Genomic DNA, 144179 nt, shown 5'->3' with positions numbered 1-144179 from the left:
TCACTCCTATCAACAGAGATTATTGTATTGATGTTGAACTGATGGACCCCATTACTTATGAGGGAGAGTTCCCAAAGTTGGATGACTCATAGATGTAGGCGTGTCGTTGTGATGTCAGTAACAGTTGTTGGCAACAGTGATGTCATTATACGGTCATTAATAATTAACATGTGCCAGTGAATATGTCATCCCTTGGGTGCAATGTAGAGCTTGTTCAGTCACACTGTGATTGTGATGTAGGCCAACTGTGATGTAAACAGCCAGAGGCCAGTGTGTGTTAATGGACAACGATTGAAAGGAGAGGAGAGGACAAATAAAGTAATCAATCGCAACAAAAGAAGACATCAGACACACAGACACACAGACACACACACATATGCTCACACACTAACGCACACAGGGTTGGGTAGGTTACACTCTAAATGTAATCCGTTACGGTTACTAGTTACCTGTCCAAAATTGTAATCAGTAATGTAAACCTAAACTCAGTAACTTAAACTCAGAAACTTAATCGGATGCCTTTCAGCTGCTTTTGGATTACTTTCCCCTTAAGAGGCATTAGAAGAATAAAAAAACGGTCTCTGACTTGTGGTCAGACTTGCTCAGTTGGGAAAATTTTTAACTTGCGCTTTTTTTCAATGCTAAATACATAACGTTGTTATAATGCTCTTGTTCACCAAAATCCATGTTTTTTCAGTATTGTCTCATCGCTGCAACTCTCCAACGGGATCGGCAGAGGCGACAGTCGAGTCATGCGTCCGCCAAACAGCTCTTTTAACATCGCCAATGTAACAGTATAACTTTAGACCTTCCCCTCGCCCATACCAGGGCGCGAACCCTGGTAAGAATATGAAATCAAGTTGGTATAAGTGGGAGATCTTTTCGCTGTGATTAGGGCTCATTTTGGACTGATACTGTCTGTTATGGATGCAATGTGCCACAGATATCAGCTGTCCTGGCCAGCATTATGCAAAATATATTGGCAGTCAGCCCAAACACAGTTGTGTAACAAAGATTATTCCAACATTTCAGGATAAATTCTGGTATATTCACTGCTAAGTACAGTACCTTCCGAAAGTATTCACACCCCTTTACTTTTTCCACATTTTATTATGATACAGCATGGCAAGCCTAAATAAGTTCTGGAATAATAATGTGCATAACAAGTCACATAATAAGTTACATGGACACACTCTGTGTGCAATAATAGTGTTTAACATGATTTTTGAATGACTACCTTATCTCTGTACCCCAAACATACAATTACCTCAGTTGAGGAGTACATTTCAAACACAGATTCAACCACAAAGACCAAGGAGTTGTTCCAATGCCTTGTGTAGAAGGTCAATTATTAGTACTGTAGATGGCTAAAAATAACAAAGCAGACTTTGAATATCCCCTTGAGCATAGTGAAGTTATTAATTACGTTTTGGATGGTGTATCAATACACCCAGTCATTACAAAGATACAGCAAACCGCTCAGGGATTTCACCATGAAGCCAATGGTGACTTTAAAACTGTTAATATGTTTAATGGCTGTAAAAGGAGAAAACTAAGGATGGATCAAAAACATTATAGTTACTCCACAATACTAACTTAAATGACAGAGTGAAAAGAAGGAAGCTTGTACAGAATATAAATATTCCTAAACATGCATCCTGTTTGCAACAAGGCACTAAAGTAATACTGCAAAAATTGTTGCACAGTTTTGTCCTAAATACAAAGTATTATGTTTTGGACAAATCCAATACCACACATTACTGAGTACCACGGCTGCATCATGTTATGGGTATGCTTGTAATCGTTAAGGACTGGGATTTTTTTAAATGAATGGATCTAAGCACAGGCAAAATCCTAGAATTTAGAAAGGAATAATGGGAAAATGTTGCACAATACAAGTGTGGAATGCTCTTAGACTTACCCAGAAAGACTCACTGTAATCGCTGTCAAAGGTGCTTCTACAAAGTATTGACTCAGGTGTGTGAATACTTATGAAAATTAGATATTACTATATTTCATTTCTCAAAACATGTTTTTAGTTTGACATTATGGGGTATTGCGTGTAGATGGGCGAGACAAATATATTTAATCCATTTTGAATGAAGGCTATAACACAACAAAATGTGGAATACGTCAAGGGGTATCAATACTTTCTGAAGGCACTAAGAATACAATCATAAAATGTGCTAGTCCAGTATTTGTACAGTGCTCACACACACACGCACATGCACACACACACCATATGCACACACACACCATACACACGCACACACACATTAGGCCTATTTCTAATCAAGTTGGGGCTGTTTTGTTGTTGTTTTTATGGTCAATGTTAACGCTGACATATATTCACTGAGTACACAAAAGAGCTACATTTTTATGCAATGGTCTGCCGATCCACAGGAGAGACGCAGACTCGATCTCAACCTTTAACTCTTTACTGAAGACTCTTATCTTCATTAGGTCCTATGATTGAGTGTAGTCTGGCCCAGTCGTGCGAAGGTGAACGGCAAGGCGCTGGCATGACGAACCACACTTGCTCTTTCTGCCTGGCCGGCTCCTCTCTTTCCACTGAGATTCTCTGCCTCTGACCCTTTTACGGGGGCTGAGTCACTGGCTTGATAGCACTCTCTCATGCCATCCCTAGGAGGGGTGCATCACTTCTTGGCAGGCTTTTTTTTTAAGTACTCGATTTGAGTGGGTTTAGTCACTGACGTCCCCGTCCTCATTCCACCTGGTCGTGCTGCTAATCCAGTTTCTGCTGTTCTGCCTCGTGACTATGGAACCCCTACCTGTTCAACAGATCATCCTGTACATCTATGAACGTTTGAACATCTTGAAAATTGATCTAGCCTTAAGGACCATGTACTCGTATAATTTCCACTGGCACAGCCAGAAGAGGACTGGCCTACCCTCAGACCCTGGTTCCTCTAGGTTTCTTTCTCTCTAGGTTTCTATGATTGATTGATCATGAGCGCTACTTCCAGAACTACTGCTAAAAATATACAAAAGTACCATAGAATCTCTTTTAGAAACAGATTACAAAAATAAATGGGTGAGAAAATACAGAAACTAAAGAAACTAAGCCAATGAACAAACCCAGTCTGTCTGGTGACTTCTTAATTACCATGCTTTCAAAAATGCTCCCTACTTAAATGTTTATTTGACTGATAAAATATAAGAGTAACATTGAAAAATGTTCACGTTAGGAAACTCCTCCTCTTGCCTGTAGGTGATGCAATCAAACTCTACAAAAGGGGAACTTATTGGTGACTGAGTGTGTGCTTTGTATACATACAATATCTCTGTTTCCTAGAATTCCAGTGAAGAACCCTGGAGTTATAGAAATCACATACATGTCCCTATGGAGACCACTAGGATATCCCCACCATTCCTGCCCAGTCACGTCTCATCTTGATGGCTTATTCAGCCAGCCTGACCTTTGACCTTAAATGGGAAGTTATGCATCTAGCGGCATGAGTAGGGTCATAGACATCACACATTTCCTTACAGATAGTATGAACGTTTAGATGCATAAGGCACGATGGGGGTTTGTGGTATATGGCCAATATTCCACGGCTAAGGGCCATTCTTAGGCATTACCATCATATTAAAACAATGACTGACATATTTTCATTAAAACTGTTATTTTGATAAGTAAATTCAGACAATTTCATCCTTCCACCGGAGGAAATAGTCCAGACAAAAATCTGGTTGATAATTACACTGAGTATACTAAACATTAGGAATATCTTCCTGATATTGAGTTGCACACCCCCTTGCACTCATAGCAGCCTCAATTCATTGGGGTAGGGACTCTACAAGGTGTTGAAAATGGTCCACAGGGATGCTGGCCCATGTTGACTCCAATACTTCCCACAGTTGTGTCAAGTTGGCTAGATGTCCTTTGGGTGGTGGACCATTCGTGATACACACAGGAAACTGCTAGAAGCAATGTGTTTAATAAAAACCTTGTTGCTTTTCTTTGGTCATGTGCAGTGGTAGCATAGTGATTCTTCAAATAGAAAAGTAAGAAAGTCTTTTTGCATCATACTCATGCTATATTGTCTCATATACGGCTGGAATGCTGTTTCAGGCAATCAGCCAAAATCCGGTTTATAACATCACTTATGAACTTACTTGGATTTACAGTATTTGAAGCCATATAGTGCTTTACCTGGCTTGCCCTATCAGTGATATAACCATGACAACTCAGAAAAAGTATTCCTTTCCTGTACCCAAATCTGAAACATGGAACAGAGCAGAATGCAAACACTGTTACTAATGTTACAATGTTACTAATCTCTCTCAATTGAATGCATGACATCATACAGGAAGATGACCACATATGCTCCCCTCCCCTCTTACAATCATCTCCTCCCAGCCATCTATTATAATGGAGTGATGCATCAATGCTCTCTTGCCCATTTTAGGAAATGGAATTCAAGGCAAATCCAGTTGAGAAAATGTGGGAACACAGTGGTTTCAGGACAATGTAATGACGGTGAAGAGCTGGAAGTTGTATCATGATGGATAAGTCTTGTGTTTGGGTCCCATATATCACCGGGTGGGAGCGGATGGAAATTATTTTGTTATCGCTGATGCAGTTTTTTTCCTCCATCTTAAAAAGTAAAATACAGGTAACCAGACACAGAAAGATGAGTGATTGATTGAATTGGTTCTGATGTCCATTTAGAGGATTCATTCTTTAGTGGCTGTTTGTGTTGCAAAGACCTTGATGTGACATTGCCTTTATTCAGGATCATCTACTGATTAGTTACTGGAATAATTCATTGATTCAATTTAGGTAATTCATTTGGTAAAGTCATCTAAGGGAGCACACCATTAAGTGTTTTGGTATAGAGAGACCCATTGAATGAATTATATCAGTAGTTATCATTAACCGTTACACAATTAAAAACAGTCTTAATCAAAAGTCAATTTACTAAATTCTGTATGGTCGTCAACATGTTATTTATTTATTTAGTTTTTAAAAAATCACCTTTATTTAACTAGGCAAGTCAGTTGAGAACAAATTCTTATTTACAATGATGGCCAACCAAAAGGCAAAAGGCATCCTGCGGGGACGGGGGCTGGCATAAAATAAATAAATAAAATAAAATATATAAATATAGGACCAAACACACATCACTTCATGAGTCCAAAAGTTTAATAGATTGATAAGAAATGTTTAAATGTACTTTTGCACTCTTGGCACTATTTTCTCTTTGTTACAAAGTGGGGGAGGGAAAACTACATAATTCTCATTTTTGTTGACCTCCTCAGGTCATTTAGAGTCGTAAAGGGGGAGCAGTTGACTTGTCTTGTGATTGACTGGAAAGGGGTGCCGTCAAATACAGACCTGTAATTCTTGGCCTGGAATGAGGTTACTTAGAGATCTCTGTTTCTCCATGGCCCACTCCATCCCACTCGTGGGCTCTTTGTCGTAACAGATGTTAACCCTTGTGTGGTATTTGGGTCTGTGAAACCCATTTTCAATGTTTACTAAAATAAAAATGAACCTGAGACTCATTAGCCTTGGCTCATTTTCTGTGAAGAACATGTGAAATAGCAGTGCCCACTGTGCACCCCCCTACACATATATATTACATATGCGGTGTTCGGGTCCACGAGACCCGTGGTTAATAAACGTTTGGGAAAGTGTGTCTGTGTGTAGGTGAAAACAAGTTAACATTTAAAAAATGTAGTTTGCTGTATGTCTTCACTCTCTTCCTCCTCCCTGGGCCTGCTGCTTCAACCTAGCACCAAGAACCTGTCTGTCTCCCTGTCTCCCTGCCTGGGCCTGCTGCTTCAACCTAGCACCAATAACCTGTCTGTCTCCCTGCCTGGGCCTGCTGCTTCAACCTAGCACCAAGAACCTGTCTGTCTCCCTGCCTGTCTGCCTGTCTCCCTGCCTGGGCCTGCTGCTTCAACCTAGCACCAAGAACCTGTCTGTCTCCCTGCCTGTCTGTCTGTCTCCTTGCCCGGGCCTGCTGCTTCAACCTAGCACCAAGAACCTGTCTGTCTCCCTGCCTGTCTGTCTGTCTCCTTGCCCGGGCCTGCTGCTTCAACCTAGCACCAAGAACCTGTCTGTCTCCCTGCCTGTCTCCCTGCCTGGGCCTGCTGCTTCAACCTAGCACCAAGAACCTGTCTGTCTCCCTGCTAGTCTGTCTGTCTCCCTGCCTGTCTGTCTGTCTCCCTGCCTGTCTGCCTGTCTCCCTGCCTGTCTGCCTGTCTCCCTGCCTGTCTGTCTGTCTCCTTGCCTGGGCCTGCTGCTTCAACCTAGCACCAATAACCTGTCTGTCTCCCTGCCTGTCTGCCTGTCTCCCTGCCTGTCTGTCTGTCTCCCTGTCTATCTGCCTGTCTCCCTGCCTGTCTGCCTGTCTCCCTGCCTGTCTGCCTGTCTCCCTGCCTGTCTGTCTGTCTCCCTGCCTGGGCCTGCTGCTTCAACCTAGCACCAAGAACCTGTCTGTCTCACTGCCTGTCTGCCTGTCTCCCTGCCTGTCTGTCTGACTCCCTGCCTGTCTCCCTGCCTGTCTGCCTGTCTCCCTGCCTGTCTGTCTGTCTCCCTGCCTGGGCCTGCTGCTTCAACCTAGCACCAAGAACCTGTCTGTCTCACTGCCTGTCTGCCTGTCTCCCTGCCTGTCTGTCTGACTCCCTGCCTGTCTGCCTGTCTCCCTGCCTGTCTGTCTGTCTCCCTGCCTGGGCATGCTGCTTCAACCTAGCACCAAGAACCTGTCTTTCTCCCTGCCTGTCTGCCTGTCTCCCTGCCTGGGCCTGCTGCTTCAACCTAGCACCAATAACCTGTCTGTCTCCCTGCCTGTCTGCCTGTCTCCCTGCCTGCCTGTCTCCCTGCCTGCCTGTCTGTCTGTCTCCCTGCCTGTCTGTCTGTCTCCCTGCCTGGGCCTGCTGCTTCAACCTAGCACCAATAACCTGTCTGTCTCCCTGCCTGTCTGCCTGTCTCCCTGCCTGGGCCTGCTGCTTCAACCTAGCACCAAGAACCTGTCTGTCTCCCTGCCTGTCTGTCTGTCTCCCTGCCTGGGCCTGCTGCTTCAACCTAGCACCAAGAACCTGTCTGTCTCCCTGCCTGTCTGTCTGTCTCCCTGCCTGGGCCTGCTGCTTCAACCTAGCACCAAGAACCTGTCTGTCTCCCTGCCTGTCTACCTGTCTCCCTGCCTGTCTGCCTGTCTCCCTGCCTGTCTGTCTGTCTCCCTGCCTGTCTGCCTGTCTCCCTGCCTGTCTGCCTGTCTCCCTGCCTGTCTGCCTGTCTCCCTGCCTGTCTGTCTGTCTCCCTGCCTGTCTGCCTGTCTCCCTGCCTGTCTGCCTGTCTCTCTGCCTGTCTGTCTGTCTCCCTGCCTGTCTGCCTGTCTCCCTGCCTGTCTGCCTGTCTCCCTGCCTGTCTGCCTGTCTCCCTGCCTGTCTGCCTGTCTCCCTGCCTGTCTGCCTGTCTCCCTGCCTGTCTGCCTGTCTCCCTGCCTGTCTGCCTGTCTCCCTGCCTGTCTGTCTGTCTCCCTGCCTGTCTGCCTGTCTCTCTGCCTGTCTGTCTGTCTCCCTGCCTGTCTGCCTGTCTCCCTGCCTGTCTGCCTGTCTCCCTGCCTGTCTGCCTGTCTCCCTGCCTGTCTGCCTGTCTCCCTGCCTGTCTGTCTGTCTCCCTGCCTGTCTGCCTGTCTCCCTGCCTGTCTGCCTGTCTCCCTGCCTGTCTGCCTGTCTCCCTGCCTGTCTGCCTGTCTCCCTGCCTGTCTGTCTGTCTCCCTGCCTGTCTGCCTGTCTCCCTGCCTGTCTGCCTGTCTCCCTGCCTGTCTGCCTGTCTCCCTGCCTGTCTGTCTGTCTCCCTGCCTGTCTGTCTGTCTCCCTGCCTGTCTGCCTGTCTCCCGATTTTCTCACACTCTTTACCCTTTGAAGTGTATGAAATTACACAATGTCTTAAAGTAACCTGCACAATTTTATGACAATACATTATTTTGATACTTTGTAAAAAGATAAATAAAAAAATACTGTATTTTTCCACACTCTACCCCAGCCAGGTACAAGTTGGAGGAGGGACACAACAAATAAATAGCTTTGCATGTGTGGCTCCTTTCTAAAAAATTATCTATGCTCAGAGGGTCTAAGAAATCATTTTTGCAGAGAGAGAAGCTAGTGTGGAAGGAGCATAATCCACTTTGGAAGATTAAGATTTTTGCAGAATATGAGGATCATGTCTCTGTCCATTCGGAGTCTGACAGTGAGTTAGAAGAAGAGGGTGATATTGACCCTCAGCCAGCCCCAGGACCAGCCTGTCAGCAGCCTGCCCCAGGACCAGCCCGTCAGCAGCCTGCCCCTGGACCAGCCCGTCAGCAGCCTGCCCCAGGACCAGCCCGTCAGCAGCCTGCCCCAGGACCAGCCCGTCAGCAGCCTGCCCCAGGACCAGCCCGTCAGCAGCCTGCCCCAGGACCAGCCCGTCAGCAGGAGGAAAAATATGGATATCAAAGAATTATGGAATTGAATGGTCTTCTTGCTCAAGGAATGAGACACCCCGCAAGGCTGCTACTGTGATAAGGATGCAACCAGGGCCGATGCAGATGGCAGTTACTCGTGTGCAGGATATAAAGTATTCGTTTGAACTGTTCAACCCAGACACCATCCAGAAAATCATTCTGGACTGCACTAATTTGGAGGGAAGGCATGTTTCTGGAGAGAGATGGAAGGAGAAAATAATTTGCAGAAACTGGCAGAGAACTTTTCCGTGCAACAATGTCTCAGGAAAACTTATCTGCTTGTTTTACAACCCTGGGCCAAACGTTACTGTTGATGAGCAGCTTGTGCCATTTAGAGGCCGCTGCCCGTTCAGGCAGTACATATCGTCTAAACCTGCAAAATATGGAATCAAGATCTGTGCCACCTGTGATGCTGCTTCATGATATGCGTGGAACATACAAGTGTATACTGGGAAGCCAGATGGAGGAGCCCCTGAAAATAATCAAGGGATTCAGATTGGGAGAATCTGTGGCCAGGAACATAAACAAACAGAAATCATAATGGATTACAATGCCACAAAAGGAGAGATGGACAATTTAGACAAGCTGGTGAAAAAGAAGAACCCTATGCTGGCCACTTGTTATATTCTTCAACATCTTGGACATCTCGGCGTACAACGTGTTTGTCATCTGGATGGCGTTGAACCCAGATTAGAACAGAGGGAAGATCCAGAGGAGACGGCTCTTCTCGAGGAGCTGGGCAAGGCATTGGTAGAACCTCAAATCCAGAGGAGGCAACATATCCCAAGGACCACAGCTTCTGCAGCCATGGTGAGGAGGATTCAGGAGGAGGATGCTGGTGCCCCATCCACCCGACCCACAGAACCAACAACTCCAATACTGGAAGTAAGTGTGAGTGATGTTGTTGCATGAGTGTATGTCTAACTCTTACCTTGGCCTGCTGTAACTGTATGTGAGTGACAGTGAGATCTTAGTCAAATTCCTGAACTAAGTGTTTTCATCATTCTAGACTGCAGTCGTAGCAACAAGAAGAAACGCTGTGATGTGTGCGGACCCAAGAAGGACAGGAAGACACAGTACACATGCATCAAGTGCAAGAAATACAATTGCAGCACACACAAAGTAAAACTCTGTCCCTCATGTTGTGTGTAGACCTGCCTTAATTTGTGTTCAATGGGGCTCATTTATCATTTCCATGAAATGCTGTATGTAAAATGTGTCCTTCCAACTTGTTCAGTTCAAAGCAATAAACATGAATACTGATGACAACCTTGTTTAATTTATATTTGTTCAAGATAAACATGATTTATTCATGTCTTGATTATAATTGATATTTGTTAACAAAAACGAATAGTGCTTTTCTTGATAAAAGTGATCTAGCAGAGGTAAATGGCAAATATTAACCATGTATGCTGACTATATTGCTTGTAATTGATATAATTCAAGTATTAAGTATTTGTACATAAATTGTTATGGCTGTATTGTTTTAAAAAAGCAATAATGTTGTGGATCCATCAGACCTGTGAAGATTGTGTGCATAACAGAAACATCAACGCCACACAAGGGTTAAATAATGTGTATGTCTGAACTGCATTAACTGGAAATAACTTGCTCAGGACTGATTTGGTGTGTCTAGGGCCAGGGGATTTTCATGACCATGTGATCTAATATGGAAACATAATGTCATGAATAGATGGCCTATAGAGCCCCGGGGCTTCTCCTAGTCAGGTCACATGGTCTGCAAAAACTATTGGCCATAGGAATAATTTAGCCTTGCTGGATTAGGAGCCTAAGAAATGATTGATATGTTATGGGGACGTCAGAGCACGTTGGCGTGGGTAGATAGCGTGGGTAGCAAGGCAAACATCACTCTAGTATCTGATATCACATGGATAAAGGGATAAACTGATGTACTACAGACCTGACCTTGTAGGGGCTTAATGCATGGCTACAGTCTGTCAGAGAGATAGAGATTCAGAGAATCAGAATTAGTATAGAGTGGGAGTTGGGTAAAGACAAACATTAAAAAACATCAAAGCAAAGGGGAGTCAAGGGCATTTATCTAAATGGGGATTTATCTTTCTCAAAACACTGCAAACACACACCAAGACACACACCAAGACACACACACCAAGACACATATGGGATACAAATGCATGCACAAGCACGGGTGAAGAAAACACCTTTTTCACCTCTAGACCCACAGCTAAGTCTTAACTGCATGTAGAAGAGAACATAGCAGGTTGTTTAGAGGAATGAAACTATGAAATGCAGTGTGTGTGTATATTTACTGTATGTGTGTGTGTGTTTGTGTCTGGAGTCCAGACTCCAGCCCACAATGATCATGTAGAAGAGCACATAAAGACAAGGACCTGGTCTTTCACTCTCATTACAGGAGACTCTTCAGCACGTTGATATGACTGCAGGGCAGGCTGACCTTCAGGAGGGTGGGCAAATCCAGAAGGCAATGGAACACACACACACAAAACAGGAATTAACAAACAAATGCATTGACACGCACAAACAAACACACACACACACACAAACACACACACACACACACACACACACACACACACACACACACACACACACACACACACACACATACATACACACACACACACACACATGCCAGATTGTGAATGCACACACATAAACACTTGCCTGTGGCAATGCAGTTAGCTCATTCCAAAAACCTGTTTCAGTCTGGGAGAGGCCAGTAACTTTTAAAAAATACTGTAAATCTACTACAGTACTTACAGTTTTTCTCAATTGCTAAAACACAATTTCGGAAACCTTGCTCCATTTCCTGAAAACATTACAGTTTTTTCCAACTGCTTACACACAAAATCTTTTCATGTCACACGATTTTTGAAACCTCTCACTCAAAGTGCAAAACTACACACCAAATGTGAAAAACCATAAGCTATTTCTCAGCCTTTGACTCTGTTGTCAATTGCATAAAACACTTTTTTTCAAATTACTACACACAATTCTCAATCTAAAACACAAAAATCTAACAGGAAGTGACTTGCTTTCCTTTTCCAAACACAACCAATCAAAATGCTACACTTATTCACCAGGTCACACACACACTCCTCACATGTGCAAACACTAATAGCTTAACTGATCACTAACCAATCACTGCTTTACTGTAGTATAGGCCTATAAATAGGTCAACGGTCAGATGACCTGTTTTGAACAATGGATGCCAACAATGGACAGAGAGCAAGAGGAGTAGGAGGGAGATGAAGAGGACGAGGGCAAAGAAGAGAAGGAAGGAGAGGCATCTCTAATGAGATTAGGGCAAAATTTGTTGATCATGTGATCAACCACGGTTTGACCATGAGAGAGGCTGGACTGAGAGTCCAGCCCAATTTGAGTCGATTTACAGTGGCGTCCATAATTCGAACCTTCAGAAATGAGAACAGGTATGCAACTATCTAATGACTATTTTAGCATTACAGTAATGTACTGTAAAATACGTATGACTTCATAGTATTGCATAAACATTTGTAACTCTAAGCCATCCATTTACTGCACTGCATTGAATGAATGAGGTTGGTTGTCAGGCTGTACTACATTTTTTTGTACATTGTTTACAGTTCCTATGCTGAACACATACTGTGTTTGAATTCTGTACAGAGTGGAAAGGCAAAGACATCATGGAGGACGAGGACACTTGTTTACAGATGTACAAGAGACTGCAATTATAAATATGGTCTATGTGGGGACATAGAGGTTGCCTCTGTCCAAGGTTGGATACGCCATGCTAGGAGATTCTTTCCTCGATGTTTGGCAAGAGAAAACCTATCTTGTGATGTGGACGAAGTATCGTGGCCAGACTCAGGTCGGAGAAGAGATGAAGCGTAGCTTAGCACTGGTGACTGCCACCCCCCCCCCCCCCCCCCCCCCCCCTACCAATTCCTGGACTACCCCCCAGGGACCCCACACACACAATTGTGTTCTTTACTGTATTCTAAAGAATATACTTTTGGTTTACATATGTTTATGGTTTTGTTGTGTGCTACTGTATACAACAGTAATGTTTGGCCTAATAAATATTTTCTGTTTCTACATTGCATTGGTGTTTACAGTGTACTTGTTACCCCTCTCAGCAGATTACTTTCACTGTAGAACATTGTATTGGTGTTTACAGTGTACTTGTTACCCCTCTCATCTGATTACTTTCACTGTAGAACATTGTATTGGTGTTTACAGTGTACTTGTTACCCCTCTCAGCAGATGACTTTCACTGTAGAACATTGTATTGACATGTAGATATAAGCCTATGAAAGACCAAAGAGCTTTAGATTTAGAACAACAGTGTTTACATGGTATATCCACAAATGTACTATTATGAAAGCAGTGTTTGCCATTTGATGCAAATGCTTCATTCTGACATGTGTTTATGGCATTTTGAATGCAGTGTTACATTTTGAAGGAGATGTGAGGCATTTTGCATTTTGTGTGTGCAGTTTTGGGAATTGTGTGTAGAGTTTTGAAAAAAAGGAGAGTTTTGAAAACTTGTGTAAGCAGTTGGAAAAAACTGTAAACACAAAACCTCATCTTCAAGCACTATTTACATAACCTCTGACTCCTCTCGCAAAATGAAACATTCGCCTCAAAACAGTTTTACCTGTGTTCAAAATCAAACACTGCTCTCAAATCATAAACAAAGTGATAGAAATGATATATACTCTCAAGCAGTCAGTAAACAATACACCGAAAAATAGAAAACACATTGTTCAAAACATACAATTCTCAGGGAGAAGTAAATTTTTTATCTAAAAAAATATTCATATTTTTCCGTAATTGTCTTTGATGAACGAAAACATGTTCTGTCATAGTAGCTCAAAATTGATCAGAAATTACTGAATTATTGTTATTCCTCCTCCTTGTACCCCTATTTTTACAGTACTGTACCCTGCATCTCACAAACTTGTCCTTTGTCTCTGTGATACTGTAATTTTTGTTCTTTGTTGATATGAACCTGCAACCAGTCAAAATCTATTGAGCAGTCAGTACTGTTAATGGAAAGCACAATGTTTAGGCCATACAATTTGTCCATTGTACAGTATACAGCCTACAATGCACTGTACTAGAGTATCCATTCTCAGACTTTCTCCTTCCCACCTTCAACATCCTGTTTGCTCTCTGAACTGGCTTATATTGGTTGTTGCATCATTTGAAACAGGTTAAATCAATTTTGAGTGGTTGTGTTCAATCAATGACATATGTTCTCTATTTGTATTTGATTGTTGCCACTTGTGTTTACCTGTATGGATGACATGTGCATTAGAGTGCAGAATGTGTTTATAGTTTTGCTGAAAAGTCTAAGTGAGATCTGCAAATTGTGTTTTACCATGTGAAATGTTTTAAGGTATTGACAACAGACTGCATAATTAGCTAAATGAGTCCAGGCAAATTAGAAATTTGTTCAGCCAATGGGTTTTAGTGTTTTAGCAAAAACTGTAATTCAGGAAACAAAAAAATAATTGACAGGTACAGACCAAAAAATCATTATTATTCCTAAAGGCTTGCTGTAGTTCATGTCACGACTGTTGTTGTATTTTACTGTGATTCCTCGGTCATATACGAACTTTTCATCAACAACTATGCAACAGGAGCTGCCCGTATGATGGAAATAGAGTTTCAAATAGGCCAGGAGCTGAGTCCCTGTGTCAGGGTGGGTGCAGGTTGGCAATTATTGGGATGACTCATGTACTTGAGGCAGCTCTGCAGTGTAGTAAAAGTCAAGTATTAAAATCTGATATGTTGGACTGATGTGGGATTTTAAACCTAACCTTAACATAGTAAAGATATGAGTGTGGGGGGAGGGGGGGGGGGGGGGGCAACATTACCCCCTCCTTACAGTGCCTTGCAAAAGTATTCATCCCCCTTGGTGTTTTTCCTGTTTTGCTGCATTACAACCTGTAATTTAATCGATTTTGATTTGGATTTCACAAAATGGACATACACAAAATAGTCCAAATTGGTGAAGTGAAATTTAACAAATACCTTTAAAACTTTAAATGAAAAGTGGTATATGTATTCACCCCCTTTGCTATGAAGCCCCTAAATAAGATCTGGTGCAACCAATTACCGTCAAAGTCACATAATTAGCTAAATAAAGTCCACCTGCGTGCAATCTAAATGTCACATGATCTGTCACACTATCTCATTATATATACACCTGTTCTGGAAAGGCCCCAAAGTCTGCAATACCACTATGCAAGCGGCACCATGAAGACCAAGGAGCTCTCCAAACAGGTAAGGGACAAAGTTGTGGAGAAGTACAGTTCAAGGTTGGGTTATAAAAAATATCCAAAACTTTGAACATCCCACAGAGCACCATTAAATCCATTATTAAAAAATTGAAAGAATACAACACAACACAACAAACCTGCCAAGAGAGGGCCTCGAACCAAAACTCACAGCCCAGGCACAAGGAGGGCATCAATCAGAGGCAACTAAGAAACCAAAGATAACCCTGAAGCAGCTGCAAAGAGATTTGAGTATCTGTCCATAGGACCACTTTAAGCCGTACACTCCACAGAGCTGGGCTTTACAGAAGAGTGGCCAGAAAAAAGCCATTGCTTAAAGAAAGAATGAGCAAACACGTTTGGTGTTTGCCAAAAGGCATGTGGGAGACTCTCAAAACATAAGGGAAGAAGATACTCTGGTCAGATGAGACTAAAATTGAGCTTTTTGGCCATCAAGGAAAACGCTGTGTCTGGCGCAAACCCAACACCTCTCATCACCCCGAGAACACCATCACCACAGTGAAGCACGGTGGTGGCAGCATCGTGCTGTGGGGATGTTATTCATCGGCAGGGACTGGGAAACTGGTCAGAATTGAAGGAATGATGGATGGCGCTAAATACAGGGAAATTCTTGACGGAAACCTGATTCAGTCTTCGAGAAATTTGAGACTGGGACGGAGGTTCACCTTCCAGCAGGACAATGACCCTAAGCATACTGGTAAAGCAACACTCGAGTGGTTTAAGGGGAAACATTTAAATGTCTTGGAATGGCCTAGTCAAAGCCCAGATCTCAATCAATTTGAGAATCTGTGGTATGACTTAAAGATTGCTGTACACCAGCGGAACCCATCCAATTTGAAGGAGCTGGAGCAGTTTTGCCTTGAAGAATGGGCAAGAATCCCAGTGGCTAGATGTGCCAAGCATTCACAGACATACCCCAAGGAATTGCGGCAAAAGGTGGCTCAACAAAGTATTGACTTTGGGTGGGTGAATAGTTATGCACGCTCAAGTTCTGTTTTTTGTCTTATTTCGTGTTTGTTGCACAATAAAACATATTTTGTAACTTCAAAGTGGTAGGCATGTTGTGTAAATCAAATTATACAAATCCCCCCAAAATCTATTTTAATTCCAGGTTGTAAGGCAACAAAATAGGAAAAATGCCAAGGGGGTGAATACCTTCGCATCCCACTGTAAGACCCTCTGCCCTGAATATGTTCTATAAGTTAAAATATGAGACGGTGCCAGACACATGCAGGAACCAACTCTGTGAACCATGCAAATATAACTTGTTTGTGTAAGCAGCATATAAGAGAACTAACAGGACTGCCCCAGTGGAGCTCACTTCCGACCGGTATTTTATGCATCTAAGGTTGACTGTGACCTCTTCAGCTTGCTGTTAATAAACAACATTTCCTTTAAGATTGTAGAATTTCCATGACAAGTGTGTTCACTGTCATTTCTAATTGCCAGCATTTGAACTTCCAGAGCAGCCAGCTCTACAGAACATCTCACACCAGACCAGACTAGACACAGCATGCCCTCTGGCTCTTATTTTAGTCCTGGACCACATCTTCTGAACCTCTCTGAACTTTAGTTTGGCCTGAGTCTAGCCCAGGGGAAGTGGAGGGAGATGGTGAGATGGTGGGGCTGGAGTGCACAGCAGGGAGGGGATAGAACAGTATCCATCCACCGCCCCTAAATCCATGGACCATAAGAGAAGAGCTGACCCCTAGAATTTAGAAGGTTCAATAGTCCAGGAGTTTGTTATTGTTGCATCACAAGACAATCATGTCCCCTATTGTTGGCAAAGTAAAAGTGGACGCTCCTGCGGTGAAAATAAATAAATAAATCACAAAATCAAAACAAGTTGTCCCCAATCATTCAAGTGGCATCTTTCAACACCAATTGACAAGAATAGCTGGTTGAAACACAAAAACAAAAAACAGAAAACATATTTTCTGAAGAGCAGTATCTGGTGGGTTGATGTGGGATTGACAACAATAATACCCTTCCTCGAACAAAACCTTCTCATCAAAATCCTGAGTTTGCCCACTCAGGAACAAAAGCTCACCAAATATTGGCAGTTCTGGAAGGATATCTCAATCTCACTGAGCTCTTCAACACTGTTAATTAATGCATGATAATGATGGTTTCTGCACCGGGCATTCATTATGTTTAGCCAACAATAGCATGTGATATCTCATATGAGCAAAAATAAATATAGCATGTAGATATTGTTAAACCATAGCATAGAAGAGCATACAGAAAAATTGTCTCTGTAGCCTACTTATGTAGGATCTTAATTTGAGCCAGAGTTACTACAGTCAGAAAATAATCCTGCAGCATCAGGAAATGTGAAATATTATGAGAGAGTGTTCTAATCAGCACATCAGTCTCATATTGTCCTAGTTTGTCCTTGTCCTTTTCTGCTCATCCGTCTGTCCCCCCATTCGTCTGGTTTGGTATAAATCTTGGTCCGAGACAGAGAGAACTGTACAGATGTAGGATCTTAATTTGAGCCAGTTTTCTATGGCAGGAAATAGTCCTGCAGCAACAGGAAATGTGAATTATTATTATGTGGATTATAATGAATGGACATTTTTGTAGGTGTTGCATTTTTCATTAGGGCAAATCAAGTCTGAAATTGTAAATCATAGACTTTAGAAGCATTTTTAAAACTCAAATATCCGACAAGTTTGCATTTCTTGCTCTGCAGAAAAATTCTCAGCAGCAGAGAGAGTGATCAAATTGTGATCAAAGAGTGATCAAATCCTACTGTTCATCTGTGTGTACAAGACCTACACAAACAAGACCTACACAAAGCCAGAGTTCAATTTAACCCAGAGAAACACAGTTTAGATTATTGTTGATCTATGATTAACAATAACATATGATTAATGTTTGGGTTGGTTAGCGGAGAAAAAGCAGTGATGACAAAAATACTTTTCAAAGCCACTGGTCAGTAAAAGCAGAACGCAGTGTGTGTGTTTACTGTTGACCTCTCAACTCACTAGCCATAACCTTCTCAACATCAATCCTAGGACCGTATATTGGTTTGGTCATTACTTAACCTCATAAACAACAATGTGGTTCAAGAGTTAATTTCAGGATGGGTGTCCCTTCTACGGGACGGTTGAGCTAATGTAGGCTAATGCGATTGGCATGAGGTTGTAAATAACATAACATAATTTTGGCGAGTGGCAACAGTGTACAAAACAAGTGTGGGGGGGTCAATGTAGAAGGAATTCCGGGTGGCCATTTGATTAGCTGTTATGGCTTGGGGTAAAAGCTGTTAGGGAGCCTTTGTCCTAGACTTGACACTCCGGTACCACTTGCCATGTGGTAGAGGCGAGAACAGTGTATGACTTGGGTGACTGGAGTGTTTGACAATTTCTTGAGCCTTCCTCTGACACCGCCTAGTATATGGATCCTGGATGTCAGGAAGCTTGGCCACAGTGATGTACTGGACGCGCTGTAGTGCCTTAAGGTCAGATGCCGAGCAGTTGCCATACCAGTCAGTGATGTCACCGGTCCGGATGCTCTCGATGGTGTAGCTGTGGAACTTTTTGAGGATCTGGGGACCCATGCCAAATCTTTTCAGTCTCCTGAGGGGGAATATGTGTTGTCATGCCCTCTTCACAACTGTCTTGGTGTGTTTGGACCATGATAGTTTGTTGCTGATGTGGACACCAAGGATCTTGAAGCTCTCGACCCCCTCCACTTCAGTCCTGTCGATGTTAATGAGGGCCTGTTCGGCCCTCCTTTTCCTATAGTCCACGATCACCTCCTTTAATGTCCCATTGCTAGGATAGTCTTAATCGTTGATCGTCCAGTTTGTTTTCCAATGGTTGCACTTTGGCCAATAATAACAAGGGTAGTGGTGGTTTACTTGTCAGCGAATTCTTACAAGGCACTCCGCCCTCCTCTGCCTTTTTCTCTGTCTTTTCTCCATGCTGATGACGGGGATTGGGCCTTGTCTCAACAAAGCAGTATATGCTTCGCGTCGGACTCATTAAAGAGAAAATCTTTGTCCAGTTCGAGGTAAGTAATCGTTGCTCTGATGTCCAGAAGCTCTTTCCGGTCATAAGAGATGGTAGCAGCAACATTTTGTAAAAAACAGAAAAGCACATTTGGGTAGGAGTCTGTAAAACGGCAGCCATTCCCTCCGGCGCCATTATTCTTGACAATCAATCTATACATTCATGTTACTCAATATTATTATGTGAGACTGTAGAAAGATACATTCATCAAGATCTTTGATTGTGAGGCACAGCTCTGGATTGGCCTCAATCAGGACCAGCAGGACATCCTCCTCAACCTCAGTTTGGGAATCATCAAAGATTTGTATTTGTGCTGCAGAGGGCCATTCAAACCTATTTGAACACAAAAAATAGAGACTAATCAGAATACAGAGAGATAAGCCACCTAAGGGGCAACAGAATGGGTCTGACCCAAATCAAGTCTAAGGGTTCAATTAAGAAAATACATCAGATGGTTCATATATTCACCTTGATTGGTGAAATATTCATAAGAGAACCCAGGCTGTAACTTCTTGCATTGCTTTTTTTGGACCTTCACCAACATGTTACACTGCACTCCTCCAAATGCAATTATACACAATGTCATTTTTAAGTGACATTTGGCAAATATTTTATGGTGTAGCTGTACAAATATAAACAGTCACAAAATGCCCTCTCCCCTTTGTCTTCCCTACAGTGGATCAACCAGTTGTTCCAAATGCCAATTTAATGATGTAACAGGCCTGCCTGCCTGAGGATCTGGGATATTCCAGTGAAATCAACCAACCTATCTAACTAGCTACAAACAGTCACCACCACCCCTCAAATCTATTGGAAAGCAACTGGCCAATACATTTCAAGCCATATTGGCTTGAACACAATGTCTGATCTGTGATTAACAACAAGCACACACCATAGACATCTAAATGACCAAGGACAACCCTATCAAGTCTGGCCACGTGCTCTAGCTAGCTAACGTTAGCGCTAAGATAGTTGCAAGATGTTGGTCGGTGTTGTAACTTGCTATATAGTGAGCTAGCTATCTAATCATTTTTTGGGCCAGACAAACGCTTCATTATAATGTTATGCATTTTGAAAAACAAATGAGTAGATAATGGCCTTGTTGTTACCTTCACTTCCTGGCTAGCTACATGCTGCACCAAACAAGGCTCAACTTGATCACACTAACATTAGGTCACACAACCAATTAACACCATGCACCTACTGCACCACTGATGTTAGTTGGCCTCAACACGCACATGGTTGAAATCAAAAAACAGTACAGCCTAACTCTGATCCTTTTGGATTCGATGAATTTTCTCAAATCGCTAATTTAACAAACAAATGAAGTTCCCGCTAACACTTAGCTAGATAGCTAAATAATCTAGCGCTAACGTTCACTAACCATGTTCGCCAGCTAGCAACCTTCTAAATCTATACTTCTCAGATGCAGCTACATCTACAAACAAATATCTCGACCATTCACTTATCCGATATACTGTAACAAGTTTGGCCACCAGCTAACTACACTGCTGCGCAATTCCAGCTGTCCTAGCACAGTTGGCAATTAGATGAAAATCATTCAATCAATCAAATGTATTATAAAGCCCATTTTACATCAGCCGATGTCACAAAGTGCTATATAGAAACCCAGCTAAAACCCCAAACAGCAAGCAATACAGATGTAGAAGCAGGAAAAGGTAGTTTCAAGTTACCGGAAGCTTAATCTACACTGCTCAGTGCCACGACCCAACCTCTGTACAGTAACTCTCACCTGGGAGTTATATGAGCACAGAGGGTGTAAAAACAACTCTTAAATCAACACCTCTTAACACAAAAAAAATGTAACACCAAGAAAATTAACATCAAATATTTATTTTTCAGCAAATAAAGGGCATTATTGTCACCATAAAAAGGTGAATGGAGGTGTTTTCGAGGAGGAATTTTAATGCTCGTTCACGAGCAAACAATTTATGACACCTCTGATTTATAACGGGAAACATACTTATGGTGTGCGCCAAGTTTATGAATCTCAATATTCTTGTACATGCGCAGTCTTTTCAGAAATGGCGTAGGCAGAAATGTAGTGTAAAATGTACCTAACGTTTATAAGTGAAGATCAGGTGGGTAATGTACACTACACGGGACACCCCGTCAAATTAGATAATTTGGCAATTTCAGCCACACCGTTGCTGACAGGTGTATAAAATTGAGCACACAAACATGCAATCTCCATAGACACACATTGGCAGTAGAATGGCCCATACTGAAGAGCTCAGTGACTTCCAACATGGCACCTTTCCAACAAGTCAGTTTGTCAAATTTCTGTCCTGCTAGAGCTGCCCAGTCAACTGTAACTACTGTTATTGTGAATTGAAATGTCTAGGAGCAACAATGGCTCAGCTCACCGAACGGGACCACCCAGTGCTGAAGTGTGTAGCGTGTAAAAAATGTTCTGTCCTCGGTTGCAACACTCACTACCGAGTTCCAAACAGTTGGCATTGTGCAAACTGTAATGTTTGGTGGAGGAGGATTAATGGTCTGGAACTGTTTTTCAACGTTCGGGCTAGGCCCCTTAGTTTCAATGAAGGGAAATCTGAACGCTACAGCATACAATGACATTCTAGACAATTCTGTGCTTCCAACTTTGTGGCAACAGTTTGGAAAGGCCCTTTCCTGTTTCAGCATGACAATCCCCCTGTGCCCAACGCGAGGTACATATAGAAATTGTTTGTCGAGATTGGTGAGGAAGAACTTGACTGGCCTACACAGAGCCCTGACTTCAACCCCATCAAACACCTTTGGGATGAATTGGAACACAGACTGCTAGCCAGGTCTAATCGCCCAACATCAGTGCCCAACCTCACCAATGCTCTTGTGGCTGAATGGAAATCCCTGCAGCAATGTTGCAACATCTAGTGGAAAGCCTTCCCAGAAGAGTTGAGGTTGTTATAGCGGCAAAGGGAGGATCAACTCCATATTAATGACCAATGATTTTGGAATGAGATGTTTGACGAGCAGGTGTCCACATACCTTTGGCAGTGTAGTGTATATCTTGATTAACGAGAGGGGCGGGCTCTGACTGATCTGACAAGTCATCCTCAGATGTGATTGGGCCATCTGTCCTGTTAATGCTGGAGAAATGGTCTGTCTGTCTGTGAGCTCTTGTGTGCCTGTGTACGTTTTATTCATATTTTTGAGCTATTTTGCCCCGAGGCCCTATGACAATACATAGGGATAGTTTATGTGTACACATCTGACATGAGAGACTATTTAGACAGAAGATTCAACTTAAATTGTTTAGTGAAACAATAAGTGGTTATCATATTATTTTATATGAGATCCAGTTGGATGTCAATCACTGGTCCTTAGGTCAGCTTGATTGTCAATTTGATTTCATGAAAATACATGTGCATGTGTGTGCGTGTGTGCATGTGTGTGCGTGTGTGCATGTTTGTGTTTGGGTGTGCGTGTGTGCATGTGTGTGCGTGTTTGCATGTTTGTGCGTGTATATGTGTGTGCGTGTGTGCATGTTTGTGTGTGGGTGTGCGTGTGTGCATGTGTGTGCGTGTTTGCATGTTTGTGCGTGTATATGTGTGTGTGTGTGTGTGTGTGTGTGGGTGTGCGTGTGTGTGCGTGTGCGGGTGTGCGTGTGTGTGCGTGTGTGCGTGCGTGTGTGCGTGTGTGGGTGTGCGTGTGTGTGCGTGTGTGGGTGTGTGGGTGTGTGGGTGTGCGTGTGTGTGCGTGTGCGTGTGTGTGTGGGTGTGCGTGTGTGTGTGTGGGTGTGTGGGTGTGCGTGTGTGGGTGTGCGTGTGTGGGTGTGCGTGTGTGGGTGTGCGTGTGTGGGTGTGCGTGTGTGAGTGTGTGCGTGTGCGTGTGTGGGTGTGTGTGCGTGTGTGGGTGTGTGTGGGTGTGCGTGTGTGGGTGTGCGTGTGTGTGCGGATGTGTGGGTGTGCGTGTGTGTGTGTGTGGGTGTGTGTGCGTGTGTGTGCGTGTATATGTGTGTATGTGTGTGGGTGTGTATGTGTGTGGGTGTGTATATGTGTGTATGTGTGTGGGTGTGCATATGTGTGTGCGTGTATATGTGTGTGCGTGTATATGTGTGGGTGTGCGTGGGTGTGCGTGGGTGTGCGTGTGTGGGTGTGCGTGTGTGGGTGTGGGTGTGTGTGTGTGCGTGCCTGAATGTTCAAATGGGTGAGTGCAGCGCAAGTGATACAGTATTGAAAATGTGTTCACACCATGTGTTCTCAAACACTCCCCTACCAACCACAACTTGTGTGCCAGCTCTGATTACCAGTTTTGTATCTGACTGTGAAGTGACACACAAAGAAGTAATTTGCAGTTGCTAAGTAACTGAAAAATAGGCTTTGAGGATTTATGTTTCTAATACAAATCTGAGCCAGTGCTTCACTCCAATATGTCAATCTGGGCCATGTAGCATCACGCCTTCTTTCAGTAAACAGACAAAGTATGTCAGATTTTTTGACCAAATGTCGTTAAGATGTTTTATTTGCATGCCCGCCTTCTCTTCCTCCGTCTCCACCCATCATGACAAGCGTCAAGTGTTAAATACGGTACAACCACTAGTCCGTGTCAGTTCAATATTTCATGAGAGGACCTGAGTGTGTGGTATTTCCTTATGAAGTGTGTTCTAAACTGCTACCCACAGTATGTCTGTTTGTCAGTCTGACAATGTGTGTCTAGACTCTTACTCCTAGTGGGTTTGTTCTCCAGATATATTAGGTGTAGTAACTTTTCCTGTACCAGAGTCCTGTACCATCATCACACGTGACAACCTGAAACATGTAGAAGTCCACTAGACTGACTGGTAATAGTAAATCCAATATTGGATGATGTGTTGCTGGATTTAGAATATTCTGTGCAATTTTGTTTTGAACGTCCCCGAGAAATTAACACAGGAGTTCTGTTGAATGAAGCCAAGGTCTGTTTGTGGAAAGGTCAAACATTCACTCATCTGTATTCCTTATACACTCATCCTCTCCCTACTGTCGTCACAGAGTGGTATTCACTTCTGCTATTTCTGTTATTGAAAAGTATTTTTTTTATACGACACACTGATAAAAGTGCCAGTCAGGAAATGGTGCTTCTTCCTCAAACCCCATGCAGGAAATGTGTTGTGGTGAAGATAAAGGGTTCAGGAAGTCACCACAGAGTAATATCATTTTTCAGGACCCTGGATAGACCCTTCACATTGTGTGCTTGTGCTGAAGGGATATTCATCCCTATGTTGATTGTATCAAGTGTAATGTATTGATATTCATTTGGATGATTGGCAGCCTCAACAGAGTAGTACCCAGGTGTCTGTTCTGGATCACTGGTTTTTAGCTAAAGTTGCAAGCAGCAGGGCACGGGTCTACGTTTGCAATGGGAAAAGGTAATGCTCATTTGAATGAATCAGAGGAGGATGGTGGGAGGGGTTATAGGATGAAGGGCTCATTGTAATGGCTTGAAAGGAATCAATGGAAACATGTCAAACGCATGGTTTCCATGTGTTTGATGTGTTTGACTTCGTTCCATTCATTCCATTCCAGCCATTACAACGAGCCTGTCCTCCTATAACTCCTCCCACTAGCCTACTCTGGAATGCGTATATATTGCCATCCATGAGATGCTTTTTTCTAAAGCAATATGTCATGAAACTACTCAGGACTGACTCATTTCCATTAAGTCCATTCCAGCAATTACAACAAGCCAATTCTCATATAACTCCCCCCACCAGCCTCCTCTGTATCGCTTGTATTATGCTTGTTTCTGCAGAAATATGTCATCTCAGAACTGTTTGCAATCCCTTGTCTATTTCAGAATAAGCATACATTCTAATGTGTGTTCCCCTCTACTCATTTATCATTCATTCTCAGACAGAGTTCAGTGTGTCAAATCGAAGGGCCTGTTGTCCGGACCTCTGGCAGTCTCTATGAGCGTGCCACAGAGTACAATTCTCAGGCCGACTCTTTTCTCTGTATACATCAATGATGTCACTCCTGCTACTGGTGATTGATTCTCTGATCCACCTCAACACAGACGACACCATTATGTATACTTCTGTCCCTTCTTTGGACACTGTGTTAAAAACTTCTTAAGGCTAGGGGGCACTATTTTTCTGTCCGGATAAATAGCGTGCCCAAAGTAAACTGCCTGCTACTCAGGCCCAGAAGCTAGGATATCCATATAATGGTAGATAATGGTAATGGTAGATTTGGTTAGAAAACACTCTAAAGTTTCTAAAACTGTTACAATTATGTCTGTGAGTATAACATACCTTATTTGGCAGGCGAAACCCAGAGGACAAACCATCCAGGAATATTTTTGTTGTTGTTGAGGTGACAGTGTTTTCAATAGGGTTTCTATGTGGATCTAGATTTCTAAGGCACTTGGTTGTAGGTGCTACTGCTTCCACTAGATGTCTTTAGTCTTTAGAAATTGGTCGATGTTTTTCCTTTGAGAAATGAAGAAGTAGCCAAGTGTACTGTTGTGTTAGGGGAGCGCGACCTGAAAGCTCGCTCCACTTTGTTTTTATCCGCTATTAAACACGGTTTATTCCGTCTTAAATTTTATCAATTATTTACATTTAAAAATACCTAAAGTTGTATTAGGAAAGTTGTTTGAAATGTTTGGATCAAGTTTACAGGTAACTTATTAGATACTTTGTAGTCATGTTGCGTGAGTTGGAACCGGTGTATATTCTGAATCAAACGCGACATTTTGGAGATATAACGACAGAATTGATCAAACAAAAGGACCATTTGTGATGTTTAATGGACATATCGGAGTGCCAACAGAAGAAGATCTTCAAAGGTAAGGCATGAATTATATCATTACTTCTGACTTTTGTGTCCCGCCTGGCGGGTTGAAATATGATTGTCATGTGTTGGTATGCTGGGCGCTGTCCTCAGATAATCGCATGGTTTGCAAACGCCAAACCTTTTTGAAATCTGACACTGTGGTTGGATTAACAAGAAGTTAATCTTTAAACTGATGTATAACACTTGTATGATTTATGAATTATTATTATGAGTATTTCTGGTTTTGATTTTTGGCGCTCTGCTATTTCACTGGGTGTTGTCAAATCAATCCCGTTAACAAACCTCCGGACGAGCTTCAATGCCATACAACTCTCCTTCCGTGGCCTCCAACTGCTCTTAAATGCAAGTAAAACTAAATGCATGCTCTTCAACCGATCGCTCCTCGCACCTGCCCGCCCATCTAGCATCACTACTCAGGACGGTTCTGACTTAGAATATGTGGACAACTACAAATACCTAGTTGTCTTCTTAGGCTGTGAACTCTCCTTCCAGACTCACATGAACTTGTTATGGCTGAGATCCCGTTACCGGGAGCAATATGACAGCAACCAGTGATAGTACAGGCCGCCATATTCAAAAGAACATAAATCTTATAATTAAAATTCCTCAAACATGCATGTATCTTATAACGTTCTCAATGTAGTCTTGTTGTTAATCCCACCACAGTGTCCGATTTCAAATAGGATTCACGGGGAAAGCACCACAAACGATTATGTTAGCTCACCAACAACTCACTAAAATACACAGCCAATTTTACCAGCTAAAGAGAGAGAGAGAAAAAGCACATGTAGAGATAAAATAAATCACTAACCTTTGATAATCTTCATCAGATGACACTCATAGGACTTAATTTTACACAATAAATGCATGTTTTGTTTGATAAAGTTCCTATTTATATCAGAAAATCTGAGTTTCCATTGGAGCATTCCATTCACGAGTTCCAAAAACATCCAGTGATTTTGCATAGCCACATCATTCAACAGAAATACTTATCATAAATGTAGATGATAATACAAGTTATACACATGGAATTATAGATATACCTGTCCTTAATGCAACTGCTGCTTCAGATTTAAAAAAAACGTTTGATGAAATTCATCAGAATGCAGTGCTAGGAAACCCAGGTCCACAATAAATGCTTGATTTGTTCAATAATGTCCGTTATTTATGTCCAATTAGCTACTTTGGTTAGAGCGTTTGGTAAACAATTCCAAAGTCACAAAGTGCGTCCACTATAACGTGACAAAATGTCCAAAAGTTCCATAACAGTCAGTAGAAACATGTCAAACGATGTACTGAATCAATCTTTAGAATGTTGTTTACATACATCTTGAATAACGTTCCAACTGGAGAATTAGAATGACTTCAGATGACCGGTGGAACGCAGGTCCTTCCCTTGTGAACGCGCCTGGTGAAAGCATGGTCAACTCGTGGCAGTGGTGACTATAACATGTCTCTTTCGAACCCCCTTCACATTAAAGTCATCAGACAAAGTTCTATTGACTGTTGACATCTAGTGGAAGGCGAAGGAAGTGAAAACTCATCCATATCTCGCTGTAATTTCAATGAGAGCTAGGTTGAAAATCTGCCACCCCCAGGAAAAATCCAAACTGGAAGTGGAATTTCTCAGGTTTTTGCCTGCAATATGAGTTATTTTATACTCACAAACACAATTCAAACAGTTTTAGAAACGTCAGAGTGTTTTCTATCCAATACTAATAATGTCATGCATATATTAGCAACTGAGACTGAGGAGCTGGCCATTTTTAATGGGCACCTTTTCATCCAACCTACTCAATACTGCCCATGTAGCCATAAAAAGTTAAGCATTTCCAATCCAAAATTACATCTAGAATTGGCTTCCTATTTCACAACAAAGCCTCCTTCACTTATGCTGCCAAACATACCCTTGTAAAACTGACTATCCTACCGATCCTTGACTTCGGCGATGTCATTTACAAAATAGCCTCCAAAACTCTACTCAGCAAATTGGCCACATTTTATCACAGTGCTATCCGTTTCGTCACCAAAAACCCATATACTACCCACCACTGCGACCTGTATGCTCTCGTTGACTGGCCCTCACTTCATATTTGTCGCCAAACCCACTGGCTCCAGGTCATCTATAAGTCTTTGCTAGGTAAACCCTCGCCTTATCTCAGCTCACTGGTCACCACAGCAGCACCCACCTGTAGCACGTGCTAAAGCAGGTATATTTCACTGGTCACCCCCAAAGCCATTTCCTCCTTCTGCCGCCTTTCCTTCCAGCTCTCTGCTGCCAATGACTGGAATGAATTGCAAAAATCACTGAAGCTGGAGACTCATATCTCTCTCACTAGCTTTAATCATCAGCTGTCAGAGCAGCTTACTTCATAGCATCTGTACATAGCCCATCTGTAAATAGACCAGCCAACTACCTCATCCTCATATTGTTATTTTTTTTATTTTTGCTCCTTTGCACCCCAGTATCTCTACTTGCACATTCATCTCCTGCACATCTATCACTCCAGTGTTTAATTGCTAAATTGTAATTATTTTGCCACTATGGCCTATTTATTGCCTTACCTCCCTAATCTTACTTAATTTGCACATACTGTACAGTACATAGACTTTTTCTATTGTGTTATTGACTGTACGTTTGCTTATTCCACATGTAACTCTGTGTTGTTTGTGTTGCACTGCTTTGCTTTATCTTGGCCAGGTCGCAGTTGTAAATGAGAACTTGTTCTCAACTGGCCTACCTGGTTAAATAGTAAATAGTAAAGTAAAATAAAAAATAAAGTCATCCTTGCCTATGTCTGCATAACAATAACAGGTTTTTAAACACACCTATTTAACTTTGACAAACAGACTTGGGTAAAATGCTGGGGCCTCCGTGAACAACCACAAGCTGTGTTTCTATTCAAATCATCACCTTGAATTACACATCAGCTGTACAGTACTTCATTTGTCTCACCACTGCTTGTAAAACAACCGCAGAGCTAAGAGACCCTCAGCCTATAAAAAACATTATTCTACAATGTGTGTTCTCAAACGGAATGGATATGGAGGAATGAATAGGAATTTAATAGTAAAACTTGAAGTGATGCATCTCATAGAGCATTTTCCACTTGAAAAATGGCTGCTAGAAAACATAACGTCTTGTGTAATCACATACTCTGTATGCTTAGATGTATCACATCTCTCAGAAACCTCACAGAGGATGTCCTAAAACCTATCAAGCAGAAAAGCCGTTCACTTATGTATAACAGGAAGGTAGAATGACATCCACTTGTCTCCTGAGGGATTTAGAATGGATTGAGTAGATCCAGCCTATCAGCAAGGTGCCATTATTTACAGTGAAATCCATAGAGCCTAGCGGGATGAGTGGCTGAGTTAGTGAGTGAACAGAAACAGTGGTTTTGCTGTGGTATTTCAGGGCTAGACACATACTTAGTGTAATAGATTGTTGTCATAGCCCTCTAGACTATAGGAGTACGATGGTATAGAGCCCTCAAATTCAAATCTGGACCTAGAAAGCCAGTTGTAATGTTTTTCCCCCATTCTTCCCCTCTAATCAGGCCCTGAATTAGACCTGGGACCCCACGTGGATGGGTGCTTTTCATTGTTAGGTAGAAGAGAAAACCAGCAGGTTCTGGACCTCATAGGGTAAGATTTCTTCTTAACGCCCCTGGTGGACGGAACAGACAGGTTACCTTTTTCCCGGTGTCGCCATGTCGACAGTGTGACTCCTTGGGGACCGGGGGGGAAGGTGAGGCGTGACACAGTGGTCATTGCTGTCATCAGTACTGATGGCAAGTGATGGAGAGGCTGATTAGTAAATCAATGCCCTCCCCTCTTAAGCCAATTATGGGTCATCTCTCCATCTGTCTGTCTGAAATCTGTCAGTCCATTGACTTAAAGGTGTACATGTTTGTCAGGTGATTTGTCCAAACAGATGGCAGAACGTGTCAATTCAATTCTGGTCAACTGAAGCCTTGGGAGAGTCATTAGCATTGTGTTTTGGAACATTGTTCTTCTAATTCTGTCATTTTTGCATTAAGTAAAATGTTTAAATTTTATCCATGGCTGGGTACAAAAGGGAAAAAACTGCACTGCTTTGTGTAGAGTGGAGAGAGTATAGTGTTAACTCCACTGGTTTGATGCAGGTAGAAAAACAAGACGTTCATCTTCATTCTGGCTGTTATTACTGTAATTAGTCAAGTGACAGATGATTACATCTGATTTTCTCTCTCGCTCTCTCTTCCACGCTCTCTTTCGCTCGCTTTATTTCCTTCCCTCTAACTAACACAACTTTGTTTGTCAGGCAGGTAGTAGATCAAACTAGTCATCTTTGTGTGACACATCGGGTAAGGACTGCATCCCAGATCCAAAGGGACCCTGATTATTACTGGGATCACCTGCACCTCCCACTATGACGTGGTACAATATGATGTTGGAAGGAGAGGAGGAGAGAGGGAGGGATGGAGGTAGAAATGAGTTGTAGCAGTAGTTTTGATGGAATGGTGGGAAAAAAGTGTTTGATACAATTCCATTGACTCCATTTCAAACATTATTGTAAGCCATCCTCCCCTCAGCAGCCTCCACTGACACACACACAGTTACGAATCTACGGTAGTAGCCAACCATCCCTAAAAAGCGAAGTAGCTCTCATCTGGTGGCAGGTGCAGGGAATGCAGTTATAGGGGCACCTGTCCATGGCCGACATCTTTACCGAGATAGGTAACAGTAGCCTTCCCAAACTCGCACTTTGCCAAGTTCAGAGTTAGAGAAGCAGCTGCCAACCGTTCACATACTACCCAACATGATCTGACCTCTCAGACTTATAAATCACTAGATCATCAAGGTATGCACTACAATTGGGAACACCAGCTAATACAGAGTTAACAAGTCGTTGGAAAGTGGCTGGTGCATTCCGCATCCCAAAAGCCATGACTGAGTACTGTAGGAAGTTGCCTAGGGTTACACAGGCAGAAATCTAAGAAGCACGTGAGGTTAACAGAACCTGTCAGTAACCTTTTAAGAGGTCCAACTTAGTTACATAGGTAGCAGCACCAACAGTGTCAATACAGTCGTCCAGTCTGGGTAACGGGAACGAATCTGGCATTGTGACAGAATTTACCTTTCGATAATCCGTACATAACCTGGACGTACCATCAGGTTTAGGAACCAGAATGCAAGGAGAAGTCCAAGGGCTTGAACTTGTCGTAGCCAGGTCATTCTCCAACAAATATCTCACCTCATCCATCATTATCTTCCTCTTAGAAGCGTTGACACGATATGGGTGTTGCTTGATAGGGGCAGCATTTCCAACATTGATGTCATGTTCCAACACGTTTGTGCGAGTAGGAACATCATTAAAGAGACCTGGAAAACTGTTTAGAAGCGTCACTATATCGCCGGCCTGTCCGTCCATTAAATGAACCAGACCTGACTGGATAGACAGCAGCATTTCTGAGTTTGGCAATCTAACGCACTGCTGCTGAGTATTGCGCAACTCCAATCCATCTCCATCAACATCATCAATATGACAGTCCTCTATCATAGCAGTAGAAGCAGAAGAGACAGCAGTACCTGCCTCTGTTTTTGAACTATCTAACTGGGTGATGGGTGGGGTGTGATATGATTTCAACATGTTAATGTGGCACACACACACACACGAGATTGCCGTTTTCTATCAGGAGTTTGAAGCACATAATCAGTTTCACTTAATTTCTTTTCAATGAAATAAGGACCAGTGAAACGAGCTGACAGTGAAGATCCTTGAACAGGCAAAAACACCAGTACTTGGTCACCTGGCTGTAGTGGACGAGAAACAGCCTGTTTATCATAGTGTCTTTTTATACTCCTCTGTGAGGAACACAGAGCTTCCTTTGCGAGAGCACAGGCTTGGTGTAGGCGCTCACGAAAGCGACTAACGTAGTCCAACACATTCTCATCTCCTGTACACAACCCTTGGGACAAAAACTGTTCTTTAAGGACTTTCATTGGTCCTCTCACTGTGTGACCAAACACTAGTTCAGCCCGGGCTGAAACCTAGGGACTCCTGCACAGTTTCACGAGCAGCAAACAAAACTATAGGAACTCCCAATCTTTCTCAGACTCCAAACAATATTTACGTAGCATAGACTTCAGTGTCTGATGCCATCGTTCAAGTGCACCCTAAGACTCTGGGTGATATGCACTTGCCACCCAGTGTGTAATTGACAAGGATTTTAACAGACAATATAAATGACCCCTCCTGTCTCAGCCTCCAGTATTTATGTTGCAGTAGTTTATGTGTCGGGGGGCTGGGGTCAGTTTGTTATATCTGGAGTACTTCTCCTGTCCTATTCGGTGTCCTGTGTGAATCTAAGTGTGCGTTCTCTAATTCTCTCCTTCTCTCTTTCTTTCTCTCTCTTGGAGGACCTGAGCCCTAGGACCATGCCCCAGGACTACCTGACATGATGACTCCTTGCTGTCCCCAGTCCACCTGACCGTGCTGCTGCTCCAGTTTCAACTGTTCTGCCTTATTATTATTCGACCATGCTGGTCATTTATGAACATTTGAACATCTTGGCCATGTTCTGTTATAATCTCCACCCGGCACAGCCAGAAGAGGACTGGCCACCCCACATAGCCTGGTTCCTCTCTAGGTTTCTTCCTAGGTTTTGACCTTTCTAGGGAGTTTTTCCTAGCCACCGTGCTTCTACACCTGCATTGCTTGCTGTTTGGGGTTTTAGGCTGGGTTTCTGTACAGCACTTTGAGATATCAGCTGATGTATGAAGGGCTATATAAATACATTTGATTTGATTTGACTATGCCGCACCAGTACCTCTAAGGATTTTAACGCTAAGACGCTTTGTCATTCGTTAGGGACACAAACCCCTCAAAAATGAACGGTTCATAACTGTGGTCGGGGACTGGCACCTTATGACAATAGAAACAGGGACGCTCATTTTTCTGGCGTGCTTGATATACTGCTGGCTGACTAGGCCTAAAATTAGACAGCTCAGTGGCACTTCTCTCAGTATGAGCCGAAAACACGCTCTTGTGCGTCAACACAAACTCCTAACACAGACGCTTCTGACAGGGAGGATACTTTCTGTTCATTTAGGGTAAGCAACTAGATTAACTCCCTGAGAGAGTTGAAATCAGTTACCTTACTAGCAGCATGCCATTTATCAAACAGATTTCCCTTGTCTCTATCAAATTCCACGTAAGTCTTAATAGAAGACTTTCTATGAGACCTACATCTCTGTCAGTATGCATCAGGCACAAGCTCATAGGCACGGAGAACAGTAGCTTTGACCACTTGATAATTCAAACTGTCTTCAAGAGGTAACACTGATAAAACCTCTTGGGCTTTACCAGTTAATTTACACTGAAGTAATAGGCACCATACCTGTTCAGGCCATTTCAATGCTACGGCTATACGTTCAAAAACACAAAAATAGGAGTCAACCTCTGACTCTCTGAACAAAGGTACTAAGGCAATCTGCCTACTAATGTCAAACGTGTTGGAAGCTACAGCTGTTGAGGACGCCTCACTAACAGGCACAGCAGTAACGGAGGCTAGCCTCGCTGTCTCTGCCTCTAGTTCCATCTGGCGCATTTTGAACTCCAACTGTTCTTTTTCTGCCTCAATTTTACACATCTCCAAATCTAGCTGTTCTCATTATTTTTCAATTTTACACATCTCCAAATGTTGCTGGTCTCTTTCTTTTTCTGCCTGCATTTTACACGTCTCCAACTGGAGAGTCTCCCGCCTAATTTGAGTTCTCTCTTCCGCCTCCAGTTGGAACTGTGTTGAACGGACATCCCTCCTGGCATCACCGGTTGACAGTGGGGAGAGTGGATCAAAACGGGACAATGTGGCTGGTGTTTTAGCCTCGCCCTCATTATCAGACACTGACGAGCTTACAGGAGCAGCAACATCCCCTACAGGGGTAGTAGACTCAGACAGCGGTAACACAAGCACCTGCTCTTCCAATAATACATTTATCACCAGCTTTTTACCCTCTGCCTTAATTACATTCTGCGGAATAGCTACTGAATAATAGTCAGCCAAGGACTGTAAATCAACTCTACGACATTTGTCAAACACCTCCCACGAAGGGTTATCCAAAAAGTAGCCATCTTGAACTACTAAACAAGAGCCAACAAATAGCAAACACTAAATCAGCTATGATGCTCAACACTGAACTAAACCACTATAACAATCTGCACGAGCGCCATGGGTGTCAGTTATGACAGATCCCAGATGAGCCCCCACTTATGTTACGAATCCCTTTGGGCCGGCTGTCTAGGGGGGATGGTAACGAGACCCATAACATAACTCATGAAAAACCACAGACAAATAAATGACCGTCAAACACTCAGGGTTTATTTTCAAACACACGGTAAAGGGGGGCAGAAAAAGGGGCTGAGCTGGACCCAAGGAAAGAAACAAATATCCAAAAACACCCCTAAGCTAGTCTACCTGCATCAACAACAGCTAGCTAACTAACCAAAAATACAGAGGGTGGTCCGCCCAGTTCTAACTAGTGTTCTTAGACAAAGTTTGAGGGAAAAAACATATTTATTAAGTATAATTTCTACTAGAGTTTATTAGCCACTTCCAGTGACATTCTTAAAAGCTCTGATCTCCAAAAATGCATGTCATAGGGAAGCGAATGAAACAACAAAAATAAATAATAACAATACAAATAATAATATATATGTCACGAATCCACGTATCTAACTACCCTGCTCTCTGCGCCTGACTCCTCCACCCACTACTTCTAGAAGTCCTGACAATATACATATTTACAGGGTCTGTTGTTTTCTCTCTTATCCTGTATCCGGTTCATTTTGAACTGCTGTATGATACATTGTCATTTCCTAGGCTTCTAGGCCTCTGCCCTAGTACTGTAGGCATCTATTTGTTCATGCTCTGTCTTGTAAGTTAACCTGAGAATATGTATATGACTGTAATTGTGAATGCTTTGTTAACGTCAGTATTGCTTTGTAACTTAAGCTTCATGCCTTGTATGTGAATCCATTCATTTTACAAAGGGATTTAATAGTCTTACTATCATATCAAATGGAGTCAGATAATCATGTTTATTAAATGTAGACTGTTATATTATTTAACACAACAATGGTTACTGCAGTGATGCGCGACAGAAGCAACTTACTGACCAGGGAGGTCGAGAGCCGAGGTGATTGGAGTTATTAACTATGAATATGTCCTTCCTGCATGCCTGGAGCATGATAGTTTTGACGCACCTCATCAACATTCAATTAACCCAGCAGCCCGCTCTTCATCCTGTTGGGTTTCCCTCCCCTCCAGCTCTCCTCCTCCTGTTAGAGGCATTACAGCCCTGAGCTGCTGCTGCAGTCACAGAGCAGACTTGGATCTCTGTTAATGAGATCCATCAGCACTACTTACTGGCTTCTCCTGAAGAGGTGGATGGAGCAACAGAACCAAACAGAGGTGTGTTGGAGTGCTGCATACATCAGGAAGGTCCCATCTGGGGAGGTCTCTTCTGAGCTGAGGGAGATATTTTCTCTCTCCTCCTCTTCACCGCTCTTTCTTTCTCTCTACCCATCTGTCTTCCTATCTGTGGATCTGACTGCGCCACTCTCTCTTTCTTCATTCTTTCAGCTTGTCTCCTTGTACAGTACAGATAGACAGATATGAGGTCTGTGACCTCCAATGAGTAAAATGACTTGACTCTATTCACACGTTGTTCACTGTGAGAATATGTCAGGATGACACCTTCAGAGGTATATTGTGAAATCCAGTAAAGCACCATCCCAATTGAAACCTAACTCTCTTCCTCCTCTCACTGTCTCTTCTCACCTTTCCTTATAGGGCAATGTCACACACACACACACACAGTGTCCACCCTTAACTTGATCACAGGAGTGACTGTATTTAGGGACACGTTGTTCTGTTATTTCCATCCTGTAACTAATCTGTTATAGCTATAATGATCCAGTTATTTCCCTTAATATACTGAAAACAAAACTTTCAACAATTCTGAAATTAGATCAGAGATCAACTCTAGGCAGGTTGTTTGTGTGCAGGGGATGCTTTCAATGTTTTTTTTGAGTAAACCAATACACTATAAATATGTTTTCTGACTGTGCAGCACCATAGTTAAACATAGGAGTGGACCCTAGACTTTGGATGACTCCTCACATCCACTGAAGATCCCTTCCAGAGGGACCTGACCCTCTCTCAGCACTATACAGTACGAGTTTATCTTTCCCCCATTGCCATTGACCTGTCCTTACATCCCTTCATATGAGGGATAGAGAGAGGGAGAGACGGGGAGAGAGAGAGAGAGAGAGAGAGAGAGAAAGACAGACGGAATTACAAATTACGTATTCACCTGGAAGGTTCACAACTATACCAAGGATTATTACTCCAAACAGCAAATTCTCTGGAAAACAACAGAAACCTGAAAACACCATCCAACCTGGAACTGAGTGAGAAATGTTTAGTCTGACGTGTGTCAAGTGAGAGGTGTCAAAGCCCATTAGCCCAAGAATGGCAGGAGTGTAACGGTTTTCTACTGGGGAAAGAGAGGCGGACCAAAATGCAGCGTGGTTAGTTTTGTGCATCTTTAATAAAGATGAAAGTACAACAATCTACAAAACAAGAAACGTGAAAAAACCAAAACAGTCCTATCTGGTGCCACAAACACAAAGACAGGAACAATCACCCACAAAACCCAACACAACACAGGCTACCTAAATATGGTTCCCAATCAGAGACAATGACTAACACCTGCCTCTGATTGAGAACCATATCAGGCCAAACATAGAAATAGACAAACCAGACACACAACATAGAATGCCCACCCAGCTCACGTCCTGACCAACACTAAAACAAGGAAAACACACACGAACGATGGTCAGAACGTGACAAGGAGAGTCACACAGTCTACCCCAACCAAATGGAGAGGCCTTAGAAGCTCCCTCCCGCTGTTCAGAGGTAATTAAAATACAGTACCCTGTGCATGTAAAGAATGATAAAGCAAGAAAAGATTACAAAATGAAGCTCCTTATGGAAAATCAAGAGACACTTTTTGCTGACTATTACAAAAATGGGAACTTCAGCAACCTTATCTTCCACACAAACCATCCCCTGGCATGGCACAGTGCTATATTAGCACATTACACCTTTGTTAAGAGAGGGGGGGTTAACGAGGGGTGGAAACTCAGAATACTTGACAACGAGGACTCTGAGTCAGCTAATATAAACCTCTATAAGTCCGGAACAGTACTTGTACAGGGTAACCCCAAACAGTTTCAGCTGGACTTTCACCAAATTAAAGAATCAGCCCAGCAGGAGAAGCTCTCCCATGATAAAGATACCCCCACCCCGAGCGGGTCAGACCAGACCTCTTCATTATGTAACCCCACAGACGAGCAACTCCCAGCGGAGAGTCAACCTCCCAGCACAGATTACTACTCCCTCATTGAAATGAAGGATAAATTCACCCAACTGGAGGTAAGGCAGGTGGAGCTGGAACAGCAGGTGATTACACTTCAGTCAGCACAGACCCAGACAACAGTCCAGCACAACAACACCCCCTTAACCAGACCCAGAAAGCTGGTGGTGGAGAGAGACATATCTGTACTCTGGACTGTGGTGAGACAACTTCAACAGGAGAAAGAGCAGGATCAGGAGAAGAACAGAGCACTAGAGGAGAGGATCAGACTGCTGGTGGAGGAGAGGTTGAGGGGGATGGAGGAGAGCGTGAGGGGGACGGAGGAGAGGTTGAGAGGGACGACGTGTGACAGAGAACAACCCACTCTGTGGGGGTGGCCACCCCCACAGAGAAGGCAGCAGAACAGCCCTCAGCACCCAACAAAAGTCTCGACACCACAGCAGAACAGTCCACACCAGACCCTGACCATAGAATCGACATCACAGCAGAACAGACAAATGAAGAACCCCGAGCCCAGCGGCTCTCACCCCCTCTGAGCACCCCCCCTGTCAGCCACCCTGATAGCCCTTCTGACACCCCCACTGAGGACAAACACAAGACACAGATTGTACTACTTACGGACTCAAATGGGAAATATATAGAAGAAAAAAAACATTTTCCCAAACACAGTGTATCTAAACTCTGGTGTCCAAACACCCAGCGCGCCCTCGACCTTCTGTCTGAGGACCAACTAGGCTCACCCCTGCCACATAATAATGCACACAGGAACAAACAACCTGAGAGCACAGCAGGAAAGGGTGGCCACAGCACTGAAGGGAGTGATTGAAAAGGCTTCTTCTACTTTCCCTAACGCACAAGTGGTTTTCTCCACCCTGCTACCACAAAAATACTTCCACCCTGCCACAATACAGCGGGTAAACGCAAGTATTTCCCGTGACTGTGCCTCAAAAGCAAATGTTTTCCTGGCCCACCACTCCACCCTGGACTTGAACAGCCTCTATGACCAGGTCCACCTCTACAAGGCAGCAGTGCCCACCTTTGCCCTAACTCTAAAGGACATCGCTCTCAAACGTATCCCCAACACTTCACACAGGAGCAACAGATCAATAGACACCCCACCCAGACCAGCGAGACACCCTCCCAGACCTGCAGGACCCCCCCCCCCCTGGACCTACACATAGAGGACCCACGCCAAGAGGAATTACATCCAGACCACAGCACCCCCAGACACATCCACACCCCCACCCCAACCAATCAACACCCCCCCACGTCAACCATGCCCACACCCCATTTAGGCCCCCTCAGATCAGACCTATGCAACTCCTTCCCACCCCATGCACCCCACCCCCGCAAAGAGGGCCTCAACATGGAAGCCACCACCTGGCCTCACCCTACTAGAATCCGAAGTCAAATGTCCGCTGTTTGCTGATGATCTGGTGCTTCTGTCACCAACCAAGGAGGGCCTACAGCAGCACCTAGATCTTATGCACAGATTCTGCCAGACCTGGGCCCTGACAGTAAATCTCAGTAAGACCAAAATAATGGTGTTCCAAAAAAGGTCCAGTCACCAGGACCACAAATACAAATTCCATCTAGACACTGTTGCCCTAGAGCACACAAAAAACTATACATACCTTGGCCTAAACATCAGGTAACTTCCACAGGTACCACAGGTAACTTCCACAAAGCTGTGAACGATCTGAGAGACAAGGCAAGAAGGGCATTCTATGCCATCAAAAGGAACATAAATTTCAACATACCAATTAGGATTTGGCTAAAAATACTTGAATCAGTCATAGAGCCCATTGCCCTTTATGGTTGTGAGGTCTGGGGTCCGCTCACCAACCAAGACTTCACAAAATGGGACAAACACCAAATTGAGACTCTGCACGCAGAATTCTGCAAAAATATCCTCCGTGTACAAAGTAGAACACCAAATAATGCATGCAGAGCAGAATTAGGCCGATACCCACTAATTATCAAAATCCAGAAAAGAGCCGTTAAATTCTATAACCACCTAAAAGGAAGCGATTCCCAAACCTTCCATAACAAAGCCATCACCTACAGAGAGATGAACCTGGAGAAGAGTCCCCTAAACAAGCTGGTCCTGGGGCTCTGTTCACAAACACAAACACACCCTACAGAGCCCCAGGACAGCAGCACAATTAGACCCAACCAAATCATGAGAAAACAAAAAGATAATTACTTGACACATTGGAAAGAATTGACAAAAAAACAGAGCAAACTAGAATGCTATTTGGCCCTAAACAGAGAGTACACAGTGGCAGAATACCTGACCACTGTGACTGACCCAAAATTAAGGAAAGCTTTGACTATGTACAGACTCAGTGAGCATAGCCTTGCTATTGAGAAAGGCCGCCGTAGGCAGACATGGCTCTCAAGAGAAGACAGGCTATGTGCTCACTGCCCACAAAATGAGGTAGAAACTGAGCTGCACTCCCAAACCTCCTGCTCAATGTATGACCATATTAGAGAGACATATTTCCCTCAGATTACACAGATCCACAAAGAATTCGAAAACAAATCAAATTTTGAAAAACTCCCATATCTACTGGGTGAAATTCCACAGTGTGCCATCACAGCAGCAAGATTTGTGACCTGTTGCCACGAGAAAAGGGCATCCAGTGAAGAACAAACACCATTGTAAATACAACCCATATTTATGCTTATTTATTTCATCTTGTGTCCTTTAAACATTTGTACATTGTTAAAACACTGTATATATATAATATTACATTTGGATTGTCTTTATTGTTTTGAAACTTCTGTATGTGTAATGTTTACTGTTAATTTGTATTGTTTATTTCACTTTATATATTCACTTTATATATTATCTACCTCACATGCTTTGGCAATGTTAACACATGTTTCCCATGCCAATAAAACCCCTTGATTTGAATTGAATTGAGAGAGAGAGGCAGAGAGAGAGGCAGAGAGAGAGGCAGAGAGAGAGGCAGAGAGAGAGGCAGAGAGAGAGGCAGAGAGAGAGGCAGAGAGAGAGACAGAGAGAGAGACAGAGAGAGAGACAGAGAGACAGAGAGAGACAGACAGAGAGAGACAGACAGAGAGAGACAGAGAGAGACAGAGAGAAAGACAGAGAGAGAGAGAGAAAGACAGAGAGAGAGAGAGAGTGAGAAAGACAGAGAGAGTGAGAGAGAGAGAGAGAGAGACAGAAAGAGAGACAGAGAGAGAGAGAGACAGAAAGAGAGACAGAGAGACAGAAAGAGAGACAGAGAGACAGAGAGACAGAGAGAAAGAGAGACAGACAGAAAGAGAGAAAGAGAGACAGAGAGACAGAGAGACAGAGAGAGAGATGGTTGACTGAAGTGGTTAATACCAGTAATCATCCCCAGGAAAGAAGATTGTCTACTTAAATCAAGCAATTAAATCCCAGTCGCAATCTGCAATCTGTGTGATTTATATGAATATTCTCTGCTTCTATCCCATGTATTGAATATGAACTCCTTCAGTGCAGTTATGACATTAGATCCCCATGAAATCATTTAAAATGAAATACTGACTTATCTGAGATGTCTAATGATGTAAGTACTTAAGTTCAATCAAATCTGAAACAATACATCAACTTACAGAACCCCCAATACAAGAGATAGACATTCATTAAAGTGGATAAACCGTTTTGTCTTTTACCTTCATACATTGCATACTAAGTAGCCTAGCTGTCAGAAAATATGTTTTATTCACATCATTCCCTTCGTGATTCCCTGTAGACATTCTGACATTCCTGTCAGTGCCACGTCGGATAGGTTAGTGTGATCTATCTCTGGTGATGGTTTAGGAGAGGGCTTGTCGGCTCGGGGATGATTCATTTTTTGATGTCATTTTCAAACATTGATTTTCACCAGAGCTGAGAAAGGTGAGGCCACTAGAGGAGATAAAAGATCCTGAGGAAATGATGACCTGTTATTCTAACAAAGCACAAAGAACACATCAAACAGTTAATGGAACAATTCATGTTACATTGTGAATGGAATAGCGATCGTACAATATACTAATTAGAGGACGTATAATATCATACGTTTTACCTGGATTGTAAAATAGCATACGAATTGGATGATATAACTTATCATATGTCTTGGAGGATGTATTGTACTACATGTATTTTCTCTGAGACCAGGATGCTTATTGCATCAAAACAACAAAAGGAGAATTACAAGGGCAATTTATGTTGCTGGTAAGATGAACTAACGACAAAGGTTAGCATAATTCACCTGAAAGGATAAGAGAACTAAACGGATGAAGGTTAGGTGAACTTGGGGAAGGTTTAGCTAAAATGTCCCCTACGCTACTCGAACACGTAACCTTTGGATTGATAGATGGTCGCGGATTACCCCCCCCCCCCCCCCCCTCCCCCATCCTCCCAGACCAACCTCACTACTTTTGTTTCTGTCTAAATTAACGAGACCATTAGTGAGTATTATACCTCTTAGAGGTGCTCAGAAATACACAAGGTGTGTTTGAATCGCTCTAAGTTCATGCTGAACACTGATAAATACACTTATTGCATAAATCTATCGTGTATTATTTTCAAACCTTACCTTTAAAACATGTTCCTCAGTTTATCCTGCTTTTTGCCTGCTTTGGTGATTATTTCAAAGACAACGCCTTCAGACAAACCTCTAGACTGTCTGCCTGGGCCCATAGGGGATGGAAATCTGTCACTTGTTTTTTGGGTGGAACCCTTTGAAGCACATTCTGGCATGATTTAGTTTATGGGGACAGGATTGATTGACGGACAAACATAGCCTGCGGCAGTGCTTCCTGTCATAACAGAGTTGTGTGTATGACGCGTTGACAGACTTGGTTTGGCTGGGAGAGACAGGAGATGTATTGAGACTACTCTGCTCCAGGGATGACACAGAGGGTCTTCATAGTCCTGGATAGCCTGTGAAACTACGGCAGGCACCTGGGAATATCAAAAACCAAATAAATGAATAAATAATGAAGTGAATGAATAAATCCATGTGTAAATGGAGAGAGAAAGATGATGTGTTGAGCTGCTTTGCTTTCAGCGGCCGTCATGGAACTCCATCGCTCTGACATACACTCGTAGTCAGAGTAGCCCGCGTCTCACCACGGATAAAGATGGATCAAAACCTTGACATCAGAGCCTCCGATGGGCCTGCTCCGATCGTAGCCACGCAACACAGACCAATTACGCTAATCAATCCAGCATAACGCAGACAGGAAACCTTTCATCAAAACGTCACCTGGGACTCATTTCGGCAATGATGTGAACGTCAGAGCCTGTTCACTGACAGCTACTTGTAATGTAAAGGATGCAAAAAAGGAATGTGGTTCTTCTAATGTATTTTTAAAGAGAAAAATATCTACAAACAAATTAGCAATGCTGGGTTAAGGTCTTGATGTTGCGTTGTCATGGGCTTCACTATTAATCTAGATAGGGTATTTATGGAATACGAAAACAAAACAGTAAGGCAGCCTTGGAGTAAATAGAAAATAGAAAATGGAAGCTACAGATCAGCTATACATATTTCAGCAAAGCTTGGTTATTCCAGAGTGGCTGGAGTATGTAGTCTAGTCACACACGTATCCTCCAGAGGCCTGTAAACAGGAGCAGGTGGTCTGAGAGCACAGCACACCTGCTATGGAGACTGAACACACTGTTTCCCCTGGCAGAGCTTTGCTGTTTCTACCACTACAGAAACACAACATTATGGTCTTGAGGAAAACACTCACATAACACTATCACAATATACAGTGTAGATAACGCATTATTTAGGATAATGGAACATAAGATTATGTTAGGAAAATGGAACATAAGATTATGTTAGGATAATGGAACATATCAGGCATAGCCTTGATGGGGTACAGTGTTCAGCCTTGGCAGTTTAACAGAATCTCTGTGATATCCACACTACACACACCACCATCAGGCCAATAGTGTGTGTGTGTGTGTGTGTGTGTGTCAGATTAAAAGGTCCAACATTGTATTGCTGGCAGAGAAGGAAACTGTCATCTATAATTCAACGAAGTTAAAGAATCTAACTGCCTCACACACCATAAAATGACCATGTCAAATTGACTGCGCCAGGTGATCTTTAGTAATAATAACGAAATACGGTTTGACCATGAATGAACCACGACGGATCAGACTCCTTTTTTATGGTTATGTGCATTAGTCATAACATCCATTGTGTGAAATGTAATGGGCTGGTTATATAAAGTAATCAACTTTGGTTACTTCGAAACTGTCTGCATCTGGGTCTTCTCCTGAGCCTTGATAGTAGAATTAATATAAATATGGAAGGAGTATGATTATTAGAGAATTACTGCAACCGAGATTACCAGTTGAAGTATAACATTTGAGGACATTCACAAAAATGTCCCAAATTCAAAATGCAGTTAGGGTTTTTCTGAAATGTTTTACTTGAAAATAGAAAGCAGTCAATTATGGGGATTTTAGTTCATCTTTTAAATGTTGTGAGGAAATAACATGGCTCGTATGTTAAGGGCTTGTTAGTAAGAGTTTCACGGTAAAGTTGTTTGCATGAAAATGATGTAATGAATTTAATCATGCCCCTCTCATCTGGCAATGTCTGATCTTTTTTCCCCATTAAGTTTCATGTGGTAATGGATATATTATCGCTCTTGACGTTTGGGACAGCATAATTCATGTATTGTACTGTCTCAGAGCTGTGCTATAGTCATTTTTCCTGTTGTATTTGGAGCATGTGACAAATTAAATGTGATTTGATTGCTTTGATCCATTGTTTGTGCTCAGACGTTTCTCCTGCAGGCTGTTCAACACCTAGTTCCTCCACAGACACATTATCCCTCTCGTCAAGTGATTTAGACCTGAGATCTCCAGAAAGACAGTCTAAAAAGGCCAACACGACCTTAGGAGATAATGCCATCGACTCCGCAGCAGCAAAATAGGTATAATGAATACTGATACTAGATGTTGATAATGCCATTTCTGTGTTTGCTCTTCATGGAGATTCCAACATCAGAAACCAACCCTAAATTGTTAAACTTTTCCTGGTGGGTAAGACGTACTAGAAGAGTGCCAGACAACCAAAACATTGGACCACAGAACCAGGAGAGATGATTGCCATTTTAGTCAGCCACATGAAAGAGATGCATGGGTAAGCTTCTCATTAGCCAATCTGACCACAAACAATGGACAAAACAATCAAACTATTCATTAATGTAATTTGGCATCATTATGAGACTGTAGAAAGATACAGCACCTTCATCAACAAAACTTTGTTTAAACATATTTGGCGTGTGTATGCTTTACTGTTTTTGAGCAGGAGGATTCCCACTCATCAACAGAGAGAACCTTATGCTCTTGGAATTGTGACCCTCTTTCCTTCGTTGAGAGATAGGCTATGTAAAGGCTATGTAAGTGCTGGTAGAACATGCTTTAATATTTAGACACTTGTTCTGTGGACTGTTCTGCCTTATTATTATTCGACCATGCTGATCATTTATGAACATTTGAACATCTTGGCCATGTTCTGTTATAATCTCCACCCGGCACAGCCAGAAGAGGACTGGCCATCCCACATATGCTCTCTCTAATTCTCTCTTTCTTTCTCTCTCTCGGAGGACCTGAGCCCTAGGACCATGCCCCAGGAATACCTGACATGATGACTCCTTGCTGTCCCCAGTCCACCTGACTGTGCTGCTGCTCCAGTTTCAACTATTCTGCCTTATTATTATTCGACCATGCTGGTCATTTATGAACATTTGAACATCTTGACCATGTTTTGTTATAATCTCCACCCGGCACAGCCAGAAGAGGACTGGCCACCCCACATAGCCTGGTTCCTCTCTAGGTTTCTTCCTAGGTTTTGGCCTTTCTAGGGAGTTTTTCCTAGCCACCGTGCTTCTTCACCTGCATTGCTTGCTGTTTGGGGTTTTAGGCTGGGTTTCTGTACAGCACTTTGAGATATCAGCTGATGTACGAAGGGCTATATAAAATAAATTTGATTGATTGATTGATTGAAAGGGGCATCGAAGTCAGAGAATCAAGTCTACAAAATAATAAACATTTGACTACCATGTTGGTCACCTTTTCCCACATCTAAGGAACACTTCTGTGATCCTGATATCTGAAATGACATCTGAATTATCGCCTGAAGACAGTATCAAGGAAGAGTTCACTTCGACCCATCAAGAAGAGTATTTCACCCCAGTCGGGGGGCCCAGCCCATAAGAGGAGGACTGGCCTGGACCAACAGATTGTTGATGATGCTTACAAGGAGGCCATATCATTCCTTGCCCACTCTGCCAATGAAAAACAAATCTACCAGTAGATGGAGGTGTTCCAGTATTGCCAGGAACTAGTTTATAGTCCAGAAAGAAGCACAGATGTCCTCACAGTCTTTCCCAGGTTTCTGGACATCAAAGGATTGGTGAGTGATATAGTATGTAGTATGTAGTATGTAGTATGTGTTGGAATCAGAACTACAGGCTATTTGTCTGATGTTTGACGATGAAACATCCTCTAAGCTCCTTGAAAAGTGGGGCACTGTATTGAAGCCTAAAGTCATCAAACTGGCAAAATCCCTGACTACGACTTCCAATTTGCGTTGCCTCCTGAAGTTTGCAGAAATACTGCCAGGGAATGACAGTGAAACCAGTAAGTGGATTCTCTTGTGGGTAGTGAAATGTTTCAAACTCAGCGATGTTGTTTTATGTGATTGTGTGTGTTTTCCTTCTCTTGCCCTCAGACTGGGACAATGATATGTCCTCCCTGCTGCTTCATCTCCTCCCACCAGCAGCAGGGGGGAAGAGGACCAAGATCAGTGCTGCTGTGGGCAGACTAGTACCCTTTCTTAAGGTGAGATTGCCGTTGTAAGAAGACAGGGAAAGATTGACAAATACTACATTGTGGTGTACAAGAGACTTATTCCCTGGCAGGAAAATAGTGATTTGTGTGGGTTTGATGAACTGTTCAAAGCACACTTTGTTTTTAACCTGACATATGATGACGCTCTTATCAACTTCTACTAATGTGTGCAGACAACCATGTACAACATTGCTGTAGAGTTGAGGACAACTTCTTAACTAGATAAACATATGTTACGGTGCTTTTGTTGTCAAGCGTTGCACAGAAACAGCCAGTCATTGATATCTCATTTGAGCACAGCTTCTATCCCTTCACTAAGATTAGATTGGTCTTCTGTGTTATTTAGAAGAGCTTACTACTGGCCTGCACTCCCAAGTGAAACCAGATGTCCAGTCTGTTATGCCTATGGATAACCCCTCTATGTCTGCTGCAAAGGATCATACTGTCATGTATTGTCATGTTGTGTCTTTCTGTCCTTTCCTTTCACCCTGTCTCCCTCTGCTGGTCGTATTAGGTTACCTTTTCTCCCCCGCTTTCCCCCAGCTGTTCCTTGTCTCCTCTGACTACCTCATCCACCCCTTTTCCCACCTGTTCCCTTTTTCCCTCTGATTAGGTCCCTATATCTCTCTCTGTTTCTGCTCCTGTCTTTGTCGGATTCTTGTTTGTTGTGTTTCATGCCTGAACCAGACTATCGTCATGTTTGATGTAACCTTGTCCTGTCCTGTCGGAATCTGCCGGTCTATCTGAGCCTACCTATGTTTGGTTATTAAAGAAGCTCTGTTTAAGTTAATTCGCTTTTGGGTCCTCATTCACTCACCGTAACAGAAGAATCCGACCAAGAATGGACCCAGCGACTTCGGATCCTCTCCACTCAGCCGTCGGGATCCAGGGAGCGATGCTAGGCAGACACGAGCAGGAATTGTCTGCTGCTCGACATGCCGTTGAGACCCTGGCCACCCAAGTCTCCAACCTCACAGAACAGGTTCACCATCTCCGCCTCGATCCACCGGCCACTTCCAGGGCTTTCGAATCTCCGGAGCCCAGAATCAATAACCCGCCGTGTTACTCTGGGGAGCCCACTGAATGCCGCTCGTTCCTCACCCAGTGTGATATTGTGTTTTCTCTCCAGCCCAACACTTACGCCAGGAGCACTGCTCGTGTCGCCTACATCATATCTCTCCTTACTGGACGGGCTCGTGAGTGGGGCACGGCAATCTGGGAGGCAAGGGCTGAGTGTACTAACCAGTATCAGGACTTTAAGGAGGAGATGATACGGGTTTTTGATCGATCTGTTTTTGGGGAGGAGGCTTCCAGGGCCCTGTCTTCCCTATGTCAAGGCAATCGATCCATAACAGACTACTCGATTGAGTTTCGCACTCTTGCTGCCTCCAGTGGCTGGAACGAGCCGGCCTTGCTCGCTCGTCTTCTGGAGGGTCTCCGCGCAGAGGTAAAGGATGAGATTCTCTCCCGGGAGGTTCCTTCCAGCGTGGATTCCTTGATTGAACTCGCTATTCGCATTGAGCGACGGGTTGATCTTCGTCACCGAGCTCGTGGAAAGGAGCTCGCGCTCTCCGTTGCCCCCCTCTCCGCATCACTACCATCTTCCTCTGCCGGCTCGGGAGCTGAGCCTATGCAGCTGGGAGGTATCCGCATCTCGACTAAGGAGAGGGAACGGAGAATCACCAACCGCCTCTGTCTCTATTGCGGTTCTGCTGGTCATTTTGTCACTTCATGTCCAGTAAAAGCCAGAGCTCATCAGTAAGCGGAGGGCTACTGGTGAGCGCTACTACTCCTGTCTCTCCTTCAAGATCCTGCACTACCTTGTCGGTCCATCTACGCTGGACCGGTTCGTCAGCTTCCTGCAGTGCCTTAATAGACTCTGGGGCGGAGGGCTGTTTTATGGACGAGACCTGGGCTCGGGAACATGACATTCCTCTCAGACAGTTAAGGGAGTCCACGGCCTTGTTCGCCCTGGACGGTAGTCCTCTCCCCAGGATTCAGCGTGAGACGCTACCTTTAACCCTCACTGTTTCTGGTAATCATAGCGAAACCATTTCTTTTTTAATTTTTCGTTCACCTTTTACACCTGTTGTTTTGGGCCATCCCTGGCTAGTTTGTCATAATCCTTCCATTAATTGGTCTAGTAATTCTATCCTCTCCTGGAACGTCTCTTGTCATGTGAAATGTTTAATGTCTGCTATCCCTCCTGTTTCCTCTGTCTCTTCTTCACAGGAGGAGCCTGGTGATTTGACAGGGGTGCCGGAGGAATATCACGATCTGCGCACGGTGTTCAGTCGGTCCAGGGCCACCTCTCTTCCTCCACACCGGTCGTATGATTGTAGTATTGATCTCCTTCCGGGAACCACTCCCCCCCGGGGTAGACTATACTCTCTGTCGGCTCCCGAACGTAAGGCTCTCGAGGATTATTTGTCTGTAGCTCTTGACGCCGGTACCATAGTCCCCTCCTCCTCTCCCGCCGGAGCGGGGTTTTTTTTTGTCAAGAAGAAGGACGGGTCTCTGCGCCCCTGCATAGATTATCGAGGGCTGAATGACATAACAGTGAAGAATCGTTATCCGCTTCCTCTTATGTCTTCAGCCTTCGAGATCCTGCAGGGAGCCAGGTTTTTCACTAAGTTGGACCTTCGTAACGCTTACCATCTCGTGCGCATCAGGGAGGGGGACGAGTGGAAGACGGCGTTTAACACTCCGTTAGGGCACTTTGAATACCGGGTTCTTCCTTTCGGCCTCGCTAACGCTCCAGCTGTCTTTCAGGCATTAGTCAATGATGTCCTGAGAGACATGCTGAACATCTTTGTTTTCGTTTACCTTGACGATATCCTGATTTTTTCACCGTCACTCCAGATTCATGTTCAGCACGTTCGACGTGTCCTCCAGCGCCTTTTAGAGAATTGTCTTTTTGTGAAGGCTGAGAAGTGCACTTTTCATGCCTCCTCCGTCACATTTCTCGGTTCTGTTATTTCCGCTGAAGGCATTAAGATGGATCCCGCTAAGGTCCAAGCTGTCATTGATTGGCCCGCCCCTAAGTCACGCATCGAGCTGCAGCGCTTTCTCGGCTTCGCGAACTTCTATCGTCGTTTCATCCGTAATTTCGGTCAGGTGGCAGCTCCTCTCACAGCCCTTACTTCTGTCAAGACGTGCTTTAAGTGGTCCGTTTCCGCCCAGGGAGCTTTTGATCTCCTCAAGAATCGTTTTACATCCGCTCCTATCCTTGTTACACCTGACGTCTGTAGACAGTTCGTTGTCGAGGTTGACGCGTCAGAGGTGGGCGTGGGAGCCATTCTTTCTCAGCGCTCCCTCTCTGACGACAAGGTCCACCCATGCGCGTATTTTTCTCATCGCCTGTTGCCGTCGGAACGTAACTATGATGTTGGAAACCGCGAACTGCTCGCCATCCGGTTAGCCCTAGGCGAATGGCGACAGTGGTTGGAGGGGGCGACCGTTCCTTTTGTCGTTTGGACTGACCATAGGAACCTTGAGTACATCCGTTCTGCCAAACGACTTAATGCGCGTCAGGCGCGTTGGGCGCTGTTTTTCGCTCGTTTCGAGTTCGTGATTTCTTATTGTCCGGGCTCTAAGAACACCAAGCCTGATGCTTTATCTCGTCTCTTCAGTTCTTCAGTAGCCTCCACTGACCCCGAGGGGATTCTCCCTGAGGGGCGTGTTGTCGGGTTGACTGTCTGGGGAATTGAGAGGCAGGTAAAGCAAGCGCTCACTCACACTCCGTCGCCGCGCGCTTGTCCTAGGAACCTTCTTTTCGTTCCCGTTCCTACTCGTCTGGCCGTTCTTCAGTGGGCTCACTCTGCCAAGTTAGCCGGCCACCCTGGCGTTCGGGGTACGCTTGCTTCCATTCACCAGCGTTTTTGGTGGCCCACCCGGGAGCATGACACGCGTCGTTTCGTGGCTGCTTGTTCGGTCTGCGCGCAGACTAAGTCCGGTAACTCTCCTCCTGCCGGCCGTCTCAGGCCGCTTCCCATTCCCTCTCGACCGTGGTCTCACATCGCCTTAGATTTTGTCACCGGACTGCCTTCGTCAGCGGGGAAGACTGTTATTCTTACGGTTGTCGATAGGTTCTCTAAGGCGGCTCATTTCATTCCCCTTGCTAAGCTTCCTTCTGCTAAAGAGACGGCACAAATCATCATCGAGAATGTTTTCAGAATTCATGGCCTTCCGTCAGACGTCGTTTCGGACAGAGGTCCGCAATTCACGTCTCAATTTTGGAGGGAGTTTTGCCGTTTGATTGGGGCTTCCGTCAGTCACTCTTCCGGCTTTCACCCCCAGTCTAACGGTCAAGCAGAACGGGCCAATCAGACTATTGGTCGCATCTTACGCAGTCTTTCTTTTCGCAACCCTGCGTCTTGGTCAGAACAGCTCCCCTGGGCAGAATACGCCCACAACTCGCTTCCTTCGTCTGTGATCTCCTTTTCAGAGTAGCCTCGGGTACCAGCCTCCGCTGTTCTCATCTCAGTTCGCCGAGTCCAGCGTCCCTTCCGCTCAGGCTTTTGTCCAACGTTGCGAGCGCACCTGGAAGAGGGTCAGGTCTGCACTTTGCCGTTATAGGACGCAGACTGTGAGGGCTGCTAATAAGCGTAGAACTAAGAGTCCTAGATATTGTCGCGGTCAGAGAGTTTGGCTCTCCACTCAGAACCTTCCCCTTAAGACGGCTTCTCGCAAGTTGACCCCGCGGTTCATTGGTCCGTTCCGTATTTCTCAGGTCATTAATCCTGTCGCAGTTCGACTTCTTCTTCCGCGATACCTTCGTCGCGTCCACCCGGTCTTCCATGTCTCCTGTATCAAGCCCGTTCTTCGCGCCCCCGCTCGTCTTCCCCCCCCCCCCCATCCTTGTCGAGGGCGCACCCATCTACAGGGTCCGCAGGATTTTGGACATGCGTCCTCGGGGCCGTGGTCACCAGTACCTCGTAGATTGGGAGGGGTACGGTCCTGAGGAGAGGAGTTGGGTTCCCTCTCGGGACGTGCTGGACCGTGCGCTGATCGAGGATTTCCTCCGTTGCCGCCAGGTTTCCTCCTCGAGTGCGCCAGGAGGCGCTCGGTGAGTGGGGGGGGTACTGTCATGTATTGTCATGTTGTGTCTTTCTGTCCTTTCCTTTCACCCTGTCTCCCTCTGCTGGTCGTATTAGGTTACCTTTTCTCCCCCGCTTTCCCCCAGCTGTTCCTTGTCTCCTCTGACTACCTCATCCACCCCTTTTCCCACCTGTTCCCTTTTTCCCTCTGATTAGGTCCCTATATCTCTCTCTGTTTCTGCTCCTGTCTTTGTCGGATTCTTGTTTGTTGTGTTTCATGCCTGAACCAGACTATCGTCATGTTTGCTGTAACCTTGTCCTGTCCTGTCGGAATCTGCCGGTCTATCTGAGCCTACCTATGTTTGGTTATTAAAGAAGCTCTGTTTAAGTTAATTCGCTTTTGGGTCCTCATTCACTCACCGTAACACATTTGGAGGACTTAGAAAACCCATTCACCAGTTTTAACACAGAAACAAAGAGAACAAAGTACTTAAACCCAAAATGGATTGTTGTGTAGCCAGTAGAAGTCGTGTTGGGAGTTAGATACGATAGCAGGCAAAATGAACAAACAGGCATGTATGTTCCAGTCCCAGTGAAAGACACTTTTGTATATATTCCTATACTGGAAATATTGACGTTCATGTGTCGCAATTCGGAAATCTCAAAGTTATTGAAAAATGCACCTAGGGATACATCTGTGGAAGACACTTAAGAAGACTTTTGTGATGGAAGTTACTATGACTCAAAACATAGCTTTACAGATCCAATTATACTGTGATGACTGAAACTGCCAATCCGCTTGGATCCAAGCGTGGTTTTCACATGATGGGCTCCTTTGATTTTGTCCTCAGGAATCTGCCACCCAAGTTGAACTCTGCTGTGATTAATATGCATTTACTGTCATTATTTCATTATCAAGATCAAGATAAGGAAATATAAGGAAGATAAGGAAATATGGCTTTGATGCCATTCTTGAGCCCTTGGTTATTGATGTAAAAAAATTTGAGAGTGATGGTGTAAATTTGCCTTTTTCAACTGTCTGCCAAATAACTGGAGACAATTTGGGGATACATGCAGTCCTTGGTTTCCCAGAGTACTTCAGTGGTCATTACTTTTGCCCGTTCTGTTTGATAGAAAAGTCTGATGCTCAGACAGTTTACAGGATGACCCTAAGATTGTCTTGCGTGGTAATGATCCATTTGAAATGCATTTGAATTAGTTGTTTTCAGACCCACAGCTCCCATCTGTGTATGGTGTAAAGAAAAATTCCAAACGAAAACAGTTTGCAGCACTTCCATGTTTGTAGTCATTTTTCTGTGGACATAATGCACGACATTCTTGAAGGGGTGCCTCAGTTTTAGTTAACATTTTTGTTTGAATATGTCTCTGAATTTTATTTTCTCTCTAGAATCTACTAATTTGACTATGGGTACTTGGAGCGCAAAAACCGTAGATCTAAAGTCAACCTAGAGAACAGTAGAAATAGCATAGCACTTAATTCTATTCAAACTGAGAAATGTTCCCTTGATTTTGGGTGATGTAGCTCACAAGGAAATGAGAATTGGAATTTTCTGCTCATCTTACTAGAAATAATCAGCATTGATTTGTTCCCGTTTCTTAGCCAGGGCATGATTGTGTATTTGAAGCATTTGATAATTGAATATCATACACTTTTCAAACAGTTGTACTCACAACTTGATACCCAAACATCACTTTATGATACATTACCCAGCATGCATAAGACAAATCAGTCCTTTATGACATATGTGGAGCATGAGGTTTGAGGCAAAGCAAAAACTCTTTAAGAACACCCTCAAAAACTGGGAGACATCCCCATTGCGACATACTGAGTATGGACTGATGAAGGCATTTTCCCTGAGTGATTTTACTGGTGGTGATGAGTTGGCAGCGTCACTTCAGTTCACTATGCAGAAAGACATTTACTCTACCAGCTGTGTTAAGATGGATGGCAGCCTTTATGTTGTTCCTTTGTTTTACATGATTAAGTAATAGTCCGATAATTGGAAAATTGCATATCTATTCTTAGGAGAACTTTCACTTGTTTTAAATAGAAACTCTGTAAATACTCTTGTTCTCATATAGTACATGTACTGCGGTCCAGAGAGGGGAGAAGTCAGGCTTATCCATCACATGTCCCTGTTGCTATGCAGAATATCAGCAGGGAGTGTGGCAAAGGAGGTCAGAAGGAAACATTGTTTCCATATGTGAACTGTGTCTTTATTGCAAACCATATGAAGGGATGGCGTGGGTAATGGGGAACCAATCACTTGTCTTCACAGTGTCTGTGCGTTAGTCACCTCCTCCTAGGGGGAGATTGTTCTTTACCCTAGTTCAAGGTGGAAACTAAGTAACAACAAATGTCCTAAGTTCTTAGTACTGAACAAAACAAGTTATTTGTATTTGAGGACCAAGGTCTGGGGTTAGTGTTTGGAACCATTGTACGTCATATCTGAAGTTGCACCTATCCTGCCCTATCCTGCCCTATCCTGAGATAGTATATAACCCAGAAGCTAACTCAACTCAGGGGTCTCTCACTCCACCACCTGCGGGGTGGGGTGACCAGCCTCCTTGTTATAACAAGTATTTTAATAAAAGTAATACCTTGATTGATTATTAATTTTGCCTCTCCTCATTATTGATTAAGGGTAGAATTTCCATCACGGTTGTTATGCACTGATTTCATTCTGATGCACCGGTGATACACGGATTTCATTCTGATGCACCGGTGATGCACTGATTTCATTCTGATGCACCAGTGATGCACTGATTTCATTCTGAAGTGTCGGTGATGCACTGATTTCATTCTGATGCACCGGTGATGCACTGATTTCATTCTGATGTGTCGGTGATGCACTGATTTCATTCTGATGTGTCGGTGATGCACTGATTTCATTCTGATGTGTCGGTGATGCACTGATTTCATTCTGATGTTGTCGGTGATGCTCTGATTTCATTCTGATGTGTCGGGGATGCACTGATTTCATTCTGATGCTGTCGGTGATGCACTGATTTCATTCTGATGCTGTCGGTGATGCACTGATTTCATTCTGATGTGTCGGTGATGCACTGATTTCATTCTGATGTGTCGTGATGCACTGATTTCACTTTGGCCTAAAGAAAATAAACAAAGCAGAGTCACTACTCTTGTAAGGAATCCTTTATTGCTCCTGTTTAACTCACCTACAACTTGCAGCGTTGATTTGAGTGGGAACGAACCAGACAAAATGGTTATTTCCTAGTGTGAATATTTCTCACTTCCTGGTGTCAATTCAGCTACATGAATCATTCTCTAGGGTTGACCCTCCCTACTGGAACATGTTGCTGCTTAATACTGAGGGTGTCACGTTCTGACCTTAGTTATTTTTTATGTCTTTGTTTTAGTATGGTCAGGGCATGAGTTGGGTGGGTTGTCTATGTTTGTTTTTCTATGAGTTGGTATTTCTGTTTTTGGCCTGGTATGGTTCTCAATCAGAGGCAGCTGTCAATCGTTGACCCTGATTGAGAACCATACTTAGGCAGTCTGTTTTCACCCTTGATTTGTGGGTGATTATTTTCTGTGTCTGTGTGTTCCACACGGAACTGTTTCAGTTTTTGTTATTTCACGTTGTTATTTTGTATTTTTCAGTGTTCTATTAAAAGAATAATGAACATGTACCACGCTACGCATTAGTCCTCAGATCCTTCCTACTACTCCTCGTTAGAGGAGGAAGAAGACCATTACAGAATCACCCACCAACCAAGGAACAAGCAGCGTGGTAACGGGCAGTGGCAGAAATCTCAAGACTCCTGGACATGGGAGGAGATTTTGGACGACAAAGGACCCTGGGCACAGGCTGGGGAATATCGCCACCCCAAGGCAGAGCTGGAGGCAGCGAAAGCTGAGCGGCGGTGGTATGAGGAGGCAGCCCGGCAGCGCGGCTGGGATGAGAGGCAGCCCCAAAAATGTATTGGGGGGTGGCACAAGGGGAGTGACCTCCAGAAACCTCCAGTGCGCCTCCATGGTCTGGTCTATCCGGTGCCTCCTCCACGCACCAGGCCTCTGGTGGCAGCCCCCCGCACCAGGCTGTCTCTCCGTCTTCTCCCTACAGGTGCTCAGCGCTCAGCGCTGTCAGAGTCTCCTGTCTATCCTGAGCTGCCAGAGTCTACTGTCTGTCCTGAGCTGCCAGAGTCTCCCGTCTGTCCTGAGCTGCCAGAGTCTCCCGTCTGTCCTGAGCTGCCAGAGTCTCCTATCTATCCTGAGCTGCCAGAGTCTACTGTCTGTCCTGAGCTGCCAGAGTCTCCCGTCTGTCCAGAGCTGCCAGAGTCTCCCGTCTGTCCTGAGCTGCCAGAGTCTCCCGTCTGTCCTGAGCTGCCAGAGTCTCCCATCTGTCCTGAGCTGCCATAGTCGCCCGTCTGTCCTGAGCTGCCAGAGTCTCCCGTCTGTCCTGAGCTGCCAGAGTTGCCTGTCTGTCCTGAGCTGCCAGAGTCACCCGTCTGTCCTGAGCTGCCAGACCCGCCCGTCTGTCCTGAGCTGCCAGAGCCGCCCGTCTGTCCTGAGCTGCCAGAGTCGCCCGTCTGTCCTGAGCTGCCAGAGCCGCCCGTCAGTCAGGAGCTGCTAGAGCCGCCTGTCAGTCAGGAGGTCAGCCAGTCCGAGGCCACGGAGGCGGGCTAAGAGGCGGACAAAGACTATGGTGGAGTGGGGTCCACGTCCCGCGCCAGAGCCGCCACCGCGGACAGACACCCACCCAGACCATCCCCTATAGGTTCAGGTTTTGCGGCCGAAGTCCGCACCTTTGGGGGGGGGGGGGGGGTACGTTCTTCCTCCTCGTCAGAGACTGCAGCGCCAGCTGTGCCATCAGAGACTCTGGGTTCTGTCTCCAGGCTCTGTCGTAACCGGCCGCGACCGGCGACGCACAATTGGCCTAGCGTCGTCCGGGTTAGGGAGGGTTTAGCAGGTAGGGATGTCCTTGTCTCATCGCGCACCAGCGACTCCTGTGGCGGGCCGGGTGCAGTGTGCGCTAACCAAGGTTGCCAGGTGCACGATGTTTCCTCCGACACATTGGTGCGGCTGGCTTCCGGGTTGGATGTGTGCTGTGTAAAGAAGCAGTGCGGCTTGGTTGGGTTGTGTATCGGAGGACGCATGACTTTCAACCTTCGTCTCTCCCGAGCCCGTACGGGAGTTGTAGCGATGAGACAAGATAGTAGCTACTAAAACAATTGGATACCATGAAATTGGGGAGAAAAAGGGGTAAAAAAAAAAAATGTGTTAAATTAACACTTTCAAATTTGCTGTGTACATAGGGCTACTTCAATGCAAAAGAGCAGCTGTTAAATTCGATTGCATACCTGCCTTATAAACCGCACTGCCTATGATATTGCAAAACTTGAAATACATATAACCTCTATTTAGTAGGCCACTAGGTACGAGATGTGCCTGGTCATTTGCTGTATGGTTACATCGGGAATATGAACTCATGGCCATAAGTTGAGGAATTTATTTTGCAGTGGTTATGATAAATGTATTATGTTTATAAATTAAATATTGTCTACTTAAGAAATGCTACATTACAGTATTCAGACGTAGTCTAAAAACCTTAATGGAAAAGGTGAACTGTCTGTTCTACCGTTAAAGGTCTGTTCTACCGTTAAAGGTCTGTTCTACCGTTAAACTGGTTTCAGAACGCATAGAGCAAAATACTTAAAATACCCAGATAAATTCTTAAGGTACCCTATTTTTCCATTTCATTTAAAATGAACAAAATGTTTGATAATAATCGGCCCAGGTCACAGAGAGGTCTGCCAAGGTACAGAGTAGAACATACTGCAGAATGATAGATCAGTGATGAACTTAGGTGGAGCGAACTAATGCTGTAACCACTAGGAACCTTAATATATAAACGTTTCTGTTTTAAGTCTGTAAACACGCAGAATTAACCGTGCGACCATTCAGAATTAATGCATCAAAAATAGACTCATCCAAAATGTGTCAAAAACCTATGAGAACTTGTTTGGAATGACTAGCTCTAATCATATTCATGTTTGACTGTTCCTGAGCCGTCCATGCTGAGACCAGTGGCAAAATATGGAGCTGAGGTTCTGAGGAAAAAAACGTTATTTTGATGGCAGGCTGGGTGTGTGATAGACAACCTCTAGAAACAGTGTGTACAGGTGGAACCTGAGGTTAGGTGGAACCTGAGGTTGCTTGGATAATGTACTCATCGAGTTAGACTCTGACATCACAGAGTGACTATTTCATCTATATTTTTCCCCTGAGTTGTGTGTGTGTGTGTGTGTGTGTTTGCGCGCGAGTGTGTGTGTGTGTGTGTGTGTGTGTGTGTGTGTGTGTGTGTGTGTGTGTGTGTGTGTGTGTGTGTGTGTGTGTGTGTGTGTGTGTGTGTGTGTGTGTGTGTGTGTGTGTGTGTGTGTGTGTGTGTGTGTGTGTGTGTGTGTGTGTGTGTGTGTGTGTGTGCGGGGATTATGGATCAACTCAATCAGAACTACTCTCTGTAAAAGCTTTCTCACTGCTCCCTGGTACCTGACTCATTACACATAGCTTCCTGCACTTTAAGGACATATTGGATGGAACCATGTAACAAACACACAATATACACAAACACACTAGGAGGCATAAAGCTCTTCTTACAGACATATCCTGAAAGCCTACATTTTGTGTGTTTGGGTTTAAATTGTGGAATGTCTGGCATGTTTTGAACGTCTAGCAATTACAGTGCTAATAATTACTGTACCATTCAAATCTATTTTTGGTGGGTTGAATAGGGTAAGGAACTGGAAAGCAGTCCTCTACATGCTACCTACAGTGCAAAACCTTTTCACACCAGGAATGTGCGTCACGCACGTCTGTTGAAATCATTGCAGACTCGATAGAGCAGCAGAAGACGGCAGGTAGCGTAGCGGGTTAGGAGTGTTGTGCGAGTAATCGAAACGTCACTGGTTTGAAACCCTGAGCTAACTAGGTGAAACATCTGTCGATGTGTCCTTGAGCAAGGCACTTTACCCTAATTGTTTGTGTCAATTGGTCTGGATAAGAACATCTGCTAAATGTGTTTGTATTGCCATTATTTTTTAATACATGAAGCTGCATTTCTTAAAGCCTCTATGTCATTTTATTTTTAAATCATGGCTGTACTTCTAAAACGTCACTGTGTGAGTTTATTTCATGAAAATAATATTTTGCCCTTGAAATGTTCAGTCTGATCATGTGTGCATTAGGAAACACATTTGAAGATATGTAAATACACAGCCCTGATTGGCTGATAGGATGGTCTAGACTGAGCCCACCCCTTACCCAGATGAACAGTCAGCAGGCTATTATAATCAGATCACATTGTGACATCATGATGTGGGCCAAAAGGTACATTCCAAAGGAACAGGCTGAAATTCCAGGCATTTTTTTCAAACAGCTCTTACCCAAAAAGTTATCATAATTTTCACAAATTCAGAATGTTCTTTCGACCTCAGAGTGTGGAAATATCATTTATTTTATCACGTTTTACACTGCAGTGCCCCAAATAATAACTGCTGTGGCGAACAGTGGCACTGTTTCCCTTAATGCAGATTCCAGCTTTAAGACCATATTTGAGTTTCATTTTATTTTGAATGTTTTCCACAAAATAACCATAGCATCAAATTGTTACTGCTTTGATTTAAGGTTAAATGTACTGAAAATGTAAATGCATTACGTTGTTCGATCATAACAAGTTCTCCACCAATCACCACATCACTCAACAAACACAAACCTCATAGCTAAGGAAAGTGCTGCTTGGAAACGCACACGATATCAGGAGGAATGTGCCATAAACTAAATAACAGAAACCAGATACCAGGAGCAACTGACACAATTACCCATGTCAAGGGGTCAAAGGTTAACTTCTGTGCTGTGATTGGAGGATGCTACACTGCTCAAAGAATAAAGGGAACACTAAAATAATACATCCTAGATCTGAATGAATGAAATATTCTTATTAAATACTTTTTTCTTTACATAGTTGAATGTGCTGACAACAAAATCACACAAAAATGATCAATGGAAATCAAATTTATCAACCCATGGAGGTCTGGATTTGGAGTCACTCAAAATTAAAGTGGAAAACCACACTACAGGCTGATCCAACTTTGATGTAATGTCCTTAAAACTTGTCAAAATGAGGCTCAGTAGTGTGTGTGGCCTCTACATGCCTGGGCATGCTCCTGATGAGGTGGCGGATGGTCTCCTGAGGGATCTCCTCCCAGACCTGGACTAAAGCATCCGCCAACTCCTGGACAGTCTGTGGTGCAACGTGGCGTTGGTGGATGGAGCGAGACATGATGTCCCAGATGTGCTCAATTGGATTCAGGTCTGGGGAACGGGCGGGCCAGTCCATAGCATCAATGCCTTCCTCTTGCAGGAACTGCTGACACACTCCAGCCACATGAGGTCTAGCATTGTCTTGCATTAGGAGGAACCCAGGGCCAACCGCACCAGCATATGGTCTCACAAGGGGTCTGAGGATCTCATCTCGGTACCTAATGGCAGTCAGGCTACCTCTGGCGAGCACATGGAGGGCTGTGTGGCCCCCCAAAGAAATGCCACCCCACACCATGACTGACCCACCGCCAAACTGGTCATGCTGGAGGATGTTGCAGGCAGCAGAACGTTCTCCACGGCGTCTCCAGACTGTCACATCTGTCACATGTGCTCAGGGTGAACCTGCTTTCATCTGTGAAGAGCACAGGGCGCCAGTGGTGAATTTGCCAATATTGGTGTTCTCTGGCAAATGCCAAACGTCCTGCACGGTGTTGGGCTGTAAGCACAACCCCCACCTGTGGACGTCGGGCCCTCATACCACCCTCATGGAGTCTGTTTCTGACCGTTTGAGCAGACACATGCACATTTGTGGCCTGCTGGAGGTCATTTTGCAGGGCTCTGGCAGTGCTCCTCCTGCTCCTCCTTGCACAAAGGAGGAGGTAGCGGTCCTGCTGCTGGGTTGTTGCCCTCCTACAGCCTCCTCCACGTCTCCTGATGTACTGGCCTGTCTCCTGGTAGCGCCTCCATGCTCTGGACACTACGCTGACAGACACAGCAAACCTTCTTGCCACAGCTCGCATTGATGTCCATTCTGGATGAGCTGCACTACCTGAGCCACTTGTGTGGGTTGTAGACTCCGTCTCATGCTACCACTAGAGTGAAAGCACCGCCAGCATTCAAAAGTGACCAAAACATCAGCCAGGAAGCATAGGAACTGAGAAGTGGTCTGTGGTCACCACCTGCAGAACCACTCCTTTATTGGGGATGTCTTGCTAATTGCCTATAATTTGCACCTGTTGTCTATTCCATTTGCACAACAGCATGTGAAATTTATTGTCAATCAGTGTTGCTTCCTAAGCGGACAGTTTGATTTCACAGAAGTGTGATTGACTTGGAGTTACATTGTGTTGTTTAAGTGTTCCCTTTATTTTTTGAGCAGTGTATATTGGTGTCACTTCTGTGGCAGTGTTGCTGTCTGAACACCATTGATGGATTTAATGGTGCTTGACATCACCAATGATAGGCAGGTTTCAGGGATAAGGACATTTGTTTTTCTATTTGCCATTATGTAATCATCTATTAGTCTTCATGTCAATAAGCAAATCAAATCAATGTAACAGTTCCCAGAAGTGAATGGAAAAAAAATCAAGAGCGTTTACAGAGAGTATAAGAAGATTGTTAAAGACATGTTTAGAAAACAGAGTGTGTCGTACGTGTGTTTGTCCATCATGTGCACCAGCCATCAGCACCGTTGAATGCTCCTATCCACACAGCCCATGTGATCCCCATCAGTGAAGGTACACAAAATGTCTTCCCATTACATGCATTCTCACGCAGCGCAGTAAACACCTCAAACCCAGGTGGGATTGTGTCCCTCTGACACAAAACATAACTCAGACCTGTAAAACAGCCACAGCAGCCGTGTACATCACACCCAGAGCTCATTGTTTAATCTTGGCGTCTCATTAGGCCACCGCCATTACAACGAGGCTGGTCGTTCTGTTGTGTATTACCCAGGAATAGTTTGTTCCAATGGGGGTACTGATAGGTTCAGCCGAGAGGAACGCAATCTGCAAACAGAATGAGGCAGTGTTGTTCGAGAGGGAAACTGTCGGCTGTAATAATCTGGTGATTGGTGTGGGAGAAGGGAGGGGGACATTAACGTAGATATGCTGCCCATAAAAATGTTAATTTACTCCCCTTCTCTAGCTTTATCTACGTGTGTTGATCACTCTCTTGCACTTTCTACATTTTCTGTCTCTCTCGGCTCCCTGTCTCGCTCAAGGGGAAATTGGATATTAGCCCCTTCAAATAAATAGGTATACAGATCAGTATGCTCTGTATTACATAGACTGAGGTGTTTTATTCAGCTCTTTGTGGAGCCCAACATCACAGCTATCTTTTTTTCTCTTGTTTGCTCATATTCTTAGAGTCTCATAATTAATTAGGTTTGCAAAGCTACCGGTCATTTACTAAAGTTACAGGAATGCCAGCCACACAGAACATATTTTCAGGTCAAATGAACTCTAACTGGTTGCTATTTCATTTTCCTGGAAGTACAAACTGATATCGTTAATCCTTAATGAGAATTACAGAAGTGTCAGAAGAAATCCTCCACACAGTCTGTCAACCTTTTATAGGCATTTGTCACATCCTGACCGTAGTTCATTTTTTATGTCTCTATTTTAGTTTGGTCAGGGCGTGAGTTGGGGTGAGCATTCTATGTTTTGTTCTATGTTTTGTATTTCTGGTTTTGGCCTGGTATGGTTCCCAATCAGAGGCAGCCGTCAATCGTTGTCTCTGACTGAGATACTTAGGCCACCTGTTTTCCCACTATGGGTTGTGGGTAGATGTTTTCTGTGTTGTGTGTATTGCACCTTGCAGAACTGTTTGTTTGTCGTGTTGTTGTTTTGTTCAAGTATTGGTATTTATTAAAAGTATTATGAATACTTACCACGCTGCACCTTGGTCCTCTTCTCCTTCTCCAAACGACAATCGTTACAGCATTATACCAGAGTAAATACTAAATAAGCAATGTACTTGGAGGATTGGACCCTTTTTTTTATTACCTAAAATGGAATACCCAAATCTAACTGCCTGTAGCAAGGATGTGCATTTGATTGGTACCATTTGAAAGGAAACACTTTTAAGTTTGTGGAAATTTGAAAGGAATGTAGGAGAATACAACACATTAGATCTGGTAAAAGATAATACAAAGAAAAACACAACCTTTTTTGTATCATCATCTTTGAAATGCAAGAGAAAGGCCATAATGTATTATTCCAGCCCGGGTGCAATTGAGATTTTGGCGACTAGATGGCAGCAGTGTATGTGTAAAGTTTTAGACTGATCCAATGAACCATTGGAATTTCTGTTCACATTTTTTTTTTTTACTTTTCATGTTCAGAACTGTGCACTAACTGTGCATTAATACATGTCACATATCAGTGAACCATACTTGATGACATAGATCATCACTCAGTCAGTTTTCCCTAGAGGACGGTATTGAAAGCATCTCCCGATGTTCTGGGGACCTGGACAAACGTTGAAAAACTGAAGTTGATCTGGTGTGACCAGGCTGCATCAGTAGCCTGTGGTTTCCAGTAGGAGCACTCTGAGAAGACCTGCACAGTCAGCAGGAGGAAACTGACTGGAGGAGAAAGTTCCTGTGCACTTACCATTTCACCCTCTCAGATTGCAGCACTGCCTTTGTGTGTGTGTGTGTGTGTGTGTGTGTGTGTGTGTGTGTGTGTGTGTGTGTGTGTGTGTGTGTGTGTGTGTGTGTGTGTGTGTGTGTGTGTGTGTGTGTGTGTGTGTGTGTGTGTGTGTGTGTGTGTGTGTGTGTGTGTGTGTGTGTGTGTGTGTGCTGTAGTGTGGTGAGATGTAGAGAGAGATCTGGCAGATATCCCGTCAAGGAGAGAGCGATATATTGCAGCTGACTGATACACTTTCACTCTATTTGCTCTGATATTGAAGACAAACAGCCAGTAAGTTCCAGTACAGGGCTACTATCTTTTAAACAGTCCAGTGACTTCCCATCTCACTCATCATGCAATACGACAATGACACTATAGCATATAGGGTCGTTAGAGTGTTGATAGAGCAAGTATAGCGGACAGTTGACAAAGATATGCTTTATTTTTATTGAATAACATTACACATGAAAGCAATAGCAGTTCCAGCTGGATGAGACCAGTTCCAGATACATATTTAAACACTGTGAAAGCAGAACAGATCTCTGCAGTCACTAACACAGTTTATACCAGCAGAGAGAGAGAGAAATGTGCTGTCACACATGAGGAGCACTGAAGGCTCATGCTGTGCACCACACACATGCACGCACATATTTTAAATCTGCAGAAGTCCACATGCGAACCAAACAACCATAAATTTGAGCGACAGCACATCTCTCATGCCTCTGCCAAGTCACAAATATCCGACAGTAGCTGCAACAACAACCATAATAGCTCTAAATTAGTGACAGGAGAGAGAGAGAGAGAGAGAGTGAGAGAGAGAGAGAGAGAGAGAGAGAGAGAGAGAGAGAGAGAGAGAGAGAGAGAGAGAGAGAGAGAGAGAGAGAGAGAGAGAGAGAGAGAGAGAGAGAGAGAGAGAGAGAGAGAGCGAGAGAGAGAGAGAGAGAGAGAGAGAGAGAGAGAGAGAGCAGGTTGGGCCTCTTCTAACAGAGAGCTGGGTAGCCTAAGCCTGAACAGAAAATGACACACTCTGAAGCGCATGTAAACATACAGGGCTCTTCACCGCAACACAAACACACTCACTGCAGCAGAGCAGCGAAGAAACACACTCACTGCAGCTGAGCAGCAGAGAAACACACTCACTGCAGCTGTGCAGCAGAGAAACACACTCACTGCAGCAGAGAAACACACTCACTGCAGCAGAGCAGCAGAGAAACACACTCACTGCAGCAGAGAAACACACTCACTGCAGCAGAGCAGCAGAGAAACACACTCACTGCAGCAGAGCAGCAGAAAAACACACTCACTGCAGCAGAGCAACATACTCACTGCAGCAGAGAAACACACTCACTGCAGCAGAGCAGCAGAGAAACACACTCACTGCAGCAGAGCAGCAGAAAAACACACTCACTGCAGCAGAGCAGCAGAAAAACACACTCACTGCAGCAGAGAAACACACTCACTGCAGCAGAGAAACACACTCACTGCAGCAGAGCAGCAGAAAAACACACTCACTGCAGCTGAGCAGCAGAAAAACACACTCACTGCAGCAGAGCAGCAGAGAAATACACTCACTGCAGCAGAGAAACACACTCACTGCAGCTGAGCAACATACTCACTGGCCCAGAAAACATGATATGTCTGGTCAAGACAGTCACAGGTTCTCACTGGTATGATGCACACAGACAGAGTGGGATACTTACACACACATAAACAGACAACTACACACACACACACACACACACACACACACACACACACACACACACGCACACACATAAACAGACAACTACACACACACACACACACACACACACACACACACACACACACACACACACACACACACACACACACACACACACACACACACACACACACACACACACACACACACACACACACACAAATAGCCCACAAACATTCTAGGGTAGAGTTCCCTTATGCTTCCATCGCCCCCTCGCAACTCAACTCCCATCGAACGGAATGAGTCAGACACACACAAACACACACACACACCACACACACACACACAGACACATCAAGACACACACACATGCTTAAGGCAATGGTGGCCTTGCGACTGGGACCATTCAAGTAGATCTAAATATGCCCTCCTCCTCTTCTCTGCCCCCAACACGTCATCCTCTTCCCCCTGCCTGCAGCACAAAGAGTCCACACAGACTCTTAGAAATACCCACAATGCTACACTCTACCCTACGTCACACAGACTTTAGACAGACAGTTCCCAAATGGAATATCCCCAAAGTTTGAATGAATGCAAATCTACAAACCAAATTTAAAACTGTCTCTTAAACAGTATCTTGACTAACCTTATAATCTAACTATTGCACACACACGGACATCTAGAGTGCCAGATAGGAAGATATGAAGTATGGCGATAGAAAGCCATTCACAAAAAGACGCATGCACATACACATACATTCACACACACGCGCACACACACACACACAGTCTTGTCACACACACACACGCACGCACGCACGCACGCACGCACACACACACACACACACACACACACACACACACACACACACACACACACACACACACACACACACACACACACACACACACACACACACACACACACACACACACACACACACACACACACACACACACACACACATTCTTGTCACACACACACACACAGTCTTGTCACACACACACATACAGTCTTGTCACACACACACACAGTCTTGTCACACACACACACACACTCTGCAGGAGTCTTGTTGGTCTGCATGCTGGAGTGAAGGGAAGGCAGTGCACTGTTGATACCCAGCCGGAGGGCATATCTGCCAGTGTGTTCTGACTGGTATTTACCGTGAGGAGAGCCCTCTAATCCCTAATCTGCCCATGGGAAACATGAACAGTAATTCAATAATATCCAAGAACAGCCAGCTTAACCCTGACACATAGCCTGCAATTCATCTGCATGATATTGACTGGAATGACTATTTCACTCCGTGTGTTTCTCTGTCAAACTGTATGACAACAAAATGACTAAAACTAGAAATATTATCCTCTGGCCTTCTACCATTGAAAATGAACATACACCATAGTTTTAATCCAAAAGTGTTCAGCTAATAGATCTCCAAAGCATTGAATTCTGGACTAGACAATACTAGTTCTGTGCCAGCCTATGTTGATTGGGAGGGACAACGAATCACCCTGTACAAAGTAAATTAATCATGCCGCGACAGCAGCAATCAGTCTAGCCGCTCATTATAAAAAGGTAAAAACTGAGATTAGGATTATACATGGGCAAAGTGTTTTAATCTGACACAGGGGCATCTCCTCTGTTAAAACAACCATGATGATCAATGACATGTTCCAGTGGAGAAGTGACAGGAGTGGCATCTCTAGCTCTCATTGATACTGACATAGAGGCTTGCTGACATCACATTATACAGCATTCCTGAGACAGATGCCACCAGTAATGGCATTAATATGTCCTGTCAATTTGTGTGTGTGTGTATGTGAGAGAGAGACAGAGAGAGAGAGAGAGAGAGAGAGAGAGAGAGAGAGAGACAGAGAGAGAGAGAGAGACAGAGAGAGACAGAGAGAGAGAGAGAGACCGCGCTCATTTACCTCTGTTTCAGGGTGTTCAACAGAATGATACCACCACTGGGATAGAGAGTAAGTCTGTGTTATTTATCTTTGTACTAATCAATCCAAAGTGGAAATAGCTAGAGAGGTCATTTGAGCAGTACAGTGTGTTATGATTTGGTTGACATTTAGGAGTCCCCTTCCATTGGCTGAATCTGATGAATGGGAATGCTGCTCATTTTGGATGTGACAGACAGATCGGGATGATTCAGTTCCTCTCTCTCGCCCACACCATGCTGCCCTGGCTCTGCTCTGACATCTGGGTGACATCTGCTTAAAGTACATCCTCTCTCCAGCCTGTATGTCAGCCTGAAAACCCTCCCAGCTCACTGCTCTGCTCTCTCAGTCTGTCCCTGGATACACTCCAGGCTGAACTCTTCCCTCTGACTCTGACGTCTCTGCCACAGTTAGCAGACGAAGGGGGACAGAGAGAAATGTTTGAGACAGAGAAGGTCAGTGGACAGATCTGAGTGCCTCAGGTGCTCTGAGAATGAGTAGTAATCAGTGAACAGTGTACGTCTGAGTAAAGCCTGGTGAAGGTTTTGAGTGTGACTCCTCTCCCCCTCTCTGCCGCTCTCCCTGGAGGGGACGTTTTTGAACGCAACACCCTCTCTGTCTTTTTGCTGGAGGATAAGGAGGAACGGGAGAAGCAGATGCTCGTTAATCAGCAGAGAGAATGTTTAGAGTGGAAAGGAGAGGAGAGGAGGGGGAAAGAGAAGAGAAGGAAAGGTGAATAGAAGACTGAGTAATTGTTTTGCAAGCCAAATAAACCCTGTCCTAAACACTCAGGCAGAGAAACCTTGTCCTATACTCTACAGTCATCCTCAAAGATGGTTGAAGGTCCCATGCCATCGAATCACCATCTCCTGACCCAGTCTCCTATATTAAGGCAAAGGTCTGTGTCGTGACTTCCCCCGAAGGTGGTTCCTCTCCTTGTTCGGGCGGTGCTCGGCGGTCGGCGTCGTTCAACAGCATGCGGCAGAACTGCAACGTCTGGGCACTGCGATGGATCAGGTGATGGCGACGATGGACAGGTGGGAGAGAGGTGGCCTTCATACACCTCACCAGCCACAATACAACCAGCCCCACAACCCTCTCATTCGTCGCCTGGGTCCAGTGGTATTCGGGCTCCCGAGGGAGTACGATGAGACGGCTGCCGGGTGCCATCACCGATCCATTTTTCTTTTTCCGTTTGTTTTGTCTTTGGTCCATTCACACCTGGTTTTCGTTTGCTTTAATTCCTGTGTGTATACTTACCTGTTTCCCCGCTTAGGTTTGTGCGGGATTATTTTCATGTTGCTTGTGGAGGCTTTCCTCAGTTATTCACGTGTGTTTATTATAGTAAGGAGCGTTTGTTTTTTCTCCTTCCGTGTGTAACTGTGAGTTCCCATTGTCTTGGGCGTTTTCTTTTGGTGATTGTACCTGTACCGTTTTTGGACATGCCTATTAAAAAAACGCTACATTGACATCTCTGCTCTCCTGCGCTTGACTCCTTATCTACCTTCAGAAGGAAATCGCAACAGTCTGTCTCGACATGGTCTAGTCCTAAAACTATAGCAACTATGGAGAGTTCAACAAATCATGAGCGCAGCCACACGGAACAGTCACTTGTCCGTACTGCTCAACCAAATGATGGACCTGTGCCCCTCAGAAATGACCTTAAAAAGCACCATACTTTGTGAAATTGACAGCATTATGTTGTAGTGGGGCTGAGAGAAGTATACCCTCCACTCTCACAGGCTGAGGTCATAACACAATTAGTACAAGCAGAGTGGATGAGGAAGAGACTCAGGCCTGCGTCTGAAATGCCACCCTGTCCTCTATATAGTGCATTACTTTTGACCAGAGTAGTGCACTATATAGGGATTAGGATGCCAGATCAACCTCATGCATGAAGGAGAACGCCAACCTGCCCAACAGAGACACCAAAAAGAGAGCATCAAATATAACGAATGGGCACCACCCTGCAGCCAGACAGATGGGCACCACCCTGCAGCCAGACAGATGGGCACCACCCTGCAGCCAGACAGATGGGCACCACCCTGCAGCCAGACAGATGGGCACCACCCTGCAGCCAGACAGATGGGCACCACCCTGCAGCCAGACAGATGGGCACCACCCTGCAGCCAGACAGATGACAAGACAGTATAGTGTATAATAACGATGTGTTTGGTAACTCAGAGGGAGCAGTAATTCAGTTCCAAACATCTCATTTTAATTTCAAACAGCAGCCTCCAAATAATATCATTTTTAAAGAGCTGCATAAGCCCGTGATTTGGGCTATACCTAGATAATGCGTGAGCCACTCAGTCGGTTGAGTCCGTCCCCTGCTCAGCTAAGTACCATCACACACCCTGTTAGCAGCGACACAACAAACACATATAGCAACACTGCAGTGGATACACAGACCAGATGGCGCTTTAGTTGACCATAGAGCACATACTGTTTCAAAAAAGCAAAGATGCACCTCTAAAAGAGAACCAGGCAGAGAAACCCTTTCCACGGGGTGGAAAGTCTACTGTGATAACAATTGTCTGGATCCAGATTAACAGCCCAAATATGAAGTAACGGTACATCTCCAAAGCCCCTGTTCCTTAGTTGTGTTCTCTGCTGTCTTCACTAAGGTTGGTTTGGTCGCAGTTAAGTCTGGCCTCCAATCCACACCCAACCCAGTCTGGTTAAGAGCACAATGTAACACACTATTTACAATGACACAGTCCACAGCGCAGAAAACAGATAATGCTTGAAGATAATGCTTGAAGAAAGCGCAACATTTTATAGGCAGGCACAACAGAGTTCCTACCTTCAGGACATTGACGACACTAATAACAAGCACATATTCAGCATTTTAACATCCAAAGTAAAGTGACAATGAGTAGAAGCTTTGTAAAGGTATTACTGATACTGCATGTCAAGCTACTGCCCTGCGAAACCCCTAAAGCTTTTCATTCAGGTGTACACCCCCCTGTTAACCACAGGAGTTGCTGAGAGGACGGCTCATAGAAACGTCTGGAATGGAGTAAATGGAATGGAAACCACGTGCTTGATGTGTTCGATACCATTTCATTCATTCCATTACAGCCATTTCTATGAGCCCGTCCTCCCCGATTAAGGTGCCACCAGCCGCCTGTGCTACCAACACACATCCCTTATATCCCACCCACATAATAATTCCCCGTCCTATATGAGGGATTCATCAGTAAACATGATTGAAATAACTACATTGGCATACATATACTATTGAACAAAACATTGTTTTCCCATCACTTGGGACAAATGCTAACGCAAAATTGTGCTACGATAATATTTCCTTATTTTCTTTTGTTTGGCAACTATTAAACGGTGTATCATTTTCCTGTGGGTATGTTAGGAAAGCATTCTCCATGGGTCATGAGTATTTTCCCTTTTTGAGTGGATACCACAGGTTTGATTTACCCATGCTTAGTTCATCCCTTCAGATAGACATATCTAACTATCTCTCTGACCCCATTGGCTGCCTTGACATTAGCGTTGCAGTAATGGTCAGGCGTTGGTTTCCTTATAGCCCGTGGGTGCATCTCCCCATACCTACCGTCCGCAGGTTAACAGTTTCCCTATACGAATGACATAACATATCTCTCTGGTTTCCCCCCATGTCCCCCCATGTCCCCCTCGTCCCCCAGTCAGTCAATGGTTCCTCCCTCAGCACGTCCCCATAGTGCTGACCGTGGTGTAACTAAATTTGGACATGGACACCCCCATAGCCATGGCGTCCTCCTCTCCATCCCGCAGCCCGTGGCGTCTGTGTCGGCAGGGCGGGCGGCAGCAGCAGGCGAAGGTGGCGAGCAGCGCAGTGCGGAAGCGTGTGTTCATGAAGCAGTAGGTGATGGGGTTAACGCAGGCCGAGGTGTAGGACAGGAGGTGGATGAAGGAGATGGGGGCACCAGAGAGGGCACGGCGGGCAGAGACGGGGTGGAAAGCCTTCCAGGTGTTGGCGCAGTAGAGGGGCAACCAGCACAGGAAGAACAGAGCAACAATCACCACCAGCATCCGGATCACGCGCTTCTTGGCCAAGAGCTTGGCCTCCGAGGTGTTGCTGCGGGGACGCTCCAATTTGGACGCGGTTGTCGTCGATGATGTCAGAGTGGACATCTCCATGGAGCGCGGTCGCTTGGCGAGCTGGACGTAGCATCCATCACCGTCGTCGCTGCCGCAAGCCCCGGTGGTGGTCAGGCCGTTCTTTAGACCTGAGGGGGCGGGGCAAAGAAGATGACAGACGATTTACTTCGCAGGCAAGTAGAAGTCCAAAACTGTGAGGAGGGGTCAGACCAATTAGGTTTTGTAACTAATCATTTCAGACGGTCACAAATATTTATGATCCATTCAACACCCCATATATCTAAATTTAGCCATGAGGAGCCACACAATCCTGGGTCACAGATGTATTTTAGAGGAGGCACATCACCAAAAACCTGAGTCACATCTCTCATCTGAGGGCTAATGTTTCCTCGCTTTCTCTCTTCCTCCATATCACCCCTCTGTTCCTCTCTCCCCTCCATCCCTCCCTCTCTCCTATTGGACAGACAAATGGTGAAGGTCTACAGCTATCAGCAGCAGATATACTCCATATATCAGATCCTTCCAGCTAGTCACTTTCACACTGCTCTAACCTGCAACACATTAACATGATTGAAATGCTAATGAAATGTTCATTCTGTGTGACCACAGAAAAGAGACAGCCCAAATCCTAATAATCTGGTTCAGTATTCAAACATCTGGGAAACACTACTGGGCAGTAACTGGATGATAACTATTTATTCTAGTATTCTCAGGAGTTAATTCCAATTCAGCATTCTAACATCTTCTAAATCTTCTAAATCTTTTAAATGTGTGAATAATTAAATAACAGTAATGTAGGTCTCACCGGGGGATGATGTCTTCTGAACCATCTCAAACTGGATTCCCCGGTACAGCTCTCTGGAGATGAGTCCATAGGCCACAATCATCACCACCCCCGGAACAACAAAGAGCGTAAGCAGCAACATCATGTTCCTGGGACACACACAGGAAGTGGGTTTAACAAATTGACCTTAGACACCAATCCAAGGTATGTTGTGCCTTACCCCTCTTGACATGGTTAAGGTTAGGATGTTTGGTGACTACTCTGATCCATCGATCTGTGCCTGAGGCCAGCTTCTTCAAGGAGCATAGAGAGAGCATAGGAGAAAAGGGCTCACTCTCACAGGAGACTTCCAGAAAGAGGTTAGGCAGAGGAAGTCCAATAGGCATTGGGTTAGAAGGAGCAAACCAGAGATGGGGATCTTCAATTCTTCAATATCTTTGCTGTGGTCCAACGGCTGGAGACATTAATGGTTGATACCCAGTGTAGAAGACATTCCACCACAATGCTGTTATTCTATTTAGTCGTCGTGGAGGACAAAATATGTGGAACGGGTAATCGAAAAGTATTAAATATGTTAACGGGGATATTGAGCTAGTGGATTAGGAATATAAATTGTTGGAACTAAATTAGCTCTCTGGGTAAAGCCACATGAATTATGTCCTTGATAGTCCATTGAAATTGTTTAGAGGCACCATGGCTATTAGAACAATATTCCACAATCATAAGAGAGCCTGTAGGAGATTAGAATAGTTACATAGTTACATTAGAATAGTTACATAGTTACATTAGAATAGTTACATAGTTACATTAGAATAGTTACATGTGCATCCATTCTTCCTTGGAACTGTCTCTTTATCTTTTTGGTTCCTACAAGTGTTTTAACTTGCTTTTGTAACTCATTATTGAACCCTTTGGAGAGTGGAAGAGAGGGTAAAGAGAGTACGTTTCGTGCATTTAATTTATCTCAATAATGATTTCAAATGGATGTCTGACTACAGCAGAGTAGGCTGGTGGGAGGAGCTTTAGGAGGAAGGGCTCAATGTAATTGCTGGAATAGAATAAACGGAATGGTATCAAACATATGGAAACCACATCTTTGACTACGTTCCATAATTTCCATTCCAGTCATTACAATGAGCCCTGTGACATAACAAGCTGGCATTTACAGGTTAGGTTGTTCTATGTCAGGGCCTCAGAGAGAGGGGATGGGGGATGGGGGATGAGGGATAAGGAGAGAGAGATAGCGACAGAGAGAGAGAAACAGAGACGGACAGAAGGAGGGACGAGCTGACTGACAAGCAGACGGACGGACAGACGGAGAGATGAGAATGCGGCTAAAAAGAGGCGGGAGAAGAAGAAGTAGATATTAGAGAGGTACTACTGTTGGAGATAGAATAGAGAGGAGGTATGACTGGTGGAGATAGAGGAGAGAGGAGTTATCACTGGTGGAGATAGAGGAGAGAGGAGGAAATACTGGTGGAGATAGAGGAGAGAGGAGGAAATACTGGTGGAGATAGAGGAGAGAGGAGGAATTACTGGTGGAGATAGAGGAGAGAGGAGTTATCACTGGTGGAGATAGAGGAGAGAGGAGGAAATACTGGTGGAGATAGAGGAGAGAGGAGGAATTACTGGTGGAGATAGAGGAGAGAGGAGTTATCACTGGTGGAGATAGAGGAGAGAGGAGGAAATACTGGTGGAGATAGAGGAGAGAGGAGGAATTACTGGTGGAGATAGAGGAGAGAGGAGGAAATACTGGTGGAGATAGAGGAGAGAGGAGGAATTACTGGTGGAGATAGAGGAGAGAGGAGTTATCACTGGTGGAGATAGAGGAGAGAGGAGGAAATACTGGTGGAGATAGAGGAGAGAGGAGGAATTACTGGTGGAGATAGAGGAGAGAGGAGGAAATACTGGTGGAGATAGAGGAGAGAGGAGGTATTACTGGTGGAGATAGAGGAGAGAGGAGTTATCACTGATGGAGATAGAGGAGTGAGGATGCATTACTGGTGGAGATAGAGGAGAGAGGAGGAAATACTGGTGGAGATAGAGGAGAGAGGAGATATTACTGGTGGAGATAGAGGAGAGAGGAGTTATCACTGATGGAGATAGAGGAGAGAGGAGGTATTACTGGTGGAGATAGAGGAGAGAGGAGTTATCACTGATGGAGATAGAGGAGAGAGGAGGAAATACTGGTGGAGATAGAGGAGAGAGGAGGAAATACTGGTGGAGATAGAGGAGAGAGGAGGTATTACTGGTGGAGATAGAGGAGAGAGGAGGTATTACTGGTGGAGATAGAGGAGAGAGGATGAATTACTGGTGGAGATAGAGGAGAGAGGAGGTATTGCTGGTGGAGATAGAGGAGAGAGGAGGAAATACTGGTGGCGATAGAGGAGAGAGGAGTTATCACTGATGGAGATAGAGGAGAGAGGAGGTATTACTGGTGGAGATAGAGGAGAGAGGAGTTATCACTGATGGAGATAGAGGAGAGAGGAGGTATTACTGGTGGAGATAGAGGAGAGAGGAGATATTACTGGTGGAGATAGAGGAGAGAGGAGTTATCACTGATGGCGATAGAGGAGAGAGGAGGAAATACTGGTGGAGATAGAGGAGAGAGGAGGAAATACTGGTGGAGATAGAGGAGAGAGGAGGTATTACTGGTGGAGATAGAGGAGAGAGGAGGTATTACTGGTGGAGATAGAGGAGAGAGGAGTTATCACTGATGGAGATAGAGGAGAGAGGAGGTATCACTGGTGGAGATAGAGGAGAGGAGGTATCACTGGTGGAGATATAGGAGAGGAGTTATCACTGGTAGGGAGAGAGGAGAGAGGAGGTATCACTGGTGGAGATAGAGGAGAGGTGTTATCACTGGTGGAGATAGAGGAGAGGAGTTATCACTGGTGGAGATAGAGGAGAGGAGTTATCACTGGTGGCGATAGAGGAGAGAGGAGGAATCACTGGTGGAGATAGAGGAGAGGAGTTATCACTGGTGGAGATAGAGGAGAGGAGTTATTACTGGAGGAGATAGAGGAGAGGAGTTATCACTGATGGAGATAGAGGAGAGGGGAGGTATTACTGGTGGAAATAGAGGAGGGATGAGTTGTCACTGGTGGAGACAGAGGAGAGGAGTTATCACTGGTGGAGATAGGGGAGAGAGGAGGTATCACTGATGGAGATAGAGGAGAGAGGAGGAATTACTGGTGGAGATAGAGGAGAGAGGAGTTATCACTGATGGAGAGAGAGGAGAGAGGAGGAAATACTGGTGGAGATAGAGGAGAGAGGAGGAAATACTGGTGGAGATAGAGGAGAGAGGAGGAAATACTGGTGGAGATAGAGGAGAGAGGAGTTATCACTGATGGAGATAGGGGAGAGAGGAGGTATCACTGATGGAGATAGAGGAGAGGAGGTATCACTGGTGGAGATAGAGGAGAGAGGAGGTATCACTGGTGGAGATAGAGGAGAGAGGAGGTATCACTGATGGAGACAGAGGAGAGAAGATGTATCACTGGTGGAGATAGAGGAGAGAGGAGGTATCACTGATGGAGATAGAGGAGAGAGGATGTATCACTGGTGGAGATAGAGGAGACAGGAGTTATCACTGATGGAGAGAGAGGAGAGAGGAGGAAATACTGGTGGAGATAGAGGAGAGAGGAGGAAATACTGGTGGAGATAGAGGAGAGAGGAGTTATCACTGGTGGATGTAGAGGAGAGGAGTTATCACTGATGGAGATAGAGGAGAGGAGGTATCACTGGTGGAGATAGAGGAGAGGAGGTATCACTGGTGGAGTTATTGGAGAGGAGTTATCCCTGGTGGAGATAGAGGAGAGGAGGTGTCACTGTTGGAGATAGAGGAGAGGTGGTATCACTGGTGGAGATAGAGGAGAGGAGGTATCACTGGTGGAGATATAGGAGAGGTGTTATCACTGGTAGGGATAGAGGAGAGAGGAGGTATCACTGGTGGAGATAGAGGAGAGGAGTTGTCACTGGTGGAGATAGAGGAGAGAGGAGGTATCACTGATGGAGATAGAGGAGAGAGGAGGTATCACTGGTGGAGATAGAGGAGAGAGGAGGTATTACTGGTGGAAATAGAGGAGGGAGGAGGTATCACTGGTGGAAATAGAGGAGAGGGGATGTATTACTGGTAGAAATAGAGGAGGGAGGAGGTATCACTGGTGGAGATAGAGGAGAGGAGTTATCACTGGTGGAGATAGAGTAGAGGAGTTATCTCTGGTGGAGATAGAGGGGAGAGGAGGTATTACTGGTGGAGATAGAGGAGAGAGGAGGAATTACTCGTGGAGATAGAGGAGAGGGGATGTATTACTGGTGGAGATAGAGCAGAGAGGAGGTATTACTGGTGGAGATAGAGGAGAGAGGATGAATTACTGGTGGAGAAAGAGGAGAGAGGAGGAATTACTGGTGGAGATAGAGGAGAGAGGAGGTATCACTGGTTGAGATAGAGGAGAGAGGAGGTATTACTGGTGGAAATAGAGGAGGGAGGAGGTATCACTGGTGGAAATAGAGGAGAGGGGATGTATTACTGGTAGAAATAGAGGAGGGAGGAGGTATCACTGGTGGAGATAGAGGAGAGAGGAGGTATCACTGGTGGAGATAGAGGAGATGAGTTATCACTGGTGTAGATAGAGGAGAGGAATTATCACTGGTGGAGATACAGGAGAGGAGTTATCACTAATGGAGATAGAGGAGAGAGGAGGTATCACTGGTGGAGATAGAGGAGAGGAGTTATCACTAATGGAGATAGAGGAGAGAGGAGGTATCACTGGTGGAGATAGAGGAGAGGGTATGTATTACTGGTGGAAATAGAGGAGGGAGAAGTTATCACTGGTGGAGATAGAGGAGAGAGGAGGTATCACTGGTGGAGATATAGGAGAGGTGTTATCACTGGTAGGGATAGAGGAGAGAGGAGGTATCACTGGTGGAGATAGAGGAGAGGAGTTGTCACTGGTGGAGATAGAGGAGAGAGGAGGTATCACTGATGGAGATAGAGGAGAGAGGAGGTATCACTGGTGGAGATAGAGGAGAGAGGAGGTATTACTGGTGGAAATAGAGGAGGGAGGAGGTATCACTGGTGGAAATAGAGGAGAGGGGATGTATTACTGGTAGAAATAGAGGAGGGAGGAGGTATCACTGGTGGAGATAGAGGAGAGGAGTTATCACTGGTGGAGATAGAGTAGAGGAGTTATCTCTGGTGGAGATAGAGGGGAGAGGAGGTATTACTGGTGGAGATAGAGGAGAGAGGAGGAATTACTCGTGGAGATAGAGGAGAGGGGATGTATTACTGGTGGAGATAGAGCAGAGAGGAGGTATTACTGGTGGAGATAGAGGAGAGAGGATGAATTACTGGTGGAGAAAGAGGAGAGAGGAGGAATTACTGGTGGAGATAGAGGAGAGAGGAGGTATCACTGGTTGAGATAGAGGAGAGAGGAGGTATTACTGGTGGAAATAGAGGAGGGAGGAGGTATCACTGGTGGAAATAGAGGAGAGGGGATGTATTACTGGTAGAAATAGAGGAGGGAGGAGGTATCACTGGTGGAGATAGAGGAGAGAGGAGGTATCACTGGTGGAGATAGAGGAGATGAGTTATCACTGGTGTAGATAGAGGAGAGGAATTATCACTGGTGGAGATACAGGAGAGGAGTTATCACTAATGGAGATAGAGGAGAGAGGAGGTATCACTGGTGGAGATAGAGGAGAGGAGTTATCACTAATGGAGATAGAGGAGAGAGGAGGTATCACTGGTGGAGATAGAGGAGAGGGTATGTATTACTGGTGGAAATAGAGGAGGGAGAAGTTATCACTGGTGGAGATAGAGGAGAGAGGAGGTATCACTGGTGGAGATAGAGGAGAGGAGTTATCACTGGTGAAGATAGAGGAGAGGAATTATCACTGGTGTAGATAGAGGAGAGGAGTTATCACTAATGGAGATAGAGGAGAGGAATTATCACTGGTGTAGATAGAGGAGAGGAGTTATCACTAATGGAGATAGAGGAGAGAGGAGGTATCACTGGTGGAGATAGAGGAGAGGAGTTATCACTATTGGAGATAGAGGAGAGAGGAGGTATCACTGGTGGAGATAGAGGAGAGGGTATGTATTACTGGTGGAAATAGAGGAGGGAGGAGGTATCACTGGTGGAGATAGAGGAGAGAGGAGGTATCACTGGTGGAGATAGAGGAGAAGAGTTATCACTGGTAGGGATAGAGGAGAGGAGTTATCACTGGAGGAGATAGAGGAGAGGAGTTATCACTGATGGAGATAGACTAGAGAGGAGGTATCACTGGTGGAGATAGAGGAGAAGAGTTATCACTGGTAGAGATAGAGGAGGGGAGTTATCACTGGAGGAGATAGAGGAGAGGAGTTATCACTGATGGAGATAGACTAGAGAGGAGGTAACACTGGTGGAGATAGAGGAGAGGAGTTATCACTGGTGGAGATAGAGTAGAGGAGTTATCTCTGGTGGAGATAGAGGAGAGAGGAGGTATTACTGGTGGAGATAGAGGAGAGAGGAGGAATTACTCGTGGAGATAGAGGAGAGAGGAGGAATTGCTGGTGGAGATAGAGGAGAGAGGCAGTATTACTGTTGGAGAAATAGGAGGTATCACTGGTGGAGATATAGGAGAGAGGAGGTATCACTGGTGGAGATATAGGAGAGTAGTTGTCACTGGTGGAGATAGAAGAGAGGAGGTATCACTGTTGGAGATAGAGGAGAGGAGTTGTCACTGGTGGAGATAGAAGAGAGGAGGTAACACTGGTGGAGATAGAGGAGAGGAGTTATCACTGGTGGAGATAGAGTAGAGGAGTTATCTCTGGTGGAGATAGAGGAGAGAGGAGGTAACACTGGTGGAGATAGAGGAGAGGAGTTATCACTGGTGGAGATAGAGTAGAGGAGTTATCTCTGGTGGAGATAGAGGAGAGAGGAGGTATTACTGGTGGAGATAGAGGAGAGAGGAGGAATTACTCGTGGAGATAGAGGAGAGGGGATGTATTACTGGTGGAGATAGAGGAGAGAGGAGGTATTACAGGTGGAGATAGAGGAGAGAGGATGAATTACTGGTGGAGAAAAAGGAGAGAGGAGGAATTACTGGTGGAGATAGAGGAGAGAGGAGGAATTACTCGTGGAGATAGAGGAGAGAGGAGGAATTACTGGTGGAGATAGAGGAGAGAGGCAGTATTACTGTTGGAGAAATAGGAGGTATCACTGGTGGAGATATAGGAGAGAGGAGGTATCACTGGTGGAGATATAGGAGAGTAGTTGTCACTGGTGGAGATAGAAGAGAGGAGGTATCACTGTTGGAGATAGAGGAGAGGAGTTGTCACTGTTGGAGATAGAGGAGAGGAGTTGTCACTGGTGGAGATAGAAGAGAGGAGGTATCACTGTTGGAGATAGAGGAGAGGAGCTATCACTGGTGGAGATAGAGGAGAGGACTTGTCACTGGTGGAGATAGAGGAGAGGAGTTGTCAATGTTGGTGATAGAGGAGATGAGTTATCACTGGTGGAGATAGAGGAGAGGAGTTATCACTGGTGGAGATAGAGGAGAGGAGTTATCACTGGTGGAGATAGAGGAGAGGAGTTATCACTGGTGGAGAGAGAGGAGAGAGGAGGTATCACTGGTGGAAATAGAGGAGAGAGGAGGTATTACTGGTGGAAATAGAGGAGGGAGGAGGTATAACTGGTGTAGATAGAGGAGAGAGGAGGTATCACTGGTGGAAATAGAGGAGTGGAGTTATCACTGGTGGAGATAGAGGAGTGGAGTTATCACTGGTGGAGATAGAGGAGAGGAGTTATCACTGATGGAGATAGAGGAGAGGGGAGGTATTACTGGTGGAGATAGAGGAGAGAGGAGGGAGGAGGTATCACTGGTGGAGATAGAGGAGTGGAGTTATCACTGGTGGAGATAGAGGAGTGGAGTTATCACTGGTGGAGATAGAGGAGAGGAGTTATCACTGATGGAGATAGAGGAGAGGGGAGGTATTACTGGTGGAAATAGAGGAGGGAGGAGTTGTCACTGGTTGGAGATAGAGGAGAGGAGTTATCACTGGTGGAGATAGAGGAGAGAGGAGGTATCACTGATGGAGATAGAGGAGAGGAGGTATCACTGGTGGAGATAGAGGAGAGAGGAGTTATCACTGATGGAGATAGAGGAGAGGAGGTATCACTGGTGGAGATAGAGGAGAGGAGGTATCACTGGTGGAGATAGAGGAGAGAGGAGTTATCACTGATGGAGATAGAGGAGAGGAGTTATCACTGGTGGAGATAGAGGAGAGAGGAGGTATCACTGGTGGAGATAGAGGAGAGGAGGTATCACTGGTGGAGATAGAGGAGAGAGGAGTTATCACTGATGGAGATAGAGGAGAGGAGGTATCACTGGTGGAGATAGAGGAGAGAGGAGGTATCACTGATGGAGATAGAGGAGAGGAGTTATCACTAATGGAGATAGAGGAGAGAGGATGTATCACTGGTGGAGATAGAGGAGAGAGGAGTTATCACTGATGGAGATAGAGGAGAGAGGAGGTATTACTGGTGGAGATAGAGGAGAGAGGAGTTATCACTGATGGAGATAGAGGAGAGAGGAGGAAATACTGGTGGAGATAGAGGAGAGAGGAGATATTACTGGTGGAGATAGAGGAGAGAGGAGTTATCACTGATGGAGATAGAGGAGAGAGGAGGTATTACTGGTGGAGATAGAGGAGAGAGGAGTTATCACTGATGGAGATAGAGGAGAGAGGAGGAAATACTGGTGGAGATAGAGGAGAGAGGAGGAAATACTGGTGGAGATAGAGGAGAGAGGAGGTATTACTGGTGGAGATAGAGGAGAGAGGAGGTATTACTGGTGGAGATAGAGGAGAGAGGATGAATTACTGGTGGAGATAGAGGAGAGAGGAGGTATTGCTGGTGGAGATAGAGGAGAGAGGAGGAAATACTGGTGGCGATAGAGGAGAGAGGAGTTATCACTGATGGAGATAGAGGAGAGAGGAGGTATTACTGGTGGAGATAGAGGAGAGAGGAGTTATCACTGATGGAGATAGAGGAGAGAGGAGGTATTACTGGTGGAGATAGAGGAGAGAGGAGATATTACTGGTGGAGATAGAGGAGAGAGGAGTTATCACTGATGGCGATAGAGGAGAGAGGAGGAAATACTGGTGGAGATAGAGGAGAGAGGAGGAAATACTGGTGGAGATAGAGGAGAGAGGAGGTATTACTGGTGGAGATAGAGGAGAGAGGAGGTATTACTGGTGGAGATAGAGGAGAGAGGAGTTATCACTGATGGAGATAGAGGAGAGAGGAGGTATCACTGGTGGAGATAGAGGAGAGGAGGTATCACTGGTGGAGATATAGGAGAGGAGTTATCACTGGTAGGGAGAGAGGAGAGAGGAGGTATCACTGGTGGAGATAGAGGAGAGGTGTTATCACTGGTGGAGATAGAGGAGAGGAGTTATCACTGGTGGAGATAGAGGAGAGGAGTTATCACTGGTGGCGATAGAGGAGAGAGGAGGAATCACTGGTGGAGATAGAGGAGAGGAGTTATCACTGGTGGAGATAGAGGAGAGGAGTTATTACTGGAGGAGATAGAGGAGAGGAGTTATCACTGATGGAGATAGAGGAGAGGGGAGGTATTACTGGTGGAAATAGAGGAGGGATGAGTTGTCACTGGTGGAGACAGAGGAGAGGAGTTATCACTGGTGGAGATAGGGGAGAGAGGAGGTATCACTGATGGAGATAGAGGAGAGAGGAGGAATTACTGGTGGAGATAGAGGAGAGAGGAGTTATCACTGATGGAGAGAGAGGAGAGAGGAGGAAATACTGGTGGAGATAGAGGAGAGAGGAGGAAATACTGGTGGAGATAGAGGAGAGAGGAGGAAATACTGGTGGAGATAGAGGAGAGAGGAGTTATCACTGATGGAGATAGGGGAGAGAGGAGGTATCACTGATGGAGATAGAGGAGAGGAGGTATCACTGGTGGAGATAGAGGAGAGAGGAGGTATCACTGGTGGAGATAGAGGAGAGAGGAGGTATCACTGATGGAGACAGAGGAGAGAAGATGTATCACTGGTGGAGATAGAGGAGAGAGGAGGTATCACTGATGGAGATAGAGGAGAGAGGATGTATCACTGGTGGAGATAGAGGAGACAGGAGTTATCACTGATGGAGAGAGAGGCGAGAGGAGGAAATACTGGTGGAGATAGAGGAGAGAGGAGGAAATACTGGTGGAGATAGAGGAGAGAGGAGTTATCACTGGTGGATGTAGAGGAGAGGAGTTATCACTGATGGAGATAGAGGAGAGGAGGTATCACTGGTGGAGATAGAGGAGAGGAGGTATCACTGGTGGAGTTATTGGAGAGGAGTTATCCCTGGTGGAGATAGAGGAGAGGAGGTGTCACTGTTGGAGATAGAGGAGAGGTGGTATCACTGGTGGAGATAGAGGAGAGGAGGTATCACTGGTGGAGATATAGGAGAGGTGTTATCACTGGTAGGGATAGAGGAGAGAGGAGGTATCACTGGTGGAGATAGAGGAGAGGAGTTGTCACTGGTGGAGATAGAGGAGAGAGGAGGTATCACTGATGGAGATAGAGGAGAGAGGAGGTATCACTGGTGGAGATAGAGGAGAGAGGAGGTATTACTGGTGGAAATAGAGGAGGGAGGAGGTATCACTGGTGGAAATAGAGGAGAGGGGATGTATTACTGGTAGAAATAGAGGAGGGAGGAGGTATCACTGGTGGAGATAGAGGAGAGGAGTTATCACTGGTGGAGATAGAGTAGAGGAGTTATCTCTGGTGGAGATAGAGGGGAGAGGAGGTATTACTGGTGGAGATAGAGGAGAGAGGAGGAATTACTCGTGGAGATAGAGGAGAGGGGATGTATTACTGGTGGAGATAGAGCAGAGAGGAGGTATTACTGGTGGAGATAGAGGAGAGAGGATGAATTACTGGTGGAGAAAGAGGAGAGAGGAGGAATTACTGGTGGAGATAGAGGAGAGAGGAGGTATCACTGGTTGAGATAGAGGAGAGAGGAGGTATTACTGGTGGAAATAGAGGAGGGAGGAGGTATCACTGGTGGAAATAGAGGAGAGGGGATGTATTACTGGTAGAAATAGAGGAGGGAGGAGGTATCACTGGTGGAGATAGAGGAGAGAGGAGGTATCACTGGTGGAGATAGAGGAGATGAGTTATCACTGGTGTAGATAGAGGAGAGGAATTATCACTGGTGGAGATACAGGAGAGGAGTTATCACTAATGGAGATAGAGGAGAGAGGAGGTATCACTGGTGGAGATAGAGGAGAGGAGTTATCACTAATGGAGATAGAGGAGAGAGGAGGTATCACTGGTGGAGATAGAGGAGAGGGTATGTATTACTGGTGGAAATAGAGGAGGGAGAAGTTATCACTGGTGGAGATAGAGGAGAGAGGAGGTATCACTGGTGGAGATAGAGGAGAGGAGTTATCACTGGTGAAGATAGAGGAGAGGAATTATCACTGGTGTAGATAGAGGAGAGGAGTTATCACTAATGGAGATAGAGGAGAGGAATTATCACTGGTGTAGATAGAGGAGAGGAGTTATCACTAATGGAGATAGAGGAGAGAGGAGGTATCACTGGTGGAGATAGAGGAGAGGAGTTATCACTATTGGAGATAGAGGAGAGAGGAGGTATCACTGGTGGAGATAGAGGAGAGGGTATGTATTACTGGTGGAAATAGAGGAGGGAGGAGGTATCACTGGTGGAGATAGAGGAGAGAGGAGGTATCACTGGTGGAGATAGAGGAGAAGAGTTATCACTGGTAGGGATAGAGGAGAGGAGTTATCACTGGAGGAGATAGAGGAGAGGAGTTATCACTGATGGAGATAGACTAGAGAGGAGGTATCACTGGTGGAGATAGAGGAGAAGAGTTATCACTGGTAGAGATAGAGGAGGGGAGTTATCACTGGAGGAGATAGAGGAGAGGAGTTATCACTGATGGAGATAGACTAGAGAGGAGGTAACACTGGTGGAGATAGAGGAGAGGAGTTATCACTGGTGGAGATAGAGTAGAGGAGTTATCTCTGGTGGAGATAGAGGAGAGAGGAGGTATTACTGGTGGAGATAGAGGAGAGAGGAGGAATTACTCGTGGAGATAGAGGAGAGAGGAGGAATTGCTGGTGGAGATAGAGGAGAGAGGCAGTATTACTGTTGGAGAAATAGGAGGTATCACTGGTGGAGATATAGGAGAGAGGAGGTATCACTGGTGGAGATATAGGAGAGTAGTTGTCACTGGTGGAGATAGAAGAGAGGAGGTATCACTGTTGGAGATAGAGGAGAGGAGTTGTCACTGGTGGAGATAGAAGAGAGGAGGTAACACTGGTGGAGATAGAGGAGAGGAGTTATCACTGGTGGAGATAGAGTAGAGGAGTTATCTCTGGTGGAGATAGAGGAGAGAGGAGGTAACACTGGTGGAGATAGAGGAGAGGAGTTATCACTGGTGGAGATAGAGTAGAGGAGTTATCTCTGGTGGAGATAGAGGAGAGAGGAGGTATTACTGGTGGAGATAGAGGAGAGAGGAGGAATTACTCGTGGAGATAGAGGAGAGGGGATGTATTACTGGTGGAGATAGAGGAGAGAGGAGGTATTACAGGTGGAGATAGAGGAGAGAGGATGAATTACTGGTGGAGAAAAAGGAGAGAGGAGGAATTACTGGTGGAGATAGAGGAGAGAGGAGGAATTACTCGTGGAGATAGAGGAGAGAGGAGGAATTACTGGTGGAGATAGAGGAGAGAGGCAGTATTACTGTTGGAGAAATAGGAGGTATCACTGGTGGAGATATAGGAGAGAGGAGGTATCACTGGTGGAGATATAGGAGAGTAGTTGTCACTGGTGGAGATAGAAGAGAGGAGGTATCACTGTTGGAGATAGAGGAGAGGAGTTGTCACTGTTGGAGATAGAGGAGAGGAGTTGTCACTGGTGGAGATAGAAGAGAGGAGGTATCACTGTTGGAGATAGAGGAGAGGAGCTATCACTGGTGGAGATAGAGGAGAGGACTTGTCACTGGTGGAGATAGAGGAGAGGAGTTGTCAATGTTGGTGATAGAGGAGATGAGTTATCACTGGTGGAGATAGAGGAGAGGAGTTATCACTGGTGGAGATAGAGGAGAGGAGTTATCACTGGTGGAGATAGAGGAGAGGAGTTATCACTGGTGGAGAGAGAGGAGAGAGGAGGTATCACTGGTGGAAATAGAGGAGAGAGGAGGTATTACTGGTGGAAATAGAGGAGGGAGGAGGTATAACTGGTGTAGATAGAGGAGAGAGGAGGTATCACTGGTGGAAATAGAGGAGTGGAGTTATCACTGGTGGAGATAGAGGAGTGGAGTTATCACTGGTGGAGATAGAGGAGAGGAGTTATCACTGATGGAGATAGAGGAGAGGGGAGGTATTACTGGTGGAGATAGAGGAGAGAGGAGGGAGGAGGTATCACTGGTGGAGATAGAGGAGTGGAGTTATCACTGGTGGAGATAGAGGAGTGGAGTTATCACTGGTGGAGATAGAGGAGAGGAGTTATCACTGATGGAGATAGAGGAGAGGGGAGGTATTACTGGTGGAAATAGAGGAGGGAGGAGTTGTCACTGGTTGGAGATAGAGGAGAGGAGTTATCACTGGTGGAGATAGAGGAGAGAGGAGGTATCACTGATGGAGATAGAGGAGAGGAGGTATCACTGGTGGAGATAGAGGAGAGAGGAGTTATCACTGATGGAGATAGAGGAGAGGAGGTATCACTGGTGGAGATAGAGGAGAGGAGGTATCACTGGTGGAGATAGAGGAGAGAGGAGTTATCACTGATGGAGATAGAGGAGAGGAGTTATCACTGGTGGAGATAGAGGAGAGAGGAGGTATCACTGGTGGAGATAGAGGAGAGGAGGTATCACTGGTGGAGATAGAGGAGAGAGGAGTTATCACTGATGGAGATAGAGGAGAGGAGGTATCACTGGTGGAGATAGAGGAGAGAGGAGGTATCACTGATGGAGATAGAGGAGAGGAGTTATCACTAATGGAGATAGAGGAGAGAGGATGTATCACTGGTGGAGATAGAGGAGAGAGGAGTTATCACTGATGGAGATAGAGCAGAGGAGTTCTCACTGGTGCAGATAGAGGAGAGGAGTTTATCACTGGTGGATGTAGAGGAGAGGAGTTATCACTGGTGGAGATAGAGGAGAGGAGTTATCACTGGTGGAGATAGAGGAGAGGAGTTATCACTGGTGGAGATAGAGGAGAGGAGTTATCACTGGTGGAGATAGAGGAGAGGAGTTATCACTGGTGGAGATAGAGGAGAGTGATGAGCTGATTTGAAGGGAAAGAGCCAAAGAAAAAGTAAACAAACCGTTTCAGGCGTTGCTCCTCCCTCCAAGCTCTCTCTCTCTCACTTTTACTTTAGTTTTCTGGAGAACCTCAGGAATGTATGTGCATGCGTGTGTCTGTGTGTGTGTGTGTGTGTGTGTGTGTGTGTGTGTGTGTGTGCATGTGTGTGTGCGTGTGTGTGTGTGTGTGTGTGTGTGTGTGTGTGTGTGTGTGTGTGTGTGTGTGTGTGTGTGTGTGTGTGTGTGTGTGTGTGTGTGTGTGCGTCTCTATGTATGACTTGAGCGGGTATGTGAAAATGTGTGGATATGCGAGTGAGTTTTTCTCACAAGAGTAGGCATCATGGAGGTACCAACATGAAAGAATTACAGCTACAGCCAGTGTTTTCTCCCTGGAGAAGTCTACATCAAACGTAAAGCTTGTTTTAGTGGAAAGTTACACCTTATTTTGCTGTTGCACCCATTTTAGTAATGTGTTTATATTCTAATGAGTATGCAAAAACAACACTGCTGTATCATCACTCTAATATATAGGTGTAGACAGATTTTCTTTTGTTCGTTATCACAATTCCAACCAAACCCCCTAAAATGCAGTATTAGGACAACAGCACTAAGCAAAAAGTAAGACGAGAGGAATTAACACCCACCCACCCTTACACACACACACTTCATACACAACCTCACCCCCACACATACACACACCCACCCTTACACACACACACTTCATAAACAACCTCACCCCTGCACACACACACCCACCCTTACACACACACACTTCATAAACAACCTCACCCCCGCACACACACACCCACCCTTACACACACACACACTTCATACACAACCTGACCCCCACACACACACACCCACCCTTACACACACACACTTCAAACACAACCTCACCCCCACCCTTACACACACACACTTCATACACAACCTCACCCCCACACACACACACCCACCCTTACACACACACACTTCATACACAACCTCACCCCCACACACACACACCCACCCTTACACACACACACTTCATACACAACCTCACCCCCACACACACACACCCACCCTTACACGCACACACTTCATACACAACCTCACCCCCACACACACACACCCACCCTTACACGCACACACTTCATACACAACCTCACCCCCACACACACACACCCACCCTTACACACACACACTTCATACACAACCTCACCCCCACACACACACACCGACCCTTACACACACACACACTTCATAAACAACCTCACCCCCCCACACACACACCCACCCTTACACACAAACACTTCATACACAACCTGACCACCACACACACACACACACACCCTTACACACACACACTTCATAAACAACCTCACCCCCCCACACCCACCCTTACACACACACACTTCATACACAACCTGACCCCCCCCACACACACACACCCTTACACACACACACTTCATACACAACCTGACCACCACACACACACACACACACACCCTTACACACAAACACACTTCATATACAACCTCACCCCCCACACACACACCCAACCTTACACACACACACGTCATACACAACCTCACCCGCACACACACCCACCCACCCTTACACACAAACACACTTCATATACAACCTCACCCCCCCACACACACACCCAACCTTACACACACACACTTCATACACAACCTCACCCCCCCACACACACACCCAACCTTACACACACACACTTCATACACAACCTGACCCCCACACACACACACCCACCCTTACACACATACACACTTCATACACAACCTCACCCCTACACACACACACCCACCCTTACACACACACACTTCATACACAACCTCACCCGCACACACACCCACCCACCCTTACACACAAACACACTTCATATACAACCTCACCCCCCCACACACACACCCAACCTTACACACACACACTTCATACACAACCTCACCCCCCCACACACACACCCAACCTTACACACACACACTTCATACACAACCTGACCCCCACACACACACACCCACCCTTACACACATACACACTTCATACACAACCTCACCCCTACACACACACACCCACCCTTACACACACACACTTCATACACAACCTCACCCCCACACACACCCACCCACCCTTACACGCAAACACACTTCATACACAACCTCACCCGCACACACACACACACACACACACACACACACCCTTACACACACAACCTCACCCCCCCCCCCCCCCCCCACACACACACCCTTACACACACACACTTCATACACAACCTCACCCCCACACACACACACACACCCACCCTTACACACACACACTTCATACACAACCTCACCCCCACACACACACACCCACCCTTACACACAAACACACTTCATACACAACCTCACCCGCACACACACCCACCCACACACACACACTTCATACACAACCTCACCCCCATACACCCACCCATACACACACACACTTCATACACAACCTCACCCCACACACACACACCCACCCGCACACACACACACAAACACTTCAACCTCACCCCCACACACACCCACCCACCCGTACACACACACACACTTCAACCCCCACCTCACACACACCCACCCACCCTTACACACAAACACACTTCATACACAACCTCACCCGCACACCCACCCACCCACCCGTACACACACACACACTTCAACCTCACCCCCACACTCCAACCCCCCCCCACACACACAGACTCACCAGGCTTGCTCCACCTCCGGATAGGGCCAGATGTGGCGACACATGCGTGCGATGGTGATGTTGTCCTTTAAGGGAACGTGCTTCAGGTGGCTGAACACGGGGTAGGGGGTCATGATCATGAAGGACAGGAGCCAGGTGGCGGCGATCACCCGGTAGGCATGGGAACGGGTCTGCCACGCCCGCGATTTCAGCGGGTTGCAGATGGCGCTGTAGCGCTCGATCGCTATGGCAACCAGGCTGAAGGTGGAGATGCTCACGGATACACCTGTTGGAAAGTAAAGAAATGAGAAACGACACATAAACTACACTTTTAAAAGTTTCAAATATGTACAGTGCCTTGCGAAAGTATTCGCCCCCCTTGAACATAAAGATATAAAACTGTATTTTTTTGTGAAGAATCAACAACAAGTGGGACACAATCATGAAGTGGAACGACATTTATTGGATATTTCAAACTTTTTTAACACATCAAAAACTGAAAAATTGGGCGTGCAAAATTATTCAGCCCCTTTACTTTCAGTGCAGCAAACTCTCTCCAGAAGTTCAGTGAGAATCTCTGAATGATCCAATGTTGACCTAAATGACTAATGATGATAAATACAATCCACCTGTGTGTAATCAAGTCTCCGTATAAATGCACCTGCACTGTGATAGTCTCAGAGGTCCGTTAAAAGTGCAGAGAGCATCATGAAGAACAAGGAACACACCAGGCAGGTCCGAGATACTGTTGTGAAGAAGTTTAAAGCCGGATTTGGATACAAAAAGATTTCCCAAGCTTTAAACATCCCAAGGAGCACTGTGCAAGCGATAATATTGAAATGGAAGGAGTATCAGACCACTGCAAATCTACCAAGACCTGGCCGTCCCTCTAAACTTTCAGCTCATACAAGGAGAAGACTGATCAGAGATGCAGCCAAGAGGCCCATGATCACTCTGGATGAACTGCAGAGATCTACAGCTGAGGTGGGAGACTCTGTCCATAGGACAACAATCAGTCGTATATTGCACAAATCTGGCCTTTATGGAAGAGTGGCAAGAAGAAAGCCATTTCTTAAAGATATCCATAAAAAGTGTTGTTTAAAGTTTGCCACAAGCCACCTGGGAGACACACCAAACATGTGGAAGAAGGTGCTCTGGTCAGATGAAACCAAAGTTGAACTTTTTGGCAACAATGCAAAACGTTATGTTTGGCGTAAAAGCAACACAGCTCATCACCCCGAACACACCATCCCCACTGTCAAACATGGTGGTGGCAGCATCATGGTTTGGGCCTGCTTTTCTTCAGCAGGGACAGGGAAGATGGTTAAAATTGATGGGAAGATGGATGGAGCCAAATACAGGACCATTCTGGAAGAATACCTGATGGAGTCTGCAAAAGACCTGAGACTGGGACGGAGATTTGTCTTCCAACAAGACAATGATCCAAAACATAAAGCAAAATCTACAATGGAATGGTTCAAAAATAAACATATCCAGGTGTTAGAATGGCCAAGTCAAAGTCCAGACCTGAATCCAATCGAGAATCTGTGGAAAGAACTGAAAACTGCTGTTCACAAATGCTCTCCATCCAACCTCACTGAGCTCGAGCTGTTTTGCAAGGAGGAATGGGAAAAAATTTCAGTCTCTCGATGTGCAAAACTGATAGAGACTTACAGCTGTAATCGCAGCAAAAGGTGGCGCTACAAAGTATTAACTTAAGGGGGCTGAATAATTTTGCACACCCAATTTTTCAGTTTTTGATTTGTTAAAAAAGTTTGAAATATCCAATAAATGTCGTTCCCCTTCATGATTGTGTCCCACTTGTTGTTGATTCTTCACAAAAAATACAGTTTTATATCTTTATGTTTGAAGCCTGAAATGTGGCAAAAGGTCGCAAAGTTCAAGGGGGCCGAATACTTTCGCAAGGCACTGTACAACTTTTTCTGTTAGGTAAAGTTACGTAAGAGTTCTGCTAAGTTTACGTCTTGAAAGGTTCCAACTTTTGTAAAATATCAGATGACATGTGACCCTAACTGAAGGTTATGAATCATAGATCAGTACGTACTGAGCACTTTTGAGTGAAGACGTGTTTTTAGGATTTGTTAGGGAAACATGAGTGGGAGATGTTGGCTAAATAGAGATGGTGTTTGAGGAAATCACATCCTGAACCTCCTGATCTGATAGCCCTGATCCCCCAGACTGGAGAAGGGAAAGAATTCTATGCTCTCCTCCTAATCCATATCCTCCTACTAGCTGGAACATGACATTAGACTCTGTGTGTGTGTGTGTGTGTGTGTGTGTGTGTGTGTGTGTGTGTGTGTGTGTGTGTGTGTGTGTGTGTGTGTGTGTGTGTGTGTGTGTGTGTGTGTGTGTGTGTGTGTGTGCGTGTGTGTGCGTGTGTGTGTGTGGGAGCCTGGGAGCCTGGGAGCCTGCATGCTTGTGTGTGTTCATCCATGTGCGATATTCTATGTATGTCTGTGTGCAGGTCTGTGAGGTGTCCTGTGCTGCGTTATTCTGTGGGGACCATCGGGAGCAGCTGGAGAGCACGGCCAGCAGATTCCCAGATCCTGCCCTTTCCCCTCTTGCTCTCTCAATGCATCCTAATGATGATTCTCTGTCTCAGTTCCTTCCATGCCACTAGGTGCCAAGGTTTCCTTTACACTGCCCTACTCTATACATCCTACATGATACCTAGTCAGTCTCCCTCTCTCTCTCCCCTTCTCTCCCCCCTGCCCTCCTCCTGTCTCACCCATGAGGTAGGCCACTATCTTGCACATGGCGGCTCCAAAGATGAAGTCCTCCAGGAGGTTGGGGATGAGGGTGAAGGGCATGCAGAAGATGGCCATCATCAGGTCGCTGACTGCCAGGGACAGCAGGAAGGAGTTGGTGACCGTCCTCATGCGCTTGTTGACTGCCAGGACCACGATAATGAGCAGGTTGCCCAACACACTGAGGAGGAAGATGACCGAATAGAGCAGGATACGCAGAGAGTCCACCTCTAGAGGTAGGAGGAGAGAGACAGAGAATAGAGGGATGGAGTTAACAGAGAGTCCACCTCTAGAGGTAGGAGGAGAGAGACAGGGAATAGAGGGATGGAGTTAACAGAGAGTCCACCTCTAGAGGTAGGAGGAGAGAGACAGAGAATAGAGGGATGGAGTTAACAGAGAGTCCACCTCTGGAGGTAGGAGGAGAGAGACAGAGAATAGAGGGATGGAGTTAACAGAGAGGGGGATGACAAACAGAGGTGGAGATCACATAACATACTACATTTAGAGCCTGATGGAAGCAATAAGATCCCACCAGTCACAATCCAACACAGTACGTATGTTGTGTTCCTTAACGAGGATTGATGGTTATCATGTCATGACCCCAACAGTGTTATTTATGGAAGCCCCAGCCAGGCAGAGGAAGTCTGAGCATGTAATTATTGAGGGCAGGAGGCTTGTTAAGAGGCCCTAGTCCAGTTTAACAGATTAATCAGCACTGTTGGCAATGAGGCCCTTTATCTACTTCCCCAGAGTCAGATGAAGTTGTGGATACCATTTGTACAACAACAACAACAAAAAATTGCCCTTTCAGAGGAAGTTGCTAACTAGCGCTAGGGCAATTGCTAACTAGCATTCATGCAATGACTGGAAGATTACAGGTATCTGCTAGCATACTAGCATACTAGCAGATACCTATAGACTTTCAGTCATTGCACTAATGCTAGTTGGCAATGGCTCACAAAACTACCCCTAACATCCTTCATACTGGACACAGAGACATACATATGGTGTCCACGAGTTCATCTGACTCCGGGGAAGTAGTTAAAGGGCCTGAAGTATATGTTTAACATACAGCTCAATACCATCACCCTCTTCCACCATGTCTCTATTGATCTCTACCTCTACAGCCTGCTACCAACTGGGCTCTAGGCGTACCAAAGAGAGGGTGGTGGGAAGGGGTGTGTATGTGTCTGTATGTATGTGACCTAGAGAGAGAGAGAGTGAGAGAGAGACAGAGAGGAAGAGAGAGAGAGAGAGTTAGAGAGACAGAGAGGAAGAGAGAGAGAGAGTTAGACAGAGAGGAAGAGAGAGAGAGAGAGAGAGTGTGTTACAGAGAGACAGAGGAAGAGAGAGAGAGAGTTAGAGAGAGGAAGAGAGAGCGAGAGTTAGAGAGACAGAGAGGAAGAGAGAGAGACAGAAAGGAAGAGAGAGAGAGAGTTAGAGAGAGACTCCCATATCTACTGGGTAAAATTCCACAAATTCCACAGTGCCATCACAGCAGCAAGATTTGTGACCTGTTGCCACAAGAAAAGGGCAACCAGTGAAGAACAAACACCATTGTAAATACAACCCATATTTCTGCTTATTTATTTTCCTAATTTTTATTGTTTATTTCACTTTTGTATATTATCTACCTCACTTGCTTTGGCAATGTTAACACAGGTTTCCCATGCCAATAAAGCCCCTTGAATTGAATTGAGAGAGAGAGTTACAGAGAGACAGGGGAAGAGAGAGAGAGAGCGAGAGAGAGAGAGAGAGAGAGAGGAAGAGAGAGAGAGGGAGAGACAGAGAGGAAGAGAGAGAGAGAGTTAGAGAGATACAGTGAGACAGAGAGGAAGAGAGTTAGAGATAGACAGTGAGACAGAGCGGAAGAGAGTTAGAGAGAGAGAGTTAGAGAGAGAGAGAGAGAGAGAGAGAGAGAGAGAGGGAGAGAGAGGGAGAGAGAGAGAGAGAGGGGGGTAAGAGAGTTAGAGAGAGAGAGGAAGAGAGAGAGAGATTGAGATTGCTATTGAGAAAGGCCGCCGTAGACAGACCTGGCTCTCAAGAGAAGACAGGCTATGTGCACACTGACCACAAAATGAGGTGGAAACTGAGCTGCACTTCCTAACCTCCTGTCCAACGTATGACCATATCAGAGATACATATTTCCCTCAGATTACACAGATCCACAAAGAACTCCCATATCTACTGGGGGAAATTCCACAGTGTGCCATTACAGAAGCAAGATTTGTGACCTGTTGCCACAAGAAAAGGGCAACCAGTGAAGAACAAACACCATTGTAAATACAACCCATATTTATGCTTATTTATTTTCCCTTGTGTTCTTTAACCATTTGTACATTGGAGGTTAGGAAGGTTAGGAGGTTAGGAAGTGCAGCTCAGTTTCCACCTCATTTTGTGGGCAGTGAGCACATAGCCTGTCTTCTCTTGAGAGCCATATCTGCCTACGGCGGCCTTTCTCAATAGCAAGGCTGTGCTCATTGAGTCTATACATAAGCTTTCCTTAATTTTGGGTCAGTCATTTTGGGTCAGTTAATTTTGGGTCAGCCTTGTCTCTCAGATCGTTCACAGCCCTGTGGAAGTTATCTGTGGCGCTGATGTTTAGGCCGAGTTATGTATAGTTTTTTGTGTGCTCTAGGGCAACAGTGTCTAGATGGAATTTGTATTTGTGGTCCTGGTGACTGGACCTTTTTTGGAACACCATTATTTTGGTCTTACTGAGATTTACTGTCAGGGCCCAGGTCTGACAGAATCTGTGCATAAGATCTAGGTGCTGCTGTAGGCCCTCCTTGGTTGGTGACAGAAGCACCAGATCATCAGCAAACAGTAGACATTTGACTTCGGATTCTAGTAGGGTGAGGCCGGGTGCTGCAGACTTTTCTAGTGCCCGCGCCAATTCGTTGATATATATGTTGAAGAGGGTGGGGCTTAAGATGCATCCCTGTCTCACCCCACGACCTCACTTCCTCTCTTTCTTTCTGTCTCTCTTCCTCTCTCTCTCTCTCTTCCTCTCTCTCAATTCAATTCTATATATATATATATATATATATAGAGAGAGAGAGAGAGAGGAAGAGAGAGAGAGTTAGATAGAGACAGAGAGACACAGAGGAAGTGAGAGAGAGAGTTAGAGAGAGACAGAGAGACACAGAGGAAGTGAGAGAGAGATAGTTAGAGAGAGACAGAGAGACACAGAGGAAGAGAGAGAGAGAGTTACAGAGAGACAGAGAGAAAGAAAGAGTGAGAAAAAGACAGAGAGGAAGGAAGGAAAGTATATAAAAAGAGAGATAATTCCAGTCTCTGTTGACTACCTTAAAGGTTCTATTGGGATACATGTTCTGGTCTGGAAACCAAATGGAGGATTCTCAAAGCAATCCGTGAGACACTAATCACTTACAGACCATGGCCTAATACACCACCATTTATTATGAGGATGACATTTCTTGCTGTGTCTATAGGTGAATAAAAAGGAATTGAACATAGTAAGGTGATGATTGAATAGGGGAAGAAGGAATGTTCATTGGAGAGAAGTGATATAAACAGCTACGACCTGATAGTGCATAGTAAAACACTATAGTGGCTTCATTTCAAATGTCACTTAAAGTATGCTATCATGTACAGTATTTCACTGAGCCTAACACAATGTGGGCCAAAGCAAGAATATGAGTGAGTGATTAAATCAGACGTGAGGGGGCAACGGTTTGAAATGAAACGTAGCTCAGGTTTAGGACAGAGAGAAAGAGAGAAACAGAGATATACAGTGTTAGAACACTGTGCATAGCCATGATAGAACATTTGAAATCAAATCTAATTGTATTTGTCACACGCGCCTGAATACAACAGGTACCTTACCGTGAAATTCTTACTTACGAGCCCTTAACCAACAGTGCAGGAAGAGAGAGAGAGAGAGCAAGAGAGAGCGGAGGAAGAGAGAGAAGGAAGAGGAGAGAGATAGAGAGAAGGAAGAGAAGAGAAAGAAGGAAGAGGAGAGGGATAGAGAGAAGGAAGAGAAGAGAAAGAAGGAAGAGAGAGAGAGAGAGCAAGAGAGAGATGAGGAAGAGAGAAGGAAGAGGAGAGAGATAGAGAGAAGGAAGAGAAGGAAGAGAAGAGAGAGAAGGAAGAGAAGGAAGAGAAGAGAGAGAAGGAAGAGAAGGGAGAGACAGAGAGAAGGAAGAGAAGAGAAAGAAGGAAGAGGAGAGGGATAGAGAGAAGGAAGAGAAGAGAAAGAAGGAAGAGAGAGAGAGAGAGCAAGAGAGAGATGAGGAAGAGAGAAGGAAGAGGAGAGAGATAGAGAGAAGGAAGAGAAGAGAAAGAAGGAAGAGGAGAGGGATAGAGAGAAGGAAGAGAAGAGAAAGAAGGAAGAGAGAGAGAGAGAGCAAGAGAGAGATGAGGAAGAGAGAAGGAAGAGGAGAGAGATAGAGAGAAGGAAGAGAAGGAAGAGAAGAGAGAGAAGGAAGAGAAGGGAGAGACAGAGAGAAGGAAGAGAAGGAAGAGGAGAGAGAAGGAAGAGAAGAGAGAGAGAGAGATGTTTGGTTGGTCACGTTTTCGAAGAGGCAGCGATAACCCCAGGGGATTTTGGCCTGCAGCGGGTCATATCCTGTTAAAGTCCTGTCTCTCTTCATGTCACTCAAACTTCAGCCCTCCAGCCCACCCATCCACCACTGACACAGACTGTCTGAGTTCCGACAGTCTACTCTACCCCTCACTCTGTTTACCTGTCATACATACAGTATACTCTACCCCTCACTCTGTTGCCTTGTCATACCTACAGTCTACTCTACCCCTCACTCTGTTTCCCTGTCATACCTACAGTCTACTCTACCCCTCACTCTGTTTACCTGTCATACATACAGTATACTCTACCCCTCACTCTGTTTCATTGTCATACATACAGTCTACTCTACCCCTCACTCTGTTTACCTGTCATACCAACAGTCTACTCTACCTCTCACTCTGTTCCCCTGTCATACACACAGTCTACTCTACCCCTCACTCTGTTTACCTGTCATACACACAGTCTACTCTACCTCTCACTCTGTTCCCCTGTCATACATACAGTCTACTCTACCTCTCACTCGGTTTCCTTGTCATATTAATCTACCTCTCACTCTGTTCCTCTTTCATACCTAGAGTCTACTTTACCTCTCACTCTGTCCCCCTGTCATACACACAGTCTACTTTACCTCTCACTCTGTTCCTCTTTCATACCTACAGTCTACTCTACCTCTCACTCTGTTTCCCTGTCCTACATACAGTCTACTCTACCTCTCACTCTGTTTCCCTGTCATACCTACAGTCTACTCTACCTCTCACTCTGTTTACCTGTCCTACCTACAGTCTACTCTACCTCTCACTCTGTTTACCTGTCATACCTACAGTCTACTCTACCCCTCACTCTGTTTACCTGTCATACCTACAGTCTACTCTACCTCTCACTCTGTTTACCTGTCCTACCTACAGTCTACTCTACCTCTCACTCTGTTTACCTGTCATACCTACAGTCTACTCTACCTCTCACTCTGTTCCTCGTTCATACCTACAGTCAACTCTACCCCTCACTCTGTTTACCTGTCATACCTAGAGTCTACTCTACCTCTCACTCTGTTTCCCTGTCATACCTACAGTCTACTCTACCCCTCAGTCTGTTTCCCTGTCCTACATACAGTCTACTCTACCCCTCACTCTGTTTCCCTGTCATACCTACAGTCTACTCTACCCCTCACTCTCTTTCCCTGTCCTACATACAGTCTACTCTACCCCTCACTCTGTTTCCCTGTCATACCTACAGTCTACTCTACCCCTCAGTCTGTTTCCCTGTCATACCTACAGTCTACTCTACCCCTCACTCTTTTCCCTATCATACTACTCTACCCCTCACTCTGTTCCCCTATCATACTACTCTACCCCTCACTCTGTTTACCTGTCATACATACAGTCTACTCTACCCCTCACTCTGTGTCCCTGTCATACATACAGTCTACTCTACCCCTCACTCTGTTTCCCTGTCATACATACAGTCTACTCTACCCCTCACTCTGTTTCCCTGTCCTACATACAGTCTACTCTACCTCTCACTCTGTTTCCCTGTCATACCTACAGTCTACTCTACCTCTCACTCTGTTTCCCTGTCCTACATACAGTCTACTCTACCTCTCACTCTGTTTACCTGTCATATATACAGTCTACTCTACCTCTCACTCTGTGTCCCTGTCATTCATACAGTCTACTCTACCCCTCACTCTGTTTCCCTATCATACTACTCTACCCCTCACTCTGTTTCCCTGTCCTACATACAGTCTACTCTACCTCTCACTCTGTTTCCCTGTCCTACATACAGTCTACTCTACCTCTCACTCTGTTTCCCTGTCATACCTACAGTCTACTCTACCCCTCACTCTGTTTCCCTGTCATACCTACAGTCTACTCTACCCCTCACTCTGTTTCCCTGTCATACCTACAGTCTACTCTACCCCTCACTCTGTTTCCCTGTCATACCTACAGTCTACTCTACCCCTCACTCTGTTTCCCTATCATACTACTCTACCCCTCACTCTGTTCCCCAATCATACTACTCTACCCCTCACTCTGTTTACCTGTCATACATACAGTCTACTCTACCCCTCACTCTGTTTCCCTGTCCTATATACAGTCTACTCTACCTCTCACTCTGTTTCCCTGTCCTACATACAGTCTACTCTACCTCTCACTCTGTTTCCCTGTCCTACATACAGTCTACTCTACCTCTCACTCTGTTTCCCTGTCATACCTACAGTCTACTCTACCCCTCACTCTGTTTACCTGTCATACCTACAGTCTACTCTACCTCTCACTCTGTTTCCCTGTCATACCTACAGTCTACTCTACCCCTCACTCTGTTTCCCTGTAACACATACAGTCTACTCTACCCCTCACTCTGTTTCCCTGTCATACCTACAGTCTACTCTACCCCTCACTCTGTTTCCCTGTCATACCTACAGTCTACTCTACCCCTCACTCTGTTTCCCTGTCATACCTACAGTCTACTCTACCCCTCACTCTGTTTCCCTGTCATACCTACAGTCTACTCTACCCCTCACTCTGTTTCCCTGTCATACATACAGTCTACTCTACCCCTCACTCTGTTTCCTTGTCACAATACTCTACCTCTCACTCTGTTTCCCTGTCATACCTAAAGTCTACTCTACCCCTCACTCTGTTTCCCTGTCATACCTACAGTCTACTCTACCCCTCACTCTGTTTCCCTGTCATACCTACAGTCTACTCTACCTCTCACTCTGTTCCCCTGTCATACATACAGTCTACTCTGCCTCTCACTCTGTTTCCTTGTCATACATACAGTCTACTCTACCCCTCACTCTATTTCCTTGTCATACATACAGTCTACTCTACCCCTCACTCTGTTTACCTGTCATACATACAGTCTACTCTACCCCTCACTCTGTTTACCTGTCATACCTACAGTCTACTCTACCCCTCACTGTGTTTCCCTGTCATACCTACAGTCTACTCTACCCCTCACTCTGTTTACCTGTCATACATACAGTCTACTCTACCCCTCACTCTATTTCCCTGTCATACCTACAGTCTACTCTACCCCTCACTGTGTTTCCCTGTCATACCTACAGTCTACTCTACCCCTCACTCTGTTTCCTTGTCATACATACAGTCTACTCTACCCCTCACTCTATTTCCCTGTCATACCTACAGTCTACCCTACCCCTCACTGTGTTTCCCTGTCATACCTTCAGTCTACTCTACCCCTCACTCTGTTTACCTGTCATATATACAGTCTACTCTACCTCTCACTCTGTGTCCCTGTCATTCATACAGTCTACTCTACCCCTCACTCTGTTTCCCTATCATACTACTCTACCCCTCACTCTGTTTCCCTGTCATACCTACAGTCTACTCTACCTCTCACTCTGTTTCCCTGTCCTACATACAGTCTACTCTACCTCTCACTCTGTTTCCCTGTCCTACATACAGTCTACTCTACCTCTCACTCTGTTTCCCTGTCATACCTACAGTCTACTCTACCCCTCACTCTGTTTCCCTGTCATACCTACAGTCTACTCTACCCCTCACTCTGTTTCCCTGTCATACCTACAGTCTACTCTACCCCTCACTCTGTTTCCCTGTCATACCTACAGTCTACTCTACCCCTCACTCTGTTTCCCTATCATACTACTCTACCCCTCACTCTGTTCCCCTATCATACTACTCTACCCCTCACTCTGTTTACCTGTCATACATACAGTCTACTCTACCCCTCACTCTGTTTCCCTGTCCTATATACAGTCTACTCTACCTCTCACTCTGTTTCCCTGTCCTACATACAGTCTACTCTACCTCTCACTCTGTTTCCCTGTCCTACATACAGTCTACTCTACCTCTCACTCTGTTTCCCTGTCATACCTACAGTCTACTCTACCCCTCACTCTGTTTCCCTGTCATACCTACAGTCTACTCTACCCCTCACTCTGTTTCCCTGTCATACCTACAGTCTACTCTACCCCTCACTCTGTTTCCCTGTAACACATACAGTCTACTCTACCCCTCACTCTGTTTCCCTGTCATACCTACAGTCTACTCTACCCCTCACTCTGTTTCCCTGTCATACCTACAGTCTACTCTACCCCTCACTCTGTTTCCCTGTCATACCTACAGTCTACTCTACCCCTCACTCTGTTTCCCTGTCATACCTACAGTCTACTCTACCCCTCACTCTGTTTCCCTATCATACTACTCTACCCCTCACTCTGTTCCCCTATCATACTACTCTACCCCTCACTCTGTTTACCTGTCATACATACAGTCTACTCTACCCCTCACTCTGTTTCCCTGTCCTATATACAGTCTACTCTACCTCTCACTCTGTTTCCCTGTCCTACATACAGTCTACTCTACCTCTCACTCTGTTTCCCTGTCCTACATACAGTCTACTCTACCTCTCACTCTGTTTCCCTGTCATACCTACAGTCTACTCTACCCCTCACTCTGTTTCCCTGTCATACCTACAGTCTACTCTACCCCTCACTCTGTTTCCCTGTCATACCTACAGTCTACTCTACCCCTCACTCTGTTTCCCTGTAACACATACAGTCTACTCTACCCCTCACTCTGTTTCCCTGTCATACCTACAGTCTACTCTACCCCTCACTGTGTTTCCCTGTCATACCTACAGTCTACTCTACCCCTCACTCTGTTTCCCTGTCATACCTACAGTCTACTCTACCCCTCACTCTGTTTCCCTGTCATACCTACAGTCTACTCTACCCCTCACTCTGTTTCCCTGTCATACATACAGTCTACTCTACCCCTCACTCTGTTTCCTTGTCACAATACTCTACCTCTCACTCTGTTTACCTGTCATACCTACAGTCTACTCTACCTCTCACTCTGTTTCCCTGTCATACATACTCTACTCTACCTCTCACTCTGTTTCCTTGTCACAATACTCTACCTCTCACTCTGTTTCCCTGTCATACCTAAAGTCTACTCCACCCCTCACTCTGTTTCCCTGTCATACCTACAGTCTACTCTACACCTCACTCTGTTTCCCTGTCATACCTACAGTCTACTCTACCTCTCACTCTGTTCCCCTGTCATACATACAGTCTACTCTGCCTCTCACTCTGTTTCCTTGTCATACATACAGTCTACTCTACCCCTCACTCTATTTCCTTGTCATACATACAGTCTACTCTACCCCTCACTCTGTTTACCTGTCATACATACAGTCTACTCTACCCCTCACTCTGTTTACCTGTCATACCTACAGTCTACTCTACCCCTCACTGTGTTTCCCTGTCATACCTACAGTCTACTCTACCCCTCACTCTGTTTACCTGTCATACATACAGTCTACTCTACCCCTCACTCTATTTCCCTGTCATACCTACAGTCTACTCTACCCCTCACTGTGTTTCCCTGTCATACCTACAGTCTACTCTACCCCTCACTCTGTTTCCTTGTCATACATACAGTCTACTCTACCCCTCACTCTATTTCCCTGTCATACCTACAGTCTACTCTACCCCTCACTGTGTTTCCCTGTCATACCTACAGTCTACTCTACCCCTCACTCTGTTTACCTGTCATACATACAGTCTACTCTACCTCTCACTCTGTTTCATTGTCATACCTACAGTCTACTCTACCCCTCACTCTGTTTCCCTGTCCTACATACAGTCTACTCTACCTCTCACTCTGTTCCCCTGTCATACCTACAGTCTACTCTGCCTCTCACTCTGTTTCCTTGTCATAATACTCTACCCCTCACTCTGTTTCCCTGTCATACACAGTCTACTCTACCCCTCACTCTGTTTACCTTTCATACCTACAGTCTACTCTACCCCTCACTCTGTTTCCCTGTCATACATACAGTCTACTCTACCCCTCACTCTGTTTCCCTGTCATACCTACAGTCTACTCTACCCCTCACTCTGTTTCCCTGTCATACATACAGTCTACTCTACCCCTCACTCTGTTTACCTGTCATACCTACAGTCTACTCTACCTCTCACTCTGTTTCCCTGTCATACCTACAGTCTACTCTACCCCTCACTCTGTTTACCTGTCATATATACAGTCTACTCTACCCCTCACTCTGTTTCCCTGTCATACATACAGTCTACTCTACCCCTCACTCTGTTTCCCTGTCATACCTACAGTCTACTCTACCCCTCACTCTGTTTCCCTGTCATACATACAGTCTACTCTACCCCTCACTCTGTTTACCTGTCATACCTACAGTCTACTCTACCTCTCACTCTGTTTCCCTGTCATACCTACAGTCTACTCTACCCCTCACTCTGTTTACCTGTCATACCTACAGTCTACTCTACCCCTCACTCTGTTTTCCTGTCATACCTACAGTCTACTCTACCCCTCACTCTGTTTACCTGTCATATATACAGTCTACTCTACCTCTCACTCTGTTTCCTTGTCATAATACTCTACCCCTCACTCTGTTTACCTGTCATATATACAGTCTACTCTACCTCTCACTCTGTTTCCTTGTCATAATACTCTACCCCTCACTCTGTTTACCTGTCATACCTACAGTCTACTCTACCCCTCACTCTGTTTTCCTGTCATACCTACAGTCTACTCTACCCCTCACTCTGTTTACCTGTCATACCTACAGTCTACTCTACCTCTCACTCTGTTCCCCTGTCATACCTACAGTCTACTCTACCCCTCACTCTGTTTACCTGTCATACCTACAGTCTACTCTACCCCTCACTCTGTTTCCCTGTAACACATACAGTCTACCTCTCTGTATGCTATTATAGTGCAGGTCTTTCCTCTCCATTTGTATTACTGTATTACTTTCTCTCTCTGTCTTTCTCTCTCTGCCTGTCTCTCTCTATCTTATTCTCTCTGTCTTTCTCTCTCTGCCTGTCTCTCTCTGTCTTTCTCTCTCTGCATGTCTCTCTCTGTCTTTCTCTCTTTGTCTTTCTCTCTCTGCCTGTCTCTCTCTCGTTATTTCTCTCTCTGCCTGTCTCTCTCTGTCGCTTTCTCTCTCTGCCTGTCTCTCTCTTTCTCTTTCTCTCTCTGCCTGTCTCTCTCTGTCTCTTTCTCAATCTGCTTTTCTCTCTCTGTCTCTTTCTCAATCTGCCTTTCTCTCTCTGTCTTTCTCAATCTGCCTGTCTTTCTCTGTTCCTCTATCTCTCAGACGGCCACCTGCTTATCATCCAACTGTGGATCATTCTCTCTCTGCTGGTTCACTCAATCTGAGCTTCATCGATCAGTTAACCTGAAGGCAGTTTTGAGAGCAGTGCCCTGTAAAAGGCTTATACCGGATACTGAAAACCCAGCAGGAACAAAGAGGAACTTCAGGAGGATTTGGTCTCTCTCCCCGTGTTTCATCAGAACAGCTGTGTGCCACTGATATCACACTTTGAGCTTTAAAAGAAAGCCTTCCTCTGTCGACAGCGAAAGTAACTTCATTGAGCTTATGTTGTGCTGTCTGAAGTTGGAATCCATCAACAGTACTTTGCTAGTTATTATATCATTCAGCAGGTGATGGCTGCAGGCTCTGATTTATCACACATGTCTTACTTGTATCAACGAACACATTGCCTAAAAGATGACATCACGCTGTGATATGCAATAACAAAAATGTTCTCTCTCTCTCTCTCTGTTCCTCTCTCACTCTCTCTAATTAAATATGTTACACAGGAAGCCAATTACTTTCCCTGTGTGCTCGGTGGCTTTGCAGGGAACAGCCATAACTCCCTGAGCACATTTACTTTTGTCATCCTGCTGGCTGTTTGAACTAGGAGAGGAGAGGAGCAAATTCTCTCCTTAATTACCCCTGGGATACAACCTGCTAGTCCCTATCAATATGGACCATCACACACACATTCCCCCTTCTCAGAGAGCGAGAAAGGGAAGAGAGAAAGGGAGGGAAGAGAGAGAGGTAGCGGAGACAGAGAGAGAGTCCAGTTTGTTGAATGTCCAGTTTGTTGAATGTTTCCTCAAGTTTCTCTCCCCAATACACAGTCGCCTAGCAACCTCGGCCTCATGCACCAACATTTCCAAATGAAAACAACACACAGATATCTTACTGGTTAGATTTTTCCCATTTTAAGGGACAGCACAAATCTCTCCTTAGCTTACACAGTCAGCGGGGAGCGGAGAGAATGGGAAACTGCATAAACGGAGGTAGTAGTTGTGATTGTTTAGAGGTGGGGTAAGCCACACTAAATCCATGTGCATACGTGTTCACAGGGAAGTAAACATGACACCCACGAGTCTGCCTTGTTAAAATCACACAAATCAACACCATCGTGTAGACATAGTCGTTTTGGGGGGTTAACTAACTGCCTTGTTCAAGGGCAGAACAATAGATCGTTTGCCTCGTCAGCTCCGGGAATCGAACTGGCAACCTTCCAGTTACTGGCCCAATGCGCTAAACACCGGGACACCGGCCACCCTATCACCCTCCAAACACTGAAATGGCACCCTACTCCCTACACAGTGCACTACTTTTGACCAGGGCCCATAGAGCTTTATATAGCGAACAGGGTGCCATTTGGAACCTAGGAGGATTCTACTTGTGACCGATAACCTGTCTTTGGCACTGTCTCTATCCTGTCTTTGGCACTGTCTCTAGTCTGTCTTTGGCACTGTCTCTAGCCTGTCTTTGGCACTGTCTCTAGCCTGTCTTTGGCACTGTCTCTAGCCTGCTTTGGCACTGTCTCTAGCCTGTCTTTGGCACTGTCTCTAGTCTGTCTTTGGCACTGTCTCTAGCCTGTCTTTGGCACTGTCTCTAGTCTGTCTTTGGCACTGTCTCTAGCCTGCTTTGGCACTGTCTCTAGCCTGTCTTTGGCACTGTCCCTAGCCTGTCTTTGGCACTGTCTCTAGTCTGTCTTTGGTACCATCTCTAGCTTGTCTTTGTCACTATCTCTAGTCTGTCTTTGGTACCATCTCTAGCTTGTCTTTGTCACTATCTCTAGCCTGTCTTTGTCACTGCTTGTCACATCCACCTTATTACCACATATACTGCACAATGGGCTATAAGAATAAACATTACTCTTTAGCAATATAAGTGCACTGGGGCAGCAGACACTTTTTACTGGGATACGTTTTATTAGTTTAATAAAAAATGTACCACAGGGATCATCTATCATCCAGCCTACTTTACAATGTCATAAGCATGATACGACAGGTGACAACTGTCAAGCACTTCCATAAGAGATAATATCACTTTATGACCTGCTATAAGACTGTCACATTGTATGTTGTGATGTACTGCAGCTAGTGAGAAGGGTTTCCAGACGACCTGAGTTGCTGTGTTATAGCCGTGTTAGATGACTTGTCAGGAGTTACGTCTTTTGATATGATAGCTCATGCTGTTGCAGCACCTAGTCATGCATGATGGGAGGAGTTACCTTAGCACAAACCAGGCTCAACTGCATTTCAACTCCAATGATTCACAAAATGTATTGAAATTTCATTCATTTATTTCATAATCTGATTTGAAAACAAATGATAATTTGCAGTCAAATTAATTTTCAATTTCTCACCTGAATTGACTGAATTGAAATGGAATCCATCCCAGCCCTGCAAAAAAGAGTTTAAATCAAGTATGACTGTCTGCTTCACAATGACAAGAGGGCTTGAAGCATGTGGGAGTCATCTGAGTCTGTTAGAGCTGAACCTCTAGTCCTCTGGTCAAGGAGGCTTGGCTTGCTAAGAAATCACTCAACCCTCTATGTGATTCCACCAGCATACAGCACTGTCTGTTTGTCTGCCTGCCTACTTCAGTCTACTGCTCTATAAATACCAGAATACACAGGGACAAAGAGAAAGTGAGAGAAACAGAGAAATTAGAGTGGTTGAGTGAGAAAGTGAGCAAGTGTTAGGGTGACTGAGTGACTAAAGATGATGGCAGCAGCTGCGGTCTTGGATATTCCCCATCAGTGAGTGCGTGTGTCAGATAATGTGTGTGATTCTGAGGGGCATGCTAAATATAGTGTGTGTTACATACAGGGCAGTGAAGGGCCTCCTCAGGCTTAAGACTCTCCCGTCTCCGTACACAGCCTTAGTTTGTACCAACTGCTGTTGTTGACAGAGTGCTGGTCAAACACACTGTTACGTTCCCCAGTTTATGTGTTGTAGTTTGTGTATTTTCATGTGTTTTATTTCAGGAAATGGCTTCCTGAAATCCCTCAAGCAGCTGATTGGTCGACTCCAGGGCTAATTGGAGAGCTGACCCCGCCCCCTCGTCAAGACACAGCTGTCTCCAGTTACACATTCATTCTGAAGCTATATAAAAGCCAGTGTTCTGTTCAGGAGAGAGACATTTGCTGGGAGGTCATTGCAGAGCGATTGATTGTGATAGAGAGATTTTTGCTGGAGGTTGATTTGCTGGGAGTTCATTGCTGGGAAGTGGTATGTTCTGTGAGTTTGTTGCTCAGGTAGAGCTTAGTTGATGTCCTTTGTTTCTTAGTTTGTTTGTGAAATTGTTTAATATTCTGTTTCCTTTGTTCCCAGGGGGGAAGGGGCAGGCACCTTGGGAGTGCTTAGGCAAGAGGCCCGCGGGCATACATATACCCGTAGTATATTCACTGTCTAGGCACACTAGGTAAGACCTGGGCGGACCACCCCCTGTATTTTGGTTAGGGCACCAGGTGGTGCTAAATTAGGTAAAAGTGGTTAGGCAGGTAAGATAGGAGAGGGGGGGCTTTGAGATTTACTTTCTTTGCTTTGGTTCCGTCCAGCCCCTTTTCCCCATATTACCGTGTAAAGGAATAAAGTCCTTGTAAACGGTACCACCTTCTGTCTGTTGTCATCCTTACTCGCACCTACAGTCCATACCTTTTTCGCTTCACGGAGAGTTTAGTTGTAGCAGGGTGTTGCGTTCCCTCTTCATAGAGGCGTGCGTAAAACACACATCACAACACACACACACCACACTACATACACACACACACACTTCCTGAAGGGCCGCCCCCAGGTGGTAAGGGTAGGTAACAACACATCCGCCACCCTGATCCTCAACACAGGGGCCCCTCAGGGGTGCGTGCTCAGTCCCCTCCTGTACTCCCTGTTCACTCGTGATTGCACGGCCAGGCACGACTCCAACACCATTAAGTTTGCCGATGACACAACAGTGGTAGGCCTGATCACCGACAATGACAAGACAGCCTATAGAGACCTGGCCATGTGGTGCCAGGACAACAACCTCTCCCTCAACGTGATCAAGACAAAGGAGATGATTGTGGACTACAGGAAAAATAGGACCGAGCATGCCCACATTCTCATCGAGGCTGCAGTGGAGCAGGTTGAGAGCTTCAAGTTCCTTGGTTTCCACATCACCAACAAACTAGCATGGTTCAAGCTTGAGGTCGACCAAATATGATTTTTCAACACCAATACTGATTATTGGAGGAGCAAAAAAAGCAGATACCAAATAATATATATTTATTTATAATAATGACAATTTTAACTTAATTTAATACAATAACATCTATTTAGTCTAAAATGAAACATGTTCAATTTGGTTTAAATATTGCAAAAACACAGTGTTGGAGAAGAAAGTAAAAGTGCAATATGTGCCATGTAAAAAAGCTAGCGTTTAAGGTCCTTGCTCAAAACGTGAGAACTAATGAAAGCTGGTTGTTCAATATTCCCAGTTAAGAAGTTATAGGTTGTAGTTATTATAGGAATTATGACGCGTCTACTATTTCTCTCTATACCATTTGTATTTATGGTGTTCATGTTATGTTTATGGTTAGCTACATTTGTGCAAAGATTGTGGGTTTTTTGGCAATGCGTTTTTGTTAAAACATTACCCGTTTGGCGAAGTTGAAGTAGGCTGTGATTCGATGATAAATTAACAGGCACCTCATTGATTATATGCAACGCAGGACAAGCTACTTAACCTAGTAATATCATCAACCATGTGTAGTTAATCACTAGTTATGAGAAGATTGATTGTTTTTTATGAGATAAGTTTAATGCTAGGTAGCAACATACCTTGGCTCCTTGCAGCCACAAGGTCTGTTTGACGCTGCATTTGCTTAACAGGTGGTCAGCCTGCCACACAGTTTCCTCATGGATTGCAATGTAATCTGCCATAATCGTTGTCCAAAAAGCCCGATTACCGATTGTTATGAAAACTTGAAATCGTCCCTAATTAATCAGTCATGCCGATTAATCGGTCGACCTCTAGTCCAAGCACACCAAGACAGCCGTGAAGAGGGCACGACAAAACCTTTTCCCCTTCACGAGACTGAGAAGATTTGGCATGGGTCCTGAGATCCTCAAAAGGTTCTACAGCTGCACCATCGAGAGCATCCTGACTGGTTGCATCACTGCCTGGTATGGTAACTGCTTGGCCCCTGACCGCATTGCAATACAGAGGGTAGTGCGTACGGCCCAGTACATCACTGGGAATAAGCTGCCTGCCATCCAGGACCTCTACACCAGGTGGTGTCAGAGGAAGGCCCTAAATATTGTCAAAGACTCCAGCCACCCTAGTCATAGACTGTTTTCCCTGCTACCACACAGCAAGTGGTACCGGAGTGCCAAGTCTATGTCCAAGAGGCTTCTAAACAGTTTTTATCCCCAAGCAATAACACGAAACACAAACCGGCTGCGCGTGTGCGCCGTGCGCTATCGTGCATAAATTTATTTTGGCCCCCCACACCAAACGCGATCACGACACGCAGGTTAAAATATCTAAACAAACTCTGAACCAATTACATTAATTTGGGGACAGGTCGAAAAGCATTAAACATGTATGGCAATTTAGCTAGTTAGCTTGCACTTGCTAGCTAACATTAATTTGTCCTATTTAGCTAGCTTGCTGTTGCTAGCTAATTTGTCTTGGGATATAAACATTGAGTTGTTATTTTACCTGAAATGCACAAGGTCCTCTACTCCGACAATTAATCCACACATAAAACGGCCAACCAAATCGTTTCTCGTCATCTCTCCTCCTTCCAGGCTTTTTCATCTTTGAACTTACACGGTGATCACATCTAAACTTTCATAGTATTACCACGACATCCAGCAACAGAGTTCTTCTTTCAATCACCCACGTGGGTATAACCAATGAGGAGATGGCACGTGGGTACCTGCTTCTATAAACCAATGAGGAGATGACTTTCAGTGCGATCTGCGTCAGAAATAGGAACGACTTCTATTTTAGCCCTTGGCATCGCAGACGCTCGTTGGCGCGCGCGAGCAGTGTGGGTGCAATAATTGAATAACATGGATTTCTAAATGTATTTTGTGACGCTCGCGCACGCGACATGTCCGGTCTGGTCAGCATGTCAGACTCCCGAACATCCTGAACATCTAAGCAAATTGCTACCAAGACTATTTGCCCCCCTTTTATGACGCTGCTACTCTCTGTTATTATGATCTATGCATAGTCACTTTAATAACTCCTACAAGAACATATTACCTCAACTAATCGATGCCTCTGACATTTTTTAAACTGCATTGTTGGTTAGGGGCTCGTAAGGTAAGCATTTCACTGTAAGGTAACCTGTTGTATTCAGCTCGTGACTAATACAATTTGATTTGATGGGCCAGTTGCATAAAGCCTGGTATCCATGCTGAGTAGATATAGCCTCAAATCAATTAACGATCTGATTCCCAATAATTATTTCTAACCAACATTCCCTCTCCCTTAATCTATTCTGGTTGGTGCGGTGTACAATTCACTTCCACTCCTGTTTGACAAGAAACCATCATGTCCTGATAATACTTGGTTTGTAAGGATAATGGTTTTGTATCACAACCTTATTCGCATGTCAAAATCATTTCTCTGATTACCAACCCGTTTCTCATAGTTATTCAGAGTTAATTTCCATTACGGTACATCAGCATGTCAATATTATTCAATGTTAGAGGGATGGATGGAGGAGCTGGAAGGGAATGCTCTCTTTGGTAAATTCTCTAGCTATCAAATGTCCCGCCACAGTGGAATATCTGATCTGAGAGACGGTCACACACACACACACACACACACACACACACACACACACACACACGCACACACACACACACACACACACACACACACACACATACACACACACACACACACACACACTGCCCTTGCTCTAGACAACGGATCAAAATGAGCGTGGGAAAAAGCCACCTTGTTCGAAGTGGAAAGATACAGCTAGAACATTGAGTTTTCCAGATTGATAAAGTGCCATGCTGACCTTGTGGAGCAGCCACAAAGCTTCAGTCTCCTGACTGCACTGGAGATTGGTTTCATTTAGGCTAAATATTGCAGTAGTAATGTCTGTCAACAATTTCTTTAAGGATGGGTGGTAGTCATGGTTTTAAAGGGGGATAGGGGTGTATTTCCAGGAGTGACGATTTCCTTTCGGAATGAGTGTATTGTTCTCCAGCATTGGGATTCGATGTGACTAGATTGGATACATGAGTGCTTAATGCGCTGTTGCTTTTTCTGCTGCTAAATTAATTAGCTACATCACTGCACACACACTCATACACACACACACACACACACACACATATACATACACACACACACACACACACACACACATATACATGCACACACACACACACACACACACACATATACATGCACATATACATGCACACACACACACACACACACACACACAGAGAGAGAGAGAGAGAGAGAGAGAGACAGAGACACACTGTATGAAAACACACTAGACTAGAGCTATTGTAATTATTTTGTGGAGAAGTCTTAGCATCTGCACTCGGGTTGACCTACAATTCTTAGAAAGATAGGGGACATTGATTACTGTAGCAATCATTATGTTCCAGCCCTTTTAAATGTTATTAATTGCAACCAATTCATTATTCTATTATATATAATTTGATTTATTAAATACATTTATGGAATAGCATCATGGAAACATTTGCATTTGTACTTCGCATGTAATAGTGATTAACTTTTTTGTAAAATTGTTTTGTTTTGTCTCAGGCTCGGATTAACTACGATATTTGGATTGGGCCTATTGATAAACGATATATCAAGGAATCTGTAGTTTGAGCGCCTATTGCTGGTGAACTGGATTTTGTGTCAGATTGACGAAAATGAAAAGGTTTTTCAAATCAAACTGTAGGCCTATTGGTCGCGTAAACAGTGTAGCAGATGTTATAGGAGGTGCAGCGAAATGCTTGTGTTACCAGCTCCCAACAATGCAGTAAACATGTCATACAAGTACATAAATAATAATAAACAACTAGAAACAAGAAAATCACGAATGTCAGGACGAATCCAGTTAACAAACCAAAACACTGCTTTTGTGTATCGTTTTTTCCGTATTTGGTCACTTAATTTAGGTTTATGAATAAACATAAATATAGGTGGCCCGGCTCCTCACCTTTCTGTTTGACATGCTGCGGTTTGAGCACCACGGACTCGTTTCCACAGGTGGTGATGTTTGTGAGTCCCAGACTGACGTTCATTGTTCTGTTTGACGCAGCGCCTTGCGCTCCCACACACTCCAAGAACGTAGAGGTCTCGTTCAGTGTTCGTAAATCCATTTAGAGAGTTAAAGAAAAATGTCAGAAGTGCACATTATATTCGTGCTATGTGCGAGCATCTGCTTTGGTCAAATGACTGCGTCCATAGAAATCCACCAAAATATTTTTAAGTGGTCTAATTCTTTCCCAAAATTATCCAACCAAATGATTGCTTACTTTGTCTGTAGATGTTCCAAAGTATATTTCCTACTTTACCCATTGATTGGGCATCCTTGAAGTTTCCAGTTGACAGTTTTCACCCCGGAGTTGAAAGGATCTCTGCTTTGCTGTAGTTTCGGGGATCCCACCTTTCTGCTGCGCCTCGTTGGTGACTGTGGCTCGGACTACAGCGGTGAGGTTATGGGGGACAGCTGAGTGCGTGGGAAGGTGGGGGGAGTAGTTTGTGGGTGGGGGTGCTGCGTTTGGATGCAGTGGTGGATACAGCATTTTTTTTTAAATTGACGGCACAGAAGATGTCTGTATTTGTCGCTAATACTGGACCAGTAAAGCACTACTTGTGTGTGAGAAAAAAAGAACTACATGTATTTGAGTGTTTGCCAGCTTTTGTAATTTGAGTCTGATAATTATCTGTACAAAACAGTTAATCTGATAATATGTGTGGAATATAAAAATACCTTCTTGAATATATGTTTTCCAGTTTTAAAAAAATACTTTGCAAATGCATCTGATTTCAATGTGAAAGCTATAATGGTCTAGTCATTCCTTTTCCATAGACACTCTTAACCAGAGCAACATATAGTAGTGAGTGCATACATTTTCCGTACTGGTCCCCATGGGAATTAAACCCACAACCCTAGCATTGCAAGGGCCATACTCTACCAACTAAGCCAGATCATCACACAACCACTTTGTCTCAATGTACTCAATTACTGTATTGTGCATTGTTTTTCTTTATGGTGATGAAAAGTCTACAAACGTAGATTACCAGCAAATGTACAATACCATAATGTACATTTGTGGTTTGTACGGATGGTAAATGAATACTGCACAAAAAGTGGTTGTTTTCCATGTTATTGGATCAAGAACAACATCTAATTGATGTGGATGTTTTGTGTCTTTGACCATAACTTTGCACCTTTTGATGTACATGTTTGAGGATAGGATTGTGTTCTTTCTGGATCCCATTAGCCAGCAGCATACCACCCTGCATACCACTGCTGGCTTGCTTCTGAAGCTAAGCAGGGTAGGTCGTGGTCAGTTCCTGGATGGGAGGCCAGATGCTGTTGGAGGGCCAGTAGGAGGCACTCTTTCCTTTGGCCTAAATAAATATATCCCAGTGATTGGGGTTAATGCCCTGTGTAGGGTAGGGTGTCCTGACTCTCTGAGGTCATTAAAGACCCAATGGCACTTATTGTAGGGGTGTTAACCCCAGTGTCCTGGCTAAAGTCCTAATCTGGCCCTCAAACCATCACGGTCACCTAATAATCCCCAGTTTACAATTGTCTCATTTCTCCCCTGTAACTATTCCCCAGGTCATGGCTGCAAATGAGAATGTGTTCTCAGTCAACTTATCTGGTAAAAGAACAGATAAATAATTAGAATGACAATCCCAGAAAAATGTACAGCCTTACAACTATTGAATCCTGCAAGATACGGTTCTTAATTATACTGTTTTGCCTGTGCTACAGATGTCTACAGTGCCTTGCGAAAGTATTCGGCCCCCTTGAACTTTGCGACCTTTTGCCACATTTCAGGCTTCAAACATAAAGATATAAAACTGTATTTTTTTGTGAAGAATCAACAACAAGTGGGACACAATCATGAAGTGGAACGACATTTATTGGATATTTCAAACTTTTTTAACAAATCAAAAACTGAAAAATTGGGCGTGCAAAATTATTCAGCCCCTTTACTTTCAGTGCAGCAAACTCTCTCCAGAAGTTCAGTGAGGATCTCTGAATGATCCAATGTTGACCTAAATGACTAATGATGATAAATACAATCCACCTGTGTGTAATCAAGTCTCCGTATAAATGCACCTGCACTGTGATAGTCTCAGAGGTCCGTTAAAAGCGCAGAGAGCATCATGAAGAACAAGGAACACACCAGGCAGGTCCGAGATACTGTTGTGAAGAAGTTTAAAGCCGGATTTGGATACAAAAAGATTTCCCAAGCTTTAAACATCCCAAGGAGCACTGTGCAAGCGATAATATTGAAATGGAAGGAGTATCAGACCACTGCAAATCTACCAAGACCTGGCCGTCCCTCTAAACTTTCAGCTCATACAAGGAGAAGACTGATCAGAGATGCAGCCAAGAGGCCCATGATCACTCTGGATGAACTGCAGAGATCTACAGCTGAGGTGGGAGACTCTGTCCATAGGACAACAATCAGTCGTATATTGCACAAATCTGGCCTTTATGGAAGAGTGGCAAGAAGAAAGCCATTTCTTAAAGATATCCATAAAAAGTGTTGTTTAAAGTTTGCCACAAGCCACCTGGGAGACACACCAAACATGTGGAAGAAGGTGCTCTGGTCAGATGAAACCAAAATTGAACTTTTTGGCAACAATGCAAAACGTTATGTTTGGCGTAAAAGCAACACAGCTGAACACACCATCCCCACTGTCAAACATGGTGGTGGCAGCATCATGGTTTGGGCCTGCTTTTCTTCAGCAGGGACAGGGAAGATGGTTAAAATTGATGGGAAGATGGATGGAGCCAAATACAGGACCATTCTGGAAGAAAACCTGATGGAGTCTGCAAAAGACCTGAGACTGGGACGGAGATTTGTCTTCCAACAAGACAATCCAAAACATAAAGCAAAATCTACAATGGAATGGTTCAAAAATAAACATATCCAGGTGTTAGAATGGCCAAGTCAAAGTCCAGACCTGAATCCAATCGAGAATCTGTGGAAAGACTGAAAACTGCTGTTCACAAATGCTCTCCATCCAACCTCACTGAGCTCGAGCTGTTTTGCAAGGAGGAATGGGAAAAAATGTCAGTCTCTCGATATGCAAAAATGATAGAGACATACCCCAAGCGACTTACACCTTTAATCGCAGCAAATGGTGGCGCTACAAAGTATTAACTTAAGGGGGCTGAATAATTTTGCACGCCCAATTTTTCAGTTTTTGATTTGTTAAAAAAGTTTGAAATATCCAATAAATGTTGTTCCATTACATGATTGTGTCCCACTTGTTGTTGATTCTTCACAAAAAAATACAGTTTTATATCTTTATGTTTGAAGCCTGAAATGTGGCAAAAGATCGCAAAGTTCAAGGGGGCCGAATACTTTCTCAAGGCACTGTATATCGGTCTTCTAACACAAGTAAAGGCCCAGTGCACTACTTTTGTGAGAAAAACAACTCATCAATCAATCAAATGTATTTATAAAGCCCTTTTTACATCAGCAGATGTCACAAAGTGCTATGCAGAAACCCAGCCTAAAACCCCAAAAAGCAAGCAATGCAGATGTAGAAGCACAGTGGCTAGGAAAAACTCCCTAGAAAGAAACGTAGAGAGGAACCAGGATCTGAGGGGCGGCCAGTCCTCTTCTGGCTGTGTCGGGTGGAGATTATAACAGTACATGGCCAAGATGTTCAAATGTTCATAGATGACTAGCAGGGTCAACTAATAATAATCACAGTGGTTGTGACCGTAGTGTACGTGTAGGTATGTACGGCAGGACCTAATCGGAAAGATAAGTAGGAGCAAGCCCATGTAATGCTTTGTAGGTTAGCAGTAAAACCTTGAAATCAGCCCTTGCCTTAACAGGAAGCCAGTGTAGAGAGGCTAGCATTGGAGTAATATGATCACAGTTTTTGGTTCTAGTCAAGATTCTAGCAGCTGTGTTTAGCACCCCCTCTCTCTAACTCTCACCTAAATCCAGGTTTTGTTATATCAGGTCATACATTCCTGGAAGAGACTCTCGCCACAGGCGTATCTGTTTTTATGTCCCCCGCGTGTAGGTAATATAATGCTAGCAAAGAGTATGCCGAATGGGTTAATGTGAGACGTCAACGTCACTACTAAACCCCCTTTCCATGTTGTATGGAATCCTTTGTGCTCTGGGAACAGTAGAAGAATAGCTAGCTGGCATGAGACGCTACAGCTAACAAAGGAATAGCAGCCATTTTGTTTTCCTGTGTCACTGCCTAACACTTCCGCCTTGGGCGACGGAAGAGTTCCGCCATTGTACTTCCGTTCAAGTTGAGCTTTGTGCGATCATTGACCCCTGGTGGTGAAGAATCGCCAGTACATTTCTTAATCAACAATTAGTTAGGTGACACCCAAACGTGGATCACGTTTAACAAGTGGTTACTTATGATATCCAGCCAATCGCAATTGATTGGATATCGATGTCTCATTCAATTGAACTAATAAGTAAAATTGCCAGATTTACCTTTTCAGGTGGATCTTTTAAATAATATCAAAATTGATTGGTTTTCTACAATGAGACAACTTAATCTTTTACAATATTAACCTAGATGAACCAACCTCTCAGGTTAATTAAAGTTTAATTTCCAAATAGTCTATACAGGTTTGATTTATCATTAACATTGATTAAGTCAGTAAAATGTGCTTATTCAGGACTACCCAGTACTGAATGAAGTCCCGACTCCAGCAGGTATCCCATGTGGCTGCGGCCAAAGGGAGAAGTGAACCTAGTGGAGAATGTACCATAACATTTGCTCAACTGGTTACACTTATGATAATCCAGACAATCTCAGTTGATTGGATATCATCGTATCAATCAATTAAAATAAATAAATTGTTGAACATACCTTTTCGGGTTCTTCCAAATAAATGAGACATTATAAACTTAACAATATTAACTTAAATGAATTAACTTCTCAGGTTAATTCAAGTTTAAATTCCGAGATAGCCTATCCAGTTATGGTTAATCATTATCATTGACTAATCAATTCAATTTGCTTTGAAAATGAATTCACATTTCCAACTTTCTTTCTTTATTATAATGACAATTATTTTTATTGGTATGTAACTGTTATGAAAGTTTGTCCGTTTTGTTTTGTATTTAAACGCCACTTTAAATGTGTACATGACACTGCAACAAAATGTCCCCATGGGGACAATAAAGTCAGTAAAGTAAAGTACTGATGGTTCATTAAAGCCTATAATACATTACAAACGTTGTTGCAGCTTCCAACGTATCCAAAACCAAAAGTTTGGAAAAATAGGAAATAGGAAACTTTTTTTTTCTCTCCTCTCAAATGTTCTGCAAGCTATCAAGCTAATTAGTGAAACCTCACCAATAAAAGGACTGATCTCTGACCTCAGCAGTGATACTAACTATACCATTAGCGGAAAAAAAGTAGAATTCGGAGACAAACGCCCTCCAAAATCAACCATTGGACTCAGGCCTTGTAAAGGTTCTCTCCAGTTTAGCCCTGATGTCTTGCCATCCAAGATTGGCATCGCTCCAAAACTGCAGTGCACAGATGAAGCACAAGCATCTCCAGTCTTCGAGGGCCTGATTGGTGTCACACTTTTTCTCCATCCCTAGTAAACACAGCTAATTAATCAAATTGCATTCTAAACTGAAGATCATGATTAGGTGATAATTTTTTTTAAAAATTGTTTTATTTATGTTATTTTGCCAGGTATGTTGAGAACACATTCTCATTTAAAGCAACGACCTGGGTAATAGTTACAGGGGAGAGAAGGGTGATGAATGAGCCAATTGTAAACTGGGGATTATTAGGTGACCGTGATGGTTTGAGGGCCAGATTGGGAATTTAGCCAGGACACCGGGGTTAACACCCCTACTCTTACGATAAGTGCCATGGGATCTTTAATGACCTCAGAGAGTTAGGACACCCGTTTAATGTCCCATCCAAAAGACAGCACCCTACACAGGGCAGTGTCCCCAACCACTGCCATGGGGCATTGGGACATTTTTATTTTTTTAGACCAGAGGAAAGAGTGCCTCCTACTGGCCCTCCAACACCACTTCTAGCAGCATCTGGTCTCCCATCCAGGAACTGACCAGGACCAACCCTGCTTAGCTTCAGAAGCAAGCCAGCAGTGGTATGCAGGGTGGTATGGTGCTGGAATTATTGGAGTCGGGTGTGTTAGCTGGGGTTGGGGCAAAACTGTGACACCAATCAGGCCCTCGAGGACTGGAATTGCCCATCCCTGACATAAAGGGACAGCTGGAGAGAACAGGGAAACTGATGACAAATGCAGAAAAGGGAAAAATTCTGCTAGCCATCGAACTGCAATTGAAAAGTGAACAATTAAACGTAATTGCAAAAACTTATGACAATGAACAAGAACAACCTCTTCAACAAAATCGTCTTCTACAGGAACAAAATCGCATTCTACAGGAACAACTCAATTTAGCCAAAACTAAATAAGATGATGTCCACGCCAAACTAGATAAATCTGAAGAGTTATCTACAGACAGGAGCGCTCAACTTGATAACATGCATGCAGTTTTGTTGAACACTACTCAAAGTAACAATGTTCTACTCAACATGCTGCAGACCAAAGACGATCAGTTAATGAACACAATGACTAAGTTGGATGACAGGTCAGCAGAACTCATTGAAGTCACTGACCAAATTACTGATAAGAGAACTCAGGTGACGAACTCAAGCAACCGGAGTGCGGTATTCAAAGGAGTGAAGACGATAGAAGGTTTCAGACTTTGCCTCCCTCATGTGTCCCTCAGTCTTCTCATCTTGGCCATTCGGCACTGAGTAATATGGCGCCTCATCTCCAACAAAGCCAAAGCTTGGCTTCTCCTCTTGGCCTTTCGGCCCCAATTTCCCCACAGGCCATCCCTCTCCACCTGCTTGGCGCTGAACACTAACAAACTCGTCAAGAATTTTCACTTTTGACCCCGTTCTAGGTCAGCCAAACGATACTGAGACGTTCCTAGCTGACATAAAGGCATTGGATGGCTACCCGAACTTTACGGGTTCTGACAGGGTATACCTGTTGAAGCGAACGTTGAATAGACGTGACGAAGTTCATTCGTCTACAACAGAAACACATGCTTAACGACTACTATAAACTTGCCAGAACTTAGAAATTAGAATTCAGTGGTTCTGCGACTCACAAACACGATAGTTCACTGGCTAACACTGTCAAACAAGCTCAGAATGAACACCCCTAAGCTTCTTCACTGAAACAGGAATGAAAGAGCTGTTACCATTCAAACAAATGTTTCTGTCGAACATGTATCCCATCTTCATTACCTACTTGAGCCCTACAGCCCACATTGGTTTCCCTATCTTACAACTCAGAGAGCTTGCAAGCACAGCTTTTGAGGCATCAAAAGCTGACAACGCTAAGAGCCCTGACCACTCAGTTTTGAAGTTTGTTCAGGAGCACTCTCTCCAGTTAGAGTGTGCATTATCAGATATTGGAGCGTTGAGAGATGACACACAACAACAGTTTCTACCATGAAACCACGATTCCAATAACCACCGCGATCAAAATAACTGAAGTACGTCGCCATCGAAACGACTACCGCTACAATTGACCTGTTCGCTACGTTCCTGCACCCAACCCTCACAAAGTGTCAAAGCACAAGGGTAACAAAGGGTTAAAGGATGATAACAACTTAGACCAATGTTCTCTAGAAGTTCCACTAGGTGAAGAACTAAAGCAAGAAAAATGTGAGGATAGGGTAAAAGATAAGTCACAAGGACTAGACGGGGAATTATCGGACACCAGGTTTCGCAGGAATTAACACGCTTAGCAAGGACATTAAAATTAAAATTTCTACCGCTCTCACTCGAGACCCTATGCAGAGCCCACTTGATCAAGAAACAAGCCCACTTTGTCTATAGACTCTGATACAAAGGTTGCGAAGAAAAAGATCAAAATCTTTGTTAAAGCCCACTCAAAATCTGAAAAGTCAATCTGCTTTCACCTTGAACAGAAATGGCACATCATGTTGTTTGCGAACGACCACTCCACTTTGTGCCGAATATGTCCACTAAACGTGACTCTAAATGGCCATACCTGGAAACAGTTCTGGAGTGCTGCTTAACTTGTTACGGAGGTGGTCCCTGCACAGGGACAGCTCAGCGGAAATTTCAGAGCGCCACCTATAGTACTCGAGTATAGTACTCGATAAATCTCAAACTTTCATAAAAATACACATGCAAGGTACTGAATTAAAGCTACACTCTTTGTGAATCTATCCACCAAGTCAGATTTGTAAAATGCTTTTCGGCAAAAGCATGAGAAGCTATTATCTGATAGCATGCACTCCCCCAAAATACCAGCACAACAGTAAACAACAGATTTTGCGGTAGCCGGCGCTACCCAAAACGCATAAATAAAATATAAAACATTCATTACCTTGGACGAGCTTCTTTGTTGGCACTCCTATATGTCCCATAAACATCACAATTGGGTCTTTTTCCCGATTAAATCCGTCATTGTATACCCAAAATGTCATTTGCTGAAGGCCAGTCTGATGCTGCAAAAAGCCCATTTACAAGACGCAACGTCACTTTTTAAAATTACAAAAGTCGCCTATAAACTTTTACAAATCACTTCAAACGACTTTTCTAAACCAACCAGTCATGCTGAAACTACACTTCCAGGACGTATCACTCATTCACCCTGTGTATGTTACCAGCCCAGAATCCGATCCAATGAAATATTACGATATCTCGACACATTCCATCAGCAAACCTGATTGACCATTCTTTTCATGATTTCGAGCCAGCTGTCTCTGTGAATGAGCAACTTCCCAGCAATACTGTTGCTGTGATGAACTTCTCTTGCCCTTCAGACACTTCCGCATACACGGCAGTCATCTGAGCAATAAAAGCATCAACGCGCGGAGTGCACTGCGCTTCTGATGATACCCCTTCTGCTTTGTGGGGGACTGTCACCCCTTACAATGACACTAATGGCGTCAGTCCCGCAACTGACCCGATGACTCCGACTGGTGAAACACTTTGCGATATCACAGACAGAAATCCTCTTCTCAGTTCGCAGGTACTAAAGAGGTTGCCACATGCGGACGTGGTGGTAACTGACATGCCTCGACAGCCACTGTGTGTTTTGTAGCACAAACACCAGGAGATTTGGTTGATAGTTTAGTTTTAAAACCACAATTCCAATAACCACTGCGCTCAAAATAACTAAAGTATGTCGCCATCGAAACGACTACCGCTACAATTGACCTGTTTGCTACGTTCCTGCACACAACACACACAAAGTGTCAGAGCACAGCAACTGACCCGATGACTCCCACTGGTGAAACACTTTGCAATATCACAGACAGATATCCTCGTCTCAGTTTGCAGGAACCTCTTGGTTCTTTCCCTGGGAATGTGCACTTATGTAAGCATGAATGCACACGTACAAAGGAACATTTAATGAGGATTTAAGGTTCAAACAAAATACCAGCGTTAGTAAAGTTAAAAATGTACTCTGACGCCTTTGACTCTTCAGCTACAGTACTCACCAGTTTCTCCACAGAGGTCCATAGGTCATCCCTGTAGACTTCCCGAAGCTGGTTCCTTGCAGCTGTAGACTCATCATGTAGTTATCAACTTAGGATAGTGCCCTAAACAACACATCGCAAATTAGGAACACCCTAGATATGACATTAGACAATGCCATGATAGGGTCATTTTGCCAGGACCTAGGACGTATATAGAATACAGTCCAAATGGATGATTAAGGTGTGATAACTATATTTTGTATATATTTTGTTTATGCTTTCATTCCTTTTCATTTAATTTCTTCTGACACTTAGGAAGTGATAGAGCCATAAACAAGTTTCCCATACAACCATCACTCAGTGCCACAACGCTGCTCATTTGGGAAGAAATGTAATTATATATTTTGTGATTGTGTGTGCGTTGTTAACTGCCCTGATCTTCCAGTCTGGACAACCCGACGACAGGCCCGGAATGGCGATCCCAATCCGGACATCCACTGACCATTTTTGTGGCGGCCTGTTCCATTGGCAGAAATCCTACACGGGTCAACCACCAGAGGGGGACTGGAACGGCGATTACCAATGGGACATCCACCGCCCATCCTTGTGTTGGACTGCTCCGCTTTCAGAGAGCCTACCAAGGTAAACCACCAGAGGGGGACCATAACGGTATCACCAACCAGGACATCCCCTGGCCATTCCTGTGGTACTTTGCAGCTTCCAGGAAACCTACCAGGTAAACCACTAGAGAGGGACGGCAACGGTGATCTCAAACCAGACATCCACTGCCCATCCTAGTGGTGGACTACTCCGCGTTCAGGTCAACCACCAGAGGGGGACTGCAATGATTATCTACAACCAGGACATCCCTTGGTCATTATTTTATGTTGGTTTGCAACTTGTAGGATAATCACAAGATTTAAACCACCAGAGCGGAACTGTCATGACATGGGCCTTTCTGGGTATAGATCATGGACCTCCCCTTCTCTCTCTCTCCTAAACCCAGGTTTTGTTATCTCAAGTCATAAATTCCTGGCAGAGACTCTCTCCCCCTGGTCATGCAAAAAGAGCACAGAGAGAGAACAAAGGAGTTCACTTGGCCAAACTTCTAAATCCCCAAAATGGGAGAATTAAACAATCTCTACTTTTGAGAATGTGGGAAGGGTCTATGGACACTTATGGTACAGTTATGACTAGTGTGTTTCATTTGGTGATCTCATGAAGGACATGAAACACACATAACTGTATCTCTTAAAGTGTACATTTCCCAGCTTTCAGGTTTACATCTAAACATTGTGAAACGTATGTGATTAAACCTGAAACTATTTGTGAAAAGATGTAATGTTAACCTTCAAAATGAGAGTATGGATTTTCATATAAAGATTAACTAGTCAGTGGCCACGCCCACGTGAGCATAGACATTACGTAGGCGTAATGGACCGCCCTTCTCTACTGAAACGCATAAAACCCACTCCTAATAAAATTCACACCAGACCACGCAAACCCCGGTGTAAGCTAGGTTGCAAATGGTTGAATTTCTAAGACCAAAACATGCCGGGTGATGCTGGTGTGTGAAGTGGTTTAATCTACAACTCTACCAAAGGACAGACTATACCACATGGAAATGGTTCAACTATACACGGCTGGAAATGGTTCAACTCTGAGACTATCGATCACTACAGAATAAGAGCAAATCTTAGACCTATAATTACTAGTCTGCATCTAGACCTTACGTAAACCTAGGATGAGAACACCGACACCCGCCGAAGCATCTATTCTTTGAGAACATTTCTGAATGGTACTCTGAAGTATCCATTCTAACCATGTACAACGAGGAAAGACTTTGTGACTACAATGAAAGTTAACCAGAGACTCTGATGAACCTTGCAGGACGATCAACGATTCCAACAGAGAAGACAACAAACACATACGGGCGTAAACATAATTATAAACTGTGTGTGGTGAATCCATGTCTTTCCCGCTCTTTCTTAGTCCCACCCCTTTCCTTTTGTCTACTAAGCTGTCATATCGGTTTAGCCCACTAGGGACTTTTCTGTCATTGTTAGTAACCAATATCTACTGTTTGTTTGTTATGTATTTCTGTGATTATTTAGTTAGTAAATAAATTATTAAGACAATTTGTATATTGCTGAGTCATAATTTATGCTAGGGTTTGTGCAGATAACCAAGAATGTTATGACATTCAGATGAGACTGATAGAAGGTAAAGAATAATTAATGATTGACTGCTATTGAGAGATAGCTCTATATCAACTAATGAGTCTGTGGTGCCCTGGATTCCTAATAAGTTAGTAATTGCCTGATTCATCTAATCAAATAATTCAACTTTAGGTAATCGATTTGAAAATAGCATGTCATCTCATTTAACCATAGTACAGACACGACATGTCTGAAACACAGGCTTCCAGGGTGGGCAATTTTGGGGCTTCACCATGTTTCATAGAAATGTACAGCTCTGTATCGTCTGCATAGTGATGAAAGTTAACATTTTGTTTCCGAATAACATCACCAAGAGATAAAATATATAGTGAAAACAATAGTGGTCCTAAAACAGAACCTTGACAAAACACTGAAATTTACATTTGATTTGTCAGAGGACAAACCATTCACAGAGACAAACTGATATCTTTCCGACAGATAAGATCTAAACCAGGCTAGAACTTGTCCGTGTAGACCAATTTGGGATTCCAATCTCTCCAAAAGAATGTGGTTATTGATGGTATCAAAAGCAGCACTGAGGTCTAGGAGCACGAGGACAGATGGAGAGCATTGGTCTGACGCCATTAAAAGGTAATTTACCACCTTTATGAGTGCAGTCTCAGTGCTATGATGGGGTTTAAAACCAGACTGAAGCGTTTCGTATATATTGTTTGTCTTCAGGAAGGCAGTGAGTTGCTGGGCAACAGCTTTTTCAAAAACTGTTGAGAGGAATGGGAGATTCAATATAGGCCAATCATTTTTTTAATTTTTTGGGTCAAGGTTTGGCTGTTTCAAGAGAGGTTTTATTACTGCCACTTTTAGTGAGTTTGGTACACATCTGGTGGATAGGGAGCTGTTTATTATGTTCATCATAGGAGGTTGAAGCACAGGGAGCATCTCTTTCAGTAGTGTAGTTGGAATAGGGTCCAGTATGCAGCTTGAAGGTTTAGAGGCCATGACAATTTTCATCAATGTGTTAATTATATATTGTATAAAAAAACCTGTCTCTCCCCTGATCCCAGGTCCTGGCAGTGTTGTGCAGACTCATGAAAACTGAGCTTTGGAGAAATACGCAGATTTAAAGAGGAGTTCATGAATTGATCACTGCTGAAGAGAAAGCCATCCTCTCTTGCGGAATGCTGATTTTTAGTTAGCTTTGTGACAGCAACAAAAATAAAATAATAAGATGATCGAGCGGCAGTCAGTGCTCTTCGATACTGCACGGTACTGTCATTCCAAGCTAATCAGAAGACTTCCAGTTTGGTGCAGCGCCATTTCCGTTCCAATTTTCTGGAAGCTTGCTTCAGGACTCTGGTATTTTCTGTATACCAGAGAGCTAGTTTCTTATAACAAATGTTTTTTTGTTTTCAGGGGCGCTACTGCATCTAGGGTATTACACAAGGTTAAATTAAGTTCCTCAGTTAGGTAGTTATACCGATTTTTGTACTCTGACATCCTTGGGTAGGTGGAGGGAGTCTGGAAGGGCATCTAGGAATATTTGGGTTGTCCGAGAATTTATAGCACGGCCTTTGATGATCCTTGGTTGGGGTCTAAGCAAATTATTTGTTGTGATTGCAAACTTAATAAAATGGTGGTCCGATAGTCCAGGATTATGAGGAAAAACATTAAGATCCACAACATTTATTCCACGGGACAAAACTAGGTCCAGAGTATGACTGTGGCCATGAGTAGATCCGGAGACATGTTGAACAAAACCCACTGAGTCGATGATTGGCTCTGAAAGCCTTTTGGAGTGGGTCTGTGGACTTTTACATGTGAATATTAAAGTCACCAAAAACGTTATCTGCCATGACTACAAGGTCCGATATGAATTGAGGGAACTCGGTGAGAAATGCTGTATATAGCCCAGGAGGCCTGTCAACAGTAGCTATAAAAAGTGATTTGAGTAGGCTGCATAGATTTCATGACTAGAAGCGGAAAAGACGAAAATGCAGTCATTTGTTTTTTTGTTATTTGAAATTTGCTTTCGTAAATGTTAACAACACCTCCACCTTTGCGGGATACGTGAGAGATATGGTCACTAATGTAACCAGGAGGTGAGGCCTCATTTAACACGGTTTAAGCTATGTTTCAGTCAGGCCAATCACATCAACATTATGATCAGTGATTAATTCATTGACTATAACTGCCTTGGAAGTGAGGTATCTTACATTACGTAGCCCTATTTTGAGATGTGAGATATCACAATCTCTTTAAATAATGACAGGACTGGAGGAGGTCTTTATTCCAGTGAGATTGCTAGAGCGTACACCGCCATGTTTAGTTTTGCCCAACCTAGATCGAGGAACAGACACGGTCTCAATGAGGATTGCTGAGCTGACTATACTGACTGTGCTAGTGGCAGACTCCACTAAGCTGGCAAGATGGCTAACAGCTTGGTGCCTGGTCTGCACTCTATCTCATTGTGGGGCTAGGGGAGTTAGAGCCCTGTCTATGTTCATAGATAAGATGAGAGCACTCCTCCAGCTAGGATGGAGTCTGTCACTCCTCAGCAGGCCAGGCTTGGTCCTGTTTGTGGGTGAGTCCCAGAAAGAGGGCCAATTCCCTACAAATTCTATCTTTTGGGAGGGGCAGAAAACAGTTCTCAACCAGTGATTGAGTTGTGATAATGCTGTAGAGCTCATCACTCCCCCTAACTGGGAAGGGGGCCAGAGACAATTACTCGATGCCGACACATCTTTCTAGCTGATTTACACGCTGAAGCTATGTTGCGCTTGGTGACCTCTGACTGTTTCATCCTAACATTGTTGGTGCCGACATGGATAACAATATCTCTATACTCTCTACACTCGCTAGTTTTAGCCTTAGCCAGCACCATCTTCAGATTAGTCTTAACCTCGGTAGCCCTGCCCCCTGGATGATTATTTTAAAGTCTAATACGTCTAATGGAGTCGCCAATGACTAGGGTTTTTAATTTGTCAGAGCTAATGGTGGGAGGCTTTGGCGTCTCAGACCCCGTAACGGGTAGAGGAGAGACCAGAGAAGGCTACAGCATTTCCTTTCAGAAGCCATGAGAAAATTATCCGTCTGTGGGGACTGTGCGAGGGGATTTCTACTACTATCTGTACATATTAGTGGCACAGACGCTGTTTCATCCTTTCCTACACTTAAATGACCCTTGCCTAACTATTGTGTCTGAAGCTGGGCTTGCAGCACGGCTCTGCTCACCATAAGGCGATCGTTCTCCTGTACATTATGAGTACAGCGACTGCAATTAGAAGGCATAATGTTAATGTTACTATTTATCTTCGGCTGGTGGAGGTCCAGTAGAACCATGTCTAGATAAAGCATCATGTTAATGTTACTATTTATCTTCGGCTGGTGGAGGTCCAGTAGAACCATGTCTAGATAAAGCATCATGTTAATGTTACTACTTATCTTCGGCTGGTGGAGGTCCTGTAGAACCATGTCTAGATAAAGCATCATGTTAATGTTACTATTTATCTTCGGCTGGTGGAGGTCCTGTAGAACCATGTCTAGATAAAGCATCATGTTAATGTTACTACTTATCTTCGGCTGGTGGAGGTCCAGTAGAACCATGTCTAGGTAAAGCATCATGTTAATGTTACTACTTATCTTCGGCTGGTGGAGGTCCTGTAGAACCATGTCTAGATAAAGCATCATGTTAATGTTACTATTTATCTTCGGCTGGTGGAGGTCCAGTAGAACCATGTCTAGATAAAGCGTTCGTGATGAAAAGGTTGAATGAAAAAAGTTGAGCGAGGGAAAAATAAAAATATGAAACGATAATTCAAAAGTAAAAACTGTAACGTTGGCAGGTAGCAAAGTAACGTTAGCAACAAACCGCATAGCAGCACGTAATCAAGTTCACAAGTTGTGGCTGTGAATGACCTAACTGAAAATCTAAAAAAAAAATGTATTCATATTTTTTTTAAATTCATATTTTTCAGTGGGTGCTGCAGCACCCCCAGAACCCCTACTTACACGGCTATGGGAAGTAGGGGATTGGTAGTGGAGTCTGTTTGCAGCCGCGTTTGGGGGTGTAGGATAACGGTCCTCTGACTCAGGTAGAAAGTTATGAATGACAGGTTGAACAGAGCACTACAGTGGCTCCCTCAAGTGGTGAATAAACAAAACACAGTGATTTTACAAGCTCAGATTCCAGAATGTGTCGGCTGTCTACAGGGCTCAATATTGCAGGGCCTTGGTTATCACAATCGACTTCTACTTTATGACTTCAAGAGATCTATATATTGATACTGTAATTTAATCATCTCCCAATGTAGATATGAAACTTGACATAGGTTGTTATTTCATGTGTGAAATGCAGCCGATCCAAATCTCACAGTTTTCACACAATGCTTTTCCCATCAAGGAAGTGGGCCTACACAGATGTTTATCTATTCCATAGATTAGAATGACAATAACAAACTATTGTCATATAGGCTAAGACACATTATTCTATCAACTCACTTCCAATGGAACAAGCTATTTATTTTCTGCATGGCTTCCCTGCACTGTTTCCCTTAAAAGCAGGCAGAGATGAATGGGCCGCTGGATTGGCGGTAACACCTGCTGTATTATAATCAAAGGACCTGTTGTACAGTAGCAGATAGCTGCCTGCTGAGGCGTGTTATTGCTCTGCAGAGAAGGGACTCATCCAAAGGCCTGTGGTGGGGTTATATGAACGCAAACTGCTCTCCCTCAGAGAGAACCATGACTGATTATTACTTCTCCAGACCGCAGAACCAAATCTATCCAAAGCTTTAATTACCCCAGTTCAATATGCAGCCAGTCAATCTGCAGGTGCAATTACCCACATAAACAACCCTATGAGAATGCCAATCAAAGGAGAGAGAAGGAGAGAGAGAGAGAGAGAGAGAGAGAGAGAGAGAGAGGGCTGAGTGCTATTCATCATGGTGTCTCTCTGAGAGGAGTGCTATTCATCATGGTGTCTCTGAGAGGAGTGTTATTCATCATGGTGTCTCTCTGAGAGGAGTGTTATTCATCATGGTGTCTCTCTTGGAGGAGTGTTATTCATCATGGTGTCTCTCTCTCTGGGAGGAGTGTTATTCATCATGGTGTCTCTCTGGGAGGAGTGTTATTCATCATGGTGTCTCTCTGGGAGGAGTGTTATTCATTATGGTCTCTCTGGGAGGAGTGTTATTCCTCATGGTGTCTCTCTGGGAGGAGTGTTAATTATCATGGTCTCTCTCTGGGAGGAGTGTTATTCATCATGGTGTCTCTCTCTCTGGGAGGAGTGTGATTCATCACGGTCTCTCCCTGAGAGGAGTGTTATTCATCATGGTCTCTCTCTGGGAGGAATGTTATTCATCATGGTCTCTCTCTCTCTGAGAGGAGTGTTATTCATCATGGTGTCTCTCTCTCTGGGAGGAGTGTGAATCATCATGGTCTCTCTCTGGGTGGAGTGTTATTCATCATGGTGTCTCTCTCTCTGGGAGGAGTGTGATTCATCACGGTCTCTCTCTGAGAGGAGTGTTATTCATCATGGTCTCTCTCTGGGAGGAATGTTATTCATCATGGTCTCTCTCTCTGAGAGGAGTGTTATTCATCATGGTGTCTCTCTCTCTCTGGGAGGAGTGTGATTCATCACAGTCTCTCTCTGAGAGGAGTGTTATTCATCATGGTCTCGCTCTGAGAGGAATGTTATTCATCATAGTGTCTATGGGAGGAATGTTATTCATCATGGTCTCTCTCTGAGAGGAGTGTTATCCATCATGGTCTCTCTCTGGGAGGAATGTTATTCATCATGGTCTCTCTCTCTGGGAGGAGTGTTATTCATCATGGTCTTTCTCTGAGAGGAGTGTTATTCATCATGGTCTCTCTCTGAGAGGAGAGCTATTCATCATGGTCTCTCTCTGAGAGGAGTGTTATTCATCATGGTCTCTCTCTCTCTCTGGGAGGAATGTTATTCATCATGGTCCCTCTCTCCCTGAGATGAGTGTTATTCATCATGGTCTCTCCCTGAGAGGAGTGTTATTCATCATGGTCTCTCTCTGAGAGGAATTTTTATTCATTATGGTCTCTCTCTGAGTGGAATGTTATTCATCATGGTCTCTCTCTCTGGGAGGGGTGTTATTTATCCTGGTCTCTCTCTCCCTGAGAGGAGTGTTTTTCATCATGGTCTCTCTGACATGGAGAGGTGTGTTATTCATCATTGTCTCTCTTTGTGGGCGGAGTGTTATTCATCATTGTCTCTTTCTGGGAGGAGTGTTATTCATCATAGTCTCTCTCTCTGGAAGGAGTGTTATTCATCATGGTCTCTCTCTGAGAGGAATTTTTATTCATTATGGTCTCTCTCTGAGTGGAATGTTATTCATCATGGTCTCTCTCTCTGGGAGGGGTGTTATTTATCCTGGTCCCTCTCTCCCTGAGAGGAGTGTTTTTCATCATGGTCTCTCTGACATGGAGAGGTGTGTTATTCATCATTGTCTCTCTTTGTGGGCGGAGTGTTATTCATCATTGTCTCTCTTTCTGGGAGGAGTGTTGTTCATCATAGTCTCTCTCTCTGGAAGGAGTGTTATTCATCATTGTCTCTCTCTGAGAGGAATGTTATTCATCATGGTCTCTCTCTCTGAGGGGTGTTATTCAACATGGTCTCTCTCAAATGTAGAGGTGTGCTATTCATCATGGTCTCTCTCTGAGGAGTTAAATTCATCATGTTCTCTCTGGGAAGAGGATTATTCATCATGGTCTCTGTCTCTGAGGAGTGTTTTCCATCATGGTCTTTCTCTGGGAAGAGTGTCATTCATTATGGTCTCTCCCTGAGAGGAGTGTTGTTCATCATGGTGTCTCTCTGGGAGGAGTGTTATTCATCATGGTGTCTCTCTGGGAGGAGTGTTATTCATTATGGTCTCTCTGGGAGGAGTGTTATTCCTCATGGTGTCTCTCTGGGAGGAGTGTTAATTATCATGGTCTCTCTCTGGGAGGAGTGTTATTCATCATGGTGTCTCTCTCTCTGGGAGGAGTGTGATTCATCACGGTCTCTCCCTGAGAGGAGTGTTATTCATCATGGTCTCTCTCTGGGAGGAATGTTATTCATCATGGTCTCTCTCTCTCTGAGAGGAGTGTTATTCATCATGGTGTCTCTTTCTCTGGGAGGAGTGTGAATCATCATGGTCTCTCTCTGGGAGGAGTGTGATTCATCACGGTCTCTCTCTGAGAGGAGTGTTATTCATCATGGTCTCTCTCTGGGAGGAATGTTATTCATCATGGTCTCTCTCTCTGAGAGGAGTGTTATTCATCATGGTGTCTCTCTCTCTCTGGGAGGAGTGTGATTCATCACAGTCTCTCTCTGAGAGGAGTGTTATTCATCATGGTCTCGCTCTGAGAGGAATGTTATTCATCATGGTGTCTATGGGAGGAATGTTATTCATCATGGTCTCTCTCTGAGAGGAGTGTTATCCATCATGGTCTCTCTCTGGGAGGAATGTTATTCATCATGGTCTCTCTCTCTGGGAGGAGTGTTATTCATCATGGTCTTTCTCTGAGAGGAGTGTTATTCATCATGGTCTCTCTCTGAGAGGAGAGCTATTCATCATGGTCTCTCTCTGAGAGGAGTGTTATTCATCATGGTCTCTCTCTCTCTCTGGGAGGAATGTTATTCATCATGGTCCCTCTCTCCCTGAGATGAGTGTTATTCATCATGGTCTCTCCCTGAGAGGAGTGTTATTCATCATGGTCTCTCTCTGAGAGGAATTTTTATTCATTATGGTCTCTCTCTGAGTGGAATGTTATTCATCATGGTCTCTCTCTCTGGGAGGGGTGTTATTTATCCTGGTCTCTCTCTCCCTGAGAGGAGTGTTTTTCATCATGGTCTCTCTGACATGGAGAGGTGTGTTATTCATCATTGTCTCTCTTTGTGGGCGGAGTGTTATTCATCATTGTCTCTCTTTCTGGGAGGAGTGTTATTCATCATAGTCTCTCTCTCTGGAAGGAGTGTTATTCATCATGGTCTCTCTCTGAGAGGAATTTTTATTCATTATGGTCTCTCTCTGAGTGGAATGTTATTCATCATGGTCTCTCTCTCTGGGAGGGGTGTTATTTATCCTGGTCTCTCTCTCCCTGAGAGGAGTGTTTTTCATCATGGTCTCTCTGACATGGAGAGGTGTGTTATTCATCATTGTCTCTCTTTGTGGGCGGAGTGTTATTCATCATTGTCTCTCTTTCTGGGAGGAGTGTTATTCATCATAGTCTCTCTCTCTGGAAGGAGTGTTATTCATCATTGTCTCTCTCTGAGAGGAATGTTATTCATCATGGTCTCTCTCTCTGAGGGGTGTTATTCAACATGGTCTCTCTCAAATGTAGAGGTGTGCTATTCATCATGGTCTCTCTCTGAGGAGTTAAATTCATCATGTTCTCTCTGGGAAGAGGATTATTCATCATGGTCTCTGTTACTGAGGAGTGTTTTCCATCATGGTCTTTCTCTGGGAAGAGTGTCATTCATTATGGTCTCTCCCTGAGAGGAGTGTTGTTCATCATGGTGTCTCTCTGGGAGGAGTGTTATTCATCATGGTGTCTCTCTGGGAGGAGTGTTATTCATTATGGTCTCTCTGGGAGGAGTGTTATTCCTCATGGTGTCTCTCTGGGAGGAGTGTTAATTATCATGGTCTCTCTCTGGGAGGAGTGTTATTCATCATGGTGTCTCTCTCTCTGGGAGGAGTGTGATTCATCACGGTCTCTCCCTGAGAGGAGTGTTATTCATCATGGTCTCTCTCTGGGAGGAATGTTATTCATCATGGTCTCTCTCTCTCTGAGAGGAGTGTTATTCATCATGGTGTCTCTTTCTCTGGGAGGAGTGTGAATCATCATGGTCTCTCTCTGGGAGGAGTGTGATTCATCACGGTCTCTCTCTGAGAGGAGTGTTATTCATCATGGTCTCTCTCTGGGAGGAATGTTATTCATCATGGTCTCTCTCTCTGAGAGGAGTGTTATTCATCATGGTGTCTCTCTCTCTCTGGGAGGAGTGTGATTCATCACAGTCTCTCTCTGAGAGGAGTGTTATTCATCATGGTCTCGCTCTGAGAGGAATGTTATTCATCATGGTGTCTATGGGAGGAATGTTATTCATCATGGTCTCTCTCTGAGAGGAGTGTTATCCATCATGGTCTCTCTCTGGGAGGAATGTTATTCATCATGGTCTCTCTCTCTGGGAGGAGTGTTATTCATCATGGTCTTTCTCTGAGAGGAGTGTTATTCATCATGGTCTCTCTCTGAGAGGAGAGCTATTCATCATGGTCTCTCTCTGAGAGGAGTGTTATTCATCATGGTCTCTCTCTCTCTCTGGGAGGAATGTTATTCATCATGGTCCCTCTCTCCCTGAGATGAGTGTTATTCATTATGGTCTCTCTCTGAGTGGAATGTTATTCATCATGGTCTCTCTCTCTGGGAGGGGTGTTATTTATCCTGGTCTCTCTCTCCCTGAGAGGAGTGTTTTTCATCATGGTCTCTCTGACATGGAGAGGTGTGTTATTCATCATTGTCTCTCTTTGTGGGCGGAGTGTTATTCATCATTGTCTCTCTTTCTGGGAGGAGTGTTATTCATCATAGTCTCTCTCTCTGGAAGGAGTGTTATTCATCATGGTCTCTCTCTGAGAGGAATTTTTATTCATTATGGTCTCTCTCTGAGTGGAATGTTATTCATCATGGTCTCTCTCTCTGGGAGGGGTGTTATTTATCCTGGTCTCTCTCTCCCTGAGAGGAGTGTTTTTCATCATGGTCTCTCTGACATGGAGAGGTGTGTTATTCATCATTGTCTCTCTTTGTGGGCGGAGTGTTATTCATCATTGTCTCTCTTTCTGGGAGGAGTGTTATTCATCATAGTCTCTCTCTCTGGAAGGAGTGTTATTCATCATGGTCTCTCTTTGAGAGGAATTTTTATTCATTATGGTCTCTCTCTGAGTGGAATGTTATTCATCATGGTCTCTCTCTCTGGGAGGGGTGTTATTTATCCTGGTCTCTCTCTCCCTGAGAGGAGTGTTTTTCATCATGGTCTCTCTGACATGGAGAGGTGTGTTATTCATCATTGTCTCTCTTTGTGGGCGGAGTGTTATTCATCATTGTCTCTCTTTCTGGGAGGAGTGTTATTCATCATAGTCTCTCTCTCTGGAAGGAGTGTTATTCATCATTGTCTCTCTCTGAGAGGAATGTCATTCATCATGGTCTCTCTCTCTGAGGGGTGTTATTCAACATGGTCTCTCTCAAATGTAGAGGTGTGCTATTCATCATGGTCTCTCTCTGAGGAGTTAAAATCATCATGTTCTCTCTGGGAAGAGGATTATTCATCATGGTCTCTGTTACTGAGGAGTGTTTTCCATCATGGTCTTTCTCTGGGAAGAGTGTCATTCATTATGGTCTCTCCCTGAGAGGAGTGTTGTTCATCATGGTGCCTCTCTAATAGGAGTGTTATTCATCATGGTCTCTCTGTGAGAGGAGTGTTATTCGTCATGGTATTTCTCAGAGAGGAGTGTTATTCATCATGGTTTCTCTCTGGCAGGAATGTTATTCATCATGGTCTCTCTCTCTCTGGGAGGAGTGTTATTCATTATGGTCTCTCTCTGGGAGGAGTGTTATTCATCATGGTCTCTCTCTCTGGAAGGAGTGTTATTCATCATTGTCTCTCTCTGACAGGAATGTTATTCATCATGGTCTCTCTCTCTCTCTGAGAGGAGTGTTATTCATCATGGTCTCTCTCTGGGAGGAACGTTATTCATCATGGTCTCTCTCTCTGAGAGGAGTGTTATTCATCATGGTTTCTCTCTAGGAGGAGTGTGATTCATCATGGTATCGCTCTGGGAGGAATGTTATTCATCATGGTGTCTATGGGAGGAATGTTATTCATCATGGTGTCTATGGGAGGAATGTTATTCATCATGGTCTCTCTCTCTCTGGGAGGAGTGTTATTCATTATGGTCTCTCTCTGGGAGGAGTGTTATTCATCATGGTCTCTCTCTCTGGAAGGAGAGCTATTCATCATGGTCTCTCTCTGAGAGGAGTGTTATTCATCATGGTGTCTCTCTCTCTCTCTGGCAGGAATGTTATTCATCATGGTCTCTCTCTGAGAGGAGTGTTATTCATCATGGTGTCTCTCTCTCTCTCTGGAAGGAGAGCTATTCATCATGGTCTCTCTCTGAGAGGAGTGTTATTCATCATGGTGTCTCTCTCTCTCTCTGGCAGGAATGTTATTCATCATGGTCTCTCTCTCTCTCTGGGAGGAGTGGTATTTATCATGGTCTCTCTCTGGGAGGAATGTTATTCATCATGGTCTCTCTCTCTCTGGGAGGAGTGTTAATCATCATGGTCTCTCTCTCTGGAAGGAATGTTGTTCACCATGGTCTCTCTCTGACAGGAATGCTATTCATCATGGTCTCTCTCTCTGAGAGGAGTGTTATTCATCATGGTCTCTCTCTGAGAGGAGTGTTATTCGTCATGGTCTCTCTCTGAGAGGAGTTATTATTCGTCATGGTCTCACTCTCTGGGAGGAGTGTTATTCATCATGGTCTCTCTCCCTGAGAGAAGTGTCATTCAACACGGTCTCTCTCTCCCTGAGAGAAGTGTCATTCAACACGGTCTCTCTCTCCCTGAGAGGAGTGTTATTCATCATGGTCTCTCTCTGAGAGGAATGTTATTCATCATGGTCTCTCTCTCTCTCTGAGAAGTGTTATTCTTCATGGTCTTTCTCTCCCTGAGAGGAATGTTATTCATCATGGTCTCTCTCTCTGAGGAGTGTTATTCATTTTGGTCTCTCTCAAATGTAGAGGTGTGCTATTATTCATGGTCTCTCTCTGAGGAGTTTTATTCATCATGTTCTCTCTCTGGGAAGAGGGATATTCATCATGGTCTCTCTCTGAGAGGAGTGTTATTCATCATGGACTCTCTTTGAGAGGAGTGTTTTTCATCATTGTCTCTCTCTGAGAGGAGTGTTATTCATCACAGTCTCTCTCACTGGGAGGAGTGTTATTCATCATGGTCTCTCTCTCTCTGAGAGGAGTTTTATTCATCATTGTCTCTCTCTGAGAGGAGTTATTCTTCATGGTGTCTCTCTGAGAGGAGTGTTATTCGTCATGGTCTCTCTCTCTGGAAGGAGTGTTATTCATCATGGTCTCTCTCTCCCTGGGAGGAGTATTATTTATCATGGTCTCTCTCTCTCTGGGAGGAATGTTATTCATCATGGTCTCTCTCTCTCTGGGAGGAGTGTTATTCATCATGGTCTCTCTTTGAGAGGAGAGCTATTCATCATGGTCTCTCTCTGAGAGGAGTGTTATTCATCATGGTCTCTCTCTCTCTCTGGGAGGAATGTTATTCATCATGGTCCCTCTCTCCCTGAGATGAGTGTTATTCATCATGGTCTCTCCCTGAGAGGAGTGTTATTCATCATGGTCTCTCTCTGAGAGGAATTTTTATTCATTATGGTCTCTCTCTGAGTGGAATGTTATTCATCATGGTCTCTCTCTCTGGGAGGGGTGTTATTTATCCTGGTCTCTCTCTCCCTGAGAGGAGTGTTTTTCATCATGGTCTCTCTGACATGGAGAGGTGTGTTATTCATCATTGTCTCTCTTTGTGGGCGGAGTGTTATTCATCATTGTCTCTTTCTGGGAGGAGTGTTATTCATCATAGTCTCTCTCTCTGGAAGGAGTGTTATTCATCATGGTCTCTCTCTGAGAGGAATTTTTATTCATTATGGTCTCTCTCTGAGTGGAATGTTATTCATCATGGTCTCTCTCTCTGGGAGGGGTGTTATTTATCCTGGTCTCTCTCTCCCTGAGAGGAGTGTTTTTCATCATGGTCTCTCTGACATGGAGAGGTGTGTTATTCATCATTGTCTCTCTTTGTGGGCGGAGTGTTATTCATCATTGTCTCTCTTTCTGGGAGGAGTGTTATTCATCATAGTCTCTCTCTCTGGAAGGAGTGTTATTCATCATTGTCTCTCTCTGAGAGGAATGTTATTCATCATGGTCTCTCTCTCTGAGGGGTGTTATTCAACATGGTCTCTCTCAAATGTAGAGGTGTGCTATTCATCATGGTCTCTCTCTGAGGAGTTAAAATCATCATGTTCTCTCTGGGAAGAGGATTATTCATCATGGTCTCTGTTACTGAGGAGTGTTTTCCATCATGGTCTTTCTCTGGGAAGAGTGTCATTCATTATGGTCTCTCCCTGAGAGGAGTGTTGTTCATCATGGTGCCTCTCTAATAGGAGTGTTATTCATCATGGTCTCTCTGTGAGAGGAGTGTTATTCGTCATGGTATTTCTCAGAGAGGAGTGTTATTCATCATGGTTTCTCTCTGGCAGGAATGTTATTCATCATGGTCTCTCTCTCTCTGGGAGGAGTGTTATTCATTATGGTCTCTCTCTGGGAGGAGTGTTATTCATCATGGTCTCTCTCTCTGGAAGGAGTGTTATTCATCATTGTCTCTCTCTGACAGGAATGTTATTCATCATGGTCTCTCTCTCTCTCTGAGAGGAGTGTTATTCATCATGGTCTCTCTCTGGGAGGAATGTTATTCATCATGGTCTCTCTCTCTGAGAGGAGTGTTATTCATCATGGTTTCTCTCTAGGAGGAGTGTGATTCATCATGGTATCGCTCTGGGAGGAATGTTATTCATCATGGTGTCTATGGGAGGAATGTTATTCATCATGGTGTCTATGGGAGGAATGTTATTCATCATGGTCTCTCTCTCTCTGGGAGGAGTGTTATTCATTATGGTCTCTCTCTGGGAGGAGTGTTATTCATCATGGTCTCTCTCTCTGGAAGGAGAGCTATTCATCATGGTCTCTCTCTGAGAGGAGTGTTATTCATCATGGTGTCTCTCTCTCTCTGGCAGGAATGTTATTCATCATGGTCTCTCTCTCTCTCTGGGAGGAGTGGTATTTATCATGGTCTCTCTCTGGGAGGAATGTTATTCATCATGGTCTCTCTCTCTCTGGGAGGAGTGTTAATCATCATGGTCTCTCTCTCTGGAAGGAATGTTGTTCACCATGGTCTCTCTCTGACAGGAATGCTATTCATCATGGTCTCTCTCTCTGAGAGGAGTGTTATTCATCATGGTCTCTCTCTGAGAGGAGTGTTATTCGTCATGGTCTCTCTCTGAGAGGAGTTATTATTCGTCATGGTCTCACTCTCTGGGAGGAGTGTTATTCATCATGGTCTCTCTCCCTGAGAGAAGTGTCATTCAACACGGTCTCTCTCTCCCTGAGAGAAGTGTCATTCAACACGGTCTCTCTCTCCCTGAGAGGAGTGTTATTCATCATGGTCTCTCTCTGAGAGGAATGTTATTCATCATGGTCTCTCTCTCTCTCTGAGAAGTGTTATTCTTCATGGTCTTTCTCTCCCTGAGAGGAATGTTATTCATCATGGTCTCTCTCTCTGAGGAGTGTTATTCATTTTGGTCTCTCTCAAATGTAGAGGTGTGCTATTATTCATGGTCTCTCTCTGAGGAGTTTTATTCATCATGTTCTCTCTCTGGGAAGAGGGATATTCATCATGGTCTCTCTCTGAGAGGAGTGTTATTCATCATGGACTCTCTTTGAGAGGAGTGTTTTTCATCATTGTCTCTCTCTGAGAGGAGTGTTATTCATCACAGTCTCTCTCACTGGGAGGAGTGTTATTCATCATGTTCTCTCTCTCTCTGAGAGGAGTTTTATTCATCATTGTCTCTCTCTGAGAGGAGTTATTCTTCATGGTGTCTCTCTGAGAGGAGTGTTATTCGTCATGGTCTCTCTCTCTGGAAGGAGTGTTATTCATCATGGTCTCTCTCTCCCTGGGAGGAGTATTATTTATCATGGTCTCTCTCTCTCTGGGAGGAATGTTATTCATCATGGTATCTCTCTCTCTCTGAGGAGTGTTATTGTTCATGGTCTTTCTCTCCCTGAGAGAATGTTATTCATCATGGTCTCTCTCTCTCTCAGGAGTGTTATTCATCATGGTCTCTTTCAAATGTAGATGTGTGCTACTCATCATTTTCTCTCTCTGGGGAGTTTTAATCATCATGGTCTCTCTCTCTCTGGGAAGAGGGTTATTCATCATGGTCTCTCTGAGAGGAGTGTTATCCATCACTGTCTCTCTTACTGGGAGGAGTGTTATTCTTCATGGCCTCTCTCTTTCTGAGAGGAGTGTTATTCATCATGGTCTCTCTCTGAGAGGAGTTATTTATCATGGTCTCTCTCTGAGAGGAGTGTTATTCATCATGGTCTCTCTCTCTGGAAGGAGTGTTATTCATCATGGTCTCTCTCTCCCTGGGAGGAGTATTATTTATCCTGGTCTCTCTCTCCCTGAGAGGAGTGTTATTCATCATGGTCTCTCTCTCCCTGAGAGGTGTGTTATTCATCACGGTCTCTCTCTCTCTCTCTCTGGGAGGAGTGTTATTCATCATGGTCTCTCTCTCCTTGAGAGGAGTGTTATTCATCATGGTCTCTCTTTCTCTGGAAGGAGTGTTATTCATCATGGTCTCTCTCTCTCTGAGAGGAGTGTTTTTCATCATGGTCTCTCTCTCTCTCTGGGAGAAGTGTTATTCATCATGGTCTCTCACTCCCTGAGAGGAGTGTTATTCACCATGGTCTCTCTCTCTCTGGGAGGAGTGTTATTCATCATGGTCTCTCTCTGAGAGGAGTTATTCATCATGGTGTCTCTCTGAGAGGAGTGTTATTCGTCATGGTCTCTCTCTCTGGAAGGAGTGTTATTCATCATGGTCTCTCTCTCCCTGAGATGAGTGTTTTTCATCATGGTCTCTCTCTCCCTGAGAGGAGTGTTATTCATCATGGTCTCTCTCTCCCTGAGATGAGTGTTTTTCATCATGGTCTCTCTTTCTCTGGAAGGAGTGTTATTCATCATGGTCTCTCTCTCTCTGGGACGAGTGTTATTCATCATGGTCTCTCTCTCCCTGAGAGGAGTGTTATTCATCATGGTCTCTCTCTCCCTGAGATGAGTGTTACTCATCATGGTCTCTCTCTCTCTCTCTGGGAGGAGTGTTATTTATCATGGTCTCTCTCTCCCTGAGATGAGTGTTATTCATCAGGGTCTCTCTCACTCTGGGAGGAGTGTTATTCATCATGGTCTCTCTCTCCCTGAGGGGAGTGTTATTCATCATGGTCTATCTCTCCCTGAGAGGAGTGTTATTCATCATGGTATCTCTCTCCCTGAGAGGAGTGTTATTCATCATGGTCTCTCTCTCTCTGGGAGGAGTGTTATTCATCATGGTCTCTCTCTCCCTGAGATGAGTGTTATTCATCATGGTCTCTCTTTCTCTGGAAGGAGTGTTATTCATCATGGTCTCTCTCTCCTTGAGATGAGTGTTATTCATCATGGTCTCTCTTTCTCTGGAAGGAGTGTTATTCATCATGGTCTCTCTCTCTCTCTGTGAGGAGTGTTATTCATCATGGTCTCTCTCTCCATGAGAGGAGTGTTATTCATCATGGTCTCTCTCTCTCCCTGAGAGGAGTGTTATTCATCATGGTCTCTCTCTCTCTCTGTGAGGAGTGTTATTCATCATGGTCTCTCTCTCTGGGAGGAGTGTTATTCATCATGGTCTCTCTCTCCCTGTCAGGAGTGTTATTCATCATGGTCTCTCCCTGAGACAAGTGTTATTCATCATGGTCTCTCTTTCTCTGGAAGGAGTGTTATTCATCATGGTCTCTCTCTCTGGGAGGAGTGTTATTCATCATGGTCTCTCTCTCCCTGTCAGGAGTGTTATTCATCATGGTCTCTCTCTCTCTCTGTGAGGAGTGTTATTCATCATGGTCTCTCTCTCTCTGTGAGGAGTGTTATTCATCATGGTCTCTCTCTCTGGGAGGATTGTTATTCATCATGGTCTCTCTCTCTCTGGGAGGAATGTTATTCATCATGGTCTCTCTCTCTGGGAGGAGTGTTATTTATCATGGTCTCTCTCTCCCTGAGATGAGTGTTATTCATCATGGTCTCTCTCACTCTGGTTAGGAGTGTTATTCATCATGGTCTCTCTCACTCTGGGAGGAGTGTTATTCATCATGGTCTCTCTCTCCCTGAGGGGAGTGTTATTCATCATGGTCTATCTCTCCCTGAGAGGAGTGTTATTCATCATGGTCTCTCTCTCCCTGAGAGGAGTGTTATTCATCATGGTCTCTCTCTCTCTGGGAGGAGTGTTATTCATCATGGTCTCTTTCTCCCTGAGATGAGTGTTTTTCATCATGGTCTCTCTTTCTCTGGAAGGAGTGCTATTCATCATGGTCTCTCTCTCTCTCTGGGACGAGTGTTATTCATCATGGTCTCTCTCTCCCTGAGAGGAGTGTTATTCATCATGGTCTCTCTCACTCTGGGAGGAGTGTTATTCATCATGGTCTCTCTCTCTCCCTGAGATGAGTGTTTTTCATCATGGTCTGTCTCTCCCTGAGAGGAGTGTTATTCATCATGGTCTCTCTCTCCCTGAGATGAGTGTTTTTCATCATGGTCTCTCTTTCTCTGGAAGGAGTGTTATTCATCATGGTCTCTCTCTCTCTGGGACGAGTGTTATTCATCATGGTCTCTCTCTCCCTGAGAGGAGTGTTATTCATCATGGTCTCTCTCACTCTGGGAGGAGTGTTATTCATCATGGTCTCTCTCTCCCTTAGAGGAGTGTTATTCATCATGGTCTCTCTCTCTCTCTGTGAGGAGTGTTATTCATCATGGTCTCTCTCTCACTGAGAGGAGTGTTATTCATCATGGTCTCTCTCTCTCTCTGTGAGGAGTGTTATTCATCATGGTCTCTCTCTCTGGGAGGAGTGTTATTCATCATGGTCTCTCTCTCCCTGTCAGGAGTGTTATTCATCATGGTCTCTCCCTGAGACGAGTGTTATTCATCATGGTCTCTCTTTCTCTGGAAGGAGTGTTATTCATCATGGTCTCTCTCTCTCTGGGACGAGTGTTATTCATCATTGTCTCTCTCTCTCTCTGGGAGGAGTGTTATTCATAATGGTCTCTCTCCCTGAGAGGAGTGTTATTCATCATGGTCTCTCTCTCTTGGAGGATTGTTATTCATCATGGTCTCTCTCTCTCTGGGAGGAATGTTATTCATCATGGTCTCTCTCTCTCTGGGAGGAGTGTTATTCATCATGGTCTCTCTCTCTCTCTCTGGGAGGAGTGTTATTCATCATGGTCTTTCTCTGATATGACGATAATATGCTGATTACACCCAGATGGTGTAACGGTAATGACGTCACCTGCTGGAATGATTAAAGCACCATGAAAGGTTGAGAATAAGTGCATCTCTGATCTGAGATAGTGTGAGGGCGATGTGTAGAATAGATAACTACGTTCGAGTACCATTCTCCAGACAGACGTCCAACTAGAGTGAAGTACATTTAAATTTATACCAATCCAATGACCCAATTTTGTAGCAGAAATGGGACCTTGTTTCTGACACAAACAACTATTTGTTGAATCTAATGAGACTTGGTGTCTCTGTATCCACATATGCGCGCACACACGCACGCTCGCACACGCACGCACGCACGTGTAGAGGGTGATGAATAGTGAAATAAGTCAGGCAGTAGTGTTTGGTCAAGCTGAAGATGATCTCTGTCTCTCTCAGACACACTGTCAGTCTGCTGGCCCTGCATGTCTCCTGTCCTGTGCCCCTCACATCAATCTGTACAAACACAGCTACAGGCCCCTGCTGAGTACCTGCTTGGCCAGAGGGTCACCTTTCTCTCTCGCCCTGGCTGCACAATGCACCATCCGGTCTCTAATGTTTACCCCAAGGACACACACCTGCGTCTGGAGCCTCATTCCTCATCAGTCTGTGTAAACAGACACCCCGTGACTGACCAGCAGCCAGCTCTTGCCCATCAGACTCTCTGTCTCTGACCTAACTGACACACACACACACACACACACACACACACACACACACACACACACACACACACACACACACACACACACACACACACACACAAACACACACACACAATAACACACCTATTAACACACATCTCTTTCTCTCCCTCTCATCAATCGCGTATCACTAAAATCAAAGACTTTCCTGGGAGGCAGTTGTCTTACAAATGGCTTTCCTCTTGAGGGAATCATTTTGAATCCCCTCTTGACAGCAGGTGGCAGAGATCAGTTGAAAGGAGAAATGTTCTCAAACTCCCTCTGTTACATGGACCCATATTCCCTTCTGCAAGGTACATAATGGTCCAAGTCCAATTATTACAGTCCTTCAAACCCTAAACTCAACTTAAACATTTCATCCAAAGCTACATTGTCAAAAGATGATGTTTTTGATTGTCATACTGATAACTGAGTTGAGACGTGTTTAGATATTGTTGGTCGGACAAGCTGTGTGTCTGGGCTTATAGTGTCAGTGAGCAAGAAGCAGACCAGTATTACCAAAGCTGCTCACCTGACAACAGTGGTGGCTGGTGGGAGGAGCTATAGGAGGATGGCTGGAATATAATGAACGGAAAGGTGGTTTCCATATGTTTGATACAGTTCCATTTATTCCATTCCAACCATTACAAAGAGCCCATCCTCCTATAGCTCCTCCCACCAGCCTCCACTGCCTGAGAATAACAGTCTTCACAGATCAATCAACCAACCATTACATCCAAGACTGGCTTCAGAGGCATCAAGACATGCCTATTGCCAATGGTTATATTTATTAGTTTTCTGATATAAATATACATTACACACTATAGTTTGAGATAAAGCATACTATACTGGGGGACTATCCCACAGATAAGCGCATTTCCACCATAAAGCATGGAATTCTTCCATCCAGGCAATACGCCCAGTCAGCCAGTCTTTTCTCCCATTAACCCATCCTCACTGCTGTTATTGTTATTGGGTTGTTGTGGTGACGTTGCCAAGTCTTGATCCTTGACATTGTCAGTAGCTTTCTCCACCCCCCTCTGTCATATTTGACCATTCTAAACAGATGACTGGGTTGTGATTAACACGGTGGTTTTAAAGGGACACCTGGACTGTTTAGACATGTGTCTCCCAAGATGCCACGAGACACTGTTAAATAACTCAGCCTTTAAGTTCAACTTTGACCTGTCAAAGTCCTTCAGAGAGAGAGAGAGAGAGAGAGAGAGAGAGAGAGAGAGAGAGAGAGAGAGAGAGAGAGAGAGAGAGGGGAGGAATGAAATGAGAGTGTGAGAGCAAGAGCGAGAGAGAGAGAAATTGGGAAGAAACAGAGATACCACCTTACCTTAACAAAAGAAGATCCTCCTCTGGACTGGGACTGGGACGAGAGACAGGAGTAGGTGAGGGAATGTTCTACTCTTTCTCCTATTGTTGTGGTCTATCAAATGAATCACGTATATATTATGTTTAGTTACTTAGCTTTTGATGCTAATTAATGCTATATTTGTTAACATGATCAATTCTACTATTTGCTCAGTGTTTTGATATCACATGCACTGGTTATCTTATGTGTGGTGGTGGGCAATGGCAGGTGTTTAAGACTGACTATGATGGACATACAGTTAAAGTCGGAAGTTTACATACACTTAGTTTGTCATTAAAACTCGTTTTTCAACCACTCCACAAATTTCTTGTTAACAAACTATAGTTTTGGCAAGTCAGTTAGGACATCTACTTTGTGCATGACACAAGTACTTTTTCCAACTATTGTTTACAGACAGATTATTTCACTTATAATTCACTGTATCACAATTCCAGTGGGTCAGAAGTTTACATACAATACACTAAGTTGACTGTGCCTTTAAAACAGCTTGGAAAAATCCAGAAAATGATGTCATGGCTTTAGAAGCTTATGTTAGGCTAATTGACATTTAAGTCAATTGGAGGTATACGTGTGGATGTATTTCAGGGCCTACATTCAAACTGAGTGCCTCTTTGCTTGACATCATTGGAAAATCAAAAGAAATCAGCCAAGACCTAAGAAAAAAAATTGGAGATCTCCACAAGTCTGGTTCATCCTTGGGAGCAATTCCCAAATGCCTGAAGGCACCACGTTCATCTGTACAAATAATAGTACGCAAGTATAAACACCATGGGACCAAACAGCCGTCATACCGCTCAGGAAGGAGACGCGTTCTGTCTCTTAGAGATAAACGTACTTTGGTGCGATAAGTGCAAATCAATCCCAGAACAATAGAAAAGGACCTTGTGAAGATGCTGGAGGAAACAAAAGTATCTATATCCACAGTAAAAACGAGTCCTTTATCGACATAACCTGAAACGCCGCACAGCAAGGAAGAAGCCACTGCTCCAAAACCGCCATAAAAAAGCCAGGGTACGGTTTGCAACTGCACATGGGGACAAAGGTCGTACTTTTTGAAGAACTTTCCTCTGGTCTAATGAAACAAAAATAGAACTGTTTGGCCACAATGACCATTGTTATGTTTGGAGGGAAAGGGGGAAGGCTTGCAAGCCAAATAATACCATCCCAACCATGAAGTACAGTGGTGGCAGCATCATGTTGTGGGGGTGCTTTGGTGCACTACACAAAATAGATGGCATCATGGGGAAGGGAAATTACATGGAAAGAAAATTACGTGGATGTATTGTTTGACCCAAGTTAAACAAATTAAAGGCAACGCTACCAAATACTAATTGAGTGTATGTAAACGTCTGACTCACTAGGAATGTGATGAAAGAAATAAAAGCTGAAATA

At 44.5% G+C, this 144179-nt stretch overlaps 2 protein-coding genes and 1 long non-coding RNA gene across 4 annotated transcripts in view; 1 reads left to right on the top strand and 2 right to left on the bottom strand.

Annotated features, from left to right (window-relative positions):
- Window positions 1–69921: 69921 nt before the first annotated feature.
- Window positions 69922–110978, bottom strand: LOC110504539 (cholecystokinin receptor-like). The gene is made up of 5 exons (XM_036975022.1): window positions 110816–110978; window positions 90938–91186; window positions 88210–88474; window positions 71173–71300; window positions 69922–70495 (listed from the first exon to the last, which is right to left on the bottom strand). The coding sequence occupies exons 1-5, from the start codon at window positions 110976–110978 to the stop codon at window positions 69951–69953; spliced, it is 1350 nt and encodes a 449-aa protein (XP_036830917.1). The 3' UTR covers window positions 69922–69950.
- LOC118964318 lies at window positions 98089–101160 on the bottom strand. The gene is made up of 3 exons (XR_005051363.1): window positions 100458–101160; window positions 100304–100344; window positions 98089–98867 (listed from the first exon to the last, which is right to left on the bottom strand). It is a non-coding gene; the product is annotated as an uncharacterized LOC118964318 (long non-coding RNA).
- Window positions 110979–142653: 31675 nt separating the features above from the next.
- LOC110520467 (Na(+)/H(+) exchange regulatory cofactor NHE-RF3) overlaps window positions 142654–144179 on the top strand; it is a 14179-nt gene continuing 12653 nt past the window's right edge. The window contains exon 1 of one of the 2 annotated variants that reach the window (XM_021597811.2): window positions 142654–142799. The gene's annotated coding sequence lies outside the window, so the exon portion shown is untranslated. Of the gene's footprint in view, window positions 142804–144179 lie in introns of both variants that reach the window. The other variant, XM_021597810.2, reaches the window with a different exon arrangement.

Source organism: Oncorhynchus mykiss, chromosome 3, assembly GCF_013265735.2.
Source record: "Oncorhynchus mykiss isolate Arlee chromosome 3, USDA_OmykA_1.1, whole genome shotgun sequence".
NCBI classification, from domain to species: Eukaryota; Metazoa; Chordata; class Actinopteri; order Salmoniformes; family Salmonidae; genus Oncorhynchus; species Oncorhynchus mykiss.
The sequence above is the reverse complement of the archived record's forward strand: the minus strand, read 5'-3'. Positions and strand labels throughout refer to the sequence as shown.

Bases quoted from the DNA above. Each gene is read 5' to 3' on its own strand.
- LOC110504539 (XM_036975022.1), bottom strand. From the start codon at position 110,978: ATGGATTTACGAACACTGAACGAGACCTCTACGTTCTTGGAGTGTGTG. The intron at 88,475-90,937 runs GTGAGACAGGAG...ACTTTCCAACAG, and splicing joins GATAGTGGCCTACCTCATGG to GTGTATCCGTGAGCATCTCC. The intron at 70,496-71,172 runs GTGAGACCTACA...CCGCCCCCTCAG, and splicing joins TCAGAAGACATCATCCCCCG to GTCTAAAGAACGGCCTGACC.